The sequence below is a fragment of the Ostrinia furnacalis genome, unplaced genomic scaffold (assembly GCF_004193835.3).
Source record: "Ostrinia furnacalis isolate ACB-3 unplaced genomic scaffold, ASM419383v2 OfSCF4779, whole genome shotgun sequence".
NCBI lineage: Eukaryota > Metazoa > Arthropoda > Insecta > Lepidoptera > Crambidae > Ostrinia > Ostrinia furnacalis.
Window position 1 is genome coordinate 455,233 of NW_021135018.1, and position 126,510 is coordinate 581,742.

The 126,510-nt window shown below is 36.6% G+C and overlaps 1 protein-coding gene across 2 annotated transcripts; it reads right to left on the reverse strand.

Moving 5' to 3' along the window:
* Nucleotides 1–21,041: 21,041 nt before the first annotated feature.
* LOC114359978 (neural-cadherin) lies at nucleotides 21,042–120,704 on the reverse strand. 2 transcript variants are annotated; one of them, XM_028314526.1, is made up of 10 exons: nucleotides 120,638–120,704; nucleotides 101,134–101,277; nucleotides 48,498–48,613; nucleotides 44,921–45,085; nucleotides 35,518–35,655; nucleotides 31,405–35,201; nucleotides 30,403–30,641; nucleotides 28,680–28,883; nucleotides 26,056–26,283; nucleotides 21,042–23,946 (listed from the first exon to the last, which is right to left on the reverse strand). In XM_028314526.1, exons 1-10 carry the CDS (start codon nucleotides 120,687–120,689, stop codon nucleotides 23,843–23,845), a joined length of 5,187 nt encoding a protein of 1,728 aa, XP_028170327.1. In that variant the 5' UTR covers nucleotides 120,690–120,704; the 3' UTR covers nucleotides 21,042–23,842. The 2 variants fall into 2 exon arrangements, with proteins under 2 accessions (XP_028170327.1, XP_028170328.1); XM_028314527.1 differs by lacking the exon at nucleotides 30,403–30,641 and adding an exon at nucleotides 30,806–31,041 and having other exon boundaries at nucleotides 120,638–120,689.
* Between the last annotated feature and the right edge of the window lie 5,806 nt (nucleotides 120,705–126,510).

Consider the following 126,510-nt stretch of genomic DNA (forward strand, 5'->3'; position numbering starts at 1 on the left):
AGTAACTTTACAGAGCTAGTTTATATAATTATTTAGGTAGGTAAATCGATGTGGTTTGAAATAGAAATATACAAAAAAATAAGTACATAACAGAATAAGAATCGTTCCAAGATGCTTTAGCAACGAGAACCATTCGGTCTCCATTTTAGAACCTTCCTACCCAATAGCCGTCAATTCGCCCTGTTTATTGCTTGTTGACAACAAATTAATGATCTGTTCCGTTCCAGTGATTTCTCGACACAAACACTCAGACCCGGTAGTCGCTATTAGAGTGTTGACTTAGGCTGTTTGAGCGCAAACACCCCGTATTTTGTTGACCAGTCGTAACTGAGTATTCCACGCGTTTATTATTTTATCTTTTCAGCGCAGCCGCAATACAGGATTCACTTGATTCATAGTGATTATTGTTTGATAATAATCAAGTGGCAGTGGACAGATAATGGCCGTTGGGGTAAAAAAGTTCTCGAGTGGCGACTACGGACGAGAAGACGTAGTAGCGGGCACATCTCCCACTTGGTGGACCGAGAATCTGGTGATGGTCGAAAAGTACAGCGCAGAACGGGTCGTTGTAGTAATCTTTAGGGGAGGTCTTTGTCCAGCAGTGGACGACATTCCATGGGGCAGCAAGGTACTGGAGTGGAGGCCGCGTACCGGAAAACGCAGCGTGGGACGTCCACCCACAAGGTGGACCGACGACATCATAAAGGTGTAGACTGGACTGCAAGCTGGACGCAGGCCGCTACCAACCGGGCAACACGGAAAGCATTGGGGGAGGCCTATGTTCAGCAGTTCACGTCCTATGGCTGAGATGATGATGATGATAATGATGGACGACATTTGGCTGAACAAATGAACGAATGTATTATGATCAAGCTGTAATAGCAAGAATCATATCCAAAGTCTATCCAGGAAAAATAAAGGCCACGATATAATTGGTATCGCCAAACTTACAGGCTTATTTTCTCGTCTGCCTAATCACCTCGGGGCAATTAGGCAGTGCTTATCTAGCGAATAGTAACTTATTAGTATAGATCTAGTAGCTTGCTGATTGGGGTAACTTTTAGATGCGGATGTAGCGCTGAGTGTACATTAAACATTCATATCTATTTACACTTATTCTGTCGATAATCCAATTCCTGGATCGTACGTAGACTGGTAGAGTCGACAGCACATTATAGATATACTATACGATTTAGCTATAAAATAGTAGGTACTTGTATAGAAAATGCCACAGTGGTTAGCTTGATGTGCCAGAGCGTACTCTGATTTTGATTTTCTTACATACAGGGTGGCCAAAATTTAGATTCCTTACAATAAGGTGTATCTAAATCACCCCCATGTATGTTTTACGATTTTGCTTAGTTAAGGAGATAGAGCTGATTTTGAGATTTATCCTTATCCTCACATATGGTTGGTTTTTAACTTTTTTCTCACTTTGGAAGCTTATCTAGCGTAAATAGTAAAAACAAACTACAAGTGCTCGCCAGAGTGAGAAAACAATTAAAAACCAACCGTAGGTGATAGTTAAGGATAAGTCACAAAATTAACTCTATCTCCTAAACTAAGCAAAATCGTAGAACATAATTACATAGGGGGTGATTTAGATACACCTTGGCTTGATGTAAGGAAACTAAATATTAGCTTTGAACGTCAACTGCCTTGCCACCCTGTATAAACACAGCCTTCCCTATCTCATGATAGTGCATCACTAATGTCACAAATAGGTAGTTATAATTTCTATCATTTCGTACATTACGATTTATAATAAATTTCAAATTCGTAAATGTTTGTATGCAAGCAGCCACCAGCTCAAATAATGAGCCTCATCTCACGGCGCACGTTATGCTGATAATGGGAATCCACTGATTCCGCCATTGTAATGCGGTGTAATAAATTCGATGATCACGAATACCGTGTTCACGTTTAATTTCCAACGCATAGGGTTGTAGCTAGCCAGTTTTTAATTGATTCAAATAGTGAGTCGAATGGTCGGTTAGTTACTAGTAAAGTCCATCTAAAATAGATGTACTAGCAATCCCATCCCAACTAATATTATAAATGCGAAAGTAACTCTGTCTGTCTGTCTGTCTGTTACGCTTTCCCGCTTAAACCTCGCAACCGATTTTGATGAAATTTGGCATAGAGATAGTTTGAGTCCCGGGAAAGAACATAGGATAGTTTTTATCCCGGTTTTTGAAACAGGGACGCGCGCGATAAAGTTTTTCTGTGACAGACAAAATTCCACGCGGGCGAAGCCGCGGGCGGAAAGCTAGTACATAATATTTCGAAATATTTTGTAGATTTTATTTTGAAGGACTTTTGTTATTTAAAATAGGCGTGCTCCTCCATCAAAATGGATGTGTTTTACAAATTGCTTAACATTGCTTAACAAAACGTCGTTTCCAAGTTTCAGCCCACCTGTCTTTTTATCATCATCATCATTTGATTGCTGTTTATCATAGGTCTCGTCCAATAATTTTAAGTTTGACACCTTCCTGCTACCTTTAAGAGGTCGTCAGGCGAGCGCAGCGTAGAACTTTCACAAGGTGGACTTGTGAACGTCCTACGCTACGCTGCTCGCCTGGCTTTTGCCTCTATGTTTTTCAAAGTAATAATAATAAATAACTACCTATATTCTTTATTGGCATTATTAAGTACTGGCAGCCCTGCGAACCGTGTAAGCATGAACGATCATGTTTAGTTATTCGAAATTAAATCGTCGATGTGGGCGTCGACTGGTACACGCATGTTTGCCTATGTAATTTCGAAGGCATTTTTGGCACTTAACTCATAAGTAAAGTCTAATGATGAGTGATGATACTGTCCCCCTAGATTTAATAAGTGGCAAAATGTGACAATTGTAATATTGAAAGATGTCGGAAGGCCTTTTTTGTATAGAGTTACAATGGATTCAATTTTCGATTCGATTAAAAAGTGCCACTTATCTACGGATATATGGTTTCCATAAGTAGTGCCAACACCAAACTCCCACTCTTTTCATCCAGCTTGAGATCGCATATGCTCATATGGCAGAAACTTAGATGCAACTCAAAAGTAACTAGAAGTTGCAGTTTCGTTGCAATTGCGTTTCACCGTGTGTTCTGGGCCTTAGGCTATCGAATTGATAAGAAAAAAGATAAGAAAAACTTTATTTGACACAAAAAGAAAAAATAGAACAAAGGAACTTAAAACTATACACGCATATTTTGGGTCAAAAAGGCGCTCGCTCAGCATTAATCGAGCCACGCGTGCATGCACGCGTGCCCCGACGCTGGTTTTCAGCGGGATTTGGACGCTGGAACTGTTTTAACTTCTAGAATTTTGGGTTTCATTAGATCATAACTGTCCAGGAGTTCAGTGGTGGAATCTCTTTCCCTTTCTAGGTGTTTGTCTCGTAGACTCGTATTGGCCAAAAGTAGTTTCTTTCGTTTTTACTTTTCCAGAGTATATTGCAATAAAGTTTAAGATAATTAATAATAATGCTCTAGGCTAAAGATGTGCTATTCAGTTTTCCCAGCTTACCAAGTAATTCCTGCAATTCTAAGCGTCTTAATTTCTATTTAGAGCTGTTTTTAATTTCCACCTCTTTTGTGCACCTTTTAGCCACGTCCCGAGTTAATTGTTCCGTCCAAATCCGACATCTGAAAGGACGGGAGAGTGGACCGATAAAAAAACCACTCACCAATTGACGATATCTTAAATAAAACACAAGGTAATCTCAGCTGGAGGCATTGTTAAGGCCGGGCCAAAGAAAACGAATTTATTACCAACAAAAGCAAGATAAGCCTGGAGCGAAAACAATTCGAGTTACTAGCGAGATAAGTGAGGAGCTTACCGCAGCAGTGTTTTCGATTTTTGTTTTTTCGAATTTTAAATTTAAATTGCATTCTGTAAAACTTTTGTATTTACTAGTGGCCAGCTACATTTTATTCGCTGTCCTGTCCACACAGTACTTTTTAATATCGCGATTGTTTTTTTATGTTTTATTTTTGGCCTTTTTGTGTCTAGACATTGCGTTTTCATTTTTTTAAATATCAAAAACGTTTTCAAAAAATAGTTATTTTGCTTATCTGCTTGAATTTTGTGGTTCAAAAAACTTCGCTAAGGATATAAGAAACAAAATTATGGACTAACCACAAATAAAAATTCTAAACAAGACCAACAAATGCCATTAAATAATTTTCACGTCATAGCATCATTAGACAGACAAGTTGTATCTTCTTCTCTTTTCTATAACAATTTCAGAGATTTTCGTCTTCTTATTCGTTTCGCTCTTGGCTTCTGTCAAGTAGTAGTCACGTTGAAGAGTCAGAGATTTTACCTGGATTTAAAGAAAATCGATATTTACTCATGACAGAGTTTCGATTCTAAATGCATTACGCACATCACTAGTGGGGTTTTTTCGCTAGGATTTCGCGACGCGAATTTATGGCGGGCGAGGACGTAATCTCTGGAACCGAGATGATAACTCTGATTGGTTTATACAGTTTTTCGTTTGAGTTTAAAAGTTTGGAGGATTCGACCGTTAGATGAGAAAATACGTTTTCGTATGTCCCTACCGAATTCTTTGTTCTTTTTGCGGTTGGGATCTCGGTCGGTCAGCGGTATCGATAAAAAGATATTAAGTATGAAGTTGTAGACTGGATGAAGAAAAACTTAATTAATAAATTGATTTAGGTTACAAGGTATGGTTGTGAGATAAAATATTTAAGTAAAATCACGCGAAGCAAAATAAGAAAATGCAATGAATAGGAATTTTTCGTGAAAGTTGTATCTTAGCATCCAGTATTTACTAGTAGGTTCTCATATTTTTTGAGTAATTACCGGCATCAAGAACCAAAACAGGCTCTACATAATTAGTATGTAATTAAAACTTTAAACCAACCTGACCTTTCACGAATACCTGTTGAAACCTGGAGGTCACACGGGGTGACACGGGGTTAAGTTTTTATCGATTATTTTCAACGCTTCGATTCTCGATTGCGAAAAAAAATCACGTAAGTACCAGGCGCTCATTTTCGCTAGGAGTTTGTTGTAAAAGTCCTTCGTCGTTAACAAGATAACTTGCGAGTGGACTCGATCCGCACAACTGGGCCGTCGACTTCACACACAGACTAGCTTACATCAGAGATACCACCTTAGTATCAGTAAGATTAACACACATGGAAAGCAATCACGGATCGTGACTCACTGAAGATTTTTTTATCCACATCGAGGAAGCTCTTGGCCTGTATCTCACCTGGTAGTAAGTGATGATCAGGCCGAAGGTGGAAGCGAGCTTCACCCAGAATCCTCAACCACGGAGGAACTGGCTATCTTACCTCTAACTGCCGGAACACAATAATGCTGTTAACATTGTTGTTATGGCGACAGACTTAGGTAAGATGGTGGTAGCTAGTCAGGCGGACTTAGAACAAGCCCTACCACCAACCAAACCAAACAGAAAAATCTGCCCCCACTGGGAATCGAACCCGGGACCTCTGCGTCTGAAGATACCGTCAACATACTACACACATGCAAAAGAAAGAATATCAGGTAATAAAGCTGAATCTAATGTGGAATCTTCATTATGAAGTTCAGGTACTTACATCATGGCTAAGCTTTCAAGAGGTCTGATAATAGTAAAGATTTGCAATGAGAAGTTCGTCAGCAAAAAGTACATATTTTATTTTTAAGATACAGTTTCGAAATTAGTACATTGTAAAAGTCATCATGTGTTTCAATGATGATCGAAACAATATTGTATAGTTGAGTCGGTACATAGGAACACAGAAGCTTTATAAGTATACTACAGTATACTTCAAAGTACCTCATTAATCATGGGGTAATTCGCGTATATTTTTAGGTAAAGAGAACGTGTGAAGAATAAGTAGTGTGTGAATTGAGAACTCTATGTTGATAGTAGTCTGGGACTTCACATCACCCGTCTTGTTGCGAACTAAATAATAATTTAGCTGGAGCTTGCCTTATTCACGGACTAGGGCATCGCTCTAGTTCGCCTGGTTTATGAGAAGTTATGATTAATCAGGTTTATAAGATCATTAGTGGTTAGCCATGGAGTAGCCATTATCTAGAAAAAAGCAATATATTCTTATTTTGTGTCAAATTAGAGATCAGGTCCTAGTAATAAGGATTTAACAGATATTTTTTCTTGTCTTCCTCTGTCGTAGCATATGCCTAAACTAAAGTCATGTCATGAAAAATGCCTCTGTTAGAAGCACTTCCAGCAAATTTCCATCTTCTTTAAGCAGGAAAACACCTGAAATTACAATAACATTATGCTTAAACTAAAATCATATTATCATGAAAACGCCTGTGTTAGAAGCATTGCCGAAAAATGCCATCTTCTGTAAATACGAAAACACTTGAATTTACAGTAGCATTTTTCTAATTAAAAATAGACCACCCTCATGTAAAAAAATGCCCCACTAAAGGTGATTGTTTCTGACAGATAACTCTAAAGGATCTCTGAATGGATCTTCCTATATCTATTTGAAGACGATGGGTCAAAGGTAGCACGTAATTATCAAATTTATTTCCACATAATCAGCTTGATTCAAACCTGAAATGGATCAGGACTATTTCCACATCTCGTTCCCACTCATGTGTAGCCAGGATCTACAGAAATGTATAAAATATCACATCAAAACAAAGTTACTACAGAATTAACCCACGTTTACTAGGGTAGTACTATTCCATCCTTTTTCAATAGCCCATTCACTAACCTCTTGCAAACTCCTCAAGAAATTTCAAGTCGTTCCAAATCTGTACACTTTGTTGGGGCACTGCAGAACATCAATCTTGGCCACTTGTTCCCGGCGACTGGAATTACAGGCAAACTCACAAGTCATTAACTAACTGTTGTTTAGCGACGACCAAGAACAAGGGTTGAAACTGATTGGGCAGGTTTTGATTGGGAACATTTTCGGCTGAATTTACAATAAACAGATATTTTTATAACTAACCCAAACTAACTCTAAACAAAAATAAATTGAAGTTGCACCACTGTTACTTTAACTTTAACGAACGTCAAAAATATGTCAAAATCTGTACAAAAACACAGGTTATTTGTTATGGTTACGGTTAAAGAAATTTGGTGCAACTCAGGTTGACTTTTTTTGGAAAAGGAAAAACGCTTATTCTGGATTTGATGATGCGATGACTATTTTAACATAGGTACTGGTAATTAAATAATTTCAACAAACAAAAGAAAAAAAAACACAGATGGAGTATTTTTACTAGTTATACTAGATCTGAAAATTAACTTCTTTTGAAGTGTAATGGCTTGGATAGTAATTTCGTACGTAGTAAATGGGCACTTAGAACTTTTTCAACACCCATTATTTAACTGGAAAGTTAGACGTGTCGGTTTATTCAGTTTGAATTAAAATAGTTTAGAAAATAAGCTAAAATATAGCAACATGTCCCAAAGACTTTACTTTTTGGGTTCGTTAATTTCTAATAGTACAAAAAGCAGGTATTCTTTCCACCTAGTAACTTATGGTAAAATACCACTGCCATGTTATTTGCTTTATATGGATTTGAATCTTTAAAACTGAATCTTAAGTAGGTAGTACATTGTCATAAGTACACTACGGGTATTTATTGTGGAGTTAGCAACCGGGCGTTATTAGACCTATCAATTGTTCCCAATTAAATTCTACTAAATAGGTAACACCCCCCACTTCGAGTAGCGTTTTGGGTTATCCTAATTGAATCCGGTATTACCGCTGCTTGACACCAAGGCTGTCAAGTTAAGAAATTAATCTCGCTTCAAAGGATAAAGTTGTACACACACCGACTTGGGCGACCTTAATGATAAAGCTATTTAGCTCTTAATGTTGGAATCGAATTGTTTATAAACAACAAGATTACGAACAAAGGTGATTAGTTTTGTGTAAGGTTAGAGTAGAACAATTTACGGGTGGCTTAAATTCTCTTAAATATTTTGTACAATATTTCAAGATGTTGTACTATGCACCTGTAACTCCCCGAGTTGCGAGTGTCTATGGGCGGCGGCGGTAATCACTTACCATCAGGTAATAAAAAAAGTAAAAAGTATTTTATTTGCCACCAAAAAGTTTACAGTCTGTTTATTTAGCGGCTGCTGCACTAAGCTGTGTCGCGGCAGTCATTAGGTCCGTTTGCTCGTTTGCCTCTTGTACCATAAAAAAAACTTTTTCAAAATTGATATTGTCACGTACTTTTGACATTTACGACACGTCTATAATGTTGTCCGTTATGTTACAGCGTTTTTTATTCAAACTTAAGACTGATTTACACGTGTTAAGTAGATAAGTAAGAAACTTTTATACTTGACTTCAAAAAGGAGGAGGCTCTACGTTCGACTGTATGTATCTTTTTTGTATTTAACATTCATGTATTTAACACGAGATTAGGCTTCTCATTCGCGTCAATTACAGCAATAATCACTCAGACATGTTCAAGAATATACTCTTTATTTTATCTCCAAAAAACGCTCTTACAAATAAAATAATAGCTGATATCTGTAACAAAGAATTGCTATAACTCACCTAACGAACTAACGTTCTCTCTAACAAATGTAGGTATCATCTTTTTGTCTTCGCAAAAATACATATTCCTCAAATAATATATTGGCTCAGGCGTTTCCAATGCACATTTCCCTTATATAGGGTTCATTAGGGACGATGATAAAATACAACGATTGCTCAACCTACGGCGCCGCCGGCAAATGTTCGGGAGCCATGGCTAGGGATGTGTGTATTGATTTTATCGATTTCGATAAGTTAAGATGTTAAACAATGTAAATTCAAATTCAAATTCAAAACGTTTATTTGCCAAAAACACAGTAATACACACAGGGTGACAATATTAAATAGGATCACGTGTTTAGTCTGCTCGCAGACGTGCAAAAATTTCAGGATTCAATAATATAAATGCCAAATAATTAAGAAAATACCAATGTAAAATTAAATTAATAGTATCAATGTATGGCAGTTTTGAGTAATATTGTAGATGCAGAAATACGTCACTCTGTCTATTCTAGCAGCAGTAGGATTACCTATTGTTTGTTTTGATTTTTTTATGAAAATTAGTTATGATACCATAATAGGTATCTCAATACAATCTCGGTGGAGTTCATGTTTCTGCATCATCTGCTCAGATTTTGTTCATTTGTATTATTTCTTCAGTTTTAAAGCTCGGGTAAATCAAATCTTCCTGTGTGAACAGGGAGGAAGTTACTAGAGGGCAAGTAGTGGTAACTCTTAAACTTGATCAACGGCTTGCTCTAGTTACCGTTTAGAAGATAATACAAAAGTAAATAATTTCGATAAAAATAAAAATATCGATAACACGACCAACACACATCACTATGTATAGTTAGAACTCTCATGCTCATTGGATGGGAAAATAAAAAATACGATAGAGATATTCTTCTTTGATGAACCCTCGACACAGCTATGTTTTCTTATTGCTTATTTGTTTTTGGAAATATTGGCTTTAGTGAAATTACGTTAAGGGTACAAGGTACATGATTGTAATAGGTTGCTGTTTAAGGATAGCTTACCTCAAAGGGACAAGTAGAGTGTGGACTTTTTTATTTAAGTTAAGGAACTGTTCTGGTTCAATGGAGTCTTTTAACCTTATGAGAGCAGTGTGTTCCTTAGTAATAAAAAGTATGTTTTTCACGTCGATTTAATAAGATTTCCTCTCTCGTAAAATATTAGCATACGAACACTTCCATGGTTAGTAGTTGAGATTAGGATACTGGGTGAAGTAATTCCCAGTTAGATAGTCCCACTAGTTAGTACCTAACATATTAGAATGTGTATATCACATAGACACAGTAATGCCCGTTTTCACCATCAATCCCTGATTTTTAAGTGACCCCTATGTACACAAAATTCCTGTTAGGTGTTACCCATAGGGGTCACTCAAAAATTAGGGATTGATGGTGAAAACGGGCATTAGCCATTGGTCTTAGTAAAAAATTTCAGATGCATAAGAATGTTTCATGAAGTTCGAAACTAGCATATTTCATCCCCTGTTTCAATCACACGATACGAACGTAAACAAATACTTCAGAGCTTTTCCTTTCTCAAGGAAAGCGAGTAAGATCCATAGTCGACTTTCAGTTACAGAAAGCCAAACATCGGTATCCTTAAGCCGAGGCAAAACATCTAAAACACGAATTTATTGCGTCGCATAACCGTTTCCCGCGACAAATGCCCGGTCCAGCGTCGAGTCCTGTCAAATGAGCGGGATAACGCGCGGCCGCAAATATGACGGATCGACGAGATGCCCGACCCTGTGACGTCACTTTAGACGCGCCTAGCTTGCTTTGGAATAAATAATACTTGTTTAATACTATTACAAGGTGGACCGACGACCTGATAAAGGTAGCAGGAAGGCGCTGGATGCAGGCCGTTACCAACCGTGCAGTGTGGAAGTCATTGGGGGAGGCCTATGTTCAGCAGTGGACGTCCTGTGGCTGAAATGATGATGATGATGATGATAATACTACTGCAGAAAGAAGTAGATTAGTGAGCGCTATAGGGTATACAACCATTGGTAAAACGTGGAATGTACATAAGCAGGACAAGTTGCCATCAGGTCCATCAAACTAACAAAAAAATGCCCGATCCAGGGAGTCCTGTCCTTCGCTACAAATATGACGGATCGACGGGATGGCCGACCCTGTGACGTCACTTTGAAACGCGCCTGGCTTACTTTGGAATAAATGCTGAAAGAAGTAGATTAGTGAGCGCTATAGGATATACTATACAACCATTGGCAAAAACATGAAATGTACATAAGCAGGACAAGTTGCCATCAGGTCCATCAAACTGACAAAAAAATGCCCGATCCAGGGAGTCTTGTCAAATGAGCGGGATAACGCGCGGCCGCTACAAATGTGTGCCTGTGACGTCACTTTGAGACGCGCCTTGTCCGTATGTAAGAATAAATTTTAAGGAACAAAAATAAGTATTTCGTAGAGACTGGTGTCCGTACTAGGATACCCTGTGCTACAGCACACCAGGCCTCCACCACCGGCTAATCGATACTGCGTGGTTGTGTTAATCTATTTAAGGTAAGTATTTTATATTAGAAACAAACTAAAAATAAAATAAATAAAAAAATGGAATGATAACATGTGATTTACACAAATAGGCAAAATAAATGATAAGTGATAAGAAGTACTATTTCAAAAATTTAAACTTTAACTTTAAAAGCAATCTTTCTTTCTAATCTTTTGTGTAAGTGTGTGTGTGTATGTGCGTGCGTGTGTGTGTGTGTGTGTGTGTGTGTGTGTGGATAATCACAAAAAGTTATGTATTTTTTTCGCGGAGCGACGATTGACCTATCTCACCTCCCCAATGGTCGAAGCGCGACTGACGTTAACCAAATAGAACGCTGTGATTGGTTGCTGATGTTCGGTTTAACGACAATCTTGTATTATTACTCAAAATTTTAGGTACCTAAAATCGTGTGACCAATGTATTTCGCTTTCTCAATTCAAAATAATTGTAAGAAGATATTTTTTTGACTATTGTGTGGAAAGTATATTTAATTACGATGATTTTAGTATATGCTACACACAAATTGAATGAAAATTGTGAATGCAGTAACCAAATGTTTCATTGCAACCGAAGGTGTGACACGATGAGAATGCGAAAAATCACCCCGTTTTTTATCGTTTCATGTGATTTTTTCGTATTATTTTTGCTTCTATTACGATAAAATTTATTTTGTATGTAGCTAAATAGATATTTTATCATCTTATTTCAAAGTTATTGTTCTAACTTATACCGTTTATGAACTATTATTGTGTGACCATCAAATTTGAGTGTAAATGAGAAGTACCCACATAGTCAAATATTCCGACACTCTGTGGTAAAGAAGCTGGGACATTTTGTTGGTTTCATTCCTAACACCTAGTGAAGGTTGCGGGAAGTCATTGAAAAGAATTTAGTCCACACAGAAGTCCTGAACTGTCCGCTGTTACCTCAGTTACCCTCTATAGTAGGTCTGAGAAGTCCAGCAGTGGACTTCAAGATACATGATGATGATGATTGATATTGTATCCTAGGTACTATCAATAATAACCCACTTGAGCATTAATTAATAATCCAAATGGAATTAATGCAATTTCAATTTGGATTGTCAATTTAGGTAGGCAGTGTAAGTGCCGACCGAATCCACCATTATCCGTTCAATATCTTGAGCAATAGACCGATAGGACTTAGCTTTGTGTAATTCCATCCAGTTTGTAATCAATCCGTCAACAACGTGAGAGATAATTCCCATTCATTACTCTGATCGGTGGGCATCAATTACTACAAAGCACAAACCGATGCAAACCACCAGCAACCATATTGAGTGTGATTAAAAAATAATGGCAGATTACCAGATCTGACCGCGGTTGGTTCCGCGTGAAACAAGCGCGTTTAAGTTTGTTATGATATTATACAAATACCATAGTGGATTACCTAGAACATAATTATTGCAGTAAATATTGACTTCTATTGACTACGAGTACAACTACAATGCTTTTAAAGCTAATCTTCAAAAAGTAACTAAAACGCACTCTTTTACGAAACTTCTAGTAAACCTTACGTATTATAATATCCTTGCTTTTGTTAAGGCATTTATAGATTTTTTTATGTATGTGTTACGGCTAAAGATAGGTGTGAACATAAACTTAACATTAGCCGGCTAAACTTAAGTTTAGCTTCGAGAAGCAGCTAAAGTTCGGTAACATGTTAGTTTGCGTCATGATATTCCATCTTTAGCCGGCTAATGTGCACATTAGCCAAAACGATACGGCTAAAAATGTATTCGATGGGCGCGCCAGGCCGGCGGAGGGCTTGAGGGGGCGGTGGGGAGACAACGAATAGCTCCATATTATTTAACAATTGTGACTAGATATTGTTTTAAGTAATTAACACTGAAGAAGTTTTATTTTGTAATTTTAAATACCTACCTACAGAAGATTCTGTAATGACCAAATGGTTCCTTATTATTTTATTTTAATGATTAGGTTAAATATTGTTTTAAGTAATTAATATTTTGTTATTGTAATAATTGTAATTTTGAATACCTACATAGGTACATAAAAGTAGGTATGTGTAATGAAAGTGATTATTTTTTATTAAAGTTTTCGTGTCAAAATAGTAAACATTATTACACTGTTTCCTTTTCCATTTCCTTCTACATTTTTAGCCAAGGGCCTGCGGTTACACTTAAGTTTAGCCGGCTAAAGATAGAAGAAACTAACATTAACACCTCGTCGAAGATAAACTTAAGTTTAGCCGGCTAATCTTAAGTTTATGTTCACATCTATCTTTAGCCGTAACATATGTACTATGTAAGTATGTACTCACTAAGTATTCTGTCTGATAAAATGATGCACGTGTCAAAAACGATATTTGTATAAGTACTTAGAAGAAAGAAGTGAAGAATGTAGAAACCAGTAAGTAATTCCATTATTAAATAATCTTCATAGTTACTTTTGTTGACTCGTGCCTACATTTACGAAAGAAATGATTATTGCTAATTTACCAAGATGAAATACTCGTAAAACTCTTAGACAAGTTTTATTACAAACCAAGTTTTGGCATCAATATGTATGGCAACGTTTACTATAGATAGTTAGGTACTTACGTAGGTATAGTCTGTGCCAAGAGGCTAGCAATTTGGTTCATAGAATATGATACAACTAGACTGAAACTGATCAGGACTGTCTCAGTCATCTCAAGATTGCTAATAACGAGAAGCTTACAGACCTACCTACTTCAATTATTATGGTTAAGTAAAGTACAGCCAGGCTTATTGATTTGCAAATTAACATTTATCGCTGTACCTTAAGATAAAATTCCGCAGACTCCTAGATTTTTTGTCGGCCGATGGTTTGGTCAGGCTGTTAATCAGTATGAACATGTATGGAATGGAAGTGCGCACACTATGCACGCCCGAAGTCAACCGGGCTAGGATGCGCGCCGTGATAAAATCTTATCGATACGACTTATCGCGTAAAATCGATAAAATGTCGTGATAAACGCTTATCGCGGCGCGCATCCTAGGCCTACAAGAAACTACAGACTGACTAAAATCTGTAGTCTTCAGGTTGTCTAAAAAGCAAATGCAGAATTCAATATAATACAACAACCTATACTTAGTTCAAACTTTATAGCTTACCGTTTTTATAATCTTATTATTATAAAGTATACTATAAAGACAGCAAAATCGAGTTCACAAGGTAGAGTTTCACACGTATATTGTGTTCGGTTTCCTCATAAGTGCAGGTCAGGAGGTTCTGACAGATAGTAATAATACCGCCTTTTGTCTAAGCTAAAGGGCTCCAAGACTATCCAGCTGCGGGCGAGTCTGTAGTATAATAAATAATTGAATTCCAAGAGCTGGCTGGCTGATAGAGATAAATTACCCGGGAACCACGACAATTTACTTTTAGGGGCCTCACCTACGGCCTACCACAAAATTGGGAAGGCTTATAAATAGCAAAATGGTTTTGTCTGAGGCTATGTGCACGCACAGTTAGATAATATAATAGGGTAGGTTGTGCCTATTTAATTAATGTGGTATAGTAGGGATTCTTCAGATTCTATTATCCTACATTCCCTATTTTTGGAGGTATCTTTGAGATCTATTTCGATTTTAAATAGAGCGGCTTAGTTAAGTAACCTTAGCAGTAAATTATCTCAATTTTGTGCTATTCTCTGAGACTTTAATCAACGATAATCAAACAATAGTACCTAGACACACCTACTTACCACCCGTAAATTAAAAAGTAGTAAAGCTCTGTTTTTATAGAGGCGTAAGAGGCGACTTAGGGACTACACATCAAACAGAGAACGGGCAGCAGCGCTCTCTGACAAACATAAATCTTTTAAACTGCGATCTCCAACCCGCCTGCCAAGCGTGGGGATTATGGCAAAACCCTCTACTATAGTGGAGGAGGCTCATAGTCCAGCAGTGGACTGTAAAGGGCTGTTGATGATGATGATGATGAAAGCTCTGTTTTTAGTGAAATAGGAAAAATGTAGGTTAAGTAGGTACTTACCTAAATTACAATAAATATCTTCCCAGTTCTTGTTGGTATGTTACCTAACTACTTAATAACTATCAACTATTCGCGTTTCGAATCCGGCCAAAATTCACGAGAAACGCTCGAATGTTACACTGGCAATTTTCACAAAACTCTTTGTTCACTCACCGCGCGAACATTTCAAATGCCATTTAGCTAAACATGAGTGACCGATAAACAATGCCGGCTGATGCACTTGAAAGCTCTCGCCTTTATGTCCTTCAAAAACGCATTCTACCCGCGTACCTGCTATTAGGCGCCTAAAAACACTGTTACACTAGTTCTGGGATCACCAACGTTGTAACAATGAGTGGTTTTACGTTGCGATGACGAACTATCGATAAAAACATCGATTAAAAAGTAGCTACCCCCAGATATTTCAGTAAGTAAATACTCACATAAGATATCTCGTTTTATTTTATTTGCTTAATAAACCCAGTAGATAAACTTTTAAAGGTAAACTCATCTCTTTTGATGGAGTAATTTTCCGGCATTAAGTAGTTAGCTACATGTTTATTCAATCTTCCTTTGATCATAATAATTACCTGCCGAAAAAGAAGTATGAAATGCGAAAAATAAAAGCTTTAATCGAATGAAAAAGCTGTTTGATATTGTGAGCTTAGAAACTTCAATTCCTTTTAAATGTTCAATTGTGTATTCGTCTACACTATATTATAATATTTATAAAGAGGTAAACTTTGTTTGTTTTTTGTTTGGTTGTAATGAATAGGCTCAAAAACTACTGGACCGTTTTTAAAAACTCTTTCACCATTCGAAAGATTCACGAGTAACATAGGCTAAATTTTATTTTGGAAAAACATAGGGTTCAGTGGTCCACGCGCGCGAAGCCGCGGGCAGAAAGCTAGTAGTTAATAAACTTACTCAATAATAAGTAGAATAGGTTGGCGACTAATTAGGAATACTTTTATTAATAACTAGCTGACCCGGCGAACTTTGTTCCGCCTTAATGGCAATAAATAAGCAGACTTTTTTTTAATTTCGAACGGGATAAAAGTATCCTATGTCCTTCTCCTGGCTCTAAACTACCTCCCTGACAATTTTCAGCTAAATCGGTTCAGCCGTTCTTGAGTTATAAGTGAAGTAACTAACACGACTTTCTTTTATATATACAGGGTGGAAACGATAAGTGATCTCACTCGATTATTTCTAAACTATACAGTATATCGAGAAACTGGTTACTGATCCTGAAAGTGCTTCACGAGCTCTTTCAAACGGTACCAATAACAGGTTACAGAGTAAACTGGAAGTATCTGAAAATTCAATGTTTCCAGCTTCCATACGAAATGTATGCCAAACACAGAATATTAGAAGTGTATTTTTTTTAAATTAAATAAATAAACTTAAAATAAACTCGTAAATTGCATTCTTATTTAAAATTAATTATGGAAAACATTACTTTTAGGCTTTCCTTGCTATAAAATTTGCTATAATATTATCAAGAGATGAGTGCCATCTGTGATAGTACTAAATGTATGGAAGAAAAACATTGAATTTTTAGATAGATCCAGTTTATTCTGTAACTTAATATTGATACCATTGGATAGAGCTCGTGAAGCACTTTTAGGATCAGTAACCAGTTTTACGATCTCTTTTGTAGTTTTTAATATTATGAGGCTGTACCAAATGTATGGAAGCTGGAATCATTGAATTTTCGGATAGATCCAGTTTACTCTTTAACCTATTATTAGTACCGTTTGATAGAGCTCATGAAGCACTTTCAGGATCAGTAACTATTTTTTTAATATCTTGTATAGTTTAGAAATAATCGAGTGAGATCACTTATCGTTTCCACCCTGTATAAGATAAATATTAAGAAAACACGCCTAGGAAAATAAAATAACGAAGTAGGTACATACCTTGTCGAAGTGTACGGTCACCTCAGTAGCTGTCTGCTCTGTCTGTCAGCAGTCATGGTTATGATTTTTTAGTGTTCTTGCGATTGTCTCAAGATTTTGATTATCTACGACGATGATGAAAGGAGATGACGACTGTGTAGTGGACACAGTCCAAATAAATTATTTTAAAATCAATAATACACATACAATGTTATATTATGTTACACCAATTAAGTAAAATGATTTTCCTAAAATCCCTTTTCGATATGTAAGAATGATTACCTTAACTTAGATAATTCCAGTTTACAGTCAATCTGCTGGAGAAAAAAACCTCGATAAAACTTGACTTGTCCCGTCACTAGCCTTTAGTGCATGCATGCACCACAGCTAGTGCGTTTTCTAGATACTCGTGCGGTTGTACGCCATTGCCGCCTAAAATGCTGCGCAAAATTCAAAATCAATGGTGCTTTGTAGGTATTCGCTATCTAATGTCTTTAGATGTATAGGTATGTGTACCTACCTATAGGCAGACCAAAACTGAGGCTAAGTATTTGTAAGGCTTTGTGTGTCAAGATCAGATAATACACGTTGTATCTAAGGGACAGGTAACACAAACTTACAGTCTATAAGTAAGTAAATACTTTGTTCCAAATTAAGTTATATGTATATAGGTAATATTTCCTGATTGGGTACGCTTCCTACAATTTAGATGAGAACGTCAATAGCAATGCTAATGATAAACTGAATTATATTGGATTTAGCATTTATCGTAATAAGTGGGCGTGTTTCTATTAACTTAATTCCATCATCATACCATCTATTGAACGTTTATGATTAGGTATGCATTAATAAAATAAAAATAAATGATACCTAATATGTATTTCGGTTGGTGAGAATGTTTAATTTATAGATGCTAATTTATCAAGAAACTAAAAACTGAATGGGGAAAAAAAAGGAAAGTTTCTATAGCGGCTAAATTGTTTGTGATAGAACTTTTCCCGGCTGATAGCTGATATTAAGTATAAAAAAGTGACTTAAAAAAAATAAGATAAAACTTATTTAAGCACAAACAATCCGTGACAAAAACCAAATATGTATGTACTGTCGACTGTGTGTCAGAGTATTCTTGATATAGTATTCGACTGAAAACGAAAATTCTTCATGCATGGTCCAATATTGCTTGATAAATTTTGCAAACGAGTACAGTGCCAGATTTCTCGAACACGGGTGGTGCAGTGTTGTTTGTACCTATCTGAATTTCACAAGTAAAATGAATTGTATAACCTACCAAATTAAATAACACGTAACTTACTTACCTATTCCTTGTACAAAAAATAAGCTATAAGTAATTATCACAGGTCTTCATGATAGGTATTTGTAGGGCTTCATAATAAATTACTACTACGTATCTACTTAATTCAAGAAAACAACACTGAACAGAAGAATAGTTTAACCACAATGTGCTAAAATAAGATAATAATGGGCTATTCAATTTGCAATGTCTTTTGTTCGTAGTTCGTCTAGATTACCTAGAAAACTTGAAAAGGATTGTTTTCAACTTTTTCTTGTTCAGTGAATTCAGCAGCGTGAAGCGACAACGTTTTTTTTTCTTCAAAACTGGAAAGGATGCTTTTTATTTACTTTTATTTTGCATAAGATGAAATACTTGCTTAATACTTTACTTACCTAATAGGCAGGTGTATGTGTTGGTCTACGATACAAATACAAGGAATTTTAAGAACAAAAGAAGAAGAAGAAGAAGAATATAAAAGTTTAGATGACATCCAAAGGGAAGTTTTATTTCAGAAGCTTTAAAAAGTTGCACCATTTATCGCTTTCAATTTTGACTGAATTTTTTGAAATGACCAGATATCGTAAAACGAAAATGTCCAAAGGCTTTTTGTATAATATAAACAGTCATTCCCAGCTTAGGGCATCAATCAATCTTAACTAAGTATCTCCTACTAAGGGTTTCAGAGTGGGATTAGAGGTAGTATCTTTAACTTTTTCCTACTCTAAATGAAACTTTTTTATACTCAAGAGATACTTTCCTTTTTCTCACACGAAAGCAAATAAATAAACCAGTACATTTTCCTTACCATTCCGGTATCAAACTGAACGCTGGTGTAACTCATAATAAAAATTATCTTGTACGTGACCCGAATTTCGTTTTCCTAGTGGAATCTTGATTGGCTTGTCTATCCACCTATAATATCTACGTAAACCGATGAATATTTACCAAACTAAGGGAAACCTTATTCTTTGCACGTGCCAAGAGAAAAAGTTAGATGTAACGCTCTCCATGGGCTGTTAAATAACAATTCAATTCAACTTCAAGATAAACGTTGAAAGAGCTATTGAATAACCGGTATTTTATATCATAAAACATTTTTGATCGGAAAATTATTTCGCATTGTACAGCAGCAGCATTCGCAGGTACAATTCCTTCTGTTTTTAACCGACTTCAAAAAAGAAGGAGGTTATTTGTAATAATAAGCATAGGTAATATAATAATAATAATATAATAAAAGTGTAAGGCTGAGTTGCACCACCTAACGTTAACGGTAACTATAACGATAACCGGTGCTTTTTGTATGGAGTTTGACAGATTTTTGATGTTTATCAAAATTTAAGTAAGTTGGTGGAACCCAGTGGTACAAGGTTTCCTACCGTAGGTAAGTAGTTCAATAACCTATGTAAAGGAACCCACCACAGGTGGGTCAAAGTAAACAAACAAACAAAATAGGCCTCAGAACATACATATTAAATTACGTGGGCCAGAAACCTTAAATTTTAATAGCATCTTGAAGCGATGGTTGAACAACCTGCCATAAAATGCTATAAATTCTACAAGGCAAGGTTTGGCATGTCAGCCCTTATCAAAACTTCATTAAATGGTTTTAAATCTACATAGCAGTACCTAATTAGTTCATTACAGTATTATGTAGTGGTTTAGGTGTAATTTATCAACCCTTTCACACCTCAATTTCGGAAGTTGGAGGTAAGTCCTTCTCTGGTTGAGGATTCCGGATGAAGCTCGCTGTCACTTGAGGCCTGATCATCCTTTTTCATCAACCGAGGTATTGACCAAGATCTTCCTCATTCTAACGAAAACAAATATCACTAACCCCACGTTCGCTATCGGCCTACTTATACAAGAAACCATGCATTATTTACGGTGCCTTTTTTCTTATAACGTTTCAAATTTCCATAATGATAGATCATAATATTGCTTGTGTTAAATTGACTATTAATGACCACCGAATTAATCGACAAACTGTAGTTAATGCGGTGTGCATTATATTAGGGAGCGGCTAATACATAAGTAATACATAAGGAATATTAATTTGGGTTAATAGGCGATGCTAAGCTAATTTATGAAGGCATTAAGCCTTGTCTGCAGTGCTGGGTAGTTGCTGACTGGCACATCACTCAAGTCGTAGCAACCGTAGCCCGTAGCAGGTTAGTTCGTAGATAGCTCGTAGTAAATGGGATTTTTTTTGTTGCAAGCTCCGATTTTAATACACGCTATTTGATTTATGCGTGTCTTTGAGTTATATCGATAATTAATTCGAATTCGAATCGAAGTATCTATCTTTAACTGTCTTTGTAATAAATAATTTGACTTAGCTGTCATTTCTCTACGTCCCTTAATTAAATATTAGGTATTTGATGTGACTCTATCGCATAAAAAATAATATCTAGAGGCCCTGGTAAAGGTACGATTGTTTGGAGATTAATATTAAACCTGTAGTGTGGATAAGACCTTATTGTTATTACAGAATCAATACTTACTTGAATGCTGGCCAAGGTTTTCAGATTTTAATATTTAGAATCCTTTATATCTAGCTTACATTATTCTAGTTTTGCATAGTTATGTAGGTATACGGGAAGAAGGAAATTCTAAATACAATAAAACCATCAAAATTTTTACATATTTTTATTCATTCTTTTATGTAATCATCAGAGTTGTACAACTAAATAATCACAGTTGAAACCAAACATAACTATATATAGATAATATTAATGTCTAAAATAAAACTTGAGTGCACCGGCGGGCGCGTGTTAGCACCCCCATACATTGTCTTTGTACTGGCGTTGTGTGCTCTGCGGGTTTTGTTTGCGAACAATTTCGATCTTATCCGTCTCTCTCACGCATGCCTGCATTCCTTTTGGTGTGATCGAGTCGAATATATCGAAATAGTTCCGCGGAGTATTGCCTCTGCTTTGCAAACGTGCGTAGAAGCACTTTACGACGCGTGAATGCAATTGGAAAATACAGAAATGCGTTCGGAAAATTACATTTGATTTGACGCTGCTTAACAACCTCGGTTGCCTAGAGAAATATCATAACTATAAGGGCTTAATATGGATAGAGATTAACAGCATTCTTACATGCTAGTAGTATAATTATACTCCCAAATGTCTAACTGTCATATCTCTGGCAATTTTCACGCCCTGCTCTATTACGCAGCTGCGAGTCTAGGTCTTAATATAATATCTTATTGTTATGTCATTGTTTTATCTATAATAAGGGTTTGACTTTGCATATGCTAATGGTTAAAAATCAACTGGCAACCGTCCGAAGTTATCACTGGAATATAAAGTCAGGAGCCGCCGCCACAGCTGTTGCTCGCGTTAATCACGAGAATAACTCGCGGGTATCGCTTTTTTCCCTTGTGACCATTTATAACGCGGTGTAAATAAATGAACAAACACGACGGCGACTTACGATAAAGGAGGCTTTTGGGAGTTTGTAAAAAAACGCGTCTGGACCTCCGCGGCGCTGCGGCATAAAATTGTACACGACGAAATTATATTTTTACCATCTTCGTCCTCGCAAACCGGTTTATTACATGAAATTTTCGCACAGGAATCCCTTTACGTAGAAGCGTCATGTATGTTGCGATTTTTATGCTGCAGCACCGACGGAATTAACTCTAGACACACGCTTAGACACTGCAGAGCTTTAAGACAGAACGAACCGAGCATAGTGTGCCGCATAGCACTTCCAAGGGAAAATGTCATTTATAAAATAGTCCAAAACTTACAATATAAATGTGTTGTATAAGACTGAAATACAAAATCGGACTGAAATCACTATAGTAGTTGTCTAAAATATATGTACGATATTGGCAGTGTAATGATATTAATTAACATAAAATAATGAAAACGTGATGTTCTTCCTCAGTCTAACTAGTATCAATGCCTACTTACGAATAGTAATTAACGAGAATTGCTTTAATATGGATGTATCTTAATGCTTATATATTTGTCCAGTGCAAACTAGAGGGTGACCTTACAGTAAGGTATTCAAAGTCTATAATTAAACAACCGAATTTACTAAATCTTAGGCTTTCAAACGCATAATAAAATCAGTCATTTTAACGCAATTCAGTATATTCTATAATGTACACTGATCGTAATTCGATGTCGATGTGACACAGTTGCTAGAACCACTTTTATTTTATTAAATTATTTAAATATAAATTCTTAAAAATTAATCTATAAATTAGTGACTTCTAACGGTTTCGAACAACTATCTCACGTCAAAATCGATAGGGTAATACTCTAGCACAACACTCTTATTAAGATATTGATATTTTCCTAGGTGCGACTAAATTTATATGTAAACATACGAATAAATAAAGTGCAAACACTTAAGACTACCGACATAGCTGCATCGATAATGCTTTAAATTGGCACAGTCCCATTCATACCGACACCGGCGCTCGCGCAGCTTGTTCATGAGATTCTTTCCTGAGTGGGACACAGGACCGTGTCGCGATGTAAAATTAATTTAAGTCTCGATAAAGGTGCATTTTCTTATAACTATAAACGCGTTTGATGAGATCAAATTCCAAACAAGTCAAATTTATCAGAGTATTAAATTATAATAAACTTATGTTGATCGATTTGAGATTTTTATAAGTAACAACGCTCTGAAGCTGCAGTGCCGTCTATTTCTCTCGCCCATTCAATCTTCCCTGACACGCGTCACCCTCGCTGTCGTCAGTACTCACACGAACATAACTTACATCCATACACATTCAGTCCAACTGAAAACTTTCCACGACCCATGACTTTATAATTATCTACCGTAGATTAGTCATTTCCAGGTAATCTATATCTAACACTACACGGAGACATTAGGAGAGGAACACCAGTTACTGTACAGTTCACTTACAATTTAGAGTTGAATTATTTCAATAGGTTCATATTTAGCTAAAGACAGGGGTTAGTGTCAGTTATTATTGTATTTACATCCCCCTGTCACATTTCAAATGAGCACTATAAACTCGATGTCCGAATGGACCGCTTTATCTATTTTTATTGTTATTATAAAATATAACCATATTCTCTTAACCTAGATTAATATTGATTTAATGCTTAAGGGCCATATGTTAAGTGATATCACGTAAAGCTGTGGACTTACAAAATACTCGTATAAATTATTCACATTTATAGCACACTATCTACAAACACCCACGATCAGATTCACGACTGGCCCTCCAGCAGAAATCCGCTTAACTCAGTAACTTCCAATAAAATACTGACTCATAATATGGCTAAATCGAATAATAACTTATATCAAATATTTGGTGAAGATATACGTTTAAACTTTATAAAAACGACGCAATTAAATAGTTACCTTAAACGAGTACTTAAGCTAAACATTCTACTACAAATAAAGTCGTATAAAATTGATAAGAGTTACAAGTCGCGGCCGTAGTTGAGTTGGGCTCGCTGGTTTATTTACAAAATGAAAGTCCGCGGTAAATGGGAGTCGAGGAAGGAGTGTGGCTCCCGAGATAGCAGCTTTATGGCGGTTTAGTGGGAACGATAGTGGGAGACAATTGACTAAATGTGCGCGGCGGCGCGGGGCAGGGCGCGGGGCCTACAGCTGCTCGTCCATGTCGGGCCCGTACAGGTCGGCCAGCTTGTCGAAGCGCGGGCCCCACGCGCCCAGGTAGTCGTAGTCGTGCACCTCGTCGTCAGTACCTATGGAAAACTCACCATTTAATTCTACACATCTATCTATTGCAATAACTGTACCTCTAGCATGAACAACTTTCGTCTTCGAATCGTTTGCGTATTCGACAAAATTCGATACTCAACCTTCGAATTAAACGATAACGTGACAATTTTGATTCTCAACATAAGTTTCGTGCAACCATTTCTCATACTAAGTTAACTTTACGACACGTTCACAAGGGCGCTGTTGTAGTTTTCGTACTAAATCTTTTGATGGCAATTCGAATACACAAACGATTCGAACTCGAAAGTTTTTCGTGCTAGCCGTACTGAGACGTTATCAGTCGTGGTTTCCAAAGCACATAATCATTGCTTCTAAGCGACAACGGACACTGGGCGACAAGCGACAGCTCGGCGACTTGACGCCTATTCTTGTCAATTTCATATTACCTATTAGCTTGTCGTTGCAACAAAGTCGCGGAGTCGCAACAAGAATAGGCATCTAGTCGCCGCGACTGTCGCCCTGTGTGCGCAGTCCCTAATGGACAATCAGGCTGATTCAAGACCGCAATGTCATTAACACACATAACTACTGTAACGTCATTTGACTTGAGCGTTCCCTAACCATTGGATTATGAATTTTGGTAAAGATGTCTCACAAGCTTTCTTCTTTGGAGTAAGTAACTATTTACTTAGTACTTTTTGTTGGAATGCAAGTGATCTATCAAGTACGCAAATTGTGAACAAAAATTTTGTTGTTCTCAGAAACTTTAGACAGGTCAATAATCAGACAAGACACATTTGTCTCTCGTGTCCATGCTGAGAACAAGTACGTGGTATCCAGGACGATGGAATTCCAGCGATGGCTTATCAGTATTCGAAACAGAAGATTTTTTTTAAATGGAGTTTCTCTTTCTTTTTTATTTCAGGCCAGATCTGCCAAAATGTAATCTTACATACATGCCAGTTTACGCGGCGTCGGACTCCGCCATGTAACACGATTTACGGCGATCTCACCAAAGCACAGCACAGCTTGAGGTCATGCCACCCTCATTTTATATGAATAATTTACACGAAAACTGGGAGAACTTCAATTTTTCGCTTCATACATTGTGAATGAATCGCCTCTGGGCGCTTTCATAAATTTTAAAGCGGAGTCACGATCGAAACCATGCGATGTCGATGACGAAGGAACTTGGCGAGTTCGGCAGACTTTGGTGGCACCGAACTCGTTATTGTTCTTAGTCTACACCAGGTCATTCATTCCTGATAAAGCGGATTAGTGGACAGATGCCCCCAATAATCCTTTCTTGGTAAAGGAATTTGGGAATTGGGTTTTGAAACGGAGTGCAAAGGTTTGTAAGCGCCTTTGGTGACACAGTTTTAAGCATTCAAAATTACGGGGGTCCGATTTCTTCTTATAAAATTATTTGATTTCCTTTTGGTGACCTACTGATCTCCAATTTAAATTAGAGACCCTTATTGCATATTGTTTATGTATTTTATTTATTTTACTTGGTAATTCATAACCAATTATAATCTCAATAGTACATGGCAGTAGATATCAATGATGGCATGCCTTCCTTCTTCCAATTACTTACTGCTTGAGGGGTAATAAAACCCAACCAATTTTCACAAGACGGGGTAAAGAAATATATGACTTTGTGTAGATAAGGTAAGCTTGAATCAACTGATTATCCAGTTCAAAAAGTCTATTACAGTCCATAATGATAGAAAAATAAAACAATTGAAGTGGTTTGCTAGCTAAATCCAATGGCTAAATCTTGAATCAGATCGCCCAGCCCATAAAGTTATTGCTAGATGAATAAAACAAATGAAAACGATATAAGATTTCAAATTTTCGTGTTCCATTTCAACTAAATTAAACGTCAAGCCGTAAGTACAGTATAGATGACCCACGCTGAACTGTCCCACCAAACTCAATGACAGGGGGGCGCTACCATCGTTCAACTATATGGTTTCCAACATGGCAAAAATCGGAACCAGCGATCCGGTATTGACGGTGGCGCCCCACTGTTAATACCGGATCGCATGCATGCATCATGCATAGGACAGTTTAGTATTTTGGAACTATAACTCTATTTTAGTTGAAATGAAAATGATCTTCTTACTCACCAGATGCAAGAGACGACAGAGACCCAGCGGTACTGCCGCCGCCCTCATACGCGTAGTTGCGCAGGTCGTCAAACGGCGGGGCATTGGGATCACTGTCGGCGCGTCGCTTGTGCTCCTCGATGAACATGCCCACGTTGGTCTCCCCTGGCAGAGGCACCCCCACGCCTGGGGCCACGCCCACGCCCACGCCCATAGGACCCACGCCGAGGCCAACGCTCATTAATGGATCTGGAGAGAACGAGGTTGGTTAGATTGCAACCCTGGGTAAGGTTAAGACAGAGATCCTAAATATCATTTCTTTTTTCTAGGAAGCCTGCTTATTAGGTACAATCCCTATCCTACTCATGGTGATGAAATTTCTGGGTTACTCCCTAGGTTCCTAGTAACATCGTAGTCTACACTAGATTCCACGTTGCTCTAAATGAAAACACAACCAGATCGAGCCAAGGTTGTGACCTCAATTGTTCAATCTTACACGAATAAGAAGAATTGAAGAGACAGTCTTAATCTTATCTTATATTAGTTAGACAAGATGAATGTTAGAATCATCAACGCAAAGAGAAATTGTGTTTGTTTTTAATTATGACAAAATTAATTCGCCGGCACAGAACGGTAAGTTAATTGTGTAATGCGAGTAAATGTATACGTATGTAAAATATCCGTAGGTTATCTATCTTTCGATATCTCCGTGGAAGTGTCATTACTCACCTCTTAGGGAGACGAGAACGCCGTCAAAACAGATCGTCCTAAATTCTAGGAAAAACGCTATCCATTTAGCGAGTTTCATGAAAACGGCGTTGATTAATGAAACAAATACAGCGAATATTTACAAGGAAAATTTAAATCAAGTTCAATTAATTTAAGTCGTCCAAGATTTAAGTGCAATCGATAATTTGGAAACGAAGGTAAACATGTGATTCAATTAAAAACATTTCAATTAAAATTAAATGCTATAAAACTAAAGCAATACACCTATATCAACCTACTTTAATAAAATATCGCATGTCAGAAATATTCTCTGTTCGATATTCCATGAATGAGGAGCAAAGTATTAAGTTAGGTCATACTGATAAACGGGACCACCATTCTACCTTTCTCGTTCATATCTCTATATTGTTTTTCAAATCACGAAAATATTCACGAAAGAGCAGTTTTCGGCGGGTTGGAGGAATATGAATGCTTATTGGATCCCCGACATTTGCGGTTCACTGACAAAACGTGACGCATCACTTTGTTACAGAAATACTTATTTTTTGAAATAAATGAATCAACATCCACAATGGCTATTTTCTTTGACAGTCAACATTATAGAACGGACATCCCAAGGTATCAACCCTAATGGTAATATAAAAGGATTTATGTTTTCTTTCCTAACATAAAGAATTGAAGACATTAATAACTTATGACTAAGTGTTTCTCATATCACTTTAGCGAGAGCGTTATCGTAATGAAACGACTATACTCGGATGGATGATGTTTTACATAAAACACTTTATCTTATTACTGTAATCTTCATCCATACATTTGCCTGAAAATAGGCATTTGAAACCATTCACCATTAATTTATAAAGCAAAAAAATAAAACACTATTCTGGTGTTAAAAACTCAATTAGGATTTTAAATCAACAATTAAGATTGGTTGCTTTGTAATTGATAAAAGTTAATCAATTGAGGAGACAAAATAGTGACGTCATCGGCCTCGTATTGCCCTACAAAATCTATGGGAGTCTCGTTTTGACAGTTCATAAAAAGTACGTCAGTTGATTGGACCCTATTATCACGGTAATACTATCTATACAGTATTCCAACTCGGCCATATTTTTGAAATAAATGTCAACAGCCGAGCGGTACGTCACCCTATGACAACATGCGATAGGGCTGCCCACCTACGGACCCTATTTTCACTACATCTGCCTACTTAGAATTTCTATCTAGTTTTGTGAGTGTATTTTGTGATTGTAATTTTTTATTTTATTTTGACAAACAAAATACTTTGTCAATGAAATAGGATAAAAATGCATGTTGTCTTGTCATTAGTAGATTTAACTAAAAAAAATATTTGTGTTAAGATTTAGTAACAAATCTTATAAATTTGCGACCGTAAAATGTATGCTCCTCGACCGAGGCGTACAAAATGCTTGATTTATTATACAGAGTGTTGGGTAAATGGGTTTATAAGCAGACACTAGCCCATGTTAACATGTGCATATAAATGGTATGGTGAAGTCAGAAATTTTATATCAGCATTGTAATAATTTTAATTTTCATACAAATCTGATTTTATATGAAAATTTAAAAAAATATGATATCACTGACTACACCATACCATTTACAATATAATGTTAATATGGGCTAGTGTCGGCATAACAGCCCATTTACCTAACACCCTGTATAAATAGGTACTTGTAATTGTTTTTTCTAAAAACAACACTTACTGTTTACAAAACAACACATCGTCAGTTTATTACTGTGGCACATTCGCGACACCCCCGACTTTTGCATGTCGAGCGCATACCGAGATTTGAATTTCGAAGGAAAACTCGCGTTTCGTCCGTTTATATGAAGTTACAATACTGTATGATAGTATTACCGTGCTATTAATGAGGTACATGAGTGATACTTACATGGCAGTTTCGTTGGTGCATGATCAGGCAAGGGTCCACCGATGGGTATCTGGAGCGGGGTGATGTCAAAGGCCGTCATGTCATCCTCGCCGCCGCCCTCGTCATCATAGTTAATGATGTTCTCTCTGACGTCATCGTCCGGGCCTGGGTATTTGATGTGAGCTTCTCGCCGACGGTTGTATACCACGAATACCAGCACCAGAACTGGTTGGGAGAAAAAGATATTTAGATAATGATAAAATGAGTCAAATTTTTTTAAGTTACAAACTGGGTCAACCTATTGAAATTATTAGGCAGCCAGCTCAAAAAGAAGATTCCGTTATTTCCGTTCCATTCCAATAGCTCTCATCCCAAGAAGTGAAAAACGGACTATACATTTTTGTTTACTTATCCGTAAACGAATATTTTATTCGTCGACAAATAGTAAAATACCCCGTCTAACTAAAGCTCAGTAGTCAGACGTTTTATTTAATATTGAAATATGTATAAAGGACGGAGTAAGCATCTAGCTAGAATGAAAATTACTGATCCGTATTTAATGACATAATAAAAAGGGCTAAAGGTATGTGCCTATGTAATACATAAAGGTAACAAGGTCGGAAAGGGTGCTTAGTCAGCCTAAGGGGGAAATCTTTGAAGTTAAAAGTTGTTGAGTAGTCGTCGCACGTTCGAGTGTTGGGAATATGATCGATTATCCTGCGAAATGGAAAATCCGCTCTATTTCTCAGACTTAAGTATTAATTTTGTGTTATAAATGATAGATTTATCCAATGTTAAAGGAATTCAATGTTAAGATCGCTAATTAAGCTGATACATTCATGTTAAATAAAGTTGAAATGACTGATACATTCATGTTAAATAAAGTTCGGGACTTTCAATTAATAATTGAATTCAAATGATATTGCATGAAATACCAATAACACGTGAAAATAAATGATAAGATATTCGTTTCGCAAGTAAAAGTACATCCCAGTTAAACTGAATAAGTAATTGGCACTCTGAATGATGATATGGTAATTTGAAAGTATGCACTCGTGTGAGTAATTTTATTACGGAAAGCAAATGGAAAATGTTTATAGTAAAATTAATAAACGTTATTTACAATAATTCTACGAAAACAATTGTTGCAAGGAAATTGGCAATAACTGAGATATAGTTAAGGGCTGCTTCAAATAATTTCAATTTCCGATAGATATTTAATAAAGGAAAGGGCCCAAGGGACACTCAACGGAATAGAGCATAGAATTATGATGAAACAATTATTTAATTGTATCGATATCGGAATATCTCCTAAATTCCATTTCATCTAAACTTCGTAACTCCAATTTATCTACGATGATACTTCAACTAAAGTTACTGTACATACCTATTTATAAAATGAAACATTTAATTCTAGTTACACACAATGGAAATAACTAAAAATGTACGTGATCACTTAATACTTGTGACTAAAATGGGGACGGAACTTTACTATGTTGATTAATGAATATAGATTTTAAAATATTTTATGGAGCTCTATATTCGGTCAGCATCAATAATTTCGGCGAATTGGTTGTATTCAAAAGCGTGGCATAAGAATAATCATAAGCGACTTCATTAGAAACCTTTATAATATCTCTTTGTGTAAAGTATATAATTTTTTTACTGCTAACCAAATACAGCGCTGTTCTGTGAGAATGTTGAGATATATTATGGCATGCAAACAATGAATGGTAGTGCTCACCTAAAAGCAAAAATAAACAGACAATGATAGCTATAATGAAATCTCTGGAGGGCGTGATGATTCCGGAGGCCAGTAGTTCCAGCTCGCAGTCATGGCCGGTGTAGCCAAATGCGCACACGCAGTCGTAGCGGCGCGCCGGCTCGCGGTCCACGCACGAGCCTCCGTTCAGGCAAGGATTCTCCAAGCACTCGTTCACGTTGACGCAAGTCCCGCCGGCGCGGACCGAGCCCCCAGGACACCTACAAATCTTTACCTGTTCAACTGTCCACTGCGCACTGAGCCCCACAAGCATGCTCTACATAACTATGCTACATATACACAAATACTATACAATGGAGGGTGGTGTGCGAGAGTGATAGTGCGATGATCTAGCGGACACGCGAAAGCGTGGCTAAGTGCTCACTCATAATAATGAGGAGGCAGACGAGGATCGCAGCCAACGCGCCCATGCTCAGCTTCAGGGTCCGGCCCTCTTGTACGAGCTCGCAATTCTCGCCCCAGAACCCTTCGGGGCAGTGGCAGCGGTAGCCGGGCTCGCGGTTCACGCAAGACCCGCCGTTCCGGCACGGGAAGTAAAGGCATTCGTTCTTGTCTACGCAACCTTTACCGTCGGGCGACAATACCAAACCCTCACCGCAACTAAACACCATTCCAATATTAGTTTATTAAATACACATATAAACATAAGCAGTAGTATTAATATAATATGATAGATACAAGGTCAGAGATAATTATATAAATAATAATGTAGTTAAAATAAAGCCGATTAGTATTCATAAGTACTTAAATAGGCAATAATCAAAATTATAATACTGTGTGGAACTCAGCGCGCACTTAAAAGTAACAATAACAAAATTGATAAATGAAGTTATTTATAATTGAGTAGTTTTTCAAGAAATATTATTTTTAACAAAAGTCAAAACATTATTTATTTCAAGTATGGACAAAATTGTGGGAATTGTAATTTGAATTTGTCGATACGTAATCAAAAATCATACTTACGTGCATTCGTATTCATTCCAGAGGTCTACACAGACGAACGGCTCAGTACAGTGGACGTTTATGCAGGGGCTATTTGACGGGCAATTACGGTCCAGGTTTCTTGCCATTGTTGCCTGACCCCATTGCGTCCCATTCATAGCAGGAGGTAAAGGTAAGTGCTTGCCTTCTAACCTAATGTCATCTAAGCATCCCTTTTGAAAGTCTGCATAGACTTCGAACGTTCTAACGCCAGTATATTCGGCCTTTCCACCGGCGTATACGCCTTCCTGCTTGTCAACTAATAACCATTGATGACCCTCGAAAGTAAATGTTTCATTGTATCTCCTTCCTTCTCCGCCATCGATTTCTAAAGTAGCTGCACTCCCGTATCGGCTGACGCGTGCTATATGCCACTGACCATCATCTACAGCGACTGAATTTAGCCAAACGTCACGCTCTTCGGTACGAAGCGAGTTCAAATTGTAACGGAAATGCAGTCGCGCATCCTTTACTTCTAAGATGCCATATTCTCGATTGTGTTGATCGCTTACTCTGAACAGTTCACCATGTGGTTCACGAGTTCTGAATCTGAGTTGGATTTGAGTGCTGAATCGGTCTGGTTCAAAACTTAAAGCAAACTTTACGTAGCTCTGAGGTCTAAAGCTTGTAGGAGTTGTTGGCAAATTGCAGGATGGTCCAGTCCACCCCGGTTGGCACTGGCATCGAGCCTCAGAGAAGCTTCCAACACACGTTCCATGTTCCCAACATCTGGATGTAGTATCTGCTTGGTTGCAAATTTCTTCAGTTTGGGGACACCCGGCCACTGAGTTTCTGGACAGGCCTGGATGAGCTAAGTCATATAATTTGCTGTTATGGATGAGGTTTCGTATACAACCATCAAACCCTTTTCCAATGGGCATGTACTGCCAGTGATAATGAGTTGGATCGAAGTGCTCTATGTATAAACCACCAATTTGCAAAGGCGCATTGACATTCAAATATTCGTTGAAGGGTGGTATAGTACCAGTAGCTTGGCAAGTAGAATCGTCAAATTCTGGTGGTGTTCCATCTTCCATCTCTTGTATATCAGCAGATTTACAGTAATCAACTATCATCCGTACATTTTCAGTATCCCAGAAAATGTCTATCCTATGCCATTCACCATCGTCTAAGGATTTCTTGGTCTTTACTCGAAGCTCTAATGTACCAGATCCAAAGTCAATTAAAAGTCTAGGGTTTCCTCTTTCCAGTTCTACCGATATGAAATCAGAGACCATAATTTCTTCTGGTTCAGGTGGAACGATAGGTCCATTATAAAGTAGAACACCTTCCGATTTCCTAGTTATGAATTCAAAACTTAGATGGGAACTGTCACACATTTCCAAAGCAGGATACCATGCCCATCCGGTGCCACGGAAGCTTCTAGATGTTTGTTGGCACCTTGGTCCAGTATAGCCAGGTGGACACGAGCATGTTAGGCCGTATTTTCCTTCAATACACCTTCCACCATTGTAACATGGTGAGTTGCGACACGTTTCGGCTTGGGTGAAATTCCTGGCTCCACATGTACACTCAGCAATTACATCCACTCTGACGCCAACTAACGCAGTTTTGTTCGCGTTAACCATGTAAGGTAAGTTGCTTATATCGAGGACATTAGTACACGAACCTTCGCACATTTGATTTTCATACAAGCATTCGTCTATTCCAACCATCGTAATATTAATACCCACAGCCCTTTCAATTTCCTCTCTGTGCATGAGCACAATACCATTTAATCTTATCGGTTTATAATAGTGGGCCCCGTGCGCCGAAAACCGAATGTCAGTTACCGGAGGATGTTTCTTCCTCAATTGCACACTGAAAATATCAATATTTTCACGTTCTGTGTTGAGCAGGTCAGCTAATTTATCTTTGAATATATCCAATTTACTTCTTGATACACTAAGAATCTTATAATTCCACACTCTAATGAAATCTTCATCAGATATACCTGATATTCGTATTGATCCTGAGTTTATTAGAGCCTCGTGCGATATTTCTTTGACGTATACCGTAACATTAGCCGGTACATCTGTTTGTGTATGTTTTCTATCATAAACTTTGAATTTTAAGTGGTATCGACCTTCTCTAGTTTTGTGTTTCATTTGTATCATACCTGTTTCTTCGTTCAAAGTAAAGTTCGGATGTTCTGTACTCTCCCAGAAGAATTTCTTATCAGGTAGATCCCAATCATCCAGATCGTATACGTACACTCGTCCAATTTCTGTATCAGGCGCTTGCCCTTGATAGTTGTAGACAAGTATTTCCTTCGACCCTGGCTGCATTTTATTATCATTAACGTCGCCGATGACTACAGTCAGTGTGCTTGTTCCAGTCATCGCGGGATTTCCATGATCCTTGATGATAATGGGAATCAAATACTCTTTTTGTTGTTCACGATCGAATGATCTTAAAGATGACACAATGGCCATACCATCTCCATTGGCGCCTTTTTGGTCTTGTTCTACCTTAAATGAAGCTCTAATGATGTCATCCGCCCCCGGATCTAATCGGAATTGGAAAGGCGGGCCATTGCTCTTTGACCTGTCGTCATCATCAGTGGCCAATATTTCGGCTACCTTCTTAGGTGTAATGTGCTCCGTTAAAACAGGCCTATAGTCTTTTAAGAACGTAGGAGCATTATCATTGATATCTTGAACAATTACAGTCAGAGTAGCTGTTGCAGTCCGCGGTGGTACACCGTCATCAATAGCTAAGATTTTCACCTGATGACGCGGGGTATCTTCTCTATCTAGAGAACGTTGTATACTGACAGTGCCTTCTTGATTTATTGAGAATTGACGCTTACGATCTGACGATCGGTCAATTGCGTAAGATACTTTACTCTTACCACCCTGATCTGGGTCAGTTGCCTTGAACGTCTCTAAACTTTTACCTACTTCTGCATTTTCATATACAGATACTTCTATGTTAGCTCTTTCAAATTGTGGTTTATTGTCATTTATATCTCTAAGTTTAACTACAACCCAAGAATAAGCTACATGATATTTATCGTTGTCATTATCTTCACCCTTATCATTAACTTGTATTCTAAATCTGAAACCATTACTTTGTAATTGGTCTTCATAATCAAGTGGTTGCACAATCTTAAGTGAACCAGTACCGTCATTATTTCGAACCATAGTAAACTTATCAGCACCATACCCACTGTTTTCGATCACTTTGTATTGGAACTTGTTGGTTTCGTCCTCATCGTGAACAGTCACTGTAAGAATCGGCATTTCAGGCAAATTCGTTCCGTCAGTCTCATCGACTTCAGTGAACCATTCATCTTTTGTGAACTGTGGCGGCATATCGTTTATATCTTTAACTCGTATAGATGCTGTCCCCGTTCCTTTTAACCCCCCTCCATCCGATGCTACTATTTGTATAGAATAATCAGGCGTTCGTTCACGATCCAAGCAGCACACTGCAGTTTTAATAACACCAGTTTCAGGTTCAATTTCAAAAATGGGTGATCCAGTTTCTTCTTCTATGACATTTTTCTCAATTGAGTACCAAAGCTTCGCGTTATTACTTTCAGCTGGGTCATCGTAATCTATGGCGGTCATTGTCATAACAACCATGCCGGCGGTGCCGTTTTCTGTGACATTACCGAAATAAACCCCTTGTGGGAAAATGGGCGCATTATCGTTAATATCTTTGAGATTGACTTGGACATCAGCGTATCCGACAAGCCCTTCACCTCCTTCATCTTGGGCAAAAACTGTGAACCTCCATTGCGGTCGTCCATTTGGCTGATCGCGATCTAAAGGCTGTAATAAACATAATTTGGTTACATACAAACCTGGTAAACATTGTTATGAAATGAAATGGTAATTAGCAAAGCGAATTGTTAGGTATTCGACGGTCATTCGGATAGTCTCGTTACAGAAATCCCTGTTCAGGTTATGACATAAATGTAACGCAATAAATGTGTGATTGCATTCTGTATGCACGTCACGCTCCCGCTCGCCGGTCGGCTATCTCTATGCGAGAGTGCATGCTCCGTACCGACAACGGGCATATTGTAAACCGCATCTGTGCATAACAGTCACGTTCGCTTGATGTTTTTTATTCAAACTAACTTACCTTCAAAACGAAAATCTCTCCTGTGGTACGATTGATGTCAAATTTGCTGTTTGAAGGATTATCGGGATCGATGCCTTGTCCAGTTAGGAAATATACAATATTTTGCTGTCTATCCTTGTCCCCATCGGTGGCCGTCACCTGTTTATACAAAATATATTAAAATATCTGATACTTAACTATATGAAAAAAAAAAGAAGTATTTGAAAGCATCTTGAAGGGAGGACTGGAAAATAATAGTATAAATTTTTTAGTCTTTCACATGAACGAGCTTTAGAGCTAGCATTTACTAATTGCCAACGCAATTAAAAAGATTTTACCTTATTCACTTAATCTGAGAGTCTTGGTTTAGATGAAAGGTAGTTGAAGTGTAAGTTAGTAAGTAGCTAGAAACTTGTGCCTAAACAAAACAGGGAATGTTTTTGTTATGAGCAAGCACACGTTGGCATACAGGTATGTTTATTCCGAGTTGGAAACTTGGCCTTTGTACTTTGTTTGATTATCCAATTATATAGCAATAGTTAAGAAAGTTATAGGTTAGCCTTCGGCAACAAAAATATTGTTTTCTTGGTAATAATACGAGTTGAGTCAAAACGAGCTGCTCAATAATTTTATTATTATTCTAACTATAAACTATTTTGATTACCTACTATAGGTATTATTAACGTTATTATATGATTCATCCATATAAATAACATGTTAACATTATACCACTGTCTTTGAAGCGAGGAAGTTCCAGGAAATACAACATAATAAGTACTCGTTATGTAGGTACGTAAACAAACATAAATTTTATTTGTTTCCTAATAAAAATACTGATTTATTTTTACTTTGTCATAGATGTATTATTATGAACCAAAATGATTGATTCTTTCTTTAGTCAGAACTTCGATTTTAGCAATTTAAGCTGAAAATTAATATTAATGAACTCATCTAACTTATCCAATTAATATTTAAATTGCTTAGTGACTTGTTATTTTTGTTTTTATTCATAAAGCAGCTATCGTCGACGAAACTATGCAAATTCATAATTTTAATAGCTGTACATAACGCGTTGAGTTATGAAAACTTGAATATTGTTGACGCCAAACTAAGCTAATTTAAACTGGCCATAACTCTTGAATGGTGTACCAAACACAGAAAAGCCGCCACAAAGTCGTAGTCTAAGCATAATAGAATTACTATTTTATAGTGGGTAGACGCCTCGGAAGTTTTTCAAAGTTATGAACCAGCCAACACTCCAGATTGTTTGCACCGGAGACCGGCGGCGTTGGGCCGTCGGAAGCACCGCAAACTTTCCTCTTTTTAAGGCTTCACACAAAGATAGCTGTGAAAGCGGTAAAAGTTTTAGGACACTATTTAAAGAGGGATAGTGTAAAGGCTCCGCCTAAAATACAGTCAATAACTCCGTGCGACGGGCAAGAGAACAGTAATTGTGAGTTATAGGCGGATTGCGAGTTTTTAAGAGTCTAGCGGAGACATTATTCACCGGGGTATTGATATAACGTGTATGTAGCGCAGGGAAGTCTCCAATTACGGTCCGGACGGGAGATGAAGAGGGTCGACGTTTGCGTAATTACTCGGATCATTTGCGAATCTCTCTCCAATTATAAAAAAAGCTTGTCACTACAAGCGACTTGGGACGAGGGCTTTACACCGATGCTGAATAGACATTTTACTGATTGAACATAAAAGCATCGTGAGGCTAATTTTGCACGAGTGATAATTCCACCTGAAAATACCCGTGAAATCATGTTACGTTTATTTTTTAGAGGAAAATGTGAAATACTTTTTCATCGCAATCCTGACTGGACGAAAAGGAAAATTGAAACATAATATAATTTGAGAATGGTTGTGGGATTTCTTTATGTGTTGTGGGTAATTTTGCGAACAATTGAATGAGAGGAGAGGAGTAGGTATTCCAGCTGAGTGTGGGCGTTTGTTCAGTGGGAAGTTTAATGCGATTTATACTCGTAAGATGCATCTGAGCTACTTCTGTGATCTCTGGCTTGAGAGCAATCGCGCGTGCTAGTAGTTCTTTGATGTGTAAAATGTGTTAGAGTTAACATATGAACGTTTCAACATTAATTTGTTTTCTTTACCTATAATGAAATTTAAGAAACAAGTTGCAAATAGTAAATAAGTGTAATACTTACGTAACATAAAATAAATTGGTACCTACAATAACGATCTACCTAAGACCAAAACAACGAAAAATGTCTAAATTAGTTTGCAAAAGTTGAGCAGTCGCAAATTGGCCTCAATACATAAACATGATTGTAGGTTTCATTAGAATTCCTAAAGTTTTGAGAGGCTCTTAAAACATAGACGTTTCGGGAAATCAAATGAAACAAATGCCAAGTTTCCAATGTCGTAATGAAAATGAAACACACAAAAAGCAAACCACTAAAAGCATTCAATTTACCTTTGGAGAATACCTAGTAAGATAAACACAACATTAAATATACTCAACGTCAAATAAACCGCACCTTCCGCGACGCGAACTTTAAAGATTTTCTTCTGACACAATCATGGTGCCCCAACAATATTGGTGTTATTTGAAAGCCCAATAAATAAACTTAAATAAAAACACATTTAATTTCTTAATAAACGATTAACATATACCATAAATGTGACTTGAAAAAAGACCTCACTTGGGGCTCACTTCTGGGATCAATTAGACCAATTTTTATGGTTATAAAACCAAATAATGATCTCACGTGTGCTCTTTAACAGATGGATAGCGATTAATCCCAACTTAACAGTTTTATAGCCATAAAAGTTGGCTCAAGCGTAACTACCTATTTTTTGAAGAAGTGACTCTGGATCCTTCTAAAGACACATTTTTGGGGTAAAAACCTTTCCTTTAATGAAACGAAGTTCAGAACTAGGCTTTTAAATGGTGCCAATATTGGTGGGAAGTCGGGATGCATACGTTTGAAAATAAATAATTGTCGCGGGAGGTGCGATTTATTTGATGTCAAGTGTAGTTAGTTAAAGCCATCTACAGCACGAAAGACCAACACCAACCACTAATACACCCAAATAAGTTATTCCCAGAACTCTGCTAGTTTAAACATTAGACATTATAATAAATTAACGCTATGGGATTTGATTAAAAGGAGTTTGGTAAGGTTTTAAAAAACAAAAAGTCAAAATTAAAAAGAAGAATCAAACCATAAAGTCGTAATGTCCAACTAACAGAAAAAATAAAAACAAATGAACGTTGACGTAGACACGCTAGTATCATTGTTGGCACAAACATAGGTATAGGTATAACTATTAATGATTAATTCATGAACCTCTACCTGCGAACAGGGTTTTGGAAAGTCACAATTACCAAATGAAACCCGTCTATGTTGAAAATGCATTGGAAAACGTACGTTAGGTAACGTAACAAGAAAATTGACTAAACTACAATTAATGAACTTTTGAGTTTCCAATATTTAAAGCTTTTTGCAAATAGCTAGTAGTCCAGTCAATGAATGCCTTAACGACGGTGTAGAGAGAAATCCGTGGAACACAATTTCTGACCTCGGGACTTTATTCAGCCTAGTTAGGTGGTGAACATAGCAAAAGTCCCCGCCCTTAGCCCTTGAGCCGGCGGGGAGAGGGGGGTTTAAAGGTACCACTTTTCGGTTTTTCGCTTAATCCTCGGAAACTATGCGTCCTAGTAACATGACTACTATGAACCATAAAAAGCTTATTCAATTTGCTACAGGTGAGACCGTCAAGTTTTTCTATATCTTGTATAGTTTTTGCGGTTTCTGCTCTAGAAGGTCTGTAAAATTGGAAATTTTATTGTCGTCTTACATGTTCCTTTCAGGAGAAAATCAACTAAATCAACATTGAGCAAACACTATAGACATGCGGGAGCATGTTAAGCCTAGTTCCATGGAGGGGACTGCACCGTGCGTATATTTAGACGAACCAATTAGAGCCACTTTTGACTCCTCATCATTCAAAAACTACTGTGCATTAACACTTCAAATTTGGCTCATGTATTGAGACTTGCAAGATGTACATCAGCTTCAAATTTCATAAATATACCTCAAACGGTTATTTAGGTATTGACGTTCAAAAATCGATATTTAGAGCACTACTATCTATCTATCACATGTGAAATGTTAAAATTTACTGGTTTTTTATTTGTTCCTTTGTATTTACATAACTACCTTTCTGGATGCCAAATTTGAACCTTCGAGGTCATCTGGAAGTGGTTAGAATTTGGTCTATAGGTCAGACATGTAGATTTTTGGACGTCAATATCTAAAGAACCGTTTGAGGCATATTTATGAAATTTGAAACTGATGTATATCTTGCAAGTCTCAACACATGAGCCAAATTTGAAGTGTTAATGCACAGTAGTTTTTGAGTGATGAGGAGTCAAAAGTGGCTCAAAGTGATTCGTCTAAATATACGCACGGTGTAGTCCCCTCGCTGGAACTAGGCTTAACATGCTCCCGCATGTCTAGAATGATTGCTCAATGTTGATTTAGTCGATTTTCTCCTGATGGGAACATGTAAGACAAAAATAAAATTTCCAATATTACAGACCTTCTAGAGCAGATGCCGCGAAAACTATACAATTTATAGAAAAACTTGTCGATCTCATCTGTAGCAAATTGAATATGCTTTTTTTGGTTCAAAGTAGTCATGTCACTAGGACGCATAGTTTCCGAGGATTAAGCGAAAAACCGAAAAGTGGCACCTTTAAACCCCCCTCTCCCCGCCGGCTCAAGGGCTAAGGGCGGGGACTTTTGCTATGTTCACCTCCTAACTAGTCTAAATAAAGTCCTGAAGTCAGAAATTGTGTTCTACAGTTTTCCATCTATAATGCTTTATTGACTGGACTATAGTAGTAGTAAGACTTAATCTGAGCAAGCATAATATGGTCATTGTCAAACAAAAATAAGAAATGTTTAATTTCCAATTCTTGAATTTATGTGAATGTTTTAATAAGCGATATTGACTTTATAACAATAGGTTTAGTATTAAGTAATTAGCCAACTCTCGTGTCTTCGTCAAAAAATAAAACAAAACAAACAAAAAAAAAACCTGAATCAAGGAGTGGGGGAAGGGTCCGGTTTCTTCCAGCGCCTGCGTGACGTACACGCTGCGTGAAAACCGCGGCGGTAGATCGTTGACATCCAACACGCGTATGACGACGCGCGTAGAATTCTCGTTGCGCCCATCCGAAGCCACCAGCGTCAGCTCGTACTGTGCACACGCACACATTAACACACACATGCCATGCCACGCTAATACTTACTTAAAAAAATAACGGTCCACCTAAAGTTTATACAACTAAGTGATTTTATACCACTCTTTGATGATCGCAAAGTTAAATTAAAGACAGACGTAAAATAAACTACGAGTCGTAACTTTGACCTTTTCTGCGAAAAACCTCCATTTTCTATTTGTATTATTGACTGTTGCGTCACCAAGCGGTCGGTTCTCAAGGGGAACAAAAAGTGACGAAGTAATAATTTTAAAGTGCCCCTTACTTAGGTAAAGATATTTCAGGATCGAATCAAACTATTTGTCTGATAAGAAAGGGTTTTAGGTACAGTCACGGAATGAAAAGGTTCGTCAGTTTTCAAATTGATTCCTTCAACGAATCGCGAGCACATATTATTACCTTTTGAAACTATGTTACAGAATAATCTCGAGTTAGAGAAAATAATCTTTAACTGTTCGTCAGTAAAGTTCAAAATTATCCAGATCAAAGTTGTTTGACGATTTATCTTGTCAAGAAGATTATTATGATTGATAAACTAAAACCTTCTTGTTGGTTCAACCTGCCATTATTATTTCTATTAAATAAAAAAAAACTATTGTCAATTGGTCAATGTCATCATTGCATTGCACTGATGGGATAGAAAAATAAACAAGCAAAACCTTATTTGTTAGCAAACGTCATATTTATTTAAATGTTAGCAGCACTGTTTCTTGCACTGTTAAGTTGGCAGGTTTGACTCTCACAGTACCTAGTGCAAGCGAAAACCGACACTAAGGTGACGAACCTTTTCATTCTGCGACTGTACTTTGGAGGGCATGTAGAGCTTTTTGTCTTTTCACCACGATATATAAGTATTATTGCCTCTCCGACTACCTGGTATTGATTATATTATTGCATTAAATATGGACCGCAATGGATTAAATTTTGTAGGACCGATTAGTTTGTTGTTAACAGTTTTGAAATAACCCCGTTACATCATATAATATTTATAACCATACGAAGTTAAGTTGTTGAATAACAAATTTGAGGTTTGCCGTTTATGATGGTGACCTAAAAACTACACGTTATTCTGCTGTATTTCATTTATAATTCCCTCATACATTATGATAATTCACTGGCGAGGTCCGGTCGCTATAAACCAATAATGCCCTTTGGAGCTTTGCCTGTCACCGGCCTTTATGGGCTAACTTTATCTATGGCTGACAATTGTAACATGAACATTAATTCAAATTCCAAATTCAAAATAATTATTAGCTTGTCCCACCACCATTTAATTTTCGGGACAACATATTGGCTGATGAGAAAAAGTGATGTAAGAAACTCAGTTGCTTTAATAAGCCTAAGCTCTTCTTTATTTCAGGCATACCATTTACGTGGTTTATAATACGAGTAAGTGCGACCTAGGCAGGTGAAGGTTATATTATCTTTCTAATAGTAATTAGAATTTGTTAAACAGGTAGTCCTACAAGAAATACTTTATTCAACATTATAATACAATTTCTCATAGAATAAAGTAACCTGAAATTTGGAACGTAAGATCACCTATTCGAACCAGGTAAGTAAAATAAAAGCTCGAGTACAAGCACAGTCCAGTTTGTAATTCAGTTGGTGTATTGTCCACCAATTTATTATGTCCCACGCGGCTCACCACCCGCATATTAGCTTTATTTACCGAGGTTCCCGTTAAATATATTTCCTGGAATATAAAATGTATTCAGTTCGCGCCGTAAAATTCCGATTTGCAGCAGATAAGTTACGCTGCAATTTTATCCTCGGTTTTACGGATACAGTTTTTTTATGTCCCTGTTTTTAATCACCGAAGAAAATAATTCTTTATTGGCTAAATTGAGCTTATTTACTCATGAAACACAGGGGAAAATACTATTTAATATTTGAACATTTTTACTTCCATGTGAGATATATCGCATTAATGTTTGCGTAAAAATATTTGCTTTGTAAATAATGTCGTCATCAAAAATGTTTCGATGGAAGCCGCAGCGGATTAATCGGAATGAAGAAGTTAATTTACGCCGTGGGAGGAACTTTACGGGTTTTGCGCAATAATTGAAAAGTACAAATTTGAAACGCGCTCCCGGCGAGCCACCCAGCTGCCGAAGTTCCCGTCATTATCGTTATAAAAATGGAGGAAACTCGAGTTTCAATTCGTAATTGTATTTAAAAATACTTTGAGTATTGACGGCGGCGAACAAATAAATATTAAGACGTTTGGTTGTTTAAAGAACATTATCATGCCGGCACGGCATTACGCGATCCAATGAGCTTCAGACGGTATCTCGAACGGCTCTGCTTCCATTTTCGGTTAGTAATTTCAATATGAAGGCTTCACTGAAACGCGATGAAATTCTAACAAAGTCGGAGAATAAGACATTTCAATTTATGTCGTTGTAGTCTCCGGCATCTATCATATATCTTTTGGAGGCTATATGGGATATTGTGATTTATTGGTCCATCTAATTTTATTATGATTTTTCGATATTAGGGCATATCATATATTCCCTGGATATAGCTATATGTATTAAAATACTTATATTGACCTGAAATATATATTTTGTAAACATTTTCACATTGAATGTACGACATTGACGGTTCTATATTGGCTCACATAAAATTCTAAATCATATTCTTTGTCTTACTACCGATTTGTGTTCATAATAATCTCTCTTCATAATTTTATTTTTCATACTTTTTTTATTCATACATTTTTATTACTACCATCGGAGCTCATAACAGTTAGTAATCATAATTTTTTTATCAATACTGTTACTACCAAGAACCATTTAAAATACATAATTTTTATTTTCAGATCTTTTTTCTTTATAACATTCATTGATCATATTGTTTTAATTAATAATGTTGTTACTAAGAACATACTTCAACTCATAATGTTGTTGTTCAGAATAATTTACTTTATAACAGACATACTCGTATCTTTAAAAAAATCATATATAATTTAATAGAGTAGATAAGCATGCAGAGCATGCAGCATGAAAGCAAGCATGCAGCATGCATTGGTATCTCCTCGTCTCCGGCGCTGCGGGATGTGCAGCCCTTCCGCCCTTGCGTAACGAGGCTCAGGCACCCACGCTTGCTTCCGCAGCTTCGGCTTTTTGGATCGCCATCGGCGCCTTCGGCGCCTCGGCGACCAGCCTCAGCCGCTCCAGCTCACCCGGGCGCCTGAGCCTCGTTACAGCGGGCGAGGGCTGCCCTCCCTCCGCGCCTCCGGCTTTTAAATTACACTCTAGGGGTAGGGCAGACAAGACTACGTGGAGTCGGTTTTGCAGCGATTCGTTTCTGTCACGTTAGTTTTGTGGCACAAAATATTGCCTGTTTTGGACCATTTCAAATTAATTTAATGTTAAAATACGATTTAATACGAATATAGACATCATGATTTTCAATAATATGGATAAATACACTTATGAGTAATAAATTTATGAAAACAAATATTAGGATACATCACATTTATGAATATTATAGTTATTTATTCGAATGATTATGAGTTTCGATCATTAGTATAGAAAAATATATGAAAACAAATATTAGTAAAAACTAAGTGTATGATTAGTGATATTATGAATATCAATGATTATGTTTTTAAATATGTAGGTTTTAATTTTTTTATGAAGAATGATCATTATGGTATCAAATTGTATGAGAAATATTTTCGGACCTCCAATGATAGGAATTGAAAAGTTATGTAAGAAAATGCGCTACCACATTGACACAATAATGTGCCAGGAAGAAAGAACAAAAAAAAATTGTTCATAATAAATCAAAAGTTGTAGAAACACGACACGTCGCATTGGTAATATTTCACGACCGCTTTCATCACCCATTGTGAGGTCGCATAAAAGAGGAAAGTAAAAAAATTCAAGAGTGCAAGATACTGTATTCGACGACGACCTCATTCTGGAACCGCAGACGGGCGCAATAAACAAGTTGGATGCAAATAAAACAACAAAAATACAACAACAAGACGGACACTAGCAACGGAACGATTCTACGAAACAAAACAGTGCCACAAACGAAATCCATGCCATGCAAAAATCAAACATCTAAAAAAAAAGTCGAGGCGAAATCTACTGCATCATTTCGATTGTTCATCGATTTGACGCCTACGGCAATCGAGGAATCGATTGTGACCTGTAGAACTCGTTTGGGTAGGTTTCTGTCGTCTTCCTCGGTGATCTGAGTGCGGTAGGTGGGCCTCTCGAACACAGGCGGGTTGTCGTTGACATCTTTGACGTGGATAACGACCGTGGTGTAGTTCTCCTTCAGGTTATCCGACGCGGCCAACTTCAGCTCGTACTGTTCCACAATTTAAAACAAATGAACACCCAGAATATGCAATTTGAATTGGATTGGACTGTTTTATAATATGCCTTTGCTTGCTTTTGTACTCGCATAGATTTAGGTTCAAAAATCGCACTGTATTGAAATGTACGAAGATTTATTTCAGTGGTAGCGTCTGCATTTTAAGTAAAATAATGTTAGTGGTAACAGACATCTACAAACCGGGTAAAATTATAAAAGATGCTAGCAAATAAAATATTTTACTATATTTTTGCGGAGCAGACTGTTTTAATCTCGCCGTAAGTAACTATATCATGAAGTAATTTAAAAGAAAAAGTTTAACGAAAGAAGAACGGACTGTAATTAACTTTATTAAAGTATATCCCAAAGAAAAGTCTTTGAACCAAGCACGGAACCACATTTTAACAGCTTAATTACAAAAACGTTTCACAAATATAATTTAGAAGTTGTAAATTAGTTGAGTTCTTTAAATTACTGTAAAATTACGTAGCCTGTCTTTATGGCATCTCCCCATTTATTGTCATTTTGAAATAAGGAAATATTAATGGCATAATTTTTCAGTTTGAAAGCTTAAACATCGTGGTCGCTTGATACGAATATCACAAGTTGGACTTCAAGAACCAGGTCGAATATATTAAGTTTTTGTTGTGTGTTAGATTGAATAATATTTTTTCGGTTTTCTACTTCTTGAAAGTATGTCATTTTTTATCAGCACTATACGCTTCGATATAAAATGTTATACTTTATTAAATTGGGTAGATTCTGACTGAATAACTTTTAAAACTAAAATCATTAACTCACAGACTTACAACGGTAATTATGCGGTGACATTGTTCTCAAAATTTACTGTGACCAAAACTCTGTTTCCAAAATAGAAAGACTATTCAGCGACCCGTGGAAGTTATTGGTGTCATCTGTCAGTGTCGCTAAGTAATTTCCTCGGTCGAGGGGGACGTTAGTACCGAGCTGAATATCTGACGCATAATATCTACACCTAGTTTGAGCGATCTTCATTTGATGCTGATATTGCACACCGGTGGAATCCATCCAATATTAGTGTGATACTCAATTTCGACAATCGAATACCAGCATTATCCATTCAGTTTCTGAAGAGCTATTATCTAGCGAGGCTCAGGTGGACTTGCTCGGCTCTAGCTGCGTATAAAGACCCGCTAGAAGCTAGGAAATAACACAATGCAAGGCTTATGTAGGTATCTCGTACAGGCTAAAGAGATTTACTTATTCTTTTCAGTTTAAGTACGAAACACTGCAGTTAAAGGCTCTTTAAAGCAAATGTTGACCGAGGAAAAATCTCTACGAGTGGACGTTTTCTGTATAATTTTAGAGGAAAATTCAATGCGGAATGTTAAAAACTTTTGTGGGAACTAAATACACTAATGTACTCAGACGATATACAGTCTTCATGGTTTTCTGTAAACGTTTTCAGTGCTTGTTATGATTGGCTGTAAAATAAGTTATCTCTAGCAACTTCCGTAGTTAGTAGTTTTAACGTAAAAACTATGAATCAAAGTTTTTAGTAACTTGTTCCCGTGAACGCTTTGCGAGTCTTCAGCTGAATAGCGATACAGCCTGGCAGCCACCGCTCGCTTAAATAGGTATTAAAGATTAAATTATTTATCTCAGAAAGTTCGGAGGAACTTTGCTGAGGCCGTTACAAAGACTGGCGAGGTACAGTCTGCTCCGCGACGCTCCACCGCGATGTTTTTAAATTGAACCGCCAGGGGCAAAGGAAAAACGTCTCTTGAAACGTTTAAAAGCGTTTATTTTAGCGCGAAATTACGTTCAAAAGACTTCGAATCCTTTTAACTCGACTTACTTCCAAATACTTCCAATAACCGAAAATAGAGATGAGCAAAAAATAGTTTGTAATTTATTTACAAAAGTCTTAAGTAGGTATTATTTTGATGTGCTTAGGTTACCACAAAGAAAATTCAAGTGAATTCTAGATAAATTGGTGAAAGAGACTACTACTGCTCATAAATCAAAGCAATTTATTTACTTTAGCAAATTATTATACTCGAATGTTTATTGAAAACAAGTACTCGTTCGTAGATGTTTCGATTGCGAGTGTAAAAGTAAAAGCCACCACTGTGTGTCCGCTATTACGTATTCAAGTCGAGCGAGCATAAGTTCCGGGGGTTGAAAACTGTCGAAATACTGTGTTTTCTTTTTGCGAAGTCAAGAGTTAGCACGTACTTTTACGTACCACATACATGAAGACCAGTGCACTTTGACAGACCTCGAACTCGATCCTCTAACGCCACTGGTAAGCGGCAAATACAGCACACAAATACGTCCTCGTTTTGGAAAACGACAGGTCCCGCTTACAAGTTCCATTAGTGTTCGCGAACTCGCATCACAGTAATGTTTCCAACAAAATGTATAAAAAACTTTCCTTTTTCACATTCCCAACCCTAGCCGGAGTCGGATATAGATTTATTTCAACATTTATATTCCGAATACACTGGTGGCTCTTATCGCCTCTCTCAGGGACCATTTGTCAATATTAAAAGCTTCTAGTTGTTTTCAATATCTACAACCTAATTTTTTGCGGTTTTTATTAATGTTATATTATACACGATTAAATTTATTTGAATATTTTATCAAAGTCAGTTTTAAGCCTTTGTTAGATCGAATATCTGAATGACAAATTCATTGATCAGTTTTACAAAACGAAATTAGTCTTTGTGTCATTTCGATTCGGAGAAAAGTAAATCTGCGAATCCAATTCCGTTGCTTAAATAATAACTCGATATCTGAGAACTGAATGACGATTTAATTTGTCAACAACAAAACAATATCGGTCTGTGCTTTGTTACGTTCCGAAGTAATGAAACATTTGAGTGGTATTCCGTCATTTTCTTTGCAGAAGACTCCGAGTGAGTTTGATTTGTTATTGAGTCGCATCCACTCTGAATTTCCTGTCGTCGACAGACAAAACTTCCTTTCAAAATGGGTTGCTTTTGATTAATCGTATTTATATGTAGGTCGTACCTTATCTAATATTATGCAATGTTATGGTTCGGAGTTTTGAACATCCGATGTCATAAAAGTAAATGTAAATATTTACATGTTAATGCAATAAACATAAAGTAACACATTTTTCATCCATTAAATTAATATGTATGTAAAGACAAACTAATTTAACGATAACTTTATAAGTAGTCCGTGCCAATAGACTTAAGAAATATCTATCGATCAAAAACATAGAATACTCGTATTTCACTAGCAATTAAAGAATAACCAAATCAATAATGACCATAGACAGTTGGGTTGATTTCATTTATTTGCAACATTGATAGTCTATTGGCGCGGACTGCACGTCATATCATTTTCATGAGACATGTAAAAATAAATAAAACCGTGCACACAGACTTAAACTCACCCGTTTCCTAGTTTCGTAGTCGAGCGCGCCGGCCACGTAGATGGCGCCAGTCATGTTCTTGACGGCGAACGCGCCGCCTATGTTCCCGCTCGTGATCTCGTATCGAATACGCGACGCTGCAATGGAATAAACACGTTAAGATTACGTTAGCGGACTTTATGCAAACTCACTGTGCGACTCACGGGCATTTTCAAAGTTACATTTACACTTTGGGCACAGATTTGCTAAGTTTCGGGCAGAGAAAGCTTATACACCTTTAAGTGCTAGGGAGTTGTATTGCGAAGACAGTATCAACGCTCAGTTATACACAGTTTAAGTGAGTGTAGATAACTTTTAGTCGTGAAACTTTCAGTGGCAATTGATATTATGAGACAATTATAGGAAGGTATACACCTATCTAAGTATTCTAGATTTCATTATTATAAGCCAGTTGTGTGTTACATAAACTTTTCCAAACGTTAGAGGAATATCACCCAATTATTACGTACATAATCACGGAAGACCTTTGCATACTGTCTCCATTATACTGTGGCACACTGTGCGCCGGTTACCGCGGAATAAATACGTTAAGCTGTTAATGGAAACTCACTCTTACTAGGACAATAGCATTTTCAGAATGGAATTTTAGGCAGCAGATACATGGTACCATGTGAAAGGGTAACGACCACACGATGCTTTAACTGTTCACGGCGTGATGCCATTTTGTCTAAAATATTATCGTAGCAAGACAGTAGGAAGTAGGTAGGTACAAACTGAATATCATTATTTTTTGAATAATGATGTGTATGGCACAATGTAATTAATAACATTATCCAAATTAATTATATTAAATTTGTGCCATACCTCCACGATTGGGAAATTTGATTCTGCGAAATGCAAGTGGTTACTTAACATGAAATACAAGTGAAATGGTATTTCCATCAAAATTAATGTACTCGTATTTTCGAGTATTTGATATGCAAACATCGAAAATTACTCTGATATTAAGCATTTAAATCCACGAGAATTTCGAGATTATCAGGTAGGAATTTTGCAATGTTGTTAATATGAATTTACTGCTTGAATAAATGACTTTTATTAAAAAAATACAGACCATAATTGATTATATTGAAGTGATTTTTATTTAAAACTAGCTTTCCGCCCGCGGCTTCGCCCGCGTGGAATTTTGTCTGTCACAGAAAAACTTTATCGCGCGCGTCCCTGTTTCAAAAACCGGGATAAAAACTATCCTATGTTCTTTCCCGGGACTCAAACTATCTCTATGCCAAATTTCATCAAAATCGGTTGCGAGGTTTAAGCGGGAAAGCGTAACAGACAGACAGACAGACAGAGTTACTTTCGCATTTATAATATTAGTTGGGATGGGATAATAGGTACTTTGTTGCAAAATAAATTAACCTGCATTAGTATTCCAAACTGGAATAGGCAATCATAATTATATACGCCTGTGTTTGAATATTAACTTAACCAGTTTAAAATACGCCAACTTTTTCCCGAATTTAAACAAAACTTCTGCTTAAGAATAAGAGTTTGGGAGTTGTTTGAATTTTAGGAAATTACTTCCTTTGTCATGTAAATGTCTTAACATCTGAGTCGTAGATTATTACCGGTAGACAAAAAAGGGTGCGGTGAGGTGCGAACGGCTCAATCCGAGGGGATATGGCCGAAAGTTGGGCCGAAGCCGAAAGTTCAAGGGTCGATCGCGTTGATGGCACGCCACTATATCATAGCTCCTTCTTTAACATGCGCAGGTAGGTACTTTAACGAATTGGTTGGAGAAAAAATTAGGGAGATTTACCTAACAGATTTTTAGCAACGTCGCGTCGTTTGTATTCAATCTTGTTCAAGGTGTTCACGTTTTAACGTTAAATAAAATTACGGCTATTAAATATGTTCGATGGAGCTCTTTGTACAACGGTCAACTGTGTTTATTCGTTTGATATAACGATCAAAACTCCAAGGAGCAATCCTCAGCTGGGATTATCATTTTATCAGCAAGTTTTGTTTATGTAGAAAGTTCAATTTGTATCTAATATCTTCAGTTACACAAAGGAGTCATTTCAAAGGGTTCAAATTCATAATCTATATTTATGTTTGGGCCCCAATATTGCCTGTGGAAATTGTTTGTGGAGTCCGAAGTTTAAATTTTCGTGTGTGACATTGGGTGGTTCGGATGACGGTCGGCAGCGCACGTTCTGAGTTTATCTTGCTTAAATAGTAATTGGATTTCCATTACTAGTAATGGTCAGGGTTTGTAGATAAGGGCCGCAAGTTGGAAAGGACTGCCCGGGCCATGATTGTCGGAAGATTGCTTTCATTTCAGCTAGAGTAATGTAAGGACGTATTTTTGTACGCCGCAAGTTACGGCCGGGCAGGTTGACCAATTTTTCAATTAATAGCCAATATTACCTCAGAATGTTGCAAATATTTTATGAGGAAACATTATTAGTGTTCAATATTCCAAACTGTAATGTATTATACTCGTAGCAAAATTGATTCCAAGGAAATTGTAGTCAGAGCACACTCGATCAATTACGACACATTGGATTGCCATTAATTAAAGGTGTTTTATCTGAAGCTCAAGTAAATACTTACAATCGGATTAGTATTGGGATAGGTATTACGGGTTTGGATTGATTCAAAATGGGATCGAGAATAATTTGACTCTTTCAGAATGAAGATCTATTGTTTCGATTTCAGTATTCTTCGCTGAGCGTATAAGAATAACAGTGTTACCTATATGTACTTATTAACTAAAGTTATGGGAGTTGGTGGACGCAGTTATGGGGGGGTTGATGTGATTGTCTCATTACAACATAAGTAGTCGCTGGCTGAAGACAAACAACTTCCGGCAACTGTTACATAATGAAAGCCTTATAATCCTTCACTGTCAAAGTTGCCGTGGTCCCACAAATTTTTATGTATATTGTGTTTATTCTTGATGAACAGAGGAGAAAGACTGAAGAGTATAAGATTTCTTGAGGATGAAATTACGATAACACTATTTATTTATTTATTTACACTTTTGCACATACAATTGTACAGTGGCGGACTTAATGCCAGGTGGCATTATCTGCCAGTCAACCACAGGTCGAGTAGAGAGACTATCTAGGTTAAGTATTTTTTTTAATAAATCGTTTTACTTTTTTGTTCAACCTCTTGGATGGAATCATTCCCGTAGCAAATAACAAAAATATTTGTTTGAGATACAATAACATTAAAACTTTTGCAATTTAGCACAGAGTAATAATGCATCAACAGATGATATTAATGTTTCTATACATTTTCGCCAGAAGTAAAATAAAAGAACCAAAAAGTTGATAAGGTCCTTACCTTTGAGGCTCCTTAGCCTTCGAACAAATAACTTTCCAAACACCCTCGTAAAGCCTACAGCTATTCATACTTGAAACATTTATCATCCGAGAAAGTAGGTAAAGCGAAAAATACTTAATAAGATAGACTTCAAAGACATTTCCTTTGATATTGGTGTGGTATTTTGAACTGTAGGTACTAATTTCCGCGACTATTTGGAAAAGAAGATTGGACTAGGTCAGAAAATAAGCGTAATTGCTGTTCTGAGCAGATGTCTAAATTTGAGTAAACACAAACCAAACCTTATTAAACTAGTTCCAAATAAGTGTTAACGGTCTACAAAAGCCTACACCTTAAATTGAAATAAATAAAAACTATGGCCTCATTAGTAGAAAAAGTATTGTAAAAGTCTTTGATTCCGAGGGAGCAAAAGTTTTATGCGAAACCTTCCAAAGTTTCACTTAGTTACGATTGATAGGAAAAAGTTAAAAGATTTTTTTCGGCGATGGCAGGAATGAAATATACCGTCCTTTTGTTACTAGAACAGAAAGTAAAGAAACAAACTTGCTTTTACGAAACTTACCTTGCGGAACGAAATAACTAATTTAGGTGAATGGTTTTGGATTAGAAGGCCCAGATATGTTTTAATTGATTGACGATGAACCTAATTATTTTTTATTTTGTATCAGTTTCTTTTAGAAGAGCTTCACAAACTAATTACCTACTCAGCTATCAGTATTTTCTGTGGTTCATGCAATCGCCAGTAGCTAAATCAAAAAGTTTGAGAAAAAAATACCAAAAGCAACATTTTTCTGCTCTAGCTTGTCAACTTTTAATAGGTAGGCAATCATGAACCAGAAGTTTTGCTTGTCATCCCTATAACTTTGCTGTACAATTTCGGTCTAAATTATTGTATAGGTCCTAACCATATCAGAATACTATTACATTATTGTAATTACTGCTATTATTAGCATATGCCACTAGATTACAAGTAACAAGTATAACGCAAAGGCAAGTTCTAACAGTACCTAATTTAATTGCACATTATGCCTTCTACACTTTGAGAAATTTGCAAGCTTCCTACAATGTGAACCGCATTATTTCATAATGAGAAGTCATATCACAGAGCTACACAAGCCATAACGTGCGTGATAAAGTTAATATAATTAGGTGTGTTTTATGTGTGTGCTCGCGAGATACCGCGGGCCCTTGAGGCGGCGGCATTTTATTGCAACCCTGTGTTACCTCTACAGCGAATCTCATAATTATAAAGCCTATCATCGACTAGATCAGAGGAACGTATCGCTTAAGCTCACACATTAAGCGAGGATTCCGCGCGCCTCTACACACAGATAGATACAGGTTCTCAGAAAATGAGAGCGCTGCGAGTGAATCGATACGTAAGCAGCAACTTGTGATGATTTAGTCATGTTAAAAAAGGAACTACCCATTTTTGAAATTTGCATACATACAATGTCCACCATATTGTTGCTAATAAGTAATGATGGACTGCAATAGTATCAATGTGTACACATTACAAATTAGAAACAACACAGATTACATTCTAGGTAGGTACCTAAATTCGCGGTACACGCGGGATAATGAACGTATACAATATTCTCTAGCTAATTGGCCTATAAAGAAGGAATACCCCCACCCTCTCCCCTGAAATTCATTTTAGGGAACACGACTGCGTTGAGCGTTGCTACAAGTGAAAGGCTTCTGCTTTGAATTATTTTGTTTATAGCTCTTTAGCTTTTTTTTGCGGCCGTCAGCGTTAAAAAGCTTACGTCCGTTTTTCTTTAAAGCAGCATCCACAATGTACCATTGTAAAACGAAATTGCACCGTAATTTTTATGCACGTAAAAGATACACAAAGAGGCAGCCCACAATATCAGAATCCTGCACCGGTATAAATAAACCATCGAACAAATATATTCAAAAGTCAATCTATTGGCTTTGTGGAATATAAACTACGTATGGACCCAAAGTTTCTAAATTAAGCAAAGTCAAATAAACTCTGCTTGAGGTACCACAACTTGCGGCGGAGTGGGACAACTATCTATACTTATAATAAATCTGTAGAGAGGTCAATTCTGTACATGAAATATATTTTCAAAATAACTATGATTGGGTGATTAGTGATCGATACTGATGCCAAAAATGTAATCAGTAAAATTTTTGTCTGTCTGTCTGTCTGTATGTTCCTCATAGAAACAAAAACTGCTTAACGGATTTTAACGAAACTTGGTACAATTATTCTTCGTACTCCTGGGCAGGTTATAGGATACTTAGGAATTCCCACGGGCACGGGAATTAGCGGGAAAATCCTTATGTATGAAAAATCTAAACTACTTAATTTAGACGCTTTTGTATGAAAAATCTAAACTGCTTAAGTTAGACGCTTGAAATTTGGCATGCAGGTACCTTAGTAAACTTAAAGCTTAGTTACAACAGGATATTGCAAAATTCCCACGGGAACGGGAGTTAGCGGGAAAAAACATTTGTATGAAAAATCTAAACCGCTTAAGTTAGACGCTTGAAATTTGGCATGCAGGTACCTTAGTAAACTCAAAGCTTAGTTACAACAGGATATTGCAAAATTCCCACGGGAACGGGAGTAAGCGGGAAAAAACATTTGTATGAAAAAATCTAAACCGCGTAAGATAGATGAAGGGGGTAAAACGGGATCCACGCGTACGAAGTCGCGGGCGGCCGCTAGTAGACAAATAAATCTCCATCAATAATAGAAAAGAGGAATAAACGAGTACTTTTACTTAAAATTTGGACTTAAATAAACAAAGAAATAAAACATGTCATTAAAAACATTATTCAAGTTAAAATATTAACAAACAGACTTTTAAAATGAATATACAGGGTGTAAGGTAAATGGGTATATGAGCCGATACTAGCCCATGTTAACATGGGCATATAAATGGTATGGTGAAGTCAGAAAATTGATATTTTCATTTTAATTATTTTAATTTTCATACAAATCGGATTTTATAAAATTTATTTTGTATGAAAATTAAAATAATTAGTAGTGTCGGCTCATATACCATTTACCTAACATCCTGTAGAAATCAGCTAGTTTTCGTCAGGTGAAAAGTTCTGTCGGTGAATAGTCCGTCTGTCGTCGAAACAGACAAATGCGAACATTCTGTCGGCGAAACGTCCATAGGTGAAACATTCAGTAGATGAATCTCTTAAAAACGAAACGTCATATTGGTGATCAGTCTGACGGAGAAACGACTGTCGGAGAATGCTTGCAGAATCAAGAGGCGTATGTTCCGTCATAAATCGAGACGGCTTAATGACCAGACTAATGGCGGAGGAGTAAGGGCCTCCTTTGTCACGCGGCGTCCTTCTGATTGCTCCAGGCTACTAAACGCTTGCATTACGATCGCCATTAATATAAAACATACATTTACGTACACTTATCGTATCGGTTTATTTGGAGACGAAGGTCGTGATAGACTTGACGCTAAACATGGCGTGCTATGTTATTGCAGTTTAATACAAATCTAACGAAACAAACGATAATCAACAGCTTCACAATGCAACAAATTACACCAACAAACTAATCACGGATAAAAATTCGTGAATTAAAAAAACATAGTATCTTAATAGACTTATAGAAATCTAATTATTAATTGATAAAAAATTGCATACAGAAGAAAATTTCTAAAAGTTGTTTACTTATAGTCACTATTGAGGAAGGGGTTATACACATAATTGTTTGTATTGGGTTGAATGAGCACTTTCTGACGTGTGGCTTTTTTCTAAAAATCGAAATTTATTTATCTTCCAAAAATAAACATAACATCACAAAGCCAATACTTGAAATAACCGGGTTTGCCAAATAAAAGATCGAAGATGATTCCGGTTAAGAGATTTTAAGACATTGGCCTTTACAGGTTTCGTGCTTTATGAGGGGAAATAAAAATTTAAAAGTTGGAACGAAACGCTGGAGAGCTTTGGCGTTCAAGGAAACCACCGGTGACTTTTTTTAATTGCCATTTGTCAGAGAAATAAATGGAAGTCATAAATTCATGCGGTGGCATGTCAAAAAATACGATTTTTCTTTCAACAGACGGAGTATTCAATAAAGGGATCGACGGTGGACCGCGGTAAATCACGTTGCCCGCGTACGTACGTACTTACCTAGTATTTGTGGAGATTTTCAGCTTGGCGTGATGCGCGTTTTCTTAAGCCCATGATATATGACAGGCATCATTTCCCTCACCGTGATATGGGAATCACAAAAACGAAACTCAAATATTTTTCATATAAACCTGACTAAGTATGTGTCGCTATCAGAAGAATTTGCTTTGTTTGGATTTGGAGAAATATATTGCGAATACTTCAGTATGTGTTCTTAGATAAATATTCTTCAAATCAAATAAATTTTACCTATCCTACTTTATATTAATGCTGTATAAACATTTAAGAAAATATAAACTTTAGTAGAATCAACACTAGAAACTTATATTTCTCCCCAAAGCATTAAAAAGGTATTACTCCAATATGGCTTATGGAATTTCCTCGGTGCAGTAGCTCTCGTGAAAGCAAAATGATATAGCTATAAATAAAACCGTTTTATAGCCGGATAATACAGCATAAAAGACTAGCGAGTACCCAGCCCAGCTTTGCGAGCACACAATTTGCAATGGCCGTAATAATAATAGTGCCTACCGAGAACAATCGTACGGACTTTCAAACAATGTATGGATTTATTTTAGTATCTAGAATACTTAACTAAATAGTTAAGTATTTTATAAATTTACAACAATTTACAACTTAAGTACAAGTCATTTCATATTCTTAAGCACCAATGGCACTACGAGTATTCAACCCTTTCAACTTTTTACTGAAGGAGATATTAATTTCTTCACCAACGAACCAAAATATTTCTCGGCATGAAAACGCAATGCGGATGACTGTATTATGTAGCGAGATAAGCAGGGTTATAAAAAAGTAAAACGTCGGGATTTCCCGGCATGTTTTCACGGACCAGCCGGAGACAAGGGAGTCATTTGGGGCGGAAATTGCAGGGAGATGGTCGACGAGAGGTGAGTTTAGGCTTACGGAGTCCTCGGTCAAATGTCAACGATGAGTAACGTGACCTCCACTCCCGGGACTCCTCATTTGTCTGCCAAGAAAGCGTCTCGTGATCAGCACATATACGCTTAGTTCTGCACGTTCCAACTTCACGTATGGCCAATTGTTCACGACGACAAGGATTAAGCACCCGCGTTACAAGATCGTTACACTCCCAATGACTTAACTTCCCGTTACAAAACGATACTTTGTGTCGCTCTGCCGCGAGTTTATATCTACGCAACATTTATTTCAAACTGTAAATACAAAGTGTGTGGTGCGAAGATATTTTATTTCCACGTCTAAATTACGTGTGGATCCGAAGTGAAATAGCCCATCTTACATTGTCACCGCGCTTCTCGGCGCGCAATCGCGCATCACTACCAGCTTTACAAAACGAGCGCGGTAATGTTCCGTATTTTTCATAAGCGCAACGTGTCCTCAAAAAAGATACTCTCGACTGGGATCTAAAATAAAAAGTTTCAGTATACGATGCTCGCATTTCATTAGGCGAGAAATGAATGCGGGGAACGGGTCTCTGTTGTATAGAACGGTCTGTATACGTAAGCGGCCGACATATGCGAAGCTGAGCGCTTAGCGAGCGCTCTCGATATAAACTGGAAGACAGATAGAGCTTGCTCGAAATCTGGGAGACTGGTGGGATCATCTATCACAATTTATCCGAGTCCAAACAGACAATAAAAGATTGTCTCGGGCTCATTACGGGAGTATCGGAGCGGCGAGGGCGGGCGGTGGATTCGCCACGGTTAGTTAGCTCGCGATTATCCGCGCCGCGACTCCCCGCCCGCTTCCGTTGCAGAATTACGTTTTGCCAACAATTTATGGACACTTGCGTACGGTGTATGCAAGCTGCATACTCCCACTCTGCATACTAAAAATTCGCCTGCCAAGAACAATGAATGGGGCGACACAATTCTTTAACTGTTGGTACTAAGATGAAATTTATATCAGGAAGTACCTACCTACTAAGACTTTTTGGGTCAATTGTGTTTGATCTTAACACTCAAACACAAATCATTTTCACGTACGGAGCTGATTGAGATCTAAGGTAGGAATTAAACCAGCTTTTAAGTAACTCTCAGCACGTACTACCACTTTGTTTTGCTGGAGAGGCGCCAGGCGCGCGTCATTGAAAAACGCACGGTACCAACGAGTTCGTGCTCCTTCCTAGTTACGCAACGCAGTGCTAAATAATGAGTGCCACAAAACCGTACAAGATGCATTAGAGTTATTTTTTGTTGTGTTTTCACCGTACCAACTGATGTATACAACTGTGTTGATGGGTAATATTTGCGTTTACGTAAAAAAATTTACGGTCGTATAAGACCAAATTCCTTGGTAGCGCGCTTGGCTACAAAGAAACTTCTATTTCTTGTTATGTTTCGATTTGCTTTTGTTTTTGGCGATTATGAGCTAACTCCATTAAATGTAACATATTTAATTATTTACAGTCAAACAAAGTATTTAAATGAAGTCTCCTCGTGGTGTATTTGTTCAAGACCGATACGCAATTATCATTTCGCACAAGTAAGCAACGAAAAAAGGAATGAGTATGAAATTGAGCTCTTAATGTACTCGCTTTTAAAATGTAAAGCAAATATATCGACGCAGATTTTGCTTACACGTAAGCTCCAATATTCATATTATAACGTGGATAAAAAATTCAATTTTCTTATCGTTTTCAATAATCTATTAAGATTGAAAAGTTAATAACGTTTTCCAATTAATTTTATAATAAGCCGTCATCAGTAAGAGCTATTGAAGAATCGCTTTCAAAAATAAGTGGTTCTATTATTCACTGTAGGCACAACTCAATGGACGTAGAGACTGAAATAAATGTAGCCATTTAGGTATTATTTCGTCGTTTGGTCACGATTCAATCTTGTTAACTTTAATAATGGTCATATTAGCATTTCGATTTTAACGTTTCTGTTAACGGTATTAGAGCACTAATGCCCGTATGTAACGAAGCTCAACACTTGATTCAATTTGTGCATAGATTCAATACAGATTGATAGAATTTGTGAATGACAGGTTATGCTTGAGCCTACTATTTGGGTATGGATTGAATCATTGACTATTGTTTCATAATATGGACCTTATGACTAACTACTAAGACTCTCTTTGTGTTTATTTACTATTTCAGTTTTTCCTCTGGACGATGATTAAGTTTTTTCTAACGACTCGATTTGTAGTGAATAACAAATCTCCATTGAATAATGGTTTATGCCATGTTTAAAAGAATTTCATTCGTCACTCTCTTGTTTCGAAATTAAGATAGAAATGGGAATTCGTCTTTGTAAATTGAAGGTTATGCTAAATTGACGGCGCCGGTTCGAAACAACTCAAATCTCGTTAAAATTCGGATTGAAACAATCCATAAACCAAATAATGTATACAGCCGCGGATAACAATCCAAGGAGAAGTTATACTCGTGACATTGTAACGCATTTTGTAAAGTCATTAGCTATTGAACGCCCCAAAAATAAATAAAGTACAGAAATCATTAATTCAATATTTTCCGAGGTAGATTGTTTAGCGGCTGATAATATTATTTTAGTTTAAGGTCAAATTGCTTATCCAAATAATTATTTGAAAGGTTTGGACATTAATCTCACCAACTAATGAATATTTGACTTATCTAAGCGACAGTAATTATTTTTATAAAATGTTTTCTCGGTTCTTTTACTCTCTTTTATAAGTATAGGCAAAGATTTCAGTCCACATCAACGTAGTGCCTATATACTTCAATATTAAATTGAATGTCAGCAGTGGGAAGACAGGATTAACAAGCCTTGTGTAAACAAGGGCACGCTATCGGCCGATCAATGGTTCGTTGATGGAGCCGCTATACATTATGCATGAGCTTTGTCTAACGCGTCGACAAAGACACTCTACTAATGTTGACGCCCGCTGTCTCCGGGGTCCAAACTTGGAGACCCATAAAAACTTCAAAATACATCATAACTCGTTCCATAGTTTTCGACGTCTAATGTTGTTGTTTTTGCACGACGTGAACTGGAAGGAGCCGATGCCGGCAGCTGGAGCTAAAAAAATAACTTCAAGAACCAATACCTAGGTTTCTGCAGCGAATCGGGTCGACGCTGTTTTTATTACGTCACTCTACAAGCATAGTTACTTACACTAGCTGTTGGTAAATGTTTTATTATTCACACTTTGATTTTTATAACATCACATTTCAGCATTTTTATTTTCTGTTTGGCTTACGTAAAGCGTGCGGATATACACGGATAATAAGTATTTATAAACGCTTATGACTCCCGTGCAATGTTCAATTAAAGTTCTGTATCCATTTAAAACCAATCGTAACAGACAATGGGATAGTTAAGTGGATTACTATCTGTTTAAGTAACCGGCATTTTCTGTAGCAAAATCAAGATAAGTTAGTATGAAAATATAACAAACTTACGAGTTGTGGCAGAAATAGAAAGAAAGAAAGAAAGAAAAAAAGAAATAGGAGAATAGATTAATATTCATTACGTAACTTGCTGTCGATTTATAACACGTTCCATCTAAACGAGTTGCCTAAATTGTTTTCACGTTAAAATTACAAAGTTGTAGCCCAAGTTCTCGTAGTCCAATTATTGTGTACCTACTTAGATACTCGTTATTTCCCTGTCAAAGTTTATTATAACAAAAAATGTCTTTGGGAAGATTTTATTGCGCATGTAATCCTGGGGTTTCTATGTAAATCTCGACAGGACTCCCGGCGGAGTTTTAATAGTCTCCTAAATACCTCCGAGCCGAGGTGAGCGGTTGGTACCGTCTTGTAATTTACTCGCGAGCGCGACTTCGAAAATATGCCTGCCTCATCCCACTCGCATACACATTTATTTACATTTTAAAATACATATGCTCACGCATAATAATCTCTCGACTTTTACAACGAACGAATTTCTCAAAAAGCTTGCGGTGTGTAATTGGATGGAAAGCGCCTCAAAGGCCCAAGGCGGAGTATGGAGTATACAGATGGTATTTAGTTACTTTAATCGACTTCACTCCGAAGTGGGTAACAAAAGATCGAGCAAGAGTTTAATTTTGAAGATCGGTATAGGCCTACGTAGGTATTAAAGGTAAGCGGGATGGAAAAATGTTGTAAAAACCAGCGGTGTTCAGTAAGTAGGCCCTAAATCAGGGGGATCGAGCATAGGGGCCTATTTAAATTCAGGCGAGATGTGTGAAGGAAGGCTCCGTGATTTATGTGGCCCGGGCTTGCTATTGTAAAAGTTTAAATATGAACGAGCCAGCAGAAGGCCGGGGAGCACGCAGCTCACAGACGATTTAGGTAGTGGCCTCATTTAAATATTTCAGCTGTACCTAAACTAAAGAGCTAGACTTTTGTGCTGATAAAGAGATAGGAAATGTTTATTGCCATTATTACTATAATCTTGGTTCCCTGAAAGCAATAAATAGCTACAGGGCGCGTAGAGTGGAAGTAATTAATACCTTTCCTGAAAATATCTCGTATTACGTGAAACTACTTCATCGTTTCAATATAAATCGCTTTTGCTCATGTTTCCGAGATGAGCAGTCATATAATACAATTGGTAATGACGACATGATACAAAACAAAGCCTATATAGGTAAATACTTTTTTAATTAAATCGTCAGATAACAAAAACCAATCTTAATTTTGCTTGAAGACTTTCAAGCACACTCAACGATATAATATGATGTCCAAATTAATAAATAGTTGGGAAAGTATCATTATTCAACAAATCAAACATCTCAAAGTTGGATGCGTTCCGAATATATTGCACAGTAATATGTAATAAAAGATACGAGGAAGTTAGTTCAAGTTGAACATAACGATTATTGTTTTCGGTTACATTGGTTCCCCAAAATAGGTTATTGTTCGGTATCCGCGTGTAATATATTTTGAGTGGTCGTTACCTCGTAAAACAATTCAGATTAAATGGTTGGGCAATAGGTATCTTTCAACGAGTGAGTAAACAATTGCTCGTGTCGTATACAGGGTGTTTTGAGAAACTTTATCAGCGAATTTCAGACTGCTTCTTATTTGTACTTATTTTTATTAGTCAAATTGTTTATACTCATTTTGCTTTGTCCTACCTGCACCTATTATAATGTCCCTGTGATTAAATTACTACTTATTCGCAATAAACACTTAAACAGTTGCCGAACTCAATAGCAATTACATATAATCTGGCTCTGTAAAAATAGCGTGTAATTGATGAGTGAAAATAACGTTTCTTGGTATTTTATTAATAAGACTCGGATATCGAATTCATGATAGTGGGCGGCATAAGAATTCCACTGCGAAAGTTTCCACCAATCTCTTACACCCTGTATATTTAGGAAAGCCGTAGGTATGAGCCGCGTGGCACTTCGCTTCTGAATAATTCACGATTGCAGAAGTGTTGAGGCGTGTACGCAAACACCGTAATATTCGTTTAATATTTATATTATTACGCGCCCCACAAGCAATCCCGGCAAATACAAACATTCCCGTGCTAATGCCGGTAAACAAACTTGTCTTGCTAAGTAACGCACTCTTTTGATTACAATACCGGTATAGGGTTGTCAGGTGTCCGGATTTAGTCGGACATGTTTGGATTTTTACGGACGTGTCCAGCCAAATATTTTCTCGTCTTTTGTTAGGCTTTAATGCAGCTGCAGCGCCATTCGAAAGACTAGTGTACAAATTTAACCACGACTCCACTGCACCTTATACCAGTAGGTATAGGATGTCTTTAAAAAGCTACGAATTGCTATTAAAAAGGTATGTCCGGCTTTTACGGAAAAATGACCGGCCAAATTAAGTACCTTTTTGTTTTCGAACCTGGTAACCCTACCGGTAAGACAACAGGATTATTCCGGGCATGAGGCGGGAATACGCGTAACTACGGCGCATATAAATATTATAATCACCTATAACAATGCACACACGTTTCCAGCAACAATGGGGATGAGAATAATCGCGTTTATTTACAAAGTGTCATTCACTTAATTCTGTTTTGGGGTTCGCATACGGATACTCGCGCTATAGTATGTTTTATAATCTATTGAAGTCAAGGGTAACGTGCTGAATTATTCTATAGAATCTATCCGATTCACCACCATTCTATTCTGAAAACATAAAAAGAAGTAGGTAAGTAGTTATATTCTATTCTGAAGACATAAAAAGAAGTAGGTAGGTAAGTAGTTATACTTACCTACTTCTTTTATGTTTTCAGAATAGAATGGTGGTGAATCGGATGGAATAATTCAGCACAAAATTTTCTATTAGGTATACATAATTTACGTCAAGTTGTGACAAACAGCCATTTCAGGCTTTACAAGCGCTTACGTTTTATAATTTTCTAATTTATTGTCATTAGAATATTGTGAAATTCTACGTTGTTCCTACTCTTGTCCTATGTGACCTTTACCTGTATTAAACATGAGTCCTGTAAGTAACAAGACCTTAACCAAAAACATACAAGTTACGATTCTTCAGCCAGACAGCAGGGATTTATTTACGTACATTAATCGTCGGTATGAAACAATACATCGCGCTCGTCCGCTTATCCGATCGGAATCTGAACGGACACGATTGTTACGCATCATCCCCGAATTATCTCGCCGATACTAAACTCTGCATCCGTGAAATCGAATATGAAATATTCATAATGTATTCCACGTCAACACTGTAACGATTTTATGAATGTGCCAATATACGTAATGAGCTCTTGCTTGAAAGATACTCTATACCAGGGATGGCAAACCATTATGGTTCCATTTTTCCTAAAAAAAAATAAGACGCCAAAGACGTGCCGCCGTCATATAATACTTCCTACTAAATTATATCAATTGAAAACACTTTATTTCCTACATAACCAAAAAATGTTCCTTATATTTTATTCCATAGTGAACTTTGTGATCGGTGGCATGCCCAAAATATTGTATTTATGTCGCGTGCCATCTTTGGCATGCGCGTGCCATTGGTTCGCTATCCCTGCCTCAAACATGGAAAGTTCACTCTTAGGCATTCCAAGCGAAATCCGTTGATCAAACAAATCAATTCAACAAATTGAAATTGAGTCACTAAAAGAACCTTGTACAATGTTTGAAAGCTTTCCAAAAATTATTCACGGAAAATGAGGAATCGGTGGAAATCGTAATAGAGAGTATTACTTACAGCTAAGTCGACGGCAAGAGCCATTGTTTTTTATTATTGCGCCCGAAACAAAGCGGAGCAAGAGCGCCTTAACATCAAAGATAAAATGAAACCCCCATGTTGTGAGGCTTGGTCACGCCATCCTGAAGTTCCGTATTAATACAAACAGCAATTTTCGCTTGTAGTTAGAAATTTCGTTTCCATTCTGACAACTAAAAATAAATTCTGTCACGTGCGCAACGTTGTTTAACTTATTGTAATTGAACGCAAAATCTGTTACGCGAGCGAGCAAAATTTAGTATAATTAGTTACGGGGCCCTAAAAAGCAGAGTGAGGGGAGTAAAGAAAGTTGCTAAACAAAGCCAATAAAACGATAAAAACAGCGGTGAGTTTGTGAGGGGCAGGCAGCGGTCTTTTGAAACAACCAGGCTAAGCAAGCGACTGGAGTGCCTGATTATGCCACGCGAAAACAATTCCAACAAACAACTACAACTTTGTTATCTCTGGTCACAATTCCATGAAAAATATAACGTTCCGACCGCTCGCCTGATGCTCAGAAATCGAGTTGGTGATTCAAACTCATTTATCTTCAATATTGCACAGTGGACAGTACATCAGACTATAAATTTTATAGCAAATTAACAGTTTACATTACATAAGATAACACAATGTTTACCATGATGTACCATTGTTTGTACAAAGACTTGTTGGTTAATTCTTATTGGGCCTCAATGGGAAGGCCTGTGTTCAGTTTATGTTGAGATAATGGTGATGATGTCATCATGTGAGGATCATCATCATATTCATCATCTTTTTACCATCGTACGAACCCAGTAAAAAGGCACAAAGGATCGCTGAGATTACAAACGAAGGCAGCAGTAAGTAACTTGATGTGTTGTAATATTATAATTGATCATTTACTTGTACGGATTAATGGTCACATTGAAGAATATTAAGATTTTATTTCCATTTCATTAAACTTGATTCGTGCTGTCGAAGCGAGGGAAATGCAATTTAAAGATAAATTCAACAATGGCTCTTTAACACGCCACCGCACTCATTATTAATTTTCGTTATTATTGTTAGCGAATCGTGTAACTGTCAGGCCATCAACGAAATTGCATTAATACTTTATTATTCATCGTATAATATACTCAACATCAAATAAATCGCACCTTCCGCGACGCGAACTTTAAAGATTTTCTTCTGACACAATCATGGTGCCCCAACAATATTGGTGTTATTTGAAAGCCAAATAAATATTCTTACAGAAAAACACATTCCATTTTTTAATAAATGATTAACATATACCATAAATGTGACTTGAAAAAAGACCTCACTTTGGGCTCACCTCTGGGATCAATTATACCAATTTTTATGGTTATAAAACCAAATAATGATCTCACGTGTCCTCTTTAACCGATGGATAGCGATTAATCCCAACTTAACAGTTTTATAGCCATAAAAGTTGGCTCAAGCGTAACTACCTATATTTTTAAGAAGCGACTCTGGATCCTTCTAAAGACATATTTTTGGGGTAAAAACCTTTCCTATAATGAAATCAAGTTTAGAACTAGGCTTTTAAGTAGTGCCAATATTGGTGGGAAGTGGGGATGCATACGTTTAAAAGTGCTTGTCGCGGGAGGTGCGATTTATTTGACGACGAGTGTATATGTATAAATGTGTACATTATTACTCTTGGCTTTGTTTTTTGGTTTAAAATTATATCGTTTACCATTTAACTGCTGTGATGCCTGCTGCTGGCAGTTTTGCTAGTAATATTTTTATAGCAAAATTCTTTGAGGTTTTTTCCTTTTTTATTGATATTGTTTTTATTTACTCTTGTGCTGTCTGTTTAAATTGTCTTGAGTAATAGGTATACATTTTTCTTTGTTAATAAAACTTTTTTAATATGGGTATCACAATTTCCAACAAGATTCAATCCTTGGCAAACTGCGCCGATACAGTAATAGCTTTAAAAGTTCCAATTGGTTTTAAATTGCATAGTGATTGGTCTGTGTGGCGATATAGTGTGCGACCGAAATACTTTTAACCATTTAGGTATTCACTTACGGACGGCAAATTGAAACCTGTGCCACGCCAGACAAATAAAGATCGATCTACACGTGGTTGGATTTGAAATAGGTATTTTATAAATCGGCTCTTCGGATTAAAATCACTTTCTTTGTTGAGGCATAAACAGTCTCATTATTAGTTTTCGCATTAGGTAAAATCAGACAAGAATTTTTTTTTACTCGGGATTACCATTAATGGGTAGGGAAATGTATTTTACTACATACGAGTATTCCAGGAAAGTAGTAATTAAAATGAATATTATGTACTTTACAGTTTACAGCTATTGAAATAATTTCTGAGTTTAATTTAGTTACTACTCGTAACGCATATTTATCTAAGTAAGTACCTATATTACATCAGTATTAAAATCCTTTCTGCGAAGCGACTTCCACTTCTGCATTAAAGTTGATTAACGTAGATAACTAATTATATAGTTATAAATTATCATGATTATATTATTATGTAGTTACTATGTAATAGTGCTTAATAGAACTCTCATTTACAATGCCAAAAAAATTCACAAACTTGACATTTCACTAGAAGAAATCGATCTACTATTAGTGAGAAATGAGAAGCCAAAGGCAAGTTTCATTTGAGGATTTTTTATGAACCTAATCATGTATTATTCATGGTCTTTATTGGAGTCTGTTTCGATTGCTCTTTCCATTCTTTTATGGTACCTATCAAGTGACTAGTGACTAGGTTTAGCACCTCTAGGTTTAGTACATGCTTAGTTTAGTGTTCTATGTTGGTTCTAAGCTATAACTTCAACTACATCGACTATTAAGAGATCGTCAAGTAAAACATATTCATTATTGATAATATTCTTTTTTATCCACAACGATATTTAATTAAACTAAATTATTGACTTACATGCGAATTCACGCTCTCATGTTAATACGGTATTAATATATCATTACATAATATACTTAGTAGGTATAGGGTTCTCAACTGAGTTGAGCAGCCATACAAGACCATTAGTAGGTACTATGAGTATCTACGTATTGTATTTCCTTGATTTTAACATAATGCTGATATTATCCTCCCAATTATTGCCATACGATACAACAAACGTACTTGCTTAAGTGAAGCAGCAAATCGAACGCACAGCGTTGAATAGAGCTCTGTGATAGGTTCATGTGTCACCCTGGTGCGTCCGCGCGCTCTCATAGTAATGTTTGTAAATACGGGCGTAATATTGTGTGTCGAAAAGTGCGTAGTTTCCAGATGCGGCACTCATTGATAAGAAGTTTGGATTGTGAATTATCTGGATCTTTTGAAAGAATTTGAATTAAGAATCCTTGTGGACATGTATTAGTTGCTTTCCTAGACGTGCACGTGTGTGTGTGTAATATCGGCGCTAAGTATGGAGCCGTTGTATTCCCTTTTACTACGTCATAGTGGCTCGGAGCAGGTGAGTGAAATGGTCTAAATACTAATAAAGAATTTGAATTTGAATTATGAATCCATGTGGACATGTAGGTATTGGTTGCGTTATTACACGTGCACGTGTGTGTGTGTAATATCGGCGCTAAGTATGAAGCCGTTGTATTCCCTTTTACTACGTCATAGTGGCGGAGCAGGTGAGTGAAATTACCTAAATTAGGTAGGTACTAATAAATATTTGAGTTTGAATTATGAATCCATGTGGACATGTAGGTATTGGTTGCGTTCCTATACGTGCACGTGTGTGTGTAATATCGGCGCTATGTATGAAGCCGTTGTATTCCCTTTTACTACGTCATAGTGGCGGAGCAGGTGAGTGAAATGGTCTAAATACTATTAAAGAAATTGAATTTGAATTATGAATCCATGTGGACATGTAGGTATTGGTTGCGTTCCTACACGTGCACGTGTGTGTGTGTAATATCGGCGCTAAGTATGAAGCCGTTGTATTCCCTTTTACTACGTCATAGTGGCTCGGAGCAGGTGAGTGAAATTACCTAAATTAGGTAGGTACTAATAAAGAATTTGAGTTTGAATTATGAATCCATGTGGACATGTAGGTATTGGTTGCGTTCCTACACGTGCACGTGTGTGTGTGTAATATCGGCGCTAAGTATAGAGTCGTTGTATTCCCTTTTACTACGTCATAGTGGCGGAGCAGGTGAGTGAAATGGTCTCTGGCGGAGTGTCGGGCGGTTTCCGGCAATGTACTAAGTGCACCTTAGAGCTGGGATCGACGCTGTCTCGCCTAATGTCTATTTTCGTTTGGACGCTAATAGACACTCAAAACAGGCGTTGGTACATAATTTTTATGTAAATAAACTCCTACTTGAACAACGAGAGAAAGTTAAATTTTATTAATTCGTCTGTAAGTCTTTTAGGCAAATTAAAAATTGAAATACTTTATTTACAGTAATTGAATTAAAAGATTGCAATAAACATCGTTCAAAAATCATCGTTTCAGAAATGTTTGCTTAACAAAACATATAGTAAGTAACTAAGAACCTACTAGGAATATTTTAATAGTACAAGCTTTTGCGTTGCACATTTGATTACTTCAGAACCAAAATATTTCAGTTAGAATTTAATCTGTTAATAAATTGTGAAATTGTTACAGTCCGAGCCTTTTTACAAGCATTGTTACAGTACAAAATAGCACATAATTACAACTAACATAAAGTAAGTACCTGCTAGTGTTGAGATTAATATGCTAGTATGTAGATAAAGCTCGTTACGTAGATTATATTAATATTGTTACTAAATTAATATCTAATAATGATTTAATGTAATCTCAACATTCTAATTCAGAGATTGAAACTGTAAAGAGGCTTTCGAAGTATATTAACATATTATATCATAATACTATTGAGAATTGTAAAGAGTTTCTGATTGAGCGTAATTTTATTATTGATTTTTTTTGGTACTTGGCTGTTACTCTGTAAGAGTGTGAGATTTTATGGCAGAACTTAATGTAACATGGTTTTAGCATTACGTACTCGTTCCTAACTTTCACTTAAACGCTGACGTATGTGATGGATGGTGTTTCAGATGTATTTTTGAAACTAAAATCGTAAAAAATGGTAATTGATCAAAAGCAATGAGATGAACGACGACTACGAGATGACGACTACTTGATATTTTAGGGAAAAAGGTTTTTTATTAAAAAATCATTGATTTCCAAAGTAAGATAAGAAGTTTGATTGAATAGGCGCCCTGATTTTGGGTTATTTATAATTTATCGACTTTTATCGTTTCATGTTGTCATACTTAAAACTACCAGCTCTTTATTTTCTTTCACGATATCTAATAGAAACAAGGACGCAATAAAAGCGCTTTATTAAGGAAATATAGCATTTGCGTATCCACTTTACGACTTTGCTCCCCCCCACCACATTATTCAGAAACACACAACCAACAGCAAAATAAAACGTCACGAAAAGTGAAATAAAAAACTGAGTGAAACGTGTGTGATATGTTCCGGCCCAATCGACTATGTTATATGACATATCGCGCAAATAATGTTTGCGAAACTGTTCTGTAGTTTTACGATTTTTACACGTCACTCGAGTGAGACTCAAAAAAGGTTATCACTGATTTATGGAATGTTCACTCGTTCGTGTGGGATTCAGACTAGGTACTACAATTAGATTAGATTAAAACATAACAAATGACGGTACGGTTTTTATAACAATTTTTTTATTATTATCCACAACGAGGAAGCTTTTGGCCTGTATCTCACCTGATTATTGAGATTGATTATTATTGAGAATGGGCTTGAGAATCATTTCTTCGAACTTTTACAGCTACATAGTATGATATACCTGCTATGTATGTATAGTTCAGTCCTTAGAGGGATCTATTAATATAACAGCAACACATTATGAACGTTATCTATCGCTATTTGCAGTTTGTCTTAGACCCCATATAAAACATAGTTAGCTAAACGGTTATTTCGGCACCAGGGAAGCTTTTGTTGTAATAATGACCCGCAAAGAATGGTAATGTTTTTTTGGGCAGTCTGTTGTTTCATAAATAAATACCTAACGTTCGTGTGGGATTTCCATAAATTGAGGCAAAGATCGGACACTTAGATTTTCTTTTGGACCATTTTTCAGGAAAAATCTATTAAAAACACTTTGCATTTTAATGAAACTTGAAATAGTCTTTTGAATACAAAAATAGCACCCGTATAGCGTTAAACCTCTTTTAATGTCTGGCTCCTCGAAAGAAACTGATGAATTGTTTTTTGGCGCATAGAGAGAAAGAGTGAGTGATCGGAAAACGTGCTAAAACTGCACAAGATGCAAAACGTGAGTAACGAGCTACTGTGACAGCAAAAAGAAATCAAAACCATGTTGTCAGTCTAGGTTGCTTAATATTAGTCACATCTACGAAGATCCCCTTCCCGGGGCATCGAGTGAGCCCGCCTGATTGCACTATGTCTGCTCTTAATTAGTTTCTGTCGAAGCTGTTCCGAGCGATCCGTCCTCAAAGAAATTACCGCAAGGCACGGTTCCAACGGACTTCAAAAAGGGCTTCGAGCTCTTTAAAATTTCATTCAATAATAAACAGCGAATCATAAATCTAAGTTTCATTCTTAAATCGATTTCCAGATAGTAAGACACTTACAAAGACTCGATTCTTAGAATCATCCCTTGAAAAATCTTTCTTAAAAATATCGTAGCTACTAATAGTTTGCGAGAGAAACGAATAATGATTTATTGTAAGAATCACAATACCATATTTCCTTAGATTATTCATTTAGGCATAGATGGGTATTGTCGTAAGACAATAGATATTGAAAGATACCGAAGTTGTATTCTTCGCCTTGATAAGGGTAAAAATAACAAGTTGTGGCGTTTCCTAAATCAAAGCTGAGTGTAGATGGTCTTTCTATACGCTCGGAGTGCTATATCTTTTGTAATTAGGTACTTTAACATGTTTTATGACTGATGATTCAGCTTTGCGCTCCATAGCCACGATGCTATGAATTACGGTTTAGCCCCCATTGAAAATAATATGCGAGTGGAATTTACGACAATCCATGCTGTGTTATTGAACATCCAGCATGAATATAATCCCATTATAATCCCATTCAACAGGGATTCGCTATCCGAAAACTATTAAATTATACCACTCATTAAATCACGTCAATAAATCATCTTGATCCACGGTAGATCTCGTATTCGATACAATAATAATTCAAACAATTAATTTGACTAGTGAAATGCGAGATTGACCCACTGTAATACCATATTAGTCTTCGAGATAGATGTAATATTCTAGATTGTGTTGCGATAATTGTTTTGATTGTACGGAATTGATTAGGATTAGTAATAGGTAGTTATTGTTAACCTAATAAACTACAGATAAATTGGAACTTCTAAAAGATTGATCATCATTCATCATACACATGACGACTATGTCAAATAAATCGGTAAAGCCTCTAAAACGAGGTCAGATTTTAAAATACATTTTTCAGTTTTATATTTTTCCCAGAAAACCCGTGAATGTTCAATAGCCCACTCATGCGTCTACAAATGCCATCTGCATTGGATCGCGGCGTGACATCACTTTGTTTTGACGCGCGACAGCTAAGCACAATACCTACATATTTTATTTCACCGGGACGGGCGTGTATTCCACAATTTGCATTTCATATTTGTTACAATTATTCTTTCTGCGTGCTTGACATAAACATTTCTGCTTTGTATTTTCAGGATAAAGCTTCCCAAAATTAGCGAGCGCTCGTGAATGTGTTCGAAAAAAAAAGAAACTATCACAATGAAGCAATTTTCATCCTCGCATTCGGCTTAAACAACGAATCCGTTTCGTGTGTCGCAGTCGGTTAGTACTGGCAGTCACATTATAGCCACCTGTGTGAAAATGTATGGGTCGGACACTACAACCGAATGCACAGGACTATAAATCTAGTAGACACCGCGGTAACTGGTTCACGTTAACGTTTAAATATAGTCGCTGTGCTATAGCTAATAGTATTCTCGAAGATATGTTATGAACTCTAGTCTATCTAGGCGCTATATTTCGAGACGAAGCCTATCCCCGGGGAGAGACAAATGATATTTCATGCCGTAGGCTGTAAAAGTTCATATATTCGGGTTGGCAGAATTGTTTGAAAGAACGAACGTAAACTTCCAGACTGAAAAGGAGTATGTTAGGGTGGGCCGTTGGTTAACTTATTGATTTAAGTTTTTAAAATGCTTTTGAAAAATTCACAATGTTTTAATAGCAAGGCAAGCTCTCATAAACGTAAATTGAGGCCATTGGAATTATGAACGAGCGTTCCTAGTGCTAATATAGTTAATTTTGTATCAAACAGGTTAACAAATTGAAACTGGAGTATATTTTCAGTTTAACATTATAAAGCACAGTTCCTGGAAGCTTTTCCATTGAATCAAGCAAGCGACAAAAACGTAATTATTCTGAGAAAGGTGACGGTTCTTTCATTATTGGACATTGCTTTAATGCATTGTAAATTTCCTCGATGACATAATATAACGAATTGTAATATTTTTATGTTACCAGTTAGAGTTTTACATATTTTTATGGGAATTCGTTGTTGTTGATATTCAAACTGTTAGCAACAAAAGTGTTTCTATAAAAATGAAACTTATAACCAACAATGGCAATTAATGTATGTTTCCGTGGAATATTGTTGCAACAAAAAAAAACCTTTCAGTTGCAATTTTATTTATATTTCTATTCTTGTTTAATTAAAAAAGGTATTGATGTAGTAAAATATTACTGGTTTCTAAGTTTTTACTGTACATCTATAATAACGAAATTCGGTAGGCCATCATAATAAACCTTTGATCGTAAACGTTGAATGAATCTGTACCTCTAGTAGGAAAAACTTTCGAGTTCGTTTCGTTGCGTATTCAAAGTGTCATCGAAAAATTTTGTATGAAAAATTAAACAGCGCCCCCTAGGGCGGCTATAATATAGGGGGCGCTGTTTAATTTTTCATACAAAATTTTTCGATGACACTTTGAATACGCAACGAAACGAACTCGAAAGTTTTTCCTACTAGAGGTACTGATGTAGTTTTATTGCACGTCACTGTCAGTAAAGTTGGAGGTTAATTAACCCCATTTTAATGTAGGTACACAATTATGTATATCGGTGTTGGATGTAAAACGCTTCAATGTCAGAATATACAGAAAAGAGAAGAGCGTTTCATGTGTACGTTGATATACGGGCCACTTAGGCCAATGTCCCTTGTAGGCGCTCGAGTGTTTTAAAACGGGCCCAACAGACATTTTATTTGATATATGAGGTGATAACAAATACGTGATAATGATCTCATCTAAAGCACGGTAGCGATGCACTATAAATATTGGTTAGTCAGCCCTAACGGCCTTTAGGGCAGCGAGGGTTGAAAATATGACCCAACCTGCATAGAAATATGCTCTGCTTAGTTATTACAGGACCACAACTCTATGTTTTCGTTTATTTTCCAACCATTGTGTGAATGCAGTTAAAATACGTCAGTCCACTGTTTAAGTAGCAATCAATTCTATGTTGCAAATAGAAACATAAACGATTTATGAACGACGCACCATATTTTATGTCAGAAATCACAAATGATTTATCTCTGCTGTGTACATACCAATTACGGTAAACCAATGTGAAATCCCAAAGTACAATCGAGTAACTGCAAACATTGAATGTACGTTCGTACAAATTGGTTCAAGTGGTCGTTCGGGTGTGATCGAATAATTTCACGTTCCATTGAAATAGTGCGGTGGTTGGAGGCAAGAGGTTTTATGGCAAAGAAACGAAAATGGACAATGTAGCGGGTCCGGTGTCGGATCGGTATGCAAATTAATACGCGCCTCGGAAGGGCATGAATATGCATGCGCTCGCTGCGAATAATATCCGGGCGGCGAGCGCGTGCGCCTCTGCTCGCCCTTCGACTTGTATGGCGAAATTAGCTAAATTGAGCACTACTGTCGAATGTGAATACGTGGGATTAGGACGAAGCGGCTTAGATAAATAATTAGTCGCGGCTGCCTCCGACAAGATATCAGTGGTATTAATTATATGGAACACTCTCAAAGCTCTAATTTATGGATGAAAGTTTCGTTGGAAAGAGTTTATTACAGCGTAATTTTTTACACAAAAGTCCTATGGGATCAAAACACACCATGTTTGAAGAGCTCATAACATTTTTGGGAAAAATTAACTGTTTTCAGTTCCTCATTTCTAAAATAAATATTTTGCTCCGTGCAATACGACTTCACTTTGTTTTATATTCCACTAATTTCGTATAACGTACTGAATACAATATTAATAACATAGACTATAATAAGTACAAAAGAAAACATTAAATAAGATCTCCCAAAGGACTATTTACTAATAGATCATCCTTAATGGCTAATATTATATGTAAGACAACATTCTCAGAAATGTAATGGAGTAATAATAATTAACAAAATAATTAACAAATTGTAACTTTTATAAACGCAAGTTACAGGACTTACAGGTCAACTAACACAATGTTATATGTCTCGTAAAATGTGTAGTCTGAAAATAAAGTTAAAAACCTAGACCTTTTATTTTCTCCATCAATATTTGCTCATCTTACATTTATTTTTATTTCTGTGGCTCTCAAGTACGATGGTAGATTTGAAGTATAATGATAATATCGCTGACGAAACCTACTTTGCGAACTAATGCCGGCCTATGTCAATATTTGAAGTAATTTATGCCCAGTTAAGATACACCCAAAACTTTATAGGCGGGTCAATAACGTTATTGCTATATTACAGACGACAGCATGTGAAGCTAAACATTGTGGCCTCTTATGTAGTAGGATTAAGTGCTGTTTTGCAATAATATTGTGTAACCTAATGTGCTGTCGACGGTACATAATAATTCATAATTGTTATTACAGCTATCATCTGTTTTCTGAGTGGCACAGCTCTTAATACCTAAGAAAATCTGAACTAAGATCTTACGCTGTTAGTTTTTTGTTAAGATAATAAATTACTGAACTTCTAATGTGTTATTAAGTGAATAGACTACAAGAAACTAAATAAATTAATACTGAGAACCGATACAACACTTATTTTAGTGTTTTGTTATTACATAACTACTCATTTACTCGTTATTCAATGTTGGCAAAGGTCCATCTCCGCTAAATATTACTGCTTTCAGCTTTAGCTAATAAAACATAAAGCGTTATAAGTGTTTCAACTGAAATTATTTTAAACATTACAACCTTTGTAACAAAGTATTAAAAGAAGTCAGTGTTTGTGTTTCAATTCTGCCGAGTCAACACAAATGAACCTTTCATATTTTATGTACAAATCTCCGAGCCAAAAAAAATTTTCCAAGTGAAATGTGCTGTAGAGTGCCAGCGGCTGAAATAGGTCGGCATTTAGTAGAGCGTCAACGGTATTAGGTGGCTGAGTAAAAATTTATTGAGAATAACCGTAGAAGTATGCGGGAGTGGAATGTTTGAGGCTTAATTGGGGTCGGAGTAACGTCTTAGGACATCGCCCGCTGAGTGTGCGGGTCGCGGCGAGGCTGCGTCAGCGAATATGCCGCCCGCCTATGCGACTCGCCTTTTGCTCGATACTGCCATATACATATACACACACATGCGAGAAAAACTATAGAATCAGCCTACTTGTTCCGAGCGATTGTAAGAACAAAAATTGTACCATTTTAAAGGTAATAATACTTTAAATTAATATCATAGATAAATACATAGTCAATCAGTTCTTAAGATAGCTCATAACAAAACACAACGGGTAGTCCAGTCATTACGTACATTCAAAAAAGAAAATGAATTTGCGCTTCTAATTTTTTAATATGTTGTAGGGGATACCTAGAAAAGCTTAACTTGAGATTGTCGACCAAGCTTTCCTAGGAGCTTTCGCCGCCATGTTGAAAAAAGGGGTAAAATTTGTTTTTCGGCAATAACTCGGCTATCCGATGAGACTCGAAAATTTTTGTAGGACACTTTTTGTAGCTTTCTTTGTGCTCTACAATAACGCCCGAACCATTTTTAGCGTATCATGCATCGTTATCGAGATATCGATCGATAAAGTCAAAAATTTTGGACACAAATTATTTCGGAATAATTAAATAATTAACGTCAGATACGTACAACATAACTTCGAAGGAAAGGTTGCAATAATATTCGACGGTTATCCGACTGATATAACACTCGCTGGAACGAAAACTTCGGAAAGAGTACGACGTTCGAGAAAAAACCAATCGCCGGAGTTCACATTCGATGAGACAACTACTCCAAAAGTTAGCCAGGAGAAGTTTCTCACAAGGGATCAAAACAAGAACCAACTAATACAAATGCTTTGCCGTTACTTAAAAAAAAGTAATTAAAAAGTAATTAAAAGTAATTAAATTTTACTTTTTACTTTTTAATTAATTATTTAATTATTTCGGAATTTTTCATATTTATTAAGACCCAAAGAAAAAAAAAGAAAAAAACAAAAATTGTGTCCAAAATTTTTGACTTTATCGATCGATATCTCGATAACGATGCATGATACGCTAAAAATGGTTCGGGCGTTATTGTAGAGCACAAAGAAAGCTACAAAAAGTGTCCTACAAAAATTTTCGAATCTCATCGGATAGCCGAGTTATTGCCGAAAAACAAATTTTAAGCGTTTTCCAAGATGGCGGCGAAAGCTCCTAGGAAAGCTTGGTCGACAATCTCAAGTTAAGCTTTTCTAGGTATCCCCTACAACATATTAAAAAATTAGAAGCGCAAATTCATTTTCTTTTATTTGCCTTTTTTTCGGACGAAATGACTGGACTAGGGGTGATTCCATACTTTTGCTCGTAAGTAATAAGTAGTTCATGGTTATCAAAACTGTCAATTTTTTGAGTATTTGTGGTATCATTATCATTAACGTATCATTAACGTAAGTTACTTATTTAATCACTTATAAAGCTTGCGTTAATGTTATTCAGCTTTATTAGACAGAAAAATTTACAGTTTCGGATACTAGCATACAGGAATACTCATAGTATTCCTCTAGATCTGTTTTGTTAGTGTTTTACTATTCTCTTTCACTATGACCAGACGAATTCGGTTCTCGCTAGCAGAGGGAGATGAAAGAGATTCGCCAATACGTTCTCTTACTTTGTTTTATGTATGAACTTCCAAGTATTACTTTGATTAGAGCGTATATTTTTATTTTAGACTTGTTATTGACCCGAAACCGTATAAAAGCGCTATTTGAAAGGAATGAAATGAATCTATTTACTTATTTTTTAAATGCATACCTACACAACAGGTGTCAATCAAGGGAGAGAATAGTAGGTATAAATAACTGCAAACAATCAATTAAAAGGCTTACTGAAACATCACAATCTTAACTTATTCTCCAAATAATATAGATTTCGTTGAAAATTTCGGCTAGAATCATAAACGTACGACGTGCTTTTACTGGCACGAAAATAACGCATTATGTTCCTAATTACTGCAAACATAGTTTTACAATCTCAGTGCTGTTGACAGTTAAATGTCATATTATTTTAATAACATCTAAGTATTATTTATAGAAAAAATCTTTTTTATTTGAAGTTGTGAAACAGAAAAAAATTTTTATAACTGACATCAATCTTTATTTATGTTCAAACGTAGGTAGACAATTTTTTAACTTCGTAAGTAGCATAGTATTAATGGACAATAGCTGACAAATATGTACCTACTATTTTTTTACTATTATTCTACAACTAGAAACTTGTTACTGAAAGTGAAAGCGAATACTTTTTTATTTCCAATCCAAACTAATTAGACCCATTAATTGAACGACAAACACGCCACGAAAACACTGGCAGCTTGTATTGTTTGGACACATGTACGTTTGTGCATCATCTTAGCATTTCCTGGCTTTCGTTTGCTCGGTCCAAGCCGGATGCCGGGCGGTCCCAGCATTCCGTGTGAACGATGCAGGTGCCGTGTCGGCTTTAAACGTGTTTACACAATTCATTACTTACGACGCTCCCGGCAAATATTTTCAACGCCATCTCCTGAGGCATCCGCTTTTACTTTTAAACTGGTGCACAGAAAACTGTTTCATTTTCGCCGGGAGGTTTACAGATTCCGCGGAATGGGCGGGCTGTTTTTGGTGAATAAATTGTACCTACACAGCGATGAACCTTTAGAGATTTTACTTTCAAAAGTTTATGCAAAGCAGCATTTAAGGTATATGACTTGTATAAATTCAAATTCAAATGTTTGTCATGTGACATGTTTGTATGTACAAAAAGTGGTGTTTATAAAGATACAGGTATAAGTAATATGTTTACTTTGAACGCGAGTATATTATACACATATTACGTCACACTGTTAACCGTCAACAATAAAACCGCAACGTATACGTCTCGCTGCGGTCCGTTATTGAGCCGATTGGTATGAATTTCATAGTAGGTAATGCGCCAATCGATTTACATCAAAGGGCTTAAGTAAGGTGACCATAATTAAAATACATACAGTATTTGAGTTCTGTTTTAACAGAATGCATTGTATATTCCCACATCAATTTTACTGCAGCAAAATCTCGAATCTGACGTTTTTCCTCCATGTTAAAATTTTAGTTTCAATTTTCTGCTGTGTGAGTTTCAATTATACGGACTAAAGTGAGCCAAAAAGTTACTGTTCCAGTTAGGTAAATCCCCATCTAGATTATTCCTGTGGGATCGAGTCCACCGAGAACGCAATTCGACGACGGCCGGTCAATTACGCGCGCGCGCCGATATCTGCCTCCGATTAGAAATCCCTTAATGGCTGACACTTCTCTTTCATTCCAGTAATTTGAAACACGTGATCCGCTTTTCAATTTAGCCGCGAGCTCATCAAAAGTATACATTAAAACTTTGATTTGGCGTGCAAACGTTCACTTCTTTGCGATGGTGAGGTGTTCCCGAAGTTTTTTATTCAGCTATGCAATACTTTTTTGATGAAAAAGTTGTGCTTTTTCAGTTTGCCTCAAAGCTAGTCTTGTAGTTGTTTATAACGGATCTTATTGAAAATAAAATCTTTTGGTTTTAAAAGTTTTCCAAACTCGAAAGCTTTTATTGGTCGCAGTTCTGTTTCAATTTGAGCGAGTTTCAATCAGAGCTTTTAACTGGGCCAAAAATGGCACCTCCGGGGATAGATTGGCACCAGATCGGCTGAGTCTGTAAGGACACGGGAATTGACGACGGTTAGTCAATTACCGCCGACACCGATCCCGGGGTCCGATTAAAGACCCTTACTCGCTGACAGATCGCGTACATTTCACTAATTTTAAACTTCGAACCGATTCTTTACAGTAATTTGATCGATTGTTTTTGTTGATTAAGGTAAAAATTTCCGTTTGGTGAACATTTCCAAAACAAAATCGTTCCCGTGCGTCCTTGAAACTTCAGTTTCTTGCTTTGGATGAGCAAAATGATAAAATCGGTTGGAAATTATTCAAGCATCATGGTGAATTGAAGAGTAAAATACTTTTTCGAAACAAATAATCAACACAACATTTTATCAGAGTTGTAATATAATTTGATAAAATACATCTTTTATCTACCCAAGTTTAAATATAGCCTAAGGGTTTTAAAACAATTAAAACATCTAACATCAACACTAATGAGCGGTCGGCCACGTGCAGTAAAAAAGGCCGATATCATAATAATGTATCAGTAGAAAACGAGATTTCAATTAGGGGCTTGTTCAGTAAGGTGCTTTAATTAAAGTTGTTTTTTTAGTGGAGCCGGCGGAGCGGGATCGACCCGGGCCCCACTATTCATTACAGTCGGGCTACACATGCCGATGTTAGGTTTAATTAGTTTTTGTTTGAGGGCCGGCTATGTGCTTTAAAAGAAAATTGAAAGTGATAGCGACTTGGATGAAGTGATTGCCTTTGTTCACTTCAGCAAGTTAACTAACTCTGTGCTCATCACAAGTACTTAGTAAGTTACTTTAAAAAAATATTTACGTACTCGTTTTATTATGCAACACAAAATATAAATAACTCTTATAAAATATAAATAAAATACGGTTGTTTTTTCTTTCTAGAGTTATGTTTGTCGTGTCCAGCTGAAAATACTAACGAAGCTTCTGCCGGAATTTTATATTTTCCACGTATTTACTAAATGCTACCTACGTAAAGTTAATCACGTTTTAATGAGATTAGTTGTTGGGATTTACGCTAAAGCTCTTGTAACCACGAGTAATTTTGCTTGGTGTGCACATAGACTTGTATGATCCTCAGGTTGACTGCAAATATTACTTTGATGATATGATATAAGTGGATCTTGAAAATTTTTATGAGATTACAAGTAAAGACGACGTGGTCCTAAGTAATCTTCAAAATTTTATCGTTTCGAAGAAAACAATTTGGTAAAGCAGTAAATTAAATTTAAGCTTAACTGAATTTCATAAGAGATTATTTAAAAAATATTACACTCAAGTTGTCGAAAGCTATAATTCGCTAAAAGAAGCTTGGGGAAGGTAGATTACCGGCGTTATAAAAATAAGGTGTATTTCATATTTCACCGATGCTAGGTTGCGCTCGGTGGTTATCTTGGCATTGCCGTGGTCTCACATGAATAATTAGGCGGCAAGTCGAGCCCACTCGTCGCCGTTAAAAAGAATTATTTCGGCTAATGCTCGTCCCGGCTTTTGGCAGCGCGCTCAGCAATTTGTCAAAGCCCCAAAGGCGATGTTTATTCAAACGAAGAGATTTTATTGCAACGACATAAATCTTCGCGCAAAGACGTGATGGAAGTGACGTGAACTCGTAATCGCGCGACAATGTCACTTTCCTCGACCCTTTTCCTATTCGCTACGAACTACAGCCAACTTTTACGTGTAATATAAAGTTTACAACTCTCATGGCTGTTACATAAATTTTAACGGAGTGTTTTGTGATAGTTTATAGCTAAGATTTGCTTTTGCTGCAATATTTTGTGACATCGTTCCTTACAACATTGATGTCGACTTCGAAGAAAATTATCTATTCTCTGTTCTCAAGTAACTTTCATTTCTCTGAATTTTATAATTAACCTCTTCAATATAGCCTTTATGCACCACCGATCTTAATTTCTACTCGACCCTAAGGAAAATTGGTAGAGATAGCTATATTTTTTCTCTTTGTACAAGAACGTAAGTTTTTATAAATAAATTAATTAAAAATATGCTCTGGAATAATCCACACTGCATATCAATATTATGTTTGGTCCATTAACGCTGTATTTGAACGCAGAGCACGCAGATACCCTTATAAAATTAAAATACGTATTGCGAGGTCTGGCGTGCGGGCGCAGTAAGCGAGTTATTAATTCAACCGGCCGGTAATCCAGTCGGGTGCGCGACCGCGCGACATGTCGTTATCATTTCGGACATTAATAAAACTCTATCCCGACGTTTCTAACGAGCGCACGAGCGCGGCAAACTTCGCCCGCGGGGACATATTCGAATTTCGAACGGCAGATGGAGCGCTCGGCGAATATTGAAGCGACTAATTGTCGACCGCGCGAGTCGAGCGACTCCAACTCGTTACCCCGCACGATCACTATGAGACATATATGACGCCATCTCGATTAAAAACTGACGGTATAAATGATGCTGTCACGTTTCAGGCGAGCTTACCCTTTTCAACCGAAAACTGTGGTGAAATGTATTCACATTTTATTTTAAGGCAGGAAACATTGTTTTTAAATTTCGGTGTGCCTGTTTTTAGCTTTTACTTCCTATTATTTTTGTGGATGATGTTTGTTAATGTTGTGAATCAATAACGGATTAAAAAAATAGAAGTAACAGTTAAAAGGTATAGTGCGTTGATGTTCCATTGATGATGATGCCATTACATACCTAAATCGCTATGTAGTTTACAGTAGGTCTCAAAGATACATATACTTTATCCCTAATAATATGCCTTATCTACTAATACAGTACCTACATACACATTTTGTAACTGACCATAAGGCTTATTTACATTAATGTAGCAAGGAAGGAACAGAACAAAGGCAGTTTTATAGTAATGACCGTATAATATCCCCGGTTCACATCATGATCAACTTTATGGTCAAAGGGCTTTGAAAAGATTAATTATGCATAAGGTCACACATCTAGTTGGTAGGATTAAAAGCCTATTCGGTATTTTAAAGCACTGTTCGTAAAATTTACGGTTATAACCGTAAATATCTCGAAAATGTAACAAAGTGAAAATGTTTTCGAATATACAGAAAGTGAATTCTATCTGTTTCTAATCTGGCGGATCGGTTAAGACGCTTTTAATAATGTGTTTGCCTTGTACATGATTGTGTCGGGGATAATCCAGCTTACAGATTAATAGAACGACGGTTCGCCGCGGCTCGGATGAAGCAAAGACCAAGAACACGATTCAAAGCAAAACCACGGTAACAATATACGGGTAGATACGAAACTGCGGCTCCGAACACCTTATTCCGCCTCACGAACCCACGCTACGTTTTTATGCTTATTCGTTTCCTACTCAAATATAAATAATACGTAAATATACGTGTAGTAAGGTAAATAAAACTGTTACGACTCATAAAATGAAGATGGGAGTACTTTTTTGTAAAAGATACATCGTGTTAGTCATCCTATAAAAGCAACTAATGCTGAGTATACTCAGGCAACGAAGAAGTTACATTACGTAAAACTTTATATTATTGAAATACACAATTAAATGGAAATTATTTCAAACTCTTGCCAAATAATGTCAACAATGCACACTACGATGTAGCAGCTCCTCGTAGCCGCTCCGCCAGCTCGTATAAATAAACGTAGCAATACGTAGCACCGTAGCGCCCTCGTAGCACTACTACGCTACTTCACTTTTGCGAAGCGCCGACTTTCTTAACGGAAAGTCTTCAATAAGCATCTCCGGAAATATCGGTAGAATTTCGAATAACAAAAGAGACCTATACAAGCGGACGTTTATTATTTATTTGAAAATTGCGAACCATTTTAATGGAAAGCTTATCAAATGATGTAGGTTTAATATTTCGCGTTCAAAACAGCGATTAAATTATAAGAAACTGCCCTGAAGTATAGATTTTAAAAGAACGAACAGGTTTCAATAATTATAGACCTATATTGCATGCAAGGAAGAAGTTTATTACTGCACACAATTACCTTCGAGAAACTACATCTGATGTGGGTCTTCAAGAACTAGTTATGCCAGTAATAAAACCACGACAAAACCGCCTTCAAACTAACAACAAATTTAATCAGAAGAAAATATAGAGGACGTAAAAAATAAAGTTTCCAAGTCGGGACGGCTTGACAGCAAGAGTTGTGGAAGCGAGTGCGGCTGCCGACCCACCACATCGCGCGAGTTAAACTCCTTATTGAGTTCATCATGGAATTACATCGTTCCGCTGATTTCAACAAACTTCAGCTATAAGAAAAAAACAAATTAAATTGAACCACCCTAAAGTTCTTCACTTAGTATAATGCGTAAGTTCAAAATTAAGTTACATTGTTCAGCGAGTCTCAGAACGAAATCATAATGTAATTTGTCAAGTGTCGAGAGGAATGTACTTACAGGGGCTTGGCACATAAGTTGCCACGTTACGGTTTCAAGAGCGGATCCCAAAGCGCAGAAAGGCGGTAATCGCGTAATCCTAGCCTATCGTGTTAAAATATTCTGAGTACATTTTCTAGTGAATTAAAGGACAGAAATCAGTCACCAAATGATCAAAGGAGTTACCGTCACACTAAACGAGTTAAGGTGTGCGATACGTGAGGCGTTTGCGAAGCGTCAAATTTCAATTTCGGAGCCAAGCCAACAAACATGGTATTCAGTATCTGTGGCTTGGCTGTGTGGTCAACCACAATCAGTCTTATATAGTTAGACTAGTATAGTTAGATATCTGGCTCGTCATCCTTGTAAGTGCTCTCAGTATGTTATGGTACGAGTAATTACTCTCAAGCGTTTGAGCATGCTTTGAAACTTGACGAGATACGAGTACGTCATGCATATTACACAATATGTTTTCCTATGAAGTTGAAGATGTAATAAAATGAGCACTCTAACTTACTGAATTTCGTGTTCCATTATGCAGCAATATTAAATATCTTAAGGGTTTACATGCACAATGGCGAGTATTAACTAAAGTGCTTTTCGCATCGCGGTATCCGTTAAATGCGATCGCTGCTTGAAGCTCACACAAGAATGCTCTGAAAGCTGCCAAGCTTATCCACACATGGATCTATCAATGACAACACGGTTTGCATGAATAAACCTGTAGGGCGAACGCAGCTTATAATAGATATTTCGCATTTTAATACCGGACGGTACTTGTTATTAATACCGGTATTATGATTTGTTTTGACGCCCGCCGAGCTGTGGGCGAGTTTGGTGTGTAGAGTCCTAATACATAGTACTTATTTGTTTAGAACTTTACACTATGAAATGAAATAGTCACATCTCTGAAAGCTGGAATTCGCTAGCTTTATTGAATATTCTAATGCTAGTGTAGTGCATCCGTAATTATCATTTTGTGGAAAGAAAACAGAACCGAATTTATGGAGAAAATGCGGGCCAGCGAAATTATATTTGTAAAGTAGCGCCAATTTCATTTTCCGAGGAACAATCGTTGTTTTGCGTTGGAATGTCGCCGCTAATAGGAATATCTGCTTTTCTGCGTATTGAATTACTTTGTATCAAGTTATTACATACGGTAAATAATGGTACACGTGTATAATATAAACGTGAGTATTCTATACTTTAACTGGTTTATTATATCCAGTCTTTTACGATTACCACGAAAACGACGACTGTTTGTATTTGAGAAACACCGCAATTTTCGTGTTACCAATTAAAAGGGACTTGTTAAAGTTTCAATATGCTTTACATAATGGCGTCAATTAATAAAGAAATTATTAAATTACCTACTGGTACAAACTGTTTACTTAGATGAGGAACTTAAACAGAAAATAATTTCTTCCTTGTAGTTGGATTTTAGTTAGGTGTAACTGTTTTTAATGAATAGGTACGTAGCGGCGTAGTTTAGCACGTTTCTCTCAATACACTCTATTAAAACTTATGCGAGTATACTCCAACATGTGCAAATTACACAATATGTAGGTACTCTATCAAAACGTTTAACTTCATAAAAAATACCATATCACAACGTGATTGAATATTTTCTCACATTTAAGAACCGCTTAATTTCTTTTTATGACACCGCCATCGTTTCTGCTTGGAAGTTTACTAACGATGTTGTTATCACCCACAATCCATTGGAATTGGTCTCCAGGGGGCTTTCCCGAAACGTTATTATGTTTTGGGTTCCAGGCGGAACCTTCGGAACCTTTTTTCAAGCCATGAATCGTGCCAATCGAAGGCTGTTCTAGGTCAACCATTCTTTATGCCACGATCTAAAGACAGTAGTTCTACTGACTTATCTTGTTTTTACACTTTAGCAGTTCAAACAATTTTTATGCATCAAAGGGGGAGAAGTCACGGACAGAAGCTAATATTGTTTACCCTTTCACACATAATATCAATGGCCAAATGACGGGCATGTCGCGCAAAAACACAAACCTAAACATTTTCTATCCCAAATATGAATAGACCGTTTGTTTTTACGCAAATGCCAAACAGCGACCTTATGATGTTGGCATTATTCTGTACAATAGAAATGTATATTCAGTTGTGCGAACGAACATTGCCATTATTATAATAATATCAAGGCTTATTATGTAAGTATAATTGCAAATATTGTATTATTATCCAGCAAAAGATCTTTTATTTTATGAACATTTTATACCGTCCAATTTACTAACGAGTTTATTTATTTCTAATGGCTTGACGACATCGTACCGAAGGTTTTTTAAGCTTCAATAAAATCGCTGTTTTTGTTTCATTAATTAAAATAATGAAGACTCCCCGCTGAGCAATATCGGATAGTTGACGGAGGAACACGACGCTTACACAATAACTTGTCGTGCTCGTGCTACCGCCGGCCAAGTTAAAGTCAATAAGCCACAGAATATTGCATCGGGTTCCTCCAAAGTGGACCTTAGGTATCAGCAACATAGGATATATTGCATTGGTCGGCCTGCCAGTCGCCGGTTCGTAAACATTTGGGATGTAGTTTAGGATGAGGTCGGCAGGATAATTTTCTCGTGCACAATTTTGGCTCGAAGACAGAACGGTAACTACTATAAGATGGACGACAGTATATTTTATCCTACCAGTTGAACATGTCTGTCCGTGGTTTACTACGGCCATTTTCTTTAGTGCGGGCTATTTATCCAGAGAAACTCAGTTTTATACTCTTGAGTGAAAATAATACTTATTTATTCACGAACAAAAGTAACAAGCATTTTCTTCTAGACACCCACAGTGTAAATGGAGATATACAAATAATAATATGTATTTATAAATTGAAACAAAAAAGCAATGTGGCTGAGAACTGAATCTTATACGGTTTCAAGTTCGAAGTAGCCGTTAATACACAATTTCAAATCGCAGATTAAATAAAATACAAAGTTTTTACTTACTTACTTACTACGTAAATAATGCGTATATATTCGTGTCGCTATTTACTTATTGGAATAATATGTCATTACCATTGATAAATCTGAATGTAAAACGTGCTCATGTACGTTTGCAATCATCGCTGCCGTGGTTTTGAATGAATTTCCCGACATTTAAATTCAAACTTTGAACTCTATCTGAACAGCAAGCTTTTAAAGGCACTATCGATCGAGGCCATTGTCCACAACCTGCTTGCCCATGAATACAACTTCAAAATAAAGACATAATCCAAACAAATAATTGACGTCTGAACCTTTACTAAAAATCTACGGGCAAAGTTGTATCATTGTCCTTTATAGATTTTAGCGCCCATTACTTTTATACTTTTGGCTTTATCCACAACATAGTGGCGAAAGGGAATAAGTTAGAAAGACGTATCGCGGTCCCCTGAGAGGTGGTGGTCAACGGGAATAATCGAGTGGGCGCGGACAGGCGCGATCGCGCCGCGTCGCAGCGAATTAGCGCGACAATCACTCATCGTGACGTCACAGGCCGCTTGACCCCGCCCGATGCAATTAATGGAGAACTATTTACCCTCACACTGATCTCGAACTCAAGCTGACCTGGATGTAAGCTCAAAGCGATTAAACGCCAATGGTAATTAGCCAACTCCGTAAAACTCTTTTTGCTCATGTGCAGCCAATATAAATGTACTTATACCTATCTAACATTCACTTTGTAAAATCGGAAAAGCTTTTGTTATAAAATTGTGAAGCGAAAGAATTGAAAAGGGAAAGGCAAACATCTGAAAACAAGGACAAAAAACGTTTTTTATTTCATTTGCTTAAAGGTCCCGGGATTATAATTATTAATTGCCACTCTCTGTTAAGCTTTAAAGGACCGGCAAAAAAAGACAAATGGATACATTAAATTACTCCATATAGCTTTTAACGTGCTGGCGACGGCGACGATTTGAGCACATAAGTGGACGGAGGCACTGAGCGATTTATCAAGCATTTTGGGGGAGTTTCCTTAATTTATTCCGTTGTTAGCCGCGGTTGACGTGGTTTTATCTTCCATTAGTGGCGGGCGCGGGCACACTGTACATAATCGCGCAAGTTTAAGACGAAACCAGCTATTACACGAGACACGCTCGCTTGGGTGCTTTTATTGATGAACGTTAGTCACGACCTAAAATGGTTTAACCTCTCAAGTATTGCAAGATTCATAATGATTTTATTCACATAGAAACGAAACTAAGTTACCTACTCTAATAACTCTAATAGAAATGTCTACTCAGTATAGGTTAAGACAGCTGGAAATGAACGATTAGACAAGTCGATCTTACTAAGCGTGACATGTTTAATATTATGTTTACCAACATGTAATAGTCTTAACGTGAATATTACTAGTCAATCAACGAGACATGTAGCAAAGCGTTAGAATCAATAGACGGTAGTGTCTGCCAAACCGCCGCACTCGATAAATTACGATTTAAGAGTCCCTCTGTAATTGATAGGCTGTGATTGCACGCTGTTCAGAACGCTCCAGGGAATGAATGTACAGGCGGCGGCACATCTACCTTAATACAGTAGCATCTTGTGTACTTGTAATACAAGTCATTTTGCATATTTTATATGTAGGTGACGGTGAGTAGAATCACTAAAATGATTTCCATATTATACAGGAATTTAAAAACTGAATTGTATTTAAATGCCGGATTCGATTTCTGTGACAGAATAAAGCAAACTGAATTTCACCCTTAACCACATAGCTTTTATTTGAATTTTACGCAACAAAGGATATTTTTATACATTTTTAATTAAGAAAATGGTTGGACATATTAATCCATTTTAATAATGTACCTACTTTAAAGTTCACATTCGTGTACACTTATAAGAAAAACGGCTTTTAGGCACGAAATCTAATTAGGATGCTCGATAGTACACGCGCTCCTGATTTATAGCATTAATTTAAAGACACCCGTAGATCAGAAAATCGAGTCGTCTTACGCGCTTTTATTAAAAAAATGATATATTTGCTTTCTCAAGTATGCAAAGACACGTTGATGGATGGGAAGGTACCGTTTTACGGGGAAAATTACAGACTTTTCCTATATTAAAATTCGAGCATACCTCAGCGATAAGTGTACTAAAATGACTCAAGACGGCCTAGTCAGTCAGGTGGAACGCATTAAATAAACTAAAAAGTTCGATTCAGCCAAATAAAAAAGCAAATAAGGTTTTTAAACCTGGATCATTATAGATAAATAAGTGAAATCATCAAAAACATAATAATACCATTAGGCTAATCCCATTTACCGTATGGTGTTAAATCCGCCACGCTTGTGGCTCTACCGGCACCGTTCATCTAGCAAATATAATTTAATCCCCCAGAAATGTAGGTTTATGGTGGCTGTTATATAACTTTTTTTACTACGAGAATAAAGATTCAAATAGAGCTCTTCAATCAAAGTTCCATCATAAAGTTTGTTTATGTTCAATATTATTTATTGTTTATTATCTTCAGATCTATTTAACACATAATAATAGAGACGTGTTTTTGGGTTATACGCTCACCGTTACCAAGTTGTAAAGCAAGATAAATAGGCCAGTGTGCTTACCATGAGTTTACGTTAGGTGTCAAAAAAATCTATGAAGATTTTATTTCTTGAAAGTAGCCGCCAGAGGCGCTGTACAATATGTCATACATTTAATGTAATTTTTTACGCAGTCGCTAGCGAGCACACCTTACGTAAACTCATGGTAAGCACACAGATCCAAGAATTGTTCATTTGTAACATAATTCTAATCACTGTAAGCTTAACTGTGATATTGTTATATGAAAAGGCAAAGAAATAAGCGAGAATTTAATCCCGATGATCGATGTTGGCAGCAATAAGATATAAGAAAGAAAAACGGGTTATCGTTTCACGTGTGACAAGCGGTTCGCGTGCTCCGAGCAGACAGTGGTAATAACCAATTGTACATTTATATTAATTAATTACAGTAGACGTGAGACCATCGGACCCGTGTGCAGTAATTAATGTGCCGGCGATAATGGCAGTTATGCCGGCGGAGATGGTCATCAATAACCCCGCAATCTTGACTCTACTCATTTATTCAAAGCCGCGTCGTTTTTGGGGATCCCATTCCGAATATAACAATTTGCGAGCGCGAGGATTCCAAATGCTTTTAGAATATTGATCGGTCAATCCAATACATTGTTGTTTTATACTGGGTGGCGCAAAAGTACTGGCACTAAAGAAAATACTTTTTTTTTTTATATGACATTTTCTGTCATTTTTTTGTTGAAAATTGTGTAGTGAACAAATGTAAAATACACTGAAAATAAACATGGACCGTTTTACTCCCCAAGAACGTGGAATAATTGTGTCAATTTTCTTACGGACGCTTTTCCAGGTCGAGTTATCTCTCGTTTTGGCGATTTGCCTTGGCCTGCAAGATCACCCGATCTGACCAGTCCAGACTTCTTTCTTTGGGGTTTTTTGAAATCTCGGGTGTATGTGAACAAGCCATAGACTCTCGCAGCTCTAAAAGAAAACATTCGTCAAGAAATAACGAACATATCGCAGGAAGTGTTACGGCAAGTTATGCAAAATGTCATAAATAGGGCTCAAATGTGTATCAACTCTGGAGGTCACCATTTAAAAGACATCATTTTTAAATCCTAATGGTACGAAATTTAATGGCACAAATATAAATTTAAAAAACCTAAATCTAGTTTTCTAATTTGGAAAAAATGTTATAGCTGAACCAAATAGGGTCTTTACTTTTGCGCCACCCAGTACAACTTAAGCCTTCAAAAAAGAGGATTTAGTGCAGCATTTTTGACAGGTATTTTTGCGTACACCGATTTCACTTTGATAGCTTACTGGCACAATAACGCTAAAAGCAAAGCACTTAGAATAAATATTTCCGTTCCGTATTAGTTATTTCTTCAACAGCCAGTACCAGACCAACCTTGGACGTAAAATTCTCACAAAACTACCTCCTGCTTATTTCATCCAGTCACTGTCAGTCAGTTTTTACAGTATGGGTCTGGTATGGTCTTTTGTTAAGCATTACAAACTTCTCACGATAAAAAGTCGAATAGAGATCCCTCTTTTTCTTTACTCAGATAAACCAAAAGACTAAAGAACCCTTGGAAAAGGGGCGGATTCGTTCTTGCACTGTATTGTTATTACGATAAGGTTAGCAGTCGACGCTAGTCATTTGTTTTAGCCCATTGTTTACCCGGGAAAATGAAACGTCGCTCGCCTAATAGGCGCGGCTAGACAGAACCAGAGCTAATGCTCGCCTTAACAACATAATAATTAGACTTAAGAGAATTTATAATAGTTTCAGTTTTGACAAAGACGTGAATTATGTTAAATGTTCTCAAGTTGCCTACAACGAGGTTCGGGTCGAATGTCGCGACTGTAAATTTGATATCAGCTAATAAACCGTTAATACAGCTTTACGGTATTCTAAGAACGATTAATTGAGGTGCTTCAACAGGTCGTGGCTTTAATGTAGCGTTAATTTGCGCGTAAAAAGGCTATCACAGGTATCCAACGGCTGTCAATTACTAATTATCAAGGTGTTCGCAAGATTACGGCCGTGAGCGGTGGGCAATCAATTGTTCAGTGGAAGTAATCTCCATTCGTTAGGCTAACGAGCGCGATGTAACTGCGCGGATCTGCCGATCTAGTCCACTTACTGCCAGACGTCCTGTTAAATGACGCGACACATTGTTGCTTGAGACCGTTATTATCTAATTATTCTAAGGCGTCTGCCACTCAGAACAGTTGAATAGCTTATTTATTTCAGAGCCAAAGACTGAAGCAATTTGGGAATTTATAAGCGCCTGATGGGATCGGTTAATCTTATATACTTTCCTAATATTTTCCAAATTGGTGCTTAGGACCACTGACGGACTCTTTATTATCTTTGCCAATGCTAAGAATGAAGTAAATTAGGTTCGTAAGTACCTGTGTCCATGTTTGGCGTCTCAGATTATCATTTTATTACTTATCATCAAAATGCATTAATAAACTTTTATTAAAAACAGAATTTACATTTCATGTCACAAATCACAAAGCTCCGCAAAAAGCTGTATCACACAGCTGGACTAAAAAGCCAACAAAATCCTTCTTTCCTTCTAAGACGAGGTGACATTTTTCATTTCGTGGACCCACTTTTTATCGGGGGACGTTCTGATCCCACCTGTGAGGTGTCAAAGCCGACCGCTGGTCCTTTGGTGTAATCATAAAAAGTTACAGCTCTTGTATTTATGTTTACAGTAGGTGTATAGGGACACCGTATATGTGTGTCCCATTTTTGGGCCCAAAGCCAAAGCAAACACCAGCTCGGATTACATATTATTAGCAAGTAAGTAGATACGATTTTGTATTTTTCTTTTAAACGATATACTTAGATTTAATTCCACGAAGCGCTTTTTGTTCTTATTTGTGTCGATATTTTTTATGAAAAGTAATAACTGAGAGCATTTTCGGTCATGGACCTCTAATATCTTAAGTGTAACCTAAAGCATTTCCAGTTAGTGCGCTATTTCATAAACTTCTGGTAATTTAAAAGGAGGCCTACAAAGGGGAAGTTTTCCCAACTAAAGGGACCTCCAATAGCTCCTGGATTAATGACAGGCAGTTTGGAAATAATCAAATAAAGTCCTTCTAATCCTTTTACTATTTATGAAGCAAATAAACGTCTTTAGTGCCGAAATATCAAACGAGAACTGTTACTAAATATTGTATTTATTGAGTGAGTAATTAACAAAGTGCTAAGGAATGAGAAAGTTCTTGGAAACGATTTTACTATTACTACGCTGTTGATTAGTCTGACTGAATAAGTACCTACACTAGTTTATTCCCACGTATTCGCTCCGCTCGCTTATATGTAGGCACCTATTTCGATTAGTTACAGAACGTATTTATCACATATCCTACGATTCAAACCAATAATTCAAATTCAATACAAGAATACAAGATACCAACATCAACTTCCATCCATAAAGTTAAGACAAGTCTAAAAGGGCAAAAGTAGGACCGAATTCTATATTAACAAGGTACCAAACACGTTAAATTAGTATAGTAGTGATAAACAAGCATGTTCACGAGTTCTTTTGCATTTGTAGTATAAATTACAATATACTTACTTAGTCTGTATTTCACTTTCACTGAGATAGGTGAAACAATCCTCATTCACCCAAAAGGCAGTCATATCGTAATTTGACAGACAAAGTAGGTATACGACGTACGCCATCTTTTATCACACTAACTATGTAACTACGAAGAATATCCAAAGAGAACAAACAATAAAAGTTGAAATTACATTAGTGTTAAACAATGTGGTTAATGGCAACCATATTTGCTCAAATAACTACAGAACACGTTACTAGTTTAACAAGTTCGCAGATAGAACTGAATAATTGTTAATCATAGAACTACGGTATTACGGGTATTGCAGGACGGACACACTGATTACGATTCCGATGATATTGCCTTCCAATTAACCCTTTATCGGGTGGTGAATCGATGCTACGTTATTGTGAACTTTCAGCAGGCGATATAAGGTTCAAATCGAATGAAAATGATTTTTCTCTGTAATGGTTGAACGTGCATACCATCAGAAACACAAAGGTAATTCAGGAAATCGATAATTCAAAAACCGATATATTACGCTGTTTCAGGCTCTAAAGGATATCGATCACCTCCGGGACCTGTGGTCTCTAATGCCACTTGGTGTCCAAACCAATTAAACTCCAAGAATATTCATTACTTGTTTGCTTTTGACAGCACAATAGATTCCATGCTACTTCAGTTAAATGGAAATACATTGTTGCACTAACTATCGAGCGAGAAATCTTTGTTGGTTATAACGCGAAACTAAGTTGCTTTTAGTGACACCACCGCGCTATAACCGTTATAAAATATTTATTGTATCACTACACTAACTATGAAAATGAACAGAGAGCGTAATTTATACTGCAACATAAACATTGCTGCAAGATACGGTAGTGGAGTTGGAATACGATAAAAATCTAATTTGTCACGAATTGCGTTGCGGTTGTAGGTGTGCTGTGTTCGCGCTTAATTTTATTGTGGGATTGAATAGGGGGTTGTTGTTTTAAAACGGGGTTGAATCAGGGTGCTCCAGAGACATCTGTCGACGACGCTTGGAGATTTTAATACGTACGGATAAGAAAATAGCGGCAAAGACCTCGGGGCGCTCGCGCTCGCGCGGGGCACAGACGTTCGCAGCATAACGAATGGCAACGAGTCAAATTAAAAGCGCATTGTGATATTTATGTAGGAATACGCTTTTGTACTTACACAAAATGAACAAAACTGTCTTAATACTAATAAAAATGAATAAAATGCGACTGAGCATTATACAGTACCTAAAACAGTGGTTTAAAAAGACCATTTAGGTAGTTTACTTTCTCATCCTGCCATTATATAAACAGAACTCCATTAATATTAAAATAGAAAACTGGAACATAATATATCTCTCCAGCACGACAAGCGATCATGCCTTCTGGTAATTTATAACGCCGCGGTGCGTACACGACATAACGTCGTATATCCTTCCCGCTATAAAATAATAGAATGTGTAAGGCACTGTTTCATACCCGAAACAGCTGTCACTGTTGTGTTTAGAAGTAAGTACTTGGCCCTTTATGGCCACGTCGGGTCGAACACAATCGTAGGTACACCTTTGAGTTATAAGCGCACGTAGTAAGCATGTATGATTTCATATTCTGTTTGAGACGAAGTTAAAGGGTCAGGACAAAACGTTTAATTAGATAATGTTTTGTGGGCCATGTTAGGAATTAAAATAGTGTAGAGATACCCCGTTACATGTTAATGGCTGAAGTTAACACGTGCCTCAATTTATAGTTTATTTGATGGCTATTTATATTTGTAATTAGACGCGTAGAAGTAAGAGTATAATAATTTCCGATCGTATTTAACGTGTATATTTTATCCAATCTATCGTTGTCCTTCAAGTCAACATATGTAGTGGATAAAACAGATACTTGAAATAGCTATGAAAGGGCAATGTCATTTACAAAAGGTAATATTAATATTACCCACACAATGAAGACGTTCAGTTTAAATTGTATTTGGATTCCTGAAAGTAATTTTATCTGATCGATTTTTTAATACAATCGTTTATGGGTAAACCATTGACATTTTCTTACAAATTTATTAATAGGGGAGAAAGAAAAAATATATTTTTAGAGGATAAAGGCGGATGAATATAATGGAAGATTGAAAATTCCGACTGGCCGTAACATAAGTGGGGGTGCTCTAGTCGCTTGAACAAGATTCCACCTTTCCATAAGTTCGCCGGCGTCGAGTAGAATTTATAACTTCCCTAAAAGGACCCTCTAGCTTGTTCTTACATCAATTATAGCAATAGTAATATCATAAAGCAAGTTTACGATAGTTCACAGATCAATAAATAAACAATGTTTTATTCCAAACAACTGTTCCGGGATAATCAATTTAGACTTAGCCGTTACATTAGTTAACTGAATTCTTGGACCAAATTCGAATTTAATTGATTGATACAAATACTTTAGGCAGATCTCCTTACGGCAGTGGTTGCGATACAAAGGGCCCTTTGTTGAACTCAAGTTGGGGAACTAATTATTAGACTAAACTAAAATAGAATTTGAAGAATCTTTTATCTTTTACTTGAAACTTATGTTAAACTTATGAGTAGGTAATTCTATTGAGTGTCTTTGAAGTTTAAATTGATTTAATGATTGTCATAATCATTGTTTTCACAGCATCAATTTATTGCGATTGCAAGAGGTAGTAGACATAGGCAAATGTGTAATAGTGTTGTGGGCAAAATGTGAAATTCCTTCTGTATTAAAGTTTGCTTTTTCGAAAACATTTTTGTGCACTCGTTATGCATTCACCGAAATATATGGCTATCCTGCGTCAAAAAACTCAATTTCATTATCGGGCAGCGGCCGGTAAAAACAAACGGCGGGACAGCTACGACCTAAAAAGATTTACGATGTAGTAAGAGAATATTTTATTACACTTTCCATTTCCAAAATACATAGACCTCGAAATAAAATAAAGTACTAGTTCTCCGAGGTAGTATCTTCAGACGTCCGAGAATTCTCCTTCATAACAGATTGCCGAAGCAAAAGCTTCATTTAAAGTATTACCTACCTTGAGTTAATTATATTAGAAACTCTGGGAGAATTTGCGACTGTAATGTCATTATGAAAAGGTACAGGAAAGGTTGGGAGTTTAATAAGGCGAAGGTTGAGGGGCGCGTTGGTGGCGGAGGCGAAATTCCCTGATATAATGTATCGTAGCAACTGTGCAAAGTCATCGATCAAGCGCTTAGCACGGCGAGGCACTGGCGTCCATATATCTGTACCACGGCGTCGGGGCGTGTTTCCAACTTTCAATTAACAACCCCAAGAAAAAAGTCGTAGAGAACTCCGAGCCAAGGAAATACGGCTTCAAGCTATAACTGGATGGAAAAGTAGTTCTTTGATGTTGTTCAGCTGTTTCCTTCCACTTTACCACACAGGAACTCCTAAGGAAATGGTATTTTAAACACGCATACAAAAGGTATATTGAAATATTACGAGTACCTAAAGCAGTAGATCTTAAAGGCCAAACGTAGAGCGCAAATCATATTTACAATCAATATTCTCAACCGCAAGCGAGTAACATGAGTGGAAAATTAATAAAATGCACTGGAAAGTTAAACACGTTTCATACGATATTGCATTTACGCAAGAAAATGATCGCGCGAGTAAATATTGAGCTGACATCATAGACATATTGAGGTTACCGAAGTAAACGAGGTGCAAGATACAGTGACACCGCGCTAAGAGCGTGTGCAATATGTGCTATATTGAAAGTCAACGAGACGTGTAGATGGTCTTTCAATTATGGGAGTGCAGGGTGAAGCTGCAAATCTCGTGTCAGCACAATGGATACACGTTCATTTTCGGCGCTTCGTGAAGCCGTAAAAGTTTTCTGCAACTTGTACATGTGCCAAACTGTTCCTCAAGCCAATGACAATTTGTGAGCTACATTCATAGATAGAATTCATTCAGAAATTTCAAGTAACTTCGAAGTCTCACAACCAACTTTTTTAATAAAACCTCTTTGTCTTTGTATGAAGAAAATTTTAACTGTATTCTCCTTATTATGAAGCGAAAATTGTTCTACATTTACTTTAGAAAGTAGCCCTAAAGGAGGGAAATGATGCAATCGCACCCAACATAATAAGTAAATCGATTTCGTTTTAACACCCTGTACCAATTTTTGCATAGAAATTAGAATAATTAAAATCACAGCGGAAACTCGAACTACGTCTTCAAAGAAAACGGACAAAGCGACTCTATACAAAGGACCCGAACAATGGCATAGAAAATAAATACTCTATACAATACATTTCGCCAATAGCTTTTTGTTGTACATTAATATTTTTGTATCATGAAGATTAGCTTAATTTTCAATTGGAGAACGAAAAAGTAATATCGTCGTATTTTTAAAAGCAATACAGGGTTGTCCCAACAATTAAATTGTGGGATGTCGACCGTTAATTCTTTTTGTCACGGTTCATACATTATTTTTTGTGGTATGCGAGAATTGTACCATTGCGGTTTTGTCAGCGACGAGTGTTTCGTTAATATATGGCTGGACAGAAATTCTTTGTTTATTTAAAATTTATCACAGGTGCGCCTTGTTATTTGGCGATATTTTATATTACAGATTCAAAATTTAGTAGTTACATAACTTACTTAATTAGTTTCTACCGCACTTGGTGTCGCCAGTTTGAGATTGAGCTAACACGATAAATACTTCAGCTGACTCCACACACTGCTTGGAATATCTTGGGATTCGCGGTAATTACTTGGAAAATTCTAAAAGCTATGGAATATTATGAATATTTTAGGAGTCACTAAGTGGATGTCGCATAAGAATGGGTTTATGCAATTTTCATGAATATGAATTAAAAATTACATTAGATTCTACTTCTGAAAGCCAGACAAATAAAAATCAGTTTAGGTGGCGCCACATGATTAAAAGCGAGCAGGGAATTTCCTAAATCAGTAAATTTGTCATCCACTGCTACTTAATGGTTGATTACTTGTCAATATTACGTCATAGTGCTCAAAATCTCTTAACGTTTTTCTTCTGTTTTTTTTTATCAACAACATCAAAGAAAAAAGTGTTTTGGTGTGTTCGATAAACACTAATAAATAACCTAAGTATAGTTTTCATAAACTAGTCATATAGCTCATTATTAGTTGTATCCATCAAGTTGGAAACTATGCTGGGTGAACTTAGCCGTTACTTTAGCCTGGAGTAGGTCGAGCCTGGGGACCTGCGTAGTATCTCGCCGAGCCAATATTGTTTCAAGATACTAATTAAACGTAATGAGATATTGTGTATGCTTCGAATACACTCCGTTTGAATCCGAGCTAATATCGCAGAAGCACTTTTAGCATGTAATAGCGTGTTTAAGCAATGAGGCTCGAAATTGCAGTAAACGTTACCATGCATATTTGTATATTTGTTTTAACTCAATTACAATTTGTAATTATAAAAATAATTTTTAATTCTTTGGAGTAGAAAAAGTAGATTATAAATACAATGAATAAACTAAGTTTATCGGCAGTCTTCCACAATTTTTAATTTGATGCTGCATAATGCGCAAATCATGTAAGAAAAAGCAAGTAATAGCAAAAAATATCAGGAACTAGTCCAATGTGAAAAATATTTTTGTGTTGAATAGCACATTTATCGAGGAACGCTTTAGGGTATATAACATCATCCTACAGCCAATAGGGGCGGAGCAGTGAAGAAAAATGTTGCAAAAACTGGAAATATTATTCAAACTATTTTCACGCGTAGTCGCGGGCACAACTAGTAAGTATCTAATATGGCTTCTTATGGCTCTTTAAAGCAATCATAGCAAAGTTACTCAAACTTGGCCACCGCAATATTCAGCAGCAGTGCAGTGCGAGTTTCAAACACCGCGCTATCTCTAATCAATACGATTTGCTAATCGATTTGTGGTCATTATTGTTCTACGATGTGCAGGGTCTAAGTTCTGGATACGACTTCCGTCTAGAAACTATTAACACACATAACACAATAATATTGATTGCTTCATTCCATTCTTCCGTTACGATATTGCTTAGTTACATCTTGCATTATGCTTTCCAGAAGCTATTGATTTGGGTTATTCAATTGTATAAAAATTGCTTTCCATACAATTGGATAATGAGTTGAAAAACATAACCCTCCTTGTTTGTTATTATGATTACCTTACTGAGATTTGTTACTTATGACGTCATCGTGAGCGTATCCATCACTTTAGACTTACTTACTTTTTAATCTAAAGTGAAAAAATATCCGCGCTCTATCGCCGCCATTTCTAACTATTGCAACGAATTATATTCCCTATGCACTTTAATTACTAGCTATTATCTGGTAGGGCGTCTCCTGAGACTGCTACACAGTTTACTCAGCTCTCAAGTCTAATAGGTACCGAACAAGTTGTAATTTAGTATGCAAAATGTATGTGATTTCGCGCGTGATGTACTACGACAAGACGAGCGCGAGACGTACTTCATTTGGACTTTCAAAAGCTCGCTGACAAGGCTTTCTCCGCTGTAATAATATTTAGGAAGGTGTCAAAAGAAGTATTTGTTGAACGATCGTGTTGAGTTGAGTGGTGTTCAATAAACTACCCGGATATTTTCTGCAGACAAAAGTTGGACACAAATGCGTTTTATATCATACAAAATTAGATGTCGTAAGTATCAAAAGTTTACAAAAATAAGGAAATATCCAAAATAATCTGTTCATGAAATGTAGGTATTTGTTGCGTATTTGTAATTTTAACAAGATCGAGGCAATGAAAATGAAAATTATTATTTATTAAATACTAGGAATCTTCTTAAAGCATGTAAATATTTAAACTTCTACACATGTAGCATGGATTCTTAACTCTAGTGTCGATTTATAACTCGAAAGCGCATGCCAAGAATATTTAAGCGCATACTCGTCCTAGTCTTCGACAATGGAATACCGATATACCTACCTACTTATATTTCCATTTCCCAAAACAGCTTACCGTATGTTACACTTTTGCGTAGACCATTTCATAAAATATTCCTAATCTAGTGAAGCTGAAAATGTGGTAAAACGAATTTTAACATCGATTTCAGCTCTAAAACTAAGTTGTAATAAGCTCAAGTAATTCAGGGACATTAAAATAGACGAGTTTCATTCTTATTTAATACAATGACTGATAAATTTGTATTCTGCCCTTTTTATAGTAGCCCATTTACATTTAAATCTGCGAGGGGCTTAAATGGAAACTTTCAGTCTCGCTACATTATCTGCGTGCCTATTCGCTTGTCAGAGTTCTCCAACTTATAATCAGGATAAACTACGATGGATTTGAAAATACCAACTTTACACAAAATTGGAACTTTAATTAATTACGCAACTTATTAAACGACATTGTATTGACAACATCTAATTAAGACGTTAATGCCAACTTATAGAATTAATTAGAGGATCCTATTAGGAAAGAAACGCGCGTTCTTCAGTTGAAAACAAGGTAATGTGATTTCTTGGAAATGAAACGGTAATACTCGTACTTTTCATGATATTCCCACTTTCTCTTACGGTTTCAAGACGCACACGTCTTCATTACTATTACGAGAGGCTATTTGCAGTTTAGTGCCTTTCTTTGTTCCAATGGTCACATTTAGCAAAAACAAATACACAACCTTTGGGTCCGAAACGACGCCGCGACGTTAGAATAATCTCTCTAAAACCGCTACCGTGAGTTACTCGCAGGATCGGGGTTAAGGCGGAACTCGTTATACGTAGCGTTGAACTTAATTGTATACTCCAAAGAATTAGCAGGAGTAATTAATTGAATGCTACTGTTCCAGAACGCCTGGATAACTACGGACACTTTTTTAGATTTCGGATAGCGATAAACTTTATATGCTAATTTAATTTGTACGTTTAAAGCAAATTATGACGAAACTTTTGGTCTAGCATTTGTGCCGTTTTATAAGCCCAGTGAGTCTGCGCTGAAAACCTGTATAGATAGGCACTAAGTTCCAAATATGATTAATTAAGTAATTAAGTAATTAGAGGTCTTATCTAAGATAATGTCTTTGATTGAAATCTACATCAAACGGCTGCGGTATTTGATCATAGACAGTTATTATTTTATATCTGTTTTGTATTTCGTTCATGATTTGAAATTAACAAATCCTTTGAGCATTCAGATTACTCACGTCACGTGTATCTCTGTCGTATCAACGCACCGTTTTCTCAGAAACCAGAGCATAAACGTTGTACGAAGATATTATAGCTTGTTCACCAAGCTTCGTTATTGATATAAAGCTTGTTACTTACAGTCGTGATCTAGCTTGAAGAAGATACAGCTTTAAGTCGTCATATTTGGAACGAAGTGATGTAAAGCTAGGTACTTACATTCGTCGTGATCTTTGGCGGTGACGGTGAGGACGGTGTGTTGGATGTCCTCATTCTCGTCGACCTCCGCCTCATACAGCTCCTTGTCAAAGTACGGAGGGTTGTCATTCTTGTCCGCGATGCCGATACGGATGAATTTTGTCACTATAACAAAAAAAAACTTAGTTTTAGCTACGATTATAAAATATTTAAAATTAAAACATAATATATCTCACTAGTGCTTCTAACATCGCTAAAATGAACCTCCCCAAGGAGCTAAAGACTTTACCGAAGTTCGCTCCTGTTTCAGCTAAACTGAAGCAGTTTCTAACTTTGAATGCACGATATGTGGAAAATCAACTGTTATATTATCAATATTGTTAGCAATTTCGAGAGAATACCTGCAGAGTTGTTTTATCAAGTGTTCGACTAGTACAAACAACAATTTTCAAGATAAAATATCGAGAAGAAAAAGATGTTACGTCTATAAAAATATCGGACACGAACAACGATAATAATTATTAACACAAGAAACGGCAATCTCTTCAATTCGGAAAGATTTATGCTACACAATCTTGAATGAGATGACCCAAATGAGTACTAATCTGAGTGCTTCCGAGGAAGCGTATCGAAAAAAGAAATCTAGACGGAAATTGCTTTCGTTTGAGGCGCTCTTTAACAATGATAAATTAGGGCCCCGCTGGGCTGAATGTCCGGCGACTTTATTAAGTAAGCATACCGTTTATTTTGTACACACTGCGCCAATATAAACCTTCTGCAGTTGACACAAGTCCGTACTAATTTCGCCGCATAGAGGCGGCAGTTCCGCTTTGTGTCGCCTCGGTGGCATCTAAACTACGTTCCCTTATTTCGGCTTCTGTAACGAGTTGGTGACAACAGTCTAGTTCGACGCTAGACTATATTACTATTCAATACTGAACATACTCTGGTTACTAATATTTTCGTAGAAACTGCTTCTACCAACACCAAAGTTCGATTATCAAACTTGTCCATTATCGTCTAGTCTATAGAGCCTGTCGATGTAAATAGTTACAATTAGAACTGATTGAAGATTGTTCCAGAGTTCACAATTTATCGACTAAGTACTTGTCTTCCAAGTTGTCAGGAGTTTGTAGTTTGTAAAGGATTCTTACAGTAATAAATGTACCCAATTAAATTCGAGAATCTCATCACACAAAAAACATTGATTTGACAGCCTTAAAAGAAATGTTTTTCACCGATAAGGATTCATTATACCTACATTTTGTAAATATTTACATTGTTATTTTTCTTTTCATTTCGCTTAAAGCGGACTTGTTTACTTACTGGAATTTCGTCCGGCTCGTGATAAGTAATGATTTTTTAGTAGGTAGCAAGGTACAGCTAATTTTATCTTATTTTCTTTTGTTATATTTAGAGGCAGCAAAAACTCAATAGCTTTCTGACGTAATCCTTAGGAGTTTAATAAGAAGTCAACATCAACAAAAAGTGGTAGCATTATCCGGGCCTTAAAGAAGCATTAGCGGCGGCCATTTGAGGCTAACGCATGTCGCCCCTCTCGGATCAATTTTTAACCACATCCTTGACTTTTGTTTTTCGTCGTAACTCCAAAGTTGGGTCGGTACGGCCATAAAAACTAATCAGCGACGTTAAGCGGTGCCCTAACGACACTGGCAGCGAGTTTTGACAAACACGCGGGGGCCAGTCCCTGTAACTTTAGCGGGACAATTTCGTTACAAAACTCTCCCGACGCTCCAAGTCCCATAAAAATACGTCGACATCTCGTTGTTATAATTAAATAATCCCACAGCGCTAAAATCATTCCGCTCGAAGTTAAGAACACGCTAAGCGCTGGAAAAATGTAGCAAAAATTACGGAGATCCGTAATTAATAAAGTTTTAACAACTTTTACAAATGCCCCTGTTTCTATATTATTTTGTGTTTTATTAAGTTAAACATAATGTCTTTGATAATTATGATGATTATGTTCTTTTGTTAAGATAGATAAAAAATTAACACAAGTAGCTGCTACTTTACTTACTACATTATGTATGTGCCTCTGTTAATAAACAGCAGGACTTGAAGGAAACAAAAGAGTCTTAATTTTTATTGATGTCACAAAGTTAGAAGATGAGGCAATATAAATTGCTTACTTACACATTTTGGCAATTCCATAGGTACAAAAAGTCTTAATAAACGATTCATTACACGAACTGACTTGAAAGTAAAAATAAACAGCAAACGCAAAAATGTGTCGAGATTACGTATAATTTTCCAAACAAACATTGGAAATGCGGGCGTAGTTTTTCATTCAGTAGGTGCCTACGTATGCACTTCGAAAGTTCATTAAAAATTTTCTTTGGAAACAAAGGCTAATTAGCGCGTAACAGAAGCACCGCGCGGCTCTAAAGAAAATTGTTGATTGTATTTGCTTGTTCGCTGTCGGGTGCTTACGCGACAAAGTTTCGCTATCGACGACTATATTAGAACGGCCATTTGAAACTTACGTCAAAGAAAGTATTGCTCAATAGCACCATTGAGCTATGCTAAGTACCTTTCCACTTCAATTAAGCACTGGAAGAGTTAAAGCGACTGCTAATTTGAAAGCATCAAAATGAAATAAGAGCAAAAAGATTTGGCACTACGTCAGATTCATTATTTTTATGGCCAAAAGATCGTGAGATTTGCTTCATTTTGATAGGATTTATGCATTCCAACGAAAATATCATAGCTAAAATTTGAACTGACAAAATAGCTGAAACATTGCCAGGAAAAATATCATAGTCTATAGGTAATTCATACGGCGTAATTGTTGTGTGAGATAAGAGATAAAAGCAATTAAATGAATTATTACTACGACCACACATTCTATATTGGGAGAATATGGTTAATAAGCTGTTATTCTAGTCGTTTATTCGATTATTTTAGCCTAATCTGTGCAGAGTTTGATATGTTTGTGTTTGACCAATCGCGCAAGTATTAACATTAGTATTCCCCGTGCAGGGTAATCAAATACACCGCTACGGCTCCGTAACGAGGCTATATACAAACATCTATGCCGATCTACGCGATCGAGATACAAAATCAACCAGCTACTCGAAATCGATACATTCTTGTCTAAGCACCTAAGTTGGTAGATAGCATGAGTTATAGTATAAAGTCGACGAAGTTTCATGGAACTTGCAATAGTGATAGGTAAAGCTAGGAAAAGGTCACGGGATACTTTTCATTCCGATTAAACATTGTGCTCCCGAGGGAAGAGCGATAAAAGTATTTTGTGAGCTGAAGGTAGTAGTCAAGTGCGGGATATGTTTTTAAGTTTTAAAAGATACTGCTTCTTGGAATCTTCTTTACCTACATTTTTACACAAGCAAAATAATTGATGGATAGGAGACGACGATGTTTTGTGGAGGAAGAAATTTATAAACAACAAAAATACTGTTTCAGGAGTTTGTAGTCGCATTAAAATACATGATGTATTTATAACGTTTTCTGTGTGGGAACACAGGAATTGGGTAATATGTTTGAATGAATAACTCATTATTTTCAAAGAAATACGGAGCTTTGCCGCAAAGAAAATGGAAAATAATATGAAAACTGTCTGCCTGATTGGATTAGGTACAACGTGATCGTATCATTTTCTAACAATATTACAACACAAACAAATGTACTGCTAGTACATTTCCAATTATATTTCGTTTAATCTGAAGCAAAAATATTTTTGCGGCGAATAATATAGTAGTATTATGTTACTCGAACAAAAAACTTAGGTACTATCATTGTTTTGCGATATTATTTTAGAGATATTATTATATTTAATGAGTAGGTCTACTTCTGCCGAGGCGAGATTTTTAGTAAAATTTGGTATAAGTAGTACAGAATTTACGATAATGGACAACTTACGTCATCATCAATCAGTAGCCAAGCGCCATTATGTATAGACGTAGACCGCGTGCGGTGACGCCAGTTGTTGGCACGTAGATCATCCCCTAACTTTATGTTACGATCGGAACCTACATTAGAAACCGTATGCCGTGCCATGTTGTACAAATATAACACGACATGACAAGGAACATAGATCATATCATAACATAGTTTAGAACTAAAGGGCAAGTAACGGAAAGGTGTTTACTATGGTTTAGAAATAAAACGATATACACAAACACATGCGCAGTTATCTATTTCAACCACAATTTCAACTATGTATTGCGCTATGTACAAAATGTTAATGTAATCCTTCATGTAGGTTCCTAATGTCTGCCTAACATAAATACGTAATATCCAAAAACTACTTTAACTACAATCATATTACGTTATTTTTCCTTAACTTACGTGCGTGTTTCCTCGGTATGCGCACGACATCCATTATCACTCAAAGTCACGAAGACAAAGTTGGAAGGCCATATAGAAGCTGGTGTTCTAAGATATTGCATAATACAGCGTGCCTATCGGCTCAGGAAACGTTCTGCGATCGGATCTCAGAACACATTCATATAGTCGGCGCTGATAATGAAATTCTTTATCAAGAGGTGCACAGAGTGGCGGGACGTGCCTCGGAGGCGGGGAGTACGCCTAGAAACAATGGGCGCTTTTATGCGGCATTTTTATTTACTGTCTCACTAAAATTTTATCAATTTTTTTAAGCGTTCCTGACGCAAATTTAGAGCAAAGATAACGTAGGCTTCAAGTATTTATGTAGATTTAATATGCACCGCGAAAACCAATTAATTTATTAATGCCTCAAGTAAGTACGAATGATACAATGTAAAAAAGACTTAATTTCTAAATGGAATATAATGTAAATTAACATAAAAGTTAATAACATTTGTAGTCACGACCTTCGTGAAGATTTATACGCGAGTTTTGAGTTAAAGAATCGACGTTAACAAGCGTTTCCATTTAAATACGCTGAAATTATGTACATTCCAAGGTTAGACAGACGAGACTCATCGTCATTTACGAAATTAAAGTCTAATTGTATCACAAGTACACCTAACAAAGGCACACATTGTTCTTGTGTATTGCAATCTCGTTCATCTAGTATCGCTTTAGTATTACACCAACAGCCTACTTTCTTTATCCGATTTAACCCATTCAGGCCTAACAAAGACTTTGTTTAGTCTCCACAGACTAACTACCGGTTCAGCTGATTTTAGTGCGACCAGGCATTAGCCGAGCTTGAAAACAGCACGGGCCCCAGGGGAAATTCGGGACTGTGTTGAAATTTAATCAAACGAAAACACTTTCAAGAGTACACAAAACCATACGCCTCTTCTAACCGAGATGTCTTATTAACGCCGCAAGCTCAACTTCGAGTTCACTCAAGGGTGTGATTTTATGTTAGGAATTGGTATTTTCTATTTGGTGAGAAGATAAATAAAATCATTAATAAAAGTGAACTGAATTCATCTTCACGATTAGCAATATTCCCGGATACAATGCTCCCCGAATAAGGTAGTCTACGCCCTGATTCTCAGGGAGTAAAAATGAATATTTATATTTGCACATTTATTATTTCCCCTGGCGAATGTACTGGCTTTATTCGCTGATAGGGCTGCAGCATAGACATCTCTCGTCCGATAAACAGGAGCCTGAGCCTCGTGAATTCTCGCCTCGGATCGGAGCCGAATTCGTGAAATCCAACGCCGCTGATCGTCTTATCTGATCACTCCGAACTACTTCTGAAGATAAATGGGGATTGTTCTCTTTCAGCCGCGATTGAAAACCTAACGTCGGTGTAAAAATCTATTCTGTTCACTGATGGTGAGTTATGCGTGTGCTTCACACCTGTTATTTTGCTTAACTAGGGAAGCGAAGAGCTCAGTGTTTATGTGCCTTCTAGATAGGTAGACTTCAGTAAAACTGACGAGATTCCATTTTGATTTAAGAGGAGAAGGAGAAGCGATGACACGTTATGATAAATTATTTTTATGTTCTTTGACTCAATCAGATGAAAATTGCAAAGCAGCAAAAGATGCGACATCCCAGCATCATTATAAAAGTTAAGGTAAAATTCAGTTACGTTGTCATCAATTGCTTGCCACAAATTGTCATGTTCACGCTTGGCCATTTTTGGCGCCATGCATGAGACCATTCATTACACGTTGAATCCAGTTTCAATTATAAGTACGGCGAGCTTTTTTGCTTTTTGGCTTTCGAACGTTCCAGCGTTTCGCTTTTTGCGTTAAACGGTGTGTATCGTAATGGCAACCGAGAACAATAAAACACGCGTCCTGTAATAGATTTTCAGTTTTACACATTCCTGTAAGCTCTATTAAACGTATCTATTTATATTTATGTTCGCCTCTTTGAAGCAATATTATTTTCACCCAATCAAGCTGATTTTTTCAGGCAAATAGTCCATTGTACCAAAATAAACGCATAAAGGTTTTTGTATTGTGTACAGCTCCTATTATATTTTTTTCTGAATGACGGTCTGCTTCTATAAAGCTAAACATCAAGTCCGAGTTGCTGGAATGCACCATTAGCGGGCAGCTGAAAACAATCCGTTTTGTTCGTCTAATTTTGAAGACCGACGCGGGCTCGCGGAATTGGATTACGTCAGCCTGGGCTGCACGAGGCTCCTGCGCGCGTTATTCGACGCTTTACAACTTCCGAAACGGGTCAGCAAAGTTTTAATGGTCGAGTGTAAAATTCCTTAATTGGATTGATGACGAGGTGTGCCGCGACAGCCTGTCACTGCCTATAAACTCCGCAATCGCCCAAATCAGAAGCCGTCTTATCCGCTCTGACACTTGCACCAACTATTTATTCTCAGGAGCTGAACCGACTTTCGGTAATCCTTTTTGTGAAGCGACTAATGACTTTTGAAAGAACCCAATACGCCGGGGATTGGATGGATTATTTACATCTTATTCTTTGTCTCTATTAGTTAAAGACGAAAAGATGTTTTCTTTTGAATAATACCGACTGGAGGCTTAAGGGACCGAAGTAAATCATACTCGGAGATAACAAAAGCGATAGCTGAATATCGCAAATCGCGTGTTGATTTCCCACAGGATTGGTATGGACCTCGGTCATTGCCAATACTCCAAAGAACCGGAGGACAGCATACGAATGTGACTTACACGATAATTTATTCACTTCTTACGTGTACTACATATCACATTGAGCTTCCTTCCAGACAGCTTGCGCGTTTGCGGCTAAATCTACTTATTCCCGCTTTCCCGTATCTAAGGCATTTGAAGATATCAGCGAGGATTTGAATCAATATACACATTTTATGGGAAGAAATACATCACCAAAACATACAAGAATAAGAAAATGCCAACAGTGATTTGAATCCATCCTGTGATATTTGTGTAAAACCTTTTTCTTTTTTTTTTAATTGCGTGGGCTGTATTTTTGTAAAAGAGCATTATCTTGATAACTTCCTTAATGAAAATTAAAGGAGATAAATGAAGTAATAATTGAGTTAAAAAAGGCACAAAATAAGTTTTCGTCATTCCCTTGTTAAAAATATACTAAACAACCACGGTCCAGCGTCTAGTTGCTTCGGAACTCTTATCTACCTATACTAGAAGTTGGAATCTTAGAGCAACTTATGTGTGCTAGACGACTACGGCTTATAAAAGTTAAATACAGTCTTTGGAAAGTTGTCGCTTACTAAACAACGAGGAAAAATTTTATGAGGAAACCACCTTAGTATGGTTTCGATGGCTTTGTGTAATGAAAGTTACTCAACAGGTTTTGTAAGACTGTTATAATTACACAGGTCTAAATATGGCTCAGTTAATTAAGAATTAGAAGGTATTTTCAACGGAGACTATCTCAACTATTATAACATAAATCAATCTTCGTCTTAGTCGCACAAATAGTAGTAAACAATACTCGGATCTACCACCTCGAGGAACGCCTGTCGGCTGACTTGAACAGGGCAATAGAACAAGACAAATTTACGGATCTTGTATTCCAGCACTTCAACAGCGAGCGATAAAGCCAGCGCCTTAGATTTCCAATATCCGATTTGGGACATCGGAGAGCGTTGAAAAATAAACTTGTGTACAAACGCAGCCGTTAACACACAAAGAATTCGATTTTTATCGCCACAAACAATAAATCCACAAAACGCGAAATCTTAACGTTGACGTTTTAAAGAAAAATAGGCCCTCAAATGGGTGGAGAGAATTGGATTATTTAAAACAAAACCGCAAAACCAGAGTTTTAGATGTCAACAAGGTGATAAAACACAGGCGGTAACATTTTTGGCAATAAATGGAAAATTGTGGACAATTGAATAGCTTTTTGAAGGAAAAACAATTCCTTTTGAGGATACACTTCTTACGGAGCGCAATCGAATAATATTCAGATGAGCAGGAATATGGGAAAATATTATAGAATTTCTGGCACGAGTAGCGCCCCCGGCGTCACGGTTAGGGTTGTTACATTATTATTTTTGCAATAGTACGACGATAATTGCACAATGTTGTTGCGTGGAAAGCACATTATTAAATTATGGAATTTACCTATATACAAAGATTTTCTTTTCCACGAACTGGCAAATTTTGGGTTTACCTACCTTCTTTCAATTCAGAGACTCACGTGACTGCTACTCGTATCATGTGGAAGAGTTTATTTACAATGTTATCATGAATAAATTAGGTAGGTATACCTATAATATAATATATTGTTATTAGGCATTCACCCTCGTATACAGTTTCATATAAATCAAACATCTGAAATATTCGTTTAATAATTGTTTCAACCCTATTAGACTTATAGTAATTGGGAATAAAGTGCGATTATTAAAATTATGTGCGTACTTACGTAATTTATTTCATACATAATTATATAAATCCGCAAAAAATATTAAAAATTTTCATAATAAACAAATTTTAGCATCCAACTCTATTGCAGAGATGAAAAAAAATTTTAGCTTCATGAAAAACAACTTTTACAAACATAGAAATAGTTCGCAACTCACAAAAATTTGCTGTTCATTTAAATATTAAAAGTACCTCCTCTACTAGAATCCACGCGCAGTGGGTCAACAAGCCAAACTTATCTTGTTATTAGGAGTGGCTAGAGGCTTAAGCTCTAAGTGAGAACAAGGAAAGTATTTTCACCAATTTTCATTCAATTTCCACAAAGCCACTGGAGGGTTCTAGAATATAAAGTCACTGACACAAAGAATATTCGTCCGACCGACTCCGTAACATCGAAGGCTGATTATTTTCCACGTTTTATCAAAATGTATACAGACCTACTTCGACATTATCTTTGGAATGGTAACAGCCAATTTGAAACGTTATTTAGTATTCGACAAGAATTAAAAACAATAACGTTTTAACGTTGTACCAAGTTGCGGTCTTTGTTCGGTGAAATAATTATCCTTTCATCTGAATATCTACTATGAGCGAGGTTCGCCTCTGTCAAGAAATAAATAACAACGGGTAAATTATAAAGATCAAACAAATGCAAATCAAGATGAATGAATTTATAATTTAATCTTGTGCTTATTGGATTATTATGTAGGCGGAAAGTTTGACAAACCTCGGCTTAGTCGGAGGTCTTGGGAGTTTTGAGTGAGCAGTCGGAACTACGACGGAGGCCCGAAGAACTGGATAATCCAATTATACAGTGATCCACGCAGCGTATGGGATTTATGCCACGTATCCACCTCAAGGAAATCTAATTTACGCCGAAAGGGTATTATTTGCGCAAGGTCTGTTCGGGCGACGGCAAATAGTTTTGCTAGTACGACCTTGTTCAAACATTGGTACTACGACGTGGTACCCTCTTCAATATCTGGACTGGTCATTGTGGTCAGGGTTAGAGAAAAGGCGAATTCAAAGCCGCAAATTCTGAACAATGAAAGCAAAGGCCAAAGCATCTTGTAACTTGCCTCAACCGCGGGAGCTAATAGTTTAATCCGAGATTTAGTTAAGTTATTAATCTTAGTTTGTGGAATAACGTCTCCCTTATTAATGCATGTCTAGCGTTCATTTAAGTCTCAGTTGATGTTTAATCTTAGTAACTGGCTAGACCACAAAAAAGAGGCGTGTGGGTCGCTCTAAAAGGTTCTGACGTCCTCTTGACACGTTTCCATAATGATGATTCAGTAGATTGCAGTAATTACCGCAACAGTACGAAATAATTGCGAAGAGCTCTCATTGTAATGATTTATTAATAACATACGTGCTGTATTTGCTACTCGAAAAACAGGAATGCGGAACATTTTATGGCTTTTGGCGCAGAGTGTGCAGGAGAGATTATGCACTTAGCGTCATAATAATTCAAGATACGTAAGTACGAAGAAAATAATGAAACGGACGTTATTATAGGAATATTATTTATTTTATTTTAAAAGAAATACCCATTTCATTATAACAATTAAAGACCGTATTGATCAAGATTAGGTATATGTATTTTGCGAATTAACTGCTAAACTTGTACCAGAGAGGAACTTAATAGTTCTTATGAGCTATTGTTTGAAGTTTAGCTCTGAATATAAACGAATCAAGGCCCGAGTGAAGAGGCACTAACTAGGCAGGTAGGTACATCTATCACACATTTACACAACATCAGGTAAGAAGAGCGGACAAATACCTGCCTATAGGCGAATAAAAAATCTACTTATTCCACGTCATGTTTACCATTACAAGGGAACAACAAAAAGTACCTTTTTATTGATATTATATTAGAGTGTTCGCCTTGTGCTTATCCACCCGAATGGAAACTCTACGAGATATTGTAAAGGGCAATCGCTGTTTATTGGAAATATTTTTACGTATTCTGTACGATACTTATTACTTACGAATTCAGGTGATATATCATCCGCAAAGGCGTTCACTGCGCAGCTACATGAAACTATTTCAGCCATTTGTCTAACATTTTCTGAGCCTGGTAACAGTTCGTTTTAAAATTTTCCACGCTACTAAGAATACGCTTGTGGTATTTGTGAATAATACATATAAGAATACACATTTGCAGTCATGATCCGCCTTCATTCGGTGTTATATTTTATCAGTTATTCAAGAGGTCGTGACTTATTTACGGCGGAGGGTTCGATAGTATCGGCCAAATAAGTGAAGATTCCATACCGCTTATTTATTCATGTTCATTTAGATTTGATCACATTCTCTTATCTTCTTTATAAAATGGCGTATTTTATAGACTACGGAATAACTTTGGCATAAGACGAAAATCGATGAAGTTTATGGACTATAATAAATAATGAGAAATCAAACAGCTTTGTGCAATTTTCGGTTCTAAGCTGTATTATTCCGTTCTCAGAATCGAATAATAGGCAGCGTCTTATTCGGTTTCCGAGTCAGGGGTCTGCGCAGAAACAATGCCAACACCAAGCTTGTGTTTGTTTCACCGCAGTAATTCTATTTTCGGTGCCCGCCCGCCTGATGAGGCAGGGCGCGCACGCACTTTCGAATAAAACCTCTCGTTAGCGCGTCCCGCAAGCGGTCGCTTTCAATAGCACGTATTAGTATAAGTGGGTTCCGTCGGTCGACGATTGGCCGATTGTGTTAGGGCCCGTGTCGATTACATCGCGAACACCGGTTCCCCTGAATTGAGTTATTGTCCCATCTGAGGCGGGACCCGAGCGCAGGTGCCTCCGACCGTTCCCGTTTTTGACGCGATCAAAATACATGCACAGACCCATTCCGGGCTGTTACGACTGGAATAGTTCCCACGTACGCGTCGTTTTGCACAGTTTGCGTTTATGTGAGCTTGTTATCATAAGTTGGAGATGAGTTGGTCGAGTTTTTTGCTGCAAATGTAACGTAATCCTTTTTCATTTGCGGGGCATGTTCCGAACAACAGCAGCCGAATTTTATCGTTGTTGTTCCAAAATAAAAGAGATTCTTTTCGGCTAAACCAACCACTATGAAAACATCTGTATTACACTCTTGCAGTTATCGCAGAATATCAGCGTCGAGGTACTATGTGCCTTGGCTTATGCTGAGCGAGGACCTGTTTGGTGCAATTTTATTTTAATTTTAAGTTTTAATTTGTAATTTGTATTGTGTTGTGCCAAATAAACGTTTTTATTATTTATTATTATTATTATTATTAAATATCACAGGTATTTGAATTGCGGACTGTTTTTTAGGATATTGTAGGACTTGCACAGTCACCGTACGGAATTTAGTTAAGGATTTAAATATTGATTGCATAAGTATGACTGTCTTATTATTTTCTAAAACTTATAAAAGATTGAAGCTGGTGATTGACCTAAATATTGAAATTCAACTGTTTTTAGACAATTTAATACTTACATAAGTTTGAATCGAGTTTCGAGCTTAGTTTCAAAACACAAGATAAACTATTCAAATAAGAATCCCTCTGAAAGTAAATCTATCACATTTAAAATATGAAGATAGCTGAATCAACAAATATTTTTAAGGGCTCTTATTGAGCTAAAAATAAGTCGACCTTCTACAATGTGAGAATCAACCAAAGAAGATAAATGGGCCATGAAAAATAAATTTCAAGTAGAATGTAACAAAATTGATGTAATACTTACCTAATTATATCATAAATATTTCTTTCATTTCTTTAACATCTAATCAGCAAAGGATTTAATATGTGGATTAAATACTTACGTAACTATAAAATACATTACTTTATTAAAATCTATAGTACTAGTATTATAAATGCGAAAGTAACTCTGTCTGTCTGTCTTGCTTTCACGCCTAAACCACTGAACCGATTTTGATGAAATTTTGAGTCCCGGTAAAGGATATAGGATAGTTTTTATCCCGGTTTTTGAAACAGGGACGCGCGCGATATAGTTTTTGTGACAGACAAAATTCCACGCTGGCGAAGCCGCGGGCGGAAAGCTAGTTTGTTATATTCTTAGACTCCACATGTAAGAAATAATATTATTACAAAATTAAATGATAACTTATATCTATAATTTTATAACGAGTAGTTCGTTAATAAAGTTCCAACCAAATTGTAGTATCTAAAGTGTTGAAAAGTTTGTTTAAAGTTATCTCGAGTTCTGACCTCAGATCATATTTCTATGATCTGAGGTTCTGACCAACTTTAAGAAATTAAAGTTTAAAAAATTATTTCACTTCGGATAAAGTGATTTTCAACCGACTTCAAAAAAGGAGGAGGTTCTCAATTCGACCCGTATGTTTTTTTTTTCTATGTTTGTTACGCGATAACTCCGCCAATTATGAACCGATTTGAACAAATCTTTTTTCGACGTATAGGTAATACCTCAAGGGTGGTCCCATTTAAATTTAATAATAAAAAAAACAACCCCCAAGGGTGGAAAATTGGGGATGAACTTTTTATACGCAATATCTCCGTCGATTATAAACCAATTTGAACGATTATTTTTTTGTTGAATAGGTATTATCAAAAGGGTGGTTTCATGCGAATTTGAAGAAAATATTTCACCCCCAAGGGTGGAAAATTGGGGATGAACTTTTTTATACGCAATATCTCCGCCGATTATGAACCAATTTTTTTTTGGTCTCAGTGTACTGCCTACCTTTAGTGGTAACAAGAAATAAGTGGTGGCAAGAAATAAGTAAAATTTTATAAAAAAAAATAAAACCGACTCCAAAAAACCTACACTAAAACGTCGAAAAATAATTACTAATTACCTACTTATTTATTAGGACGAATTATTAATATTTATGTAGGTATACCATGATTGATACTTTTGGAGTCGGTGCAGGCAAACTTTACATGTTTCATAATCTTGGCACCGACTCCAGAAGTATCAATCATGGTATACCTACATAAATATTAATAATTCGTCCTAATAAATAAGTAGGTAATTAGTAATTATTTTATTTTTCGACGTTTTAGTGTAGGTTTTTTGGAGTCGGTTTTATTTTTTAGTTAATTTGAACAGTTAACACAACTGTTAAAATAACAGATGTTATTTTAGACAAATAGAGTTCAAATTCGCATGAAATTCGAAATCAAATCCTACACAAAACCTTGAAGATTAGTGCCAATTCGTTGGGAATTGGTATTCTAATGCTTTAAAAATACGCCTCATTCTTCTTCCTTTCATTATTTTTGCGTACAGTAAGTAGCAGTGGATAACTGTCACTCGCATACAAATTGAAAATAGGGAAGTGACACCGGTGCGATTACGTGCACGAGTGTACGGTAAAATGTATACGAATTCTATTACGCAGTATCTATTGTTAGCAACAATATTGATTAGGTAGGTACGTAATATTAGGTAAAGTTAGAACCGGCATTATACATTACGTCCCTAATTAATATTGAGATCAAACTCAAATCATATTTCATAAAACTGAGCCGAACGGAAACTTTTAAATTAAACAGTTAATTAAGCTGTTAGTCCCCAAAACTCTTGTCGCGGCACAGCCTCGGTTACTTGCAAATTCGAATCTGTGTTTACATATAAAAGCTGCTTACTCTCCGGAATATTTCAAGACAAATTTATTTTAAAATATACGGATTTCCCGCGGCACCGGTGCTTCGATATTGATAATTTCCGCAATAAATCTAAAGTGTTTTTCCTTATTATGTGGAGACGAGGTCGGCGCTATTCGACGGTAATAAATTTCGGCAGTAATGAGGCCCCACACAGTTGAATGTTAAGAGTTACACCAACAATGGACTTAATGACTGAAATCCTTCAGAAGAACGGCACACAACTTGATGTAATAAATAATTACGAAGCACTTACTTCCTACTTCAATGGTTTTGTAAAATACATTTTTGTATAAGAATTGCTAGAGGCTTGTGGGTCACTTAATGGTAAGCGTATTACATTTGTGAACTGAGTAAATAATCCCGGAACTGAAGTAAAATGTAAAGCAATTTTATGTAAAACGAAATACTGTGATTAATTAAATTTAAGCCCGAAAGTTGGGGTGTCTTTGCCTCTGTCATCCTATTTCACATTCCGTTGCAACTCACGACTTCCGCATTAATGGCGAATAAAACCACTTTTATTTGACTTTGAAAACACGGGTATTAAAAACGTGAAACGGAATGATATTGACATTTTCAGATTATAAAAAAAGAAACATAAACACAACCAATTAAAACTCTATTCCCGGTTTATATGTAGTTCAGCATTAGTTGTGACCGAGTGTGTTACGACACTGATTTACATCAGTATAATTAATAGTAAAGATATACTAAAAGAAACAATACTATTTAGAAACACTAACAATCCTACATACTAACATTTCCAGAACGGTGAACCATATTCTCGTGTATTGTGGCCTATGGGTCAATGGGGATGTTGCCTGGGTCAAAAAGCAAGAGTTTTAATTAGTCCGTCAGTTAACTTATCAAAAAATACTCTACACGTATTTTTCACTTTTTCAAACTAATGAAAATTTAAAGAGATAAAGCGCCCCAAAGTTCATAAGAAGAGGCCCGTAACGTCAACGCTTGCTTAAAAATGCCGCACGTTGTGACGTCGTGCGCAACTTCAACGCACCATAACTATGTAATTATTTGTTAGATTGACAAATAAAAATATATGTGTCCAATATTTTTTGATATTAAACATTACGGACTAAAAAAATTTTTTTAGGCAACTAGCCTATTGTTTTGTTATTGCTTCTCCTTTGTACATGTGAACTGTATACGAGTATTGTGTCTCTGTGATACACCTAATAGGTTAATTTTCATTCAAGCTTTCAATCCGCTGTATTGATACCTGAGATGATTGCGTTGTGAGAAGGGTCGTCCATTCAATTTAATATCGCAGAGTGAAACATAAGCCGGATCATACTCGTAAATACGTAGTACCAACAGGTGGTGTGAAGACTTGATACATTTTTAAGTAGATACGATATCGGATGCATTACTATAAATGGAGTTGTTTGCCGCAGAAAAAAGTTAATGCGCTTCGGTGGGAAACTGTGCGAAAGCTCGTTAATATGATATGGTCTGCCAAAGTGGTGAATTAAACTTTGCTTTGTGATAGATATCTGTTCGAAATACGCTAATGAAAGTTTAGAATATGATAAAGAAAGAAAAAAGAAAGAGTGAGGATTAAATACTTATTTAGGACCAAAGGAGTCAAAATAAAGTAATAGGAGTAAAAATCCACTAACAGACTTGTTCTTTGCTTCAGTTAGAATCTAGTTTAGAACTTCACTTCAAGACAATGAGTCTGAAATACTAATTGGGAACCGATCTAGCGCCTACGAAATTGCTAGCATAGCTAGTTGAGCAAAAAATACTCTTACGCACTTTCAAGAATACACGTGAATATTTCTTTTCACATTAAAGTTTTCAGGCACGGTCCTACAGGTAAAAATCCAAGTGCTTTTAGTAATATCAAAGTAAAACAAGAAAAAATAATTTTCTTGAAGTTGTTTACAGTCTTCCATTATGTGTACATCCATCCGAGGACTGTTTTGTTTGGTTATTGTTCCGGACAAAGAACTCTCGTCCTCTCTCTTCTATTTATAGATTATGACGTGGTTCAAGTGCCAATACTGTTCTATACTTAAGCTACTTTTAATTTAAGGAAAACCTTAGACTTCAGTTGCTTAAGGTCACTGAAGCGTCGTAAAAAAAAGCTGAAGATTTTTCTACAAACATAAATACCGGAATTGGTGGCAAACAAATGTTAATGCATTTTCCTTCCCGTAATTATGATAATCGCTCCCTAACGAGATTATTCCATTTCCTCGACGTTGGCGCCTTGTTAATCCATGATTAGATACTTTTTGCCATCCCTACTCTAGAGTCCAATACGTGTTATTTACATACAGCTTTGGGTAAGACTTACCCTGAAGAGATAGGTTACAAAAAAAATTAACAGTGAATTCAGTTATTGACCCCGAACGCGAACTCGATATCATAATTACATATGTATTTGTTCACAGAAATGAAATTCCACGTAGGTAGGTACTCGTATTTGATCTTTTTCTGCTACTTCAATTTATATCAAAGTGACTTTGCTTAGTTTAAAGGTTCAAGCTTAATTAAGAAGTTATAATGGCTTTTATTAACTAATTAAAATGAAGTTCTATATAGGTATTACTAACTGCAAAATTAAATATAAAAATATATAGTCCAGTCAATAAAGCATTATAGATGGAAAACTGTAGAACACAATTTCTGACTTCAGGACTTTATTTAGACTAGTTAGGAGGTGAACATAGCAAAAGTCCCCGCCCTTAGCCCTTGAGCCGGCGGGGAGAGGGGGGTTTAAAGGTGCCACTTTTCGGTTTTTCGCTTAATCCTCGGAAACTATGCGTCCTAGTGACATGACTACTATGAACCAAAAAAAGCATATTCAATTTGCTACAGATGAGATAGTCAAGTTTTTCTATAAATTGTATAGTTTTCGCGGCATCTGCTCTAGAAGGTCTGTAATATTGGAAATTTTATTTTTGTCTTACATGTTCCCATCAGGAGAAAATCGACTAAATCAACATTGAGCAATCATTCTAGACATGCGGGAGCATGTTAAGCCTAGTTCCAGCGAGGGGACTACACCGTGCGTATATTTAGACGAATCACTTTGAGCCACTTTTGACTCCTCATCACTCAAAAACTACTGTGCATTAACACTTCAAATTTGGCTCATGTGTTGAGACTTGCAAGATATACATCAGTTTCAAATTTCATAAATATGCCTCAAACGGTTCTTTAGATATTGACGTCCAAAAATCTACATGTCTGACCTATAGACCAAATTCTAACCACTTCCAGATGACCTCGAAGGTTCAAATTTGGCATCCAGAAAGGTAGTTATGTAAATACAAAGGAACAAATAAAAAACCAGTAAATTTTAACATTTCACATGTGATAGATAGATAGTAGTGCTCTAAATATCGATTTTTGAACGTCAATACCTAAATAACCGTTTGAGGTATATTTATGAAATTTGAAGCTGATGTATATCTTGCAAGTCTCAATACATGAGCCAAATTTGAAGTGTTAATGCACAGTAGTTTTTGAATGATGAGGAGTCAAAAGTAGCTCTAATTGGTTCGTCTAAATATACGCACGGTGCAGTCCCCTCTATGGAACTAGGCTTAACATGCTCCCGCATATCTATAGTGTTTGCTCAATGTTGATTTAGTCGATTTTCTCCTGAAAGGAACATGTAAGACAACAATAAAATTTCCAATTTTACAGACCTTCTAGTGCAGATGCCGCAAAAACTATACAAGATATAGAAAAACTTGACGGTCTCACCTGTAGCAAATTGAATAAGCTTTTTTTGGTTCATAGTAGTCATGTCACTAGGACGCATAGTTTCCGAGGATTAAGCGAAAAACCGAAAAGTGGTACCTTTAAACCCCCCTCTCCCCGCCGGCTCAAGGGCTAAGGGCGGGGACTTTTGCTATGTTCAGCACCTAACTAGGCTAAATAAAGTCCCGAGGTCAGAAATTGTGTTCCACGGATTTCTCTCTACACCGTCGTTAAGGCATTCATTGACTGGACTAATAACGATGTGTAGGTTTTTGCAAACTATAAAACACAAATACTAGAACATTTCGTTTCTGTTAATTGATATGCTTCCTGCACATTTCCTGCATATCAATTAAAATAAATAAATAACATTCGAAATAATTCTCATAGGATTTATTTTCATCGTAACATACGAATAAAACACGCCCAGTTATCGGTGCTTATTGCTTGGGAATTCCCTCAGGAAATAACTGATTGAAACGCACAAGAGCGTTTTCTAGTTACAAATAAAGTACACGCTTCCAGTGCCAAGTTGTATCTCATTTTTTAAACAGCACTACATCTAGCTTGACCCCATCTTACTCGATACAAAGAGTTGCGAGATAAGAGCGCAGCAAGCTGCTTCGTAAAGCTACTGGCAGATTTTAAAATACATTGGATTTATGCGAAGAATACAGACGAAAGTAGGGCTCTATTTTGTAACCTTGGGTGCCTTTTAAGAGCGGATGTACGTAGAATATAGCACCCAGAAATCATTTGGATAGGATTTGCGAGAGCTCCTAGCAAATCGAATGCGGAATGAACCATAAAAGAGAGTCGTAAACGATCTACACCCCTGTAGTTAGGCACTCCTGTTTTGCGGAAAAAACAAATACGACGGATTCGGCGTGGCATGCCGTTTATGCCGCTCCTTTGAGATTTCAGGCACGGTATATTATTTCTTATTAGTTACGGATGTGGCTGTGTTTACAAATACGCATATATCTTCGCAGATGTACACCAGGTTACTAACTATCCTTTAAAGTACGGAGATAACGTCTCCGTTAGGTTTGATTTAAGATGAAACGAAAGGATACAACAAAATTTTGCTATAATAAAATTTTGGTTCGTTAAAATTTATAATTTAATTTTAATGATTATACCTACCGTCAGTAGACATTTTTATCCCATTAATATTAATTGCTTTCGTACCTTAAAGGGTTTAATAACTTAACACGCCAATTTTCTTAACCATTAATAATCCACCTGGAGTGATTTTGATACTTGCGAACTTAAAACAATTTAGCGAAGAAGAGCCGAGAGCAATTTTAATTGCTTCTAATTTCACCGGAATTCGGGCGACGTTAACGAATTTAGTATTAATTAATTTTTTTACCCAGATAAGTGCTGTTTGTGAGTACCCAAAAGATTTTCAGGGGGTCCACCATATCCGGGCAAGGAGACGTGCCAGCGCTTCACCGCATGGCGCGCTGACTGTCAATGCACACACTTAGCACAACACCACGTGAACTTTGGGCACAATCACTGTTGCACTGGTCATTCCTTGTGCGTGGTAGCCGGCTGGCATGAGAGAGTCACGCGCGGCGCGGGCGGCCGCCTAGACGGTCACGGCGGACTGCCGCGCCAGCCCGCCCTAGCAGCCTCCCCACCTATCGCTTGCAGACCGAGCGTCACTCTCAAACAAGAAAACACTCCCATCCATTAATCATTGATCATTTACTAATACATCTTCAATTATTACTTTCCCAACAATAGGTACTATTTTGCAAAGTTTTTTCAGCTGGGAATTCGTTTGTTTCAGAAATGTCTGCCGATTTAAATGAGATTATTTTTTAAGCTCGGTTTTGATTTAGAATTTTGCAAATGACTTTAAAGTTTCACGAAACTGTAATAATGGGCTTAAATAAAATTTGAGAGCTTTTACTTTACTGAATACTGATTAATATAACGAAACGAATTTGTAGCTACGCATAAATTTCGATGTCAGTAAAGTTGTTTGTAAATGCTCGTATATTTCAAGGGGGTAATATCCGGATCGCTTGTCTGATCCTGAAAATTCTTTTAGCAATAGTAAACGACGATATTCCCGAGTGTCTTAAGGTACTTTTTATCCCGGGAATACACAAAGTTTCGAGGAAACGCGATAGTCTCTCTGTATTAAATCTACAGACAGCTCAGCGGCAAAAGGTAACCTTTTGCTTTTAGTTTAATGAAGGTTTGATATGATCTTGAGTATATGACACCCTGGTTATTTATGACGTTATTTAAAGTATTATTAATGATAAAACTATTCAGCAGTGATAGATTTAGGTAAATGAATTGCCGATAAAGCTGTAATAATTTTCCCACTATGAAATCTAACGCGAAATAATTTAGAGTGTTTATCCAACGTATTCCAAAGGTACTCTATCTAACGCAGTTTGAGTAGTAAAACGGCATTACGAACGGCACTCTATTTGTCAATTTGGGTGTTCCATTTAAGTGGCTAGGTGCCACCGTACCTGCAAATAATCAATTAGTTAGAAATTAATGTACCGTAGAGTTAGAGCTATCAGAGTAATTAATTTACACCTTTCCGGGAGGTCCTCGATTAAGGGTCCTTACGATGGGCCCGGCAAATGTATAGTGCTGGAATCTGATAAGATTGCTATTAATCACCGGGCGAATTCCTATTGCGAGTTCAAAGGGCGTTTATCGTAGGCATTCAATACTTTAAAGGGTTTGAAGATACGAGCATATCTAAAGGGACATCGTTACTGGACATTAGATAATGTAATCAAGTAGTTCGTTGATGTTTAATCGTAAACTAATTTCAGTGACTGAAACACAAATTACGTTTAATATAGGTAGATATTTTCATAATCTTTGTGAATCAGTGATTAGGTTTTAAGCCCAAAATATTATTTAAGCTCCATAAAATTAGCTAAATAATTTACTCGACTGCCTGATACAATAAATAATTTTACCAATAAACGGGTATGTTACATATGTACATCTATTGACTAGGTATACATAATTAGCAATAGACACGAATGTTGTACGAATATGAAAATATTGTAACTCACTGAAATTCTCAACTATCTATATTTTAACACGCGATATTCATGAATTATATTATTATTCAATCTGTGGAAATTCAGCAGCCGGCGCAGCGCAGGTGGAGCTGTGAGTTTGCTTAAACGCGAATGCGCTCTTATCAAGTATGCACCAGGTCATCAGACTGCACGGATTATGACAGGTAAGTCATACATTTTAAACCGGTTATTCAATCCAAGCCAAGCCCGTGTTCGCGGGAAGCACATTTTCAGACGAGTTAGACTTGTCACTCCTTGAAGGATAACTAATTAAAATTTAAGCTTAATTTAGAACAAAATAGAACGTAGAATATTTAGGTCATAGTCACAAAACTGGTAATACGTATGAAAATATTGCGCAGTAGTATTCAACGCGAAAATATTTTTGAGGTCAGTATTAAATTCCGAATATATTCGAATCCACTACAGCTAGTAGATCAAGAGCGTTCAATGGCATTGTTCTCTTTGTATTTAAACTATTTCGTACGTACGTCCAATATAGCTTCGTATGACGCGACGATATCACCACAGATGCCCACGGAGTCTGGGTTCTGTTAATTTAAAAAATAAAAGCCCCGCCAAGAATGTCCCAGAGCCTGTCTGCATACAAAACGATTAATTAACAAGATCAACAAAATTTCGTAAACGCAGAGACTACAAACAAGCCGGGCGAGTATAAACACAAAGAAAACACCGTCAGGTCCAAAACGAAATATTTGTGTTAATTAATTGTGGTTTTTAATATCATTATGTTGGTTAAATTCGCGGCTTAAATAATGGGTCTTCAAACCCTAATACGATTAGTGAAATTATAGAGACCTTCAAAACAACTGGGTATTAAACAGTAAAATCTGTCGTAGCAACAGTAGCGTCTGTCTTTACGAGTAATTATATTGATTTAGAATAATTTCTTGTTCTTGCTCATCATTCAGTAAATCTTCAGGTTTGCTACTAAATGTAAGTCTTAATACAATTTCTCAATTTCTTCTTAAGTTTAAGAAGTAGAAAGCAAAGAGAATGAAGTTACATAATGAAATAAACACTGCAATTAAGCATCATTGGGTAAATCGAAAAGTTACGCCGCTCGGCGTTAAGTTTATATGGAAAGTTGAACGGTACACGTTCAGGGCAACAAATAAATCTAAGCTAACTTTATAAGTTTCCGCTGCAAATCTCGTCCTCCACTTTCGTACTTCTAAAAAGGAAATAATTCAAACTTAGTTTATGGTTACTTCTTTTTTATAGCTGTCCAATCTTCTTAGCGATAAGACCGCGTGCGCCGTAACTACAAGTTGGGTTTTGTGTTTGTTTGTACCGATTTAGTTAGACGGAGCGGTATACGATTTAAGTGCTCTGCATTTGAAGAATAAAACAATAAACTTTGTATCCATCTTTAATCATAAAATAGTATTTTTAGGTATTGTCTGGGATTGAAACTAGACTCTGAGTAAGTATTGCATTTTAATTATCAAAAAAGATTGATGCTTGTGTAAAGAAGAGGATGATTTTATACTACGTAAGTCATTAAAAATGGTCAGTCAGGTTGTTATTTAAAAATATCTACTATATTTTATTGGTATTATTTTCCCATCATATTAATAACCTGGCATATATTAATTATGCTTTTACTTAGGGTAAAAAGTGCATATGATAGGAATACAATACACATTAATAATCATAAGCGTTCATGACTCCGAGTATAAATGATTCTGCTCATCAAGGTAACACTTGCTCCCGATAGAATTTGAACTGCGTAAAGCGTAGAAACGTGTAGCCAGGTAGGTAACCAAAGAGTGGAGGATTTTAAATAATGATATTTAAAAATCTCATGTCAGGTTTCCCTTACATTATTCGCGGAACTTTTAAACCTTTCAACAATATTGAGTTACCTACTTCTTTCGCTTCGTTCCCGGGCAGAAACGTGACGACCTTTCATGTAATGGTGTAAATAAATATATTTACTAGAAAAATTTCCAGTATTTGCACAAACCGTTCTTTGTGCCTCGTGCAAATAAAGGCGCTTCTATATTGACTCAGCCTGGCGTTATTGTGTGGCGGCGGCGGTGCGAGTTAGTACTTAAGTTTTTCATAGAATTGACGGGGAACGTGTCTTTTTTATGGTTCCGCAGCCAAAAGTGAACCTTAAAAACTTTTTATGACTCTCTTCTTCTCTTTATTTGTCAAGTCAGAACTTTGGTTGTTTTTTAAAGCTTATATTAAAACAAGCAGCAACAACAATCAAGCACAGAATCATTCAGTTATAAATTTATCGTAAAAAAAAACTGAAAAGGTTAAGTCAAGCGCCCACATGACATGACATGACATGACACATTTATTATAAAATTCCAAGAAAAGTAGAAATAAACGCGTACTCTGATTCACACTTGATAAAATTCCTTGACTTCGCACGAACTCGGGTTTATTAACAGTCGTATAAAACCAAACTCAAAGCAAATAACGGCCTCTTTAAAAAAAATTTACAAAGGCTTCATGTACACAAAAAGCTTCTATGTAATGGAGTTTATATTTATATCTTCGTCATAAAGACTTGAGACTCAGAGTGAGGATACAATGTCAAGCCTTACTCACTGACGTTTCATTATCACTAAATAGAAACGTTTATTATTTTCATTATACGAGAACAATGTACAAAAGAAATGCACGGATAAAGTTTAGGGGCATTCTTCTAAGGTTGTTACTTGACCCGTACGAAATAAGGGTACGGCACGACTATAAACGTTGTTATATTATACATATAATAATGATATAACGGACCACGCCAGGAGGGTGGTCACTGTCGCAAGTAAGTGTGCAATGGGATTAAAGGGTACGATACTAAGAGCTATTTACATAATGCGAAATAGGTTATTTTACACAATTTCTTGCGAAATTACAGCAGGGCCGTAGCTAGGGTCGAATTTGAGGTAGGGCAGCATTAGTTACAGGTAGGGCGGAAGTAAAAAAATTATCATAATTGATCTGCCGTCGAAACACGGGCTCCTAAATCAATCACCATGTATATCACCATCATGTGAATAGTTATTCGTAGACAAATAATTACTGTGACAGTGCGTGAGCATGGATCTAAGAACTATTAAATCCTCAATGATGAAGAACAAGTGAATAAGATGGTTGAACTTCCAGATTTGGATGTAGAGATCCACGTCTGAGTGAGAGTGAGGTAATAATTAATTATTGGGTGGGGTGATACGAGTAAATAGAAACGACCAAAAATATCATTAAGATCATAAGATTGTTTTTGCGTACTTATTATAATAATTAACTAACATAATAATAAAAAACATTTAAAACAGCTGAATTCTACGATTCGCCATGTTATTAAAAATGCGAAGAACTTCGTTTAGATCAACTGATTTTGTTCTTTTTTTTTCAAAGGCCAGAAATACCATACCAGCCATTCTCTCGTGACCCATTGACAGCCTTTGAGGCCTATTGATTGCAGTTAAAGTTGAAAACGTAGATTCACACACTGCAGTGCTACATCCTATGGTCGCCACAGACGCAAAAAGTTCATATGTATCTTTGAACGCCTCTCGTTGCCTGTACAAAACTTGCAATGTATTTTCCATTATATCCTCGTTACGACTCAAGTAAGCTTTAACCACACTAGCCTCTTCTCTTGATGGAATTTTCAGACCTGAAAAATTAGTTAAAATTGTAAATTGAACATGACAATTTTTTTGAATTCCCCCCCCCCTCCCTAGTGTGACGTCACATGTTTTGCAATTTCACATCGAAAAATTATTAAATTAACAGCAGTTTCGAAATTAGTTTTATTTCCATTTAAATTAAGTATTTTTTTTATATGAAATCAACATTATATTAAATATTTGAAACAATTGAAATGTGATGTCACGAAACTTAGGACCCCTCCCACCCCTTGTCACACCATGTCACACTTTGTCAACCCCCTCCCCCCGTCTTTACGTGTGACGTACTTTATGGATGACCCCTAAGTAGAGATCACTACATCAATAAATAAATAAGGGTCTCGTATTTTTGTTATCTGACTGTATGACTGTATGTATGTCTGTATATGTAACTGTGTATCTGTTTGTAAGTTAAATTTAATCTGAAGTTTGAGTTAAAAGTTGTACAACAAAAATATGAGGCCTAAATAAAAAAAATATTTTTGTTGAGGTACTGATAACAC

Coding starts and splice junctions, on each gene's coding strand:
- LOC114359978 (XM_028314526.1), bottom strand. CDS start 120,689: ATGGTGGACCCCCTGAAAATCTTTTGGGTACTCACAAACAGCACTTAT. Junction 101,278..120,637: donor CACAAACAGCACTTATCTGG/GTAAAAAAATTA, acceptor TTTTTGTTATAG/TGACAAAATTCATCCGTATC. Junction 45,086..48,497: donor ACTACGAAACTAGGAAACGG/GTGAGTTTAAGT, acceptor ATTGTGGAACAG/TACGAGCTGAAGTTGGCCGC.